The 124,344-nt window shown below is 35.1% G+C and overlaps 1 long non-coding RNA gene across 1 annotated transcript; it reads left to right on the top strand.

Moving 5' to 3' along the window:
- The first annotated feature begins 2,684 nt into the window (after positions 1-2,684).
- LOC141502289 (uncharacterized) lies at positions 2,685-71,518 on the top strand. Its single transcript, XR_012472485.1, has 3 exons — positions 2,685-2,883; positions 61,770-61,854; positions 69,273-71,518. It is a non-coding gene; the product is annotated as an uncharacterized LOC141502289 (long non-coding RNA).
- The last annotated feature ends 52,826 nt before the right edge of the window (positions 71,519-124,344 follow it).

Raw genomic sequence — 124,344 nt, 5'->3', positions numbered from 1 at the left:
ATTCTTTTTTTGACTTTGAGTATTATCAAATTCATAAACTTTGATTGGAGAAAGAAAAATATTGTTGAGAAAATGTTTTTTCTTGGTTTGAGCTGTATATTTCATGAGTATGATATCAATTTATCCTCAAATAATTGAGTTTGTTCTGAGTTTTTGTTAATGATGTAGCTGTTCTGAATTGTATGCACATGAGGGAAGTCTGTTTTATTTATCATAATTTAAAGCATCTAAATGCTATCTTGTGAATTCTTCAGATATTTTGGTGTATTTTAAGAAAACTAGATATAAGATTTTATTTTGTTTTTTTAAACACTTTAAGGGTTTAAGATTTTTGAATAGTTTCTTTGGAAATATTGGAAATGCAGTTTTAATTCCTAGAATGAGTAGTATGGACTACTAATTTCATTTTTGGTTATAAAGAACACACCTATCTATAATGACAGTTACTGTATCTACTGCATGTCTAGTGAAATAATGAGATTTTCAAAATCAGTTAAAAAATCTAGAAAAGGTGAAAAAAAGGGGTGGCTAGGTGGCATAGTGGATAAAGCACTGGCCCTGGAGTCAGGAGTATCTGGGTCAAATCCGGTCTCAGACACTTAATAATTACTTAGCCGTGTGGCCTTGGGTAAGCCACTTAACCCTGTTTGCCTTGCAAAAAAAAAACCCCACCTAATTAAAAAAAAAGAAAGGTGAGAAAGGAAAAGCAATGAATGTCTCAGAATTGCATTTTATTTTTTGCTCAGTTTCCTCCTGTTGAATAGAAAAAAAATCAGAAAGACTTCTTGGTTTTTTGATTTTTGTTTTTTTGGCAAGGCAATGGGGTTAAGGTCATACTTCCAAGGTCATACTGGGTCATTATTGAGTATCTGAGACCAGATTTGATCTCTGGTCCTCCTGACTCCAGGGTTGGTGCTCTAAGGAAGATTTCTTAAAAATTAACTCATCAGTCTTTTTTTCTTCTCTAGTCTTTTTGTGACTTTGATGCTCTTCTCAAGGTAGATTATGAGTGACTAAATCTTTTATTATAACAATATTGTTCATTTTAAGCTCTGCAATATTATTATCTTTGTTAATTACTACCCATGAAAATATACAAATAATAAAGTTTCCCCCTGATTTTCTTAGATAGCCCTGTAATATTTGCCTCATGTTGATGACTCCAGATTATGCCATAACCTTACTGTGACTGAGATGTAATATATTATATGTCATTTTAGTTTCAATCTCCTTTTTAATTGGTGATCCAACTTAACCTTGCAACTTTTTGTCCTATATTACGAATTGAAAAGAGCAAGAGAAATGAATCACAGAATCAATTTCTTTAAACGTGTTAATAATGAGGGAAATTATAAATAAAAATAGACAATTTTAATAAGATTTGCCACATCTGAACATTCAATGAAAATAGCTAAGTACTGTGAGCTTTTAATTAGTCAAACCGTTGGGTCATTGGTCTTATTAACTCATTTTTAAAACCCAAGCATTTATTAATTTTTTTAAAACTGTAAATGAGAGAGTATCATAGAATTAAACAAAAAAGTAACTTCAGGTTTTTCCCTAAAAGAAAATACTATTGAAAGCTGGAAGGTGCTCCATGCAGCAAATGACCATTAACATTTAGCAATTTGTTTAGTGGATCCAGGAGTACCTGAGTTCAAATTTGGTCTCAGACATGGGGGGGGGGTATTTTTTTTCCAAGACAAATGAGGTTAAACGGCTTGCCCAAGGTCACACGGCTAGGTAATTATTAAGTGTCTGAGCCGGATTTGAACTCAGGTACTCCTGATTCCAGGGACAGTGCTCTATCCACTGTGCCACCTAGCCGCACCAGACATGTGATATTTAAATTAAGTGTGTGACCTTCGGGAAGTCAGTTAACCCTGATTGCCTTGCATCCAGTTGGCCTGAACCATATCTGGTCACTGAACCCAGGTGACTCTGGGGAAGAAAGTTCACATCCTTGTCATGCCATCACATCCTTGATTAGAAGAATGAAGAATTTGATTCTTTTTGACAGAACTTCAACTTTATTTACATTTTTTTTTTCAGAAATTTGTTTGGTGTTTTGTCTGTTGTCTCTTCTACTAATTACCTGTTATGTTTTTGAAATTAAACTCTATAATCTTTATCTTTTATTTGTAGGAAGCTGGTTAGACCCATTATATATTTTTTTTCTTTCCAAAGCTTTTTCAGCATATTGTAATGATATTTTTTTTTTGTTCTCTGATAGTAAAGGACAATATAAAATTCTCTCTTCCACATCTTGATTTTTCCAAGAACAAGATAGTGCAATTATTTTCAAAGAGACTTTGAGAGGGTGACTTACACTAACTCCCAAGTAAATAATTATCACTTCAGACCTGCATTTCATCAGAATTTTAACAGTTTGCAAGATCACTTCAAATCAATAAAATAGTATTAAGAAAGAACTATATGCTAGACACTGTGCTAAGTGCTGGGAATCCAAAGAAGAAAAAGATGGTCCTTGTCCTCAAGGAGCTGCAATATAATAGGGGAAGACAGTACAAAAACAGAAGTTAAAAGGGCATGGAGACCTATGGAAGGTGTGAGGAGGTGTCCAGCAGGGAGTGGGGAAACCTAGCTACTGATAGAAAACAAAAAATTTCCTGGGAGTTCTGAAAGTGTTTAAATCTGGAACCCTCACCCTTTTGTAGTACCTCCTATCCCCAGCATTGCTCCCTCCCTCTAATTTCCAACATCCTCCCAGATGTTCCATTTTAGAAAGGTATCCAAGGCAACCATCTCATCACTTCCCATCTAACTGTACTCTTGGATCTCATCAGAATCTCTTCATCCTACAAGTCATATCGCTCTTTAACCATTTTCTCATCTGACTTCGGTACTCTGGACTCCCACCAGGTACCTTTGTGCCCTCCAGCTCCTTGTTATGTCTTGTTTTTCTCTATAATTATTGATTGTGAACTTTTTGAGGCATTATTTTTTTGCTTTTCTTTGTAGCCCTAGCATTGTACCTTCCCTAGAGTAGATGCTTAATAAATTTTTATTGACTGACTGACCCATGGTCATATTGCCAGTAAATGACAGAGAAGACACTTGAGCAGCCTACATCTTTTGAATCCAAAGGCAGAACTCTTTCTATTATATCACAGTGTCACAAACTCCATATATTAACCTTGAACTTGCAGAATTGATAAAAGTAAAAGCAAAGTCATAATTCTGGTTTTTTTCCTCTCCTTTGCTGGTGATTTTTCTGAGTAGGGTTTTTTTTTTTTTTTTTTTTTAGGTTTTTGCAAGGCAAATGGGGTTAAGTGGCTTGCCCAAGGCCACACAGCTAGGTAATTATTAAGTGTCTGAGACTGGATTTGAACCCAGGTACTCCTGACTCCAAGGCCGGTGCTTTATCCACTATGCCACCTAGCTTCCCCATTAAAGTATGTTTTCCTAAAAGTGATTTGCTTAGTCCTCTCTTGTCTCTAAACATTCTGCTTCCTGGTATTTACTTTGTCTTTACTTAGTTAACTATTATTTCTACTCAGAGGTGATTCTCAAATATATATTCCATCCCTGATCTTTTCCTGAGCATCAGACCTAAATTCTTCTTGTCATCACCAGCTGTATCTTTTGGTCATTCCTCAAATTCAGTGTAAAGAAATCAGGCATTTATTCCTAACTAAACTCCTTACTTTGCTAATTCTCTCATTGTTTCCTACTGAGGCACTTAACTCTTCCCTAGATTGACTTTGATTCATCTCTTTGTCCTATATATTTAATTACTAAGATATTTCAATTCTAACTTGGAAATAGATTTTGAATGTTTCCTTTTTTCCTCCTATTCTTGAAGTGCTAACCTATAGATCTCACCTTGCTGCTCTACAACTACAAAACTGAACTCTGCAGTCTAGAACAGGGCTATCCATTCTTTAAAAAGGCAAAAAAAAATAGACAATATATTTTGATTTGTCTTTTTAGTGAGAGGTCTGTGATAGTTTGGCATTTAGTAAACCCACAAGCAGTCCCATAAAATTGTTGGAGGGGGCAGGCCACATTTTGGACAGCTATGGTCTAGAATATGATTTGATAAAGACCATCATTTCTTTCATTTTAAATATTATTAAATATATAAATATTAAATATAATATTAAATATTATAGCAGAATGCCATTGAGTACTGAGCATGCATTCTAGTACTACCCGTAGAGAGTACTACCCCTGACTTCTAGCCCAAGTTGTGCTCCCTGCATATTATACTTTACATTTGTTTCCATTAAATTTCAATTTATTAAATACAATGCAAATAATCTAATAATTTAAATCTTATTAGATAAATTCTGTTCAGTCAAAATGGTATATATCCCTCTGTATGATGTCATCTTTGTATCAGATAAATTTGCCATCTGCACCTTAATATACTTGAACCATTGTTAAAAATGTTATATAGGCACCCAGGGTAGCTTTATTTATTACTTTATTCCCCTCTTTGTTCTCTCTTCTAGGTTGTGAGTTTCATGAAGGCAGAAAACTGGCTTGATTAGCTTTGCATTCTGAATACCTACAAGTTTCTTATTTCTAGTAGGTATCTAACAGATGGCTGATGATAACTAGGCAACATTTATATAGCACGTTAAGGTTTGCAAGATGCTTAACAAATATATTACTTTATCTTTAAGACAATCCTTAAAGATAGGTGCTATTACTCTCCTTATTTTACAGATGAGAAAATTGAGGCTGAAGGACATTGTGTGATTTGTCCATAGGGCCAGTATTTGAGTGCAGATTTGAACTTATGTCTCCTCACTATTGCTGGTCCCTCACTATTCCTGGTCTACCTAACTTCTTCTGAAAATGAAAACCTGACCCACTTAAAAAGGAAGAAATTTTAGGGTAGATCATGTCATATTAAATAGTAGCATTTCTGGTAAAAGATGATACTGTATCCTATACCTTTTATTCTCAGAAGGATGTGTAAGTTGGCAGTTCTGGTATGTAGTGTCCATTATGCCACAGACTGCCTGGCTCTGATTCTAATAAAAGGTATGATTCATTCTAGGGCAGCTAGGTGGCGCAGGGCACTGGCCTTGGAATCAGAAGGGACAGGAGTTTGAATCCAGCCTCTGAGACTTAACTATCTATGTGACATTGAGCAAGTCCACTTAACCCTGATTGCCTTGCATCCAGTCATCCTGATTCATATCTGGACATTTGATCCAGGTGACTCCAGAGGAGAAAGTGAGACTGGAGACTTAGCACAGCATCCCCCTCACTCAAATACAATTCATGTGCTTGTCATGGCATCATCTTTCTGGTATCATAGTCTTCTTCCAGAATGAAGGACAAACATTATTATTCAGGCTACTTGGGTATATTTTTGTCTGTGAACAAAAATTTGATTTTAAAATGTAGACCAATGGAAAATGTTACATTGAGAAAGGAGACACCATTTTATAGTTTAAGAGTCAGGGGTATTTGATTCCTATTCCAGCTTAGCAACTTAAATATGCATTTGGGGAAGTCACTTTCTCAGATCTCTTGACTCTATCTTCTGACCCCACTTGGCTCATAATCCAAGAATTCCTTTGTCAACTTATTGTTTTCACTGTTTTACAGTCAAATTTTACTTGCATACATCTCACTTAATGCATAAAGTGTTATCAGTATTTAGGATGCCTTGGGTTATACATTTTAGGAAAAAAGGAATTAGATTATATTGATCTCTTTTCCATTCCCATTTGATGTGTCATTGCCTTTTCTTGAAATGTTTCATAAGCCAGGAAAATGAGACCTGTATACTCAAACTAGCTGTCTAACAATTTCTCATTTATCAGTATTATTATATAAATATTAAATAATCTTAGTTTGCTTATTTTTAAAATGAGTGGATTTTCCTAACTAATATCTGATAGCCTTTAGAGTTTTTAATGCCCTGATTCTAGGTAATGAAGAAATCATTCTTTCCCTGTTTATGTTTCCCTGACTTTCTCTTTTGTTTGTTATTTTGTTTTCTCCTTATCTCCCTTTTGTTTATTATTTCCTTTTCCCCTTTATCTATTACTGGGTTGGAATACGTGAGATAACTGTCTAAATTGAGCAATGTGACATGCCTAATTAGAATTTTTTTTTCCTCTTGCTACTTTTATCCATGAATACTTTTTATTCAGAATCTATCAGGATTCTGAAAGATAAAGGAGAATTGTGAATATTTGAATCCTTAGATCTTGGACAGTTGTACTTAAGGAATAGATTATTTGGTAAGTTTTTCCAAATTAGGAATGAATTAGATTATTTGGAAATAGAAGTAATTTAAAAGGAGATTAAACTAGAAAATAGGTCTTGTTTATATCCTGACTTTGACACTTAATATTTATGTAAGTCAGAGTTTCTGAGGCTCAATTTACTTGACTATAAAATTTAGGATATTATTTGTGCAGCCTGCCTCACAGGATTTTTTTGAGAAAAGTTTTGTAAGTATTAAAGATCTGTATAAATATTAGCTATTATTTCATTTTAAGTACTAGATACAAATTGTTATAATTTATTTTATCTTGAACAAAGAATCTTTGATAATGAGGGCATTTTGGGGGAACATTAGACTTTATTTCATATGAGTAGAAGATCTAATGGAATTCACTTTAAGAAAACTATCTGAAATAAATCATACTCTGATCTATTAATTTTTTATATCTTTAGTGCCAAGAAGTGAAATTTGTTATCATACAAAAGAGAAAAATAACTTAATGAGTGTTCATTAAAAACTAAGCAGAGGGGTGGCTAGGTGGTGCAGTGGATAAAGCACAGGCCCTGGAGTTCAGGAGTACCTGGGTTCAAATCTGTCCTCAGGACACTTAATTACCTAGCTGTGTGGCCTTGGGCAAGCCACTTAACCCCATTTGACTTGCAAAAACATAAAAAAAAATAAGCAGAAATGCAATTTTACTTAAGAAATTCAGTAAATCATTTTAGTTGAAAATGTACTTTTTTAGGCCTTTGAATCCAAAATCATACCCTGTCTTATGAATGGTTGATTCAGGGGATTTCAAAGCTGCTTCTTAGAATCACAGACTTAAGATCTCTGACATTTCTCAAGGTACTGATGAAAGCAGCTGAATTTGTTAGTTATTAGAGGAAGTTTAATTTTCTTTAGAGATAGGCCAATTAGAGAGAGCTTGGTTTTGGCACATCTAATTCTTAGGTTTCAATGCTACCTCCATTGGAGAACTGTTTTGGGGAGATAACCCATGTTGAACCTTGTAACACATACATTTTAATGAGTGTGTTAGTTTTACCACCTGCTGAAGTAGAGTTGGAGTAACTGTTGACCTGAAGTGAATGCATGTGTTCAGTATTAATACTGCATGTCTGGATTCAGACAGCAATCTTTCATTCTGACATGTACATAGTCAAAGTAAATTAATGTTTAAAACCTGAACAGTTCAATCAGTGTGTGCATTCCATAATAATACTTTGGATGCAGTTTACATTGAAATGTTAAATACTTTTATTTATAAAATGTACTGTTGCACTATGCAGTATTCTTGGATACTGAAATTTATATAATTTGCAGTATTATTTTGTTACTCTGATTTGTAAATGGTAATTCCTTAAGAAAATTTGTTCATTTGTTTCAGTTGTGTTTGACTCTTTGTGACCCCATTTGGGGTTTTCTTGGCAAAGGCACTGTGTTTCCCCATATTTCCTTCTTCAGCTCATTTTTATGGATGAAAAACTGAGTCAAACAGCACTAAGTGACTTGCCCAGGGTCACACAGCTGGTTAGTGTTAGAATCCACAATGGAACTTAGCTGTTTCAGACTTCAGACCCCAGCATTTTATCCATTGCACCACCTAGCTTTTAGGAGGAGGGGCCTAATTTTATCAGATAAAATCTTTTGCAGACTGTTTAGTTAGTTTTCCAAGTTTTTGTTTATCTTGACCATGATAAAAGATGTTTTGATGACTGTAAAAAAATGCTCTCATCTCTGCCATTATAGAAGTTTCTTCATGTTTGTCCTTTTCCTCTTTTTTTTAAAAATTTAAGGCAATGTGGTTAAATGATGCTCAAGGTCACACAGCTAGGTAATTATTAAATTCCTAAGATCAGATTTGAACTCATGTCCTCCTGGCTCCAGGGCTGGTGCTTTATCCACTGTGCCACCTAGCTACCCCCTGTCCTTCACTTTTTTTTTAAGATTTTATATATTTTTGAGTTTTGTGGTTTTTTCCACAATCTTACTTCCCTCCCCCCACCCCTTCACACAAGGCAATTTGCCAGTCCTTTACATTGTTTCCATGGTATACATTGATTCAAATTGAATGTGATGAGAGAAAAATCACATCCTTAAGGAAGAAACATAAAGTATAAGAGATAGCAAGATCAGACAATAAGATATCAGGTTTTTTCCTAAATTTAAGGTAATAGTCCTTGGTCTTTGTTCAAACTCTATAGTTGTTTCTCTGGATACAGATAGTATTCTCCATTGCAGAGAGCCCCAAATTGTCCCTAATTGTTGCATTGATGGAATGAACAAGTCCATCAAGGTTGTTCATCACCTCCGTGTTGCTGTTAGGGTGTATAGTATTTTTCTTGTTCTGCTCATTTCGCTCAGTATCAGTTCATACATATCCCTCCAGGCTTCCCTGAATTCCCATCCTTCCTGGTTTCTAATAGAACAATAGTGTTCCATGACATACATATACCACAGTTTGCTAAGCCATTCCCTAATTGAATGTCCTTCACTCTTGAAGAAGAACATGGCCTCAGGGAGGTGATGACATGACAAGTACATGAATTGGATTTGAATGAGGGGGTGTCACAAGCCTCACTGTTTCCTCCAGAGTCAGCTGAAGCCAGTGGCCAGATATGAATCAAGATGACTGAAGGTGGCCCTGGATGCGAGCCAATCAGGGTAAAGTGACTTGGTCAAGGTCCCACAGCTAGTAAGTGTCAAGTGTCTGAGGCTGGATTCAAGCTCATGTTCTCCTGACTTCAAGGCCAGTGCTCTGTTCACTATGCCATTAGCTGTTCTTCACATTATTAAATATAAAAGGATATGACTGAGAATATTTTGTGATCATATTGGCACCCTAGTTTCTCAACTTGTATATGTTGATTTTAAGAAATGCCAGATGTTGTAATAGGGAAATCATGTTAACGTTTATTTAATAAATTCACTTATAGACAAAAACCTGTTAGTAATAGGAAAGCATCTTAAAATTCATTTTATGATCCAAAACCACATTGCACAAGCCATTGCAACCCATTTCCTGTTTTGTCTTCTTTCTTTAAGAGTTAGCTTTTTTCCCAGCTGGAAAATTCTGTCATGGAATTGAGTGTTCTTATTATTTTACTTGGTAATTGTTTGTTATTTATGTATCATGAATGTGTGTCTAGTGACCATAATGAGAATATATGTGATTGATGCCATATGAAAACAAGACAGTTTTCATAACACTTTTGTGTGCTTAATTTCAAAGAAAAAAATGAAGTTATGTTTATTAGCAAACATTTTAACTTGGGAATTATTTTATGGTCCAATAAAATGGCAGATGGAAGTAAACCCATTATATTTTGAGTTATATCTTTTATTAAAATCAGCATCTTTTATATTTTGCCCCAGTAGTAAAATAAATGCTGTTTTCCTTCCCCCTCCCCCATTGAATTTATTTCTTGCAGGTTTGACAATTTTTCTTCTAAAAATATTTTAGCTCTAGTTTTGGGTTCATCGAATATAAATTGATGTTATATTGAATATAGTCTTTTTTTATGATTAATCCCCAACTAGTCTTATTGTCATAGAAAGTATTTTCTAGAGTACCACAGAGTTAGATGTAATTTAGAAACATTGTAGAGAGAACACTTATTACACAGGATTTTCAGTGATTGATGTGCTGCCCTTTGTATATAGATATGACCCTTTGTATATAAAAGTGACCTAGAGCTTTTCCAGGACTGATGAATTTGGAGTGATCCATTGCTGACTTGCACCCTTTTGTCACTCTCCTGTGCATTTGTGTTGTGCCTGACCAAATTTAAGAATAGAGTCTTATAGAAGAGAATGGTTATAGAGGACAGTGTAATTAATTGGATTATACTGTGATTGAAAATTGGTTTCATTAGCTACATGTTCATTCTAACTAGGCAAACTAATCAGCCACAGACAAATTGCATATACATCATTTGAATATGTTAATCATTGCTTTGTTGTTATCTACAATTTTTGTTTCTATTCTTATATTTCAGAAACAGTGTCCTTAATTGTCCTTGATGAAAACGACCTTTTTTAGGAAGAATTAGTTTTTTGGTCATTCATTATTTTTTTTCTTCTTTAAAAAAACTTAAACTCTTAAATTAAAATTTTCTCTTAACAAGTATTTTAAAAATTAATGTCTCTCTTTTTACAAGTTTGATAAAATTTGAAAAATAAAGCTCTCAATACTTAGTTATGTAGTCTAGCAAAATAATTCTCATATTAGTTATCTCCAAAAATGTATCTCTTTATGCATTTTAAGATCTTCAGTTCTCTATCAAGAATTGAGTGACATGTTGCAGTTTAATTCTCTTGAACTTTTGCATTATCATTGCATTTATCACAATTATAAAGACTTTCATGGTTGTTCTTTATAATGTTATTATTGTGAGAATTATTTTCTTAATTCTACTTAATTCTTTTTTTGCAGTAGTTCCTAGAATTCTTCCCAGTTTCCCTTGAAATTATCTGTTACATCATTTCTCATGACAAAAAAAATTAATTAGCATTTGTTTACTACACTTTGTATATCTGTTTCCCAGTAGGAGGATACTTTCTTAATTTCCTTACTCCTATCAATATTTTTATACATATTGCTCCTTTTCCTCGTCCTTTGATTTTTTTGGGGGGGGTTTGTCTAGTAAGGCTAGTATTGGGTCAGTTGGTTAATCAATAAATATTAAGTGCCTAATAAGTGTCAAACACTGGAATTGTAAAAAGAGGCCAAAAACAGCCCCTGCCCTCAAGGAGCTTGTAGTCTTAAATTGTGTGAAGGGGACCATCATGCAAACATGTATGTGCAAAGCAAACTATAAGATAAATAGGGAGTAGTAATTAAAAGAGGGAAGGCATTAGAATTGATGGGCTGGGGGCGGCTAGGTGGCGCAGTGGATAAAGTACTGGCCCTGGAGTCAGGAGTACCTGGGTTCAAATCCGGTTTCAGACACTTAATAATTACCTAGCTGTGTGGCTTTGGGCAAGCCACTGAACCCCATTGCCTTGCAAAAAAAAAAAAATGATGGGTTGGGGATGTCTTCCTATAGAAATTTAGGTTTTGATGGACCTTAAAGGAAGCCAGGAAGATCAGTGTCAGAGCAGAGGAAGGTGTCTTCCAGGCTTGAGTGAAAATTAGAGGAGGTGGCTAAAGCTGAGAGTTGAGGTATCTTATTCGTTCATAACTTAGATGTGAAACTTGTTACAAAGACTTCTTTCCCAGTGTCCTGTTTGCTTTCTAAGTTTTACTACATTAGATTTGTTTGTGCATGGCTAAACAAATTATAGTATATGGTTGCAATGGAATATTATTGTGCTATAAAAATGAAGGGAATAGTTTCAAAAAAACCTGGGAAGACTTAAATGGACTGATACAAGATGAAGTGACCAGAACTAGGAGAAAAACATACAGTCACAACAGTGTTAAGATAAACAACTATGAAAGAATTAGTAATTCAGAGCAATACAATAATCCATCAGAATTCCAAAGGACAGATGATGAAAAATGCTCTCCATCTACAGATAGTCTAACTGATATACTTAGAGTGCTAGTTGAAGCATATTTTCTCCTTGATTTTTCTTTTAAAAACTTGATTAATGCAGAAATATATTTTGCATGAGTCAATATATGTGTGTGTATATTTATATAATCATGTATAATATGTATCATTTTTCATACTGTCTCAAAGAGTGGGACATGGGGTAGAGGGAGAGAGAAAATTTGTAATTGAAAATAAAAATAGTATTTAAACAAGATTTGTGCAAAAACAAATTTTATATAATCAAAATTGACAATTTTTTTTGTGATCATCTCTTTCACTTGATTAGTCATGAACACTTACCCTTTTCTTAGATTTGAAAGGTAATTTCTGCCTTGCTTCTCTAATTTGTTTATGTGGCTGAATTCTTTTTTTCCATTTGAAGCTTTTTCTTGGTATGGAGTGTGAGATGTTAATCTCTAGATCTAATTTCTGCTTACATTACTCACAGCTTACATACAAATAGTGAATCCCTCCCTTGGTAACTGTTGTCTTTGAGTATGTCAAGCAATCTGCTTTTCTCCTTCTTTGTGTTATGTACCTAAGATTCCATAATTTGGTTATTATTTGTATAGATGCCTCTACTTTTTTTCTTTTTCTTATTGTCTAAATTCTGTAGTTTTTTGTCTTAAGTATTATTCAATTGAAACTATTGCTTTCTTAATTACCAAATCTGTTGGGGGTTTTTCCCTCAATCCTTATGCTTTTGACTTAACTGCTGTACTTGACAGCACTGATCACTTTCTCCTCTAGGACACTCTTTATTTCTTTGGATTTTCATGACCATGCTCTCTTTTGACATTCTTCCTTTTCAGCTGCTTCTTCTTTGTTATGCCATGCCTAATATGGTGGGTCCCTCCAGGGTTCTGCCCAGGGCTGTCTTCTCTGACTACACTTTTATTTGTTGATCTTATCAGCCTCCAGTTTTAATTATCATTGTTTTGCTAATGTTTCCCAATTCTCTTTCCTGAGCTCCAAGCCCACATCACCTAGTGCTATTTGGTGTTCCTAAGGCATCTCAGAAACAGCATGTTCAAAACAAACCTCATTATCTTTCTTCCCAACCTCATCTCTCTTTCCACCTTCCCTTATGACAAATGTCAGTGGGAATGTGGGAAAATTGAAACTGAGGGGAGCATCATCCTTTCTATCACCTATTTCCCAAGCTCATCAGTATTATCCTCCATCCTTCACTATTATATAGCCAGTCAGTTGTTGAATCTTCTTGTTTCTACCTCCATAGTGTCTCTATATTATGTGACCTTCTCTTCCCCCACTCAGAGACCATTTCAGGCACTTCTCACTACTTGACTAGACTGTTGTCTTCTTCCTACTTACCTGAACTATTTTTTTTTTTTTTGCTTGGCCCATATCTTTCTTTTCTTCAATCCATCCTCAACAGAGCCTACCAAAATGATTTTCTTAAAATATAGATTTGATAATGTCACTTTGCTTTCAGTGAATTCTAATGACTCTAGAATCAAATATAAAATTCTTTGCTACTTAATACTCTTCATAACTTGGTCCCTTTCTATTAATAAAAAAAATATAGATCTTCTTTAGAGTCTTCTTACATATTATTCCCTTCCACATATTCTGTGCTCCAGCCATATTGACTTACTTGCTGCTCCTCTTCCAGGATGCTTCATTTCCTTCATTTTCCTGCCTTGGTACAGATGGTTGCCTAGGCCTGGAATGGCCTTTCCCTACTCCTGCTCCTTAGCATACCTCCTTCCTTTCAAGACTTGGTTCAAATGTTACCTTTGGTAGGAGGTGCAGATGTTTGCCTGCTTTCCTTCTGTGCTTACCTTTCATCTACTTAGTATATCTCTTGGATGCTGTTTTTTACACATGCTTTCTTTCTTTTCTTTTAGAATTTATGTAAATGACCAGAGGGCAGGTTCTCTTAATGGTTTTTCTTTGTATTTCCTGTGCTTAGCACAGTTCATTCAGTAAATACTTAGGGATTGTATGATGTAAAACCTGTTGATATTTTCATCAGAACACTATGCTTGACATTTTTATATACATACCTGTATGACTGATCCTGGCTCTGCTATTTCACTTTGAACTTCAGCTTTTTCAGCTTCTGAGATTGTAGATCAGAGAAATTATGTAAACGATATTTATTTGGGTTTTTACCAAAATATTGGATAAAGCTTTGTGGAAATGATAAAATAGTAGGAGTCAGGCAGTTGTTTTGTTAAGTGAATTTAGAACCTGAGAATACTTGTGTCCCAAGAGCATTTTTTTTCTTTTTTTGGTTTTTGAAAAATAATGGGGTTAAGTCACACAGCTAGTACAGTATCTGAGGCGGATTTGAACTCAGGTCTTCCTGTCTTCAGGGCCCAGCTACCCCGAAAGAAAATCAACATTAATGATTTGATATCATCTATAAAGAGTTCCATTGGTGTGTCCCAGAGGTCTGTGCTTTTAACCTTGTTTTGGTTAATCATGGGTAAGCGTAGATGGTATGATTATAAAATTTGTGTATCACCTAAAATTAAGAAGCATAGCTAATGCACTGTATTATTGAAACAGTATTCAGAAAGAACTTGACAGGTCAGAACAGTGGACTAATTTGGGTCAGTTAGGTGGCACAGAGGATAGAGCTTTGTTGTCTTTAATTTTAATCTAAACTCAGACTCTTTACACTTACTAGATATGTGACCCTGGGCAAGTCATTTGCCTTGACTATTTTGCCCCCTAAAAGAAAAAAGCTAAATTAAAAAAAATGAAATTTAATACAGATAGATGTAAAGTCATACTTGGTTTCAGGAAATCACATTCATGATTGCAAGTTAGCATGACCAATGACTTAGTCTCTCATCTACCTGAGGGTTTTAGTGAACTTCAAGTTCACTATGATTTGATTATGTAATGTGGCGTCTATCTGAGGGTTTTAGTGAACTTCAAGTTCACTATGATTTGATTATATAATGTGGCAGTCAGGAAAGCTAATACAATTCTGGACTGTATTTAGATTATTCCAGTGTTCAGAAATAAGGAAATGTGAGTTCCAAAGTACTCTCCTAGATCAGACAAAATCTGGATTATTGTGTTCAGTTCTGGGTGCCCCATTTTTAGAACAAATGATTAATAAGCTGGATAATATCCATAGAAGAGTGACCCATTGTCTTTGTACCCAAATCCTTTCATCTTCCAAAGCTCCTGATTTCCATAGTGAGCATCTTTTGAATCATATCTGTTTGCAATCTCATTCTTCTCTTTGATTTCTCAGTCACTCATTCTACACATAGAATCAGTTGCCAGATCTTGTTTTACATCTACACCTTACATATTTTCCCTTAAGGCCACCAGCCAAAACTTTCAGCCCTTTATCCTGACCATTAAAATTTTTTTTGTTACTAAAGAACTTGAAAAACATAAAAATGAAGATTTACATATATGAAGAACAAAAGGTTTGAATAGGACACTGAGTCTTCATTATATAAAGCTTTTTTAAAAAAATACATATATATATAATATAATAAATTCAACATAAAAGTTTCAAAGGTGTCTTTGTTTATGACCTCTTAGTTTTCTTTTGCTCTTTCTGTTACGTATAAGGAAAAAATGCTTCAATGCCATTTTTCTTTTTGTCTTTTTTTTAATCACTATTGCTAAACTCCTCTCTTCTCAAATCCTCTCTTCCTATTAAAAAAAATACTCTGAGTGAGCTGGGTGGCATAGTGGATAGAACATCGACTCTGTAGTCAGGAGGACTTGAATTCAGATTCGGCCTCAGACACTTGATGACTACTAGCTGTGTGACCTTGGGCAAGTCACTTAACCCCATTGCCTTGCAACCCCCCCCCCCCCCATACTCTTCTTTGTGAACAAATAAGCATAGTCAAGCAGAACATTCAGATTTTGGCCATATTCAAAATATATCTATATCTATATCTATATTTATCTATATCTATCTATATATATCTCATTCTTACCTCTGTCAGAAGCTGTGTAATATATTTCATTTTTAGATTTTGTTTTTTGCCTTATAATATAATCATTACATTGATTATAGTACTTGTCTTTTAAAAAATACAATTTTAATTGATATCTTTTGTTTTATTATATTTTGATAATTTCTTCTAGTATTCCTGTCCTTTTCTCTTGTAAGCATGTATAGCAAGTAGTATTTTTTAATAGACAAGAAAAAGCAAGAAAACAACATAACTGGTCAGAAAGTCTGAAAATACGTGCAGTATGCAGTATTTATGGACCTTCTACCTTTGCAAAGTGGGTGGTGAGAGTTTCTTTTCATATCCCTTCTTTTGAATTATACTTGTTCCTAGTTTTACAACATTTACTTTCTTTTTTCCATATGTGCCCGTGTTTTTCGTTTTCTTTCTGTTTATCCTGTTGTATATATCATTTCATGATTATTGTTTTCTTGAAACTGCTTACTTAACTCTATATCCATTCATATAACTCTTTCCTTGCTTCTCTGAATTCATTTTCTTGCAGCATAGTTATATTACATTCATGTACCACAATTTGTCTTGTCATTCTCCAATCAGTGGGAATTTACTTTGTTTCCAATTCTTTGCTATCACAAAATGGTCTCCTTGTATATAAGACCAGTTCATGGGATCTTTATGTTAAAGAGAATGAATGTTTCAATCACTTTATTTGCATAATTCCGAGTTGCTTTCCAAAATGGTTGTACTTACTCCTAAATCTTTCAGTGTTTTCCATTAAAATTTCAGTTTTCATTGTTTTCTTGGTTCTGCTCCTTTGAATGCTGCATTAGTTCATTGGTATCTTCTAAAGTTTCTGAGTTTTTTCTTTTGCCATTTCTTTGGGCACAGTAATTTTTCATTACATTGATTTAGTATTATTTTTTCTGCTATTACCCAGTGGATGAATACTTCTGTAGTTTCTGGTTCTTTGCTGTAACAGAAAGTACTGTTATCATTCCTTTCTCTCTCTGATTTTTTTTTGGAGATCTAAGCTTACTAGTGGTGTCACTGAGTTAAAGGTTATGTACATCTCAGTGACTTTTTGCATATACTTCTATATTTCTTTGTAGAATAATTGTACCAACTCATAAATGTTATCAATTTGCCTATCTCCTACCATTCCCTTTTAATAATATTTGTTTTCCTTTTTTATTATCTTTTTTTTATTATCTTTGCCTTTTGTCTCCAATGCTTCAAATCCTCTTCTCAAATCCATCCTCCCACAAAACTACTGAAGTTCTTTTCTTAACACTATTAAGTATGACTCAATAAAATCCATTGACTTTGTATATGATATAAAACTTGTATTTTACCTAAGTAGACTGGAGAGATATGTTGTGTGACTCAATTTAATCTATTTCTCTTTAGTTAATTTAGTAGGTTTAATCAGAATTACTTTATGAAAATCATGCATTTTGTACTGATTTTGGGTGGCCAGTAACAGTTTATAAATTGAGTTAATAGATTCTTGCATGATTTAGCAGGGAGTTACATTCCAGTAGAGCAATGTGATTTCCCTTCTGCTGTGGTAGGCCTTCAGGGACCCTTCTCAACTTCAGGAACTTTGATCTTTATCGATACGTAATTTAGGCTTACATAGTTTCTGATACATGAGCAGAAATTCTTGTTGATTGATTAATTGGTTTGTTTCAGTACTACAGATTTCCAGGCTTAGATGGTACTTTAGTAGGTAGAGATAGCTGACATGAAAACATTTTTCTCTTTGTGGTTAAGAATAGATGAAATGCTCTTTTCCAGAGCTTTTGCACTTAATCTAACAGACCAGTTTTGGTAAGCTATGCAGATTGAAGTTGTGGAGGTGCACAATTATAAATAATAAGTATTCATTTTTATTAAGGGTTATTGTGTTTTTTTCTATGGTTTGGACAAACATGACCTATATTAAGAGAGCCCTGTGGGGACTGTCTTGTGCATCTTTGCTTATTTTTTATAATTTCAAATATTTGACATTTTCTACATATTATTTTCTAGTTTAGGTGCCCTTTGGGTTTTTAAGTCTTATTTGCAGCTTGTATACAATAGGGTAGCTGAATTATGATCTTTTAACACCTGTGCTTCTCTGAGTAATTTAGAGGATAGTTTTCACTTAGTTTTTGTTATATTAACTTGTTGATGAAATGTTTTCGAAATAAAATAGACTAGCTTTATAATCAGCCTGGTTCAATTACTCTGTTCTTTAGTGAATTATTTTTTGAGAAAGGGCTTTGGAATTGACCGGAAAGCATTTCTTTGCACTCTCACTGAATCACAAATAGGAAAGAAAGCAGCTTATTTTACAACATAATAACTGAACAGGTTTTTAAATAAGACCACAAAAAAATAACTAAATGTGTCCCATTTTCCTGTCAAGAGTTATTTTTTTTTGTGACTTCAGGATGTTACATTTTGTGTTGACTCAAAGTATAAGGGCTGTTGAAAGTGACTATATGGATGTTGAAGCCCTATTTAATTCTCTCTAGTATCTAGTTTGCTTCGTAGTTAAAAGGTTAAACAGTTCAAACAGTAAGAAAAAAAGCAGTTTGTATTTTGTCAGTTTTCTACTTTAGATATCAGTAAATCATTGCTGTAGCCTTCTTTATCTTTTGTTTGCACAAAAAACCTGTTAGAATTATGTCTGGGGGGACCCATCTGCTGTGGTTCCCAGTCTTGTCAGTGTGATAAGGGATAAGCTGTATAAACAGTGTACCACAAAAAAAAAAAAGGAAAGAAAAAAAGAAAAAAGCAAGAAAAAACGCAAGTATGATTTGGATTTATTTGATAAAATAGCCACGGAAAGTGAGCAGGATTTTGCTCATGGGCTGTCAGAATCTAGACAATAATGTATTTAATTTAAAAAAATTACAATTTATTAGTATAGTTTTTCTTCGATATTAATTATGTAGTTTGAGTTTTGGATTGTAAAGTTTATCAGTGAATAGCTTTAAAAAATTCTTTATGCAAATTTCTTTACAGCCTTTGACATTGAATTTTTTCCCCACTAACATTTATAATTCAACATTCTTCTTATTAATTCTTTCTGTGAGCTGGTTAGAAATCTTCATTTTCTTTTTTTCATCAGCATTCAGGGTAAAAGTGCTTGATAAGGAACAACATGGTCATTTCCATGGCAGCTAACTCTATCAAAACACATTAGGGGCCTGAACCTCTCTTTCTACCTTCTTAAGGAAGTTAATTAGGGTATGTACTCAAAATGTTTTAAAACAGTAATTGAATATTGAAAAAGGAAAATAGAAATATCTTTTAAAATATTGTTAAATGTGGAAATACATAGAAGTGATTAATTTTGTATATATCCTGTTCAGTGCTGTTTTCTTTCTGGATAGAAAAGTGAGATATGCAAGAAATTAAACTTGTATAGATAAACTTAAGCATCATTTAGAAATTTTGAAGATGTATTTATTTGAAAATAGACATCCCTTTAGGCTAGTGATCTCATTGCCCAAGACATCCAGAACTTTCTCAGTATTCATTTTGATTTAAAAATAGAGATATTTTAATTCATCAACTGAAAAGTATTTTTTTTTTTTGTGGATCAAGAACTGTAGATCTACTTATAGTAGGTGCTAGGATGTAGAGAAATGATCCATGCTGCTGAGGAGGTTGCATTCTATAGTAGGAGACATGACCATCAATAAGTATATATAGCCAATAAGTATATATGTAAAACATATACATACAGGGTAGTTATTTTTCAGGGGGGTGAGCAGTAGCAGTTAGAGAGAGAGAGAGAGAGACTGACTGTCTGTCTGTCTTATCTATATTGAGTTTTTAAGGAAACAAGGGATTTCAAGAGGTGATAGTAAGGTGGAAGTTCCTATAGGAACATTGGTGTAGGTTTGCATACACAGTAAAAACACAGAATGTTATTTGTGAGGAACAGCAAGAATTCTCATCTGACTGGATCTTAAAGTGTAGGAAGAAGGGTGATAAGATTGAAAAGACTTGCAGAGGGGTGGGGGTGGGGGGCAGAGCTGAGATGGCAGCATGAAGGCAGCTTTTCCTGGAAACTTCTTTCCTAAAAAACTGCAAAAGCCGTGACTTTAGCCAAGAACCCAAAGAAAGAGTGATACAATTTTCCAGTCCAAGATGACTTAGAAATTCTGCGGGAAAGGTGTGTTTCACTGGGACTGGGGTGGGTGGGAAAAAAGCCCTGGCACCAGCGTAGCCCAGGGATCACTGGGAACAGCTTGAAGGAGTGATGAGAGAACTCTGATGCACCAGAGTGAGTGCTGAGTGAGGAGCGCTGGCCTCTAAGCAGCCCAGTGGTGAGAACCTGCAGCAGGAACTGGGGAAACCAGCCTATACCTCCAAAGCACAGCCCACAGACAGTTGAGGGGGTTTGGGGGAGATTGCAGAAATCTCTGCTCTCCCTGGGGCAGGACTCTGCTGTTTGCCCACACTCAGCTCCAGGGCTTCCATATTAAGATAGCTCAACTCCAGAGCAGAGGAGAGCACCTGTGATCATCTACATATCAAAGCACAGGCAAGAAAGTCTAAGTCCTGGGAGGAATAAAGGTCCCAGTGGGGTGTCCCAAAAAACCCCTAAAGCCTTGGAAGTGCAGTAAATTAGTCTTAGATTGAGGAAATGAGCAAACAAAAGAAAAAGAAGAATATGACTCTAGAAAATTACTTTGGTCCCATAGAAGATTCAGAAGATGACAAATTTGAAATTCCTGTATCCAAAGCCTCTAAGAGAAATAGAAAGTGGACTCAGGCTTTGAATGAGTTCAAAAAAGATGTTGACAAGCAATTAAGGGAGGTGGAGGAAAAATTGGGAGGAGAAATGAGAGTGATGCAGATAAATCATGAAAACCAAATCAACTTGGTGAAAATAATACAAAAAAAAACCTGAAGAAAATAATATATTAAAAACCAGTTTAGGCCAAAATGCAAAAAGCAGCAGTAAAGGCAAATGAGGAGAAGAATGCATTAAAAAGCAGAATTGGTCAGCTGGAAAAGGAGATTAAAGAAACTCTCTGAAGAAAATAACTCCTTCAAATGCAGAATGCAACTAAAGGGAGCTGATGACTTTGTGAGAAATCAGGAAGAAATAAAACTTCCAAAATAGCCAAAAATGGGAAGAAAATGTGAAATATCTCACTGGAAAACAGCCAACCTCAAAAACAGATCCAGAAGAAATAATTTAAAAATTATTGAACTACCTGAAAGTCATGACCAAGAGCCTAGACTTCATTTTTCAAGAAATAATACAGCAAAAATTGCCCAGAGATCCTAGAAACAAGAGGGCAAAATAGAAATTGAGGGAATTCACCAGTCACCTCCTGAAAGATCTCAAAAGAAAAACTTCCAGGAATATTATTGCCAAATTCCCAAACTCCCAAGTCAAAGAGAAAATACTGAAAGCTGCCAGAAAACAAATAATTCAACTACCCTGGCTCTATAGGCAGGATTACACATGATCTGGCAACATCTAAATTAAGAGCTCATAGGGATTGGCATATGATGTTCCAGAAGGCAAAAGATCTTGGTTAAAACTGAGAATCAACTACCCAGCAAAACTGAGCATCCTCTTTAAGGGGAAAAGATGGACTTTGAATGAAACAGGGGACTTTCATACTTTCCTATTGAAACAAACAGAGCTGAATAAAAAGTTTGATGTTCAAGTACAGGACTCTGGTGAACCAGAGAGGGGGTGGATGAGGATTTAATGATGTTGAACTGTTTGTATTCTTGCATGGGAAGAAGATATTGATAACTTGTATGAACTTTCTCATTTATAAGAGCTGTTAGAAGGCGCATATATAGACAAGGCACAGGATGGAGTGGAATATAATGGTATAATATAGTAAAAAGATGGAATCAATGGGTGATAAAGGAAAGTACTGGGAGGAAGAGAAAGGAGAGGAAGAAGGGGCTAAGAGATTTCACATAAGAGTCAAGAAAAAGCTTTTTCTATAGAGTGGAATGGGGGAAGGCAAGGGGGAATGAGTGAGTCTTTATACTCATCAGAAATGGCTCGGAGAGGAAATAACATACACCCTTATTAGGGAATAGAAATCTATCTTACCCTAGAGAAAAATGAGAAGAAAGGGATGGGGTAAGAGGGGAATGGGGGGAAGGAAGGAGAGAATAGGTAATAGAAGAGAAGGAACATTGTGGGAGAGGGTACTCAGAAACAACACACTTTTGGACAGGGACAGGATGAAAGGAGAGAGAGAATAGAATAAATGAGAGTGGGGAGGAATAGAGTGGAGGGAAATACAGCTAGTAATAGTAACTGTGGGAAAAATATTGAAGCAACTTCTCTGATGGACTTACGTTAAAGAAGGCAAGTCACCCCAGAGACAGAGCCATTGGAGTCTGAACACAGACTGAAGTACATCTGTTTCTCTCTCTCACTATTCTTGAGGTTTCTCATCTTCTTGGGGGGGGAGGGTAGTTTATGTTTACTCTTATAACAAGATTATTGTAATAATGTAAAATAACTAACCCCCCCCCACCCAAAAAAAAAAAAAGACTTGCTGGAACCAGATTGTGAATAGGCTTAAAACCTTAAATTTTTTAGGTGTTAGGGACATAGGAAAAAAAAATCAAAAGTCTCTGTTCTCAGGGAAATTAATATCTTAAAGGGAAGATGGCTTATCTTTAAGTATATATACATATATATGTATATATATATGTATATATATATATATATATATATATATATATATATATATATATAAATACATTTGTTGTTCATTTCAGTCATGTCTGTTTCTTTGTGACCCACTTTGTGGTTTCCTTGGTGTAGTTTGCCATTTCCACCCAGGGAACTTCACCTCTAACTTCATATGTTCACACCCCACAGAATTCATTATATTTTGCCTTAAACATTGATTATGCTCCTTGAGGACAGACTTTTTTTTTTCATTTCAGCTTAGTTTCTACAGAGGGTCAGATGATGTTCTTGCTTAATAAAACCTTGTTTCATTTGATAATTTTTTGCTTTTCCTCCTCTTTTACAATTTTTCATGCTATTTCCTAGGGATATGTCTCCCCCCACTTTCCTTCCCTTCCCTTAAAACTAGCCATTCTTCAAGACCTCACTCAAATATCACCATGAGTTTCCCTGATAAAGTAATAAATAATAAAAAAGTAATAAAGCAATATGAATATAATAGTTATGAATTTTCATAGTACTTTGTAAGTTTCTTATCTATTTTTATTATTAATGACTTAACAGTGTTTTGTATGGTTAATAGTTTATAGGTTGTTGGGTTTTTTTTTATTATTCTTTGAGTACATTCATTAGGGAATGGCTCTAGGTTTTCTATATTTGTCTTAGTCCCCTTTATAACTGGGTATCAGATCTTTATCTAAAATATTCATCCCTCCTTCCCCTCCCCTCAGTCAATAGCATATCTTATTCTAATTATATTGATTTTATAAATGTTAAAGTTTTCAGGTTCATATAATGCAAATTGTCTATTTTTCTTTACTGATAACTTTTTATCTCTTACTTGATCAACAAGTCTCCCTCTAACTATGTCTTGGAAAAAGATATCTGTTTTTCTAATAATTATTTTATGGTGTGACCTTTAATATTTTGATTGCATAACCATTAGTTTTGGTATCTGGTATAAAATAGTGATCTAATTTCTGCCAAAGTGTTTTCATTCTTTCAGAAGTTCATTTACTTGAATTATGAAGCAAGCAGTGCCAATTAATTTGGGTTTACTAGCTTTATAATATAGTTTTGAGATATGGAAGTGATATTCCTTTATTTCTTTTGAAATTCCAGACCCTTGTTTTGTCTTTCTATATAATGTCTTGTCCAAATAGCAAACAATGACTATCCCTCCAATTGTTTGTTGGTTTTTATTTCTTTAAATCAATAAGGAAGTCAGAAAAGCAGATCAAGTCAACAAGAATGTTTTGTAATGTATTTCTATAATTCTTGAATGTGCCTTCATTGAGTGAATTCTAGATATTTTGTACATCTTGTAGTTATTTTGAAAGGGACTTTTCCTTTTTATTATTTCCTCCTGGTTTTTGTTATTGCTATATGAAGATATGGTGTGCATTTTGGGATTTATTTTATATCTATTTATTATTTAAAACCATTATTTAAATATTAATTCCTTGTGGATTCTCTTTGGTTTTCTAAGTAAAGTATCATGTTAGCAAAAAAACCTTTATTTCCTATTTGCATATTTTGTTTTTAATGTCTTTTTTGTTTTATTGCTATTGCCAATATCTATTTAACAAATGATAGTGGCAAAAGGTGGCATTCTTGCTTTTTCTCCTATATTCATTGAGAAGCCTTATAGTTTTTCACCATTATGAATAATACTAGCTTATGGTTTTATAAGTGTATGATTTTTTAATCGTTAAAAAATGACCCTTCTTTGTGTACCTTTTATCATAAATGAATGCTTAAATTTGTTAGAGGACTTTTTTTAACCTGTTGATATAATATGGTTTGGTATATGATATGATATGGATTGTGGATTGGGATTTTTTTTTTTTTTTTTTTTTTAGGTTTTTGCAAGGCAAATGGGGTTAAGTGGCTTGCCCAAGGCCACACAGCTAGGTAATTATTAAGTGTCTGAGACTGGATTTGAACCCAGGTACTCCTGTCTCCAAGGCCGGTGCTTTAATCCACTGCCACCTAGCCGCCCCTTATTTTTGTTTTTAATGTGATGATTTGGGGCTTCTAAGTGCAACAATTTAAATGAAAGCTGTTTTTGAAAGAATTGGTGTTTAAAAATGATAACAAAACTTGTTTGTACACTTGGTGGAAAGGCCTCTCCAAATAAGTGAGTATGTGGTAAACCAGAGGAAAATCCATGCATTAAACCTAGTTATCCATGTGAAATTTATTAAACCATTATAAAGTTAATGGATGCCTCAGGTTAGACTGGAATTATGTCCTACTACTAATACTTTCCAAGCTTTCTTCTCGTTCTCCATAAATCTTCTTCCATCTTGATGTTGAGATAAGGGTGTGTGTACACTAGCAATGACCTATATCTAAGAACTTTTTATTTAAATTTTTTTTAAATATAATTGATTAATTTTTTTGGGTTATATTTTAAATTGAGAGTTGTCATCTTCCCCTCACTTTCCTGTTTTTTTGCCACCACAAAGAGAGCTGCAACAAATATTTAGAACACCTTAGTTCTTTTCCTTTTTTTCTAATCATGTTAGGAAACAAAGCTAGTAGAGGTATTACTGAGTCAGAGGTATATATGGCTTTATAAATTTGCATAATTTCAAATTGGTTCTCCAAAATAGTTGGATCACTTCAGAGTTCTACCACTATTGTATTAGTGTTCTAGTTTTTCCACATCCTTTCCAATATTTGTCATTTTACTCTTCTTTCATTTTTGCAGGTATGTGTTACCTATATGATACCGTAAAGTTGTTTTAAATTGTTTTAAATCAGTAATGATTTAAAACATTTTTCATATGACTGATTTTTTTTCATTGAAAAACTTCCTATTCATATCCTTTGACCATTTATCAATTTGGGATTGACTAATATTATTTTTAAAAGGTTATTTATTTTTAATTTTACAATTTTCCCCCAATCTCATTTCCCCCCCCCCCCAAGCCAGTCTGTTAGTTTTTACATTGTTTCCATGGTATACGTTGATCTAAGTTAAATATGATGAGAGAGAAATCATAGACTTAAGGAAGAAAAATAAAGTATAAGAGCAAAATGTAATAAGATAATGTTTTTTTTTTTTAACATTAAAGGTCTTTGGTCTTTATTCAACCTCCACAATTCTTTCCCTGGTTACAGATGGTATTCTTCATCACAGATACTCCAAAACTGTGCCTGATTGTTACACTGATGGAATGAGCAAGTCCATTAAGGTTGACCATCACCCCTATGTTACTGTTAGGGTATACAGTGTTCTTCTTGTTCTGCTCATGTTGCTCAGCATCAGTTCATGCAAATCCTTCTAGGCTTCCCTGAATTTCCATCCCTCCTGGTTTCTAATAGAACAGTAGTGTTCCATAGCGTTCATATACCACAGTTTATTAAGCCATTCCCCAGTTGATGGACATCCTCTCAGTTTCCAATTCTTTGCCACCACAAACAGAGCTGCTATGAATATTTTTGTAGAAGTGGTATTTTCACCCTTTTCTTGATCTCTTCAGGGTATAGACCCAGTAGTGGTATTGCTGGATCAAAGGGTATGCACATTTTTTGTTGCCCTTAGGTTATGATTCCATATCGATCTCCAGAATGGTTGGATGAGTTCACAGCTACACCAACAATGTATTAGTGTCCCAGATTTCCCACATCCCTTCCAACATTGATCATTGTCCTTTCTGGTCATATTGGTCAGTCTTAGAGGTGTGAGGTGGTACCTCAGAGATGCCTTAATTTGCATTTCTCTAATAAGTAGTGATTTAGAGCAATTTTTCATAACTATGGATCACTTTGATTTCCTCATCTGTAAATTGCCTTTGTATATCCTTTGACCATTTGTCAATTGGGGAATGATTTGTTTTTTTATAAATTTGACTCAGTTCTGTATATATTTTAGAAATGAGTCTTTTGTTACTAGTTGTAAAATTGTTTCCCAATTTACTACATTTCTTTTGATCTTGGTTATAGTAGCATTGTCTGTGCAAAAACTTTTTAATTTAATGTGATTAAAATTATCTAGTTTGTTTTTAATGATGCTGTCTTTCTCTTCCTTGGTTATAAACTGCTTCCCTTTCCATAGATCTGACAGGTATACTATTTCTTGATCTCTTAGTTTGATTATAATATTGTTCTTTATGTCTAAATCCTGTATCCATTTTTAATTTTATCTTTGTATAGGGCGTGAGGTGTTGTTCTAATCCAAGTTTCTGCCATACTAACTACCAATTTTCCCAACAGTTTTTATCAAAGAGAGAATTTTCATCCCAATAGCTAGACTCTTTGGGTTTATCAACCAGAAGATTACTATAATCATTTCCTATTATTGTACCTAGTCTATTCTACCACTCTATTTCTTAGCCAGTACTAGACAATTTTGGTGACTGATGCTTTATAATATGATTTTAGATCTGGTAGGCTTAAGCTACCTTCTTTTGCCCTTTTTTCATTAAATCCCTGGAAATTCTTGACTTTTTATTTCTCCATATGAATTTAACAATATTTTCTATCTCATTAAAGTAATTTTGTTTTTTTGGAATTGTGATTGGTAGGGCACTAAATAAGTAGTTTAATTTAGGTAGAATTGTCATTTTTATTATATTAGCTTGGCCTATCCATGATCAGTTGATAGTTGCCTTGGTATTTAAATCTGATTTTATTTGTGTGAGAAGTGTTTTGTAATTGTCTGAAGTTACTTTGAATGGGATTTTTCTTTCTAGCTCTTTCTGCTGCATCTGGCTAGTCATATATAGAAATGTTGAGGATTTATGAGCGTTTATTTTATATCCTGCACCTTCGCTAAAGTTGCTATTTATTTCTAGTAGTTTTTTAGTTGATTTTTTGGGGATTCTCTAGGTATACCTTCATGGATTGACTAATATTATTATAAATTTGGCTCAGTTCTCTATACATTTTAGGTATGAGACCTTTTGCCAAGAACCTGTCTTTAAAAATTTCCTCCCAATTTTCTGCTTTCCTTCTAACCTTAACCTACATTGATTTTTATTTGTAGAAACCCTTTTTAATTTCATGTAATCAAAATTATCCATTTTATATCCTGCAATGTTCTTTATGTTTTGTTAATTCAGAAGTTCTTCTTTTATCCATAAATGTGATAGGAAATATGTTCCATGCTCTTTTTATACCTTATGAGACAAAAAATATGAAATGTTTTGTGTATGAGAATCATGACTGAAAGGAGTTAGCAATCTTTGTAGTAAAATAATGTACCCAGATCTAAGCCATATAGATGGGTATAATTTGTAAGCTCAGCCTATTGCCTGAAAGAAGTTAAAAAAAAAAGATAAAGTTTGGTGGGAAAGTAGAAGTGCAATGGAAGAGAGCCAGGTATACTCAGTTTTTTTATTGGCAGGGCAATGTAGGTAAGTGACCTGCCAAAGGTCACACAGCTAGGTAATTATTAAGTGGCTGAGGCCGGATTTGAACTCAGGACTCCTGACTCCAGGGTGCTTTATCCACTGTGCTACCTAGCTGCCCCCTCAGCTTTCTTTAGAGATAGAACTGTTTTTCATTTATTTAATTCTTTGAAATCACTGAGGGTTTGAGGTGGAAGGACTTTTCTTGTTGGTAAAGTTTGTAGTAAATGGAAGATGTTTGTAGTAAAGTCTCTTAAGATGGTAGAATGCTATATTCTCCTGCTTGTTAGGAATTGTTTTTTCTGTCACAAATCTCTTCCTTCTCCAGTCCTTCTTCTGCATAGCTGCCAAAGGGAATTTCCTAAATTCCAAGGCTGATCATGTCACTCCCCTCCTCAATAAACTCTGGTGGCTCTGAGCTCAACTATAAATCTCTCAGGGGCAGCTAGGTGGCACAGTGGATAGGGCACCGGCCCTGGAGTCAGGAGTACCTGGGTTCAAATCCGGTCTCAGATACTTAATAATTACCTAGCTGTGTGGCCTTGGGCAAGCCACTTAACTCTATTTGCCTTGCAAAAACCAAAATATAAACAAACAAACAAATAAATAATAAATAAATCTCTCCTTGGTATTTAAAACCTTACCTGACCCACCTTAACTTGCAAAATTTGTTATCCCTTACTTCCCTTCATAAACACAATAATTCCAGGTTGGACTATCCTTGTTCTTCTTCATACATAACACTCAATCTCCCATCTGTACCTTTGCATAAGCCTTCTGGACACTAAAATTTCTTCATGAATGAATGAATGAATGAATGAATGAAAAAAGCCCACATTATTTTTAAGTCCTTAAAGTTCTTGTATCTGGGGATACAAATGGAAAAGTGAGATAATCTCTGGTCTTAAGGAGCAAATATTCCAATTGGGGAGATAGCACATAGAGCAGGCTTCACTTGCAAGTCGGTTGGAAGGTCCCAATAGATATAGTGACAAAGTATATGGTAACACTCTTTTTGATTAGCTTTTATTTTATTTTACCAATTGCATGCAAAGATAGTTTCCAACATTCATCATCCTTTTGCAAATTTTAAGTTTCATATTTTTCTATACTTTTGTATACTTTTTCTATACTTTCCCTTCTCTTCCTTCTTCCCTTCTCCCTTCTAATATAGATTGTACGTTGTTGTACATAGGTTGTACTTTACCATTGTGGGTTGTGTATTTTTTTCTTAGTCATGTTGTGAAAGAAGAATTAGAACTAAGGGAAAATATATGAGAGAAAGAAACAACATAAAAGAAGTTTTAAAAAGTGAACATAATATGCTTTGTTCTGCATTCAGACTCCATAGATTTTTCCCTCTGGATAGGATGGCATTTTCCATAAGAGGTCTCTCAGGATTGTCCTTGACCACTGAACTGCTAAGGGGAACTGCATCCATTATAGTTGATCGTCTCATAGTGTTACTGTCAATTTGTACAGTGTTTTCCTAGTTCTACACATTTCATTTTGCATCAATTCTTTCAAGACTTTCCAGGATTTCCTTTTTTTTAATTGATATTTTATTTTTCAAAATACATGTTATGAAAATTTTTTCAACAAAATCCTTATGCGTGTGTATATTTTTAAGTTACAAAATTTCCTTCTACCCTCCCTTCCCACTCCCCTACCTCCTCTCAGTGGTGAACAGGTTAACATAGCACATATATATTTTTGATAAATATGTTTACAGATTAGTCATTTTTGGTATGAAGAATTAGGATTTAAGAAAAAGAGATACATAAGAGATAATTTTTATAAAGTGTTCATCAGATTCAGAAGTTTTTTGTTTTGTTTTGAATTGTTTTTCTTTTTTTGGATGGGGGATAGCATTGTCCATAACTAGGCTAATACAGTTGTCCTAGGTCTCTGAACTGCTGAGAAGGAGCTGTTTCCATTAAGGTTGATCATCTCACAATGATGTTGTTAATGTGTATATTGTTCTCTTGATTTTTCTCCCTTTGGTCAGCATCAGATCCTGTAACTCATTCCATACCTCTCTAGAACTCATTCCATGCTTCTCTAGAATTTTCAGCATTTTCTAAAGTCTGGGTCCTTATGATTATGAAATCAGAACAATAGTGCTTCTTAATATAATACATTTTCTAACACTGTACACCCTAACAGCAACATGAGAGTGATGATCAACCTTGATGGACTTGCTCATTCCATCAGTGCAACAATCAGGGACAATTTGGGGTTGTCTGCAATGGAGAATACCGTCTGTATCCAGATAAAGAACTGGAGTTTGAACAAAGTTCAAGGACTATTCTCTTTAATTTATAAAAAAAACCCCAGTTATCTTATTGTCTAATCTTGCTATCTCTTATACTTTTTGTTTCTTCCTTAAGGATATGATTTCTCTCCTATCACACTTAATTTGGATCACTGTACAATATGGAAACAAAATAAAGACTGACAATTGCTTTCTGTGGGTGGGTGGGGGGAGGGAAGTAAGATTAGGGAAAAATTGTAAAACTCAAAATAAATAAAATCTTTAATAAAACAAAAAAATAATACATTTTCTTTAATGTCATTTTCACTGATCAAGTCAAAACAACTTTTGATGTTAAACCACTTGACAGTGCCAAGGGTTTTGATATTTAGAGCTTTCTTTAATGGGTCTCCAATATGAACATAGGTGTAGCTTTCCAGGGTATCTGCAGGGTTGGACTGGAAGCCGGGCCAGTAATCTGGTGGCTGTTGCTATTCCTGCGGCACTTGAGTTTACTTGCTTATATAGGTGACAGTTGGCTAATATTTGTTTTAGCTGGTAGTGATGGATAAGGAAGATAGGCTCCTTCTCCCTTCATTGATCCCTTCAGTGTTGGCTGTGGAGGCTTCTTCTGGAAGCAAGGGCAATGATTTGGGAGCTCTGCTATTACTAGCCTCTTGGGTTTCAGAGGACTATGTTGGGGGGAAGAGAGATAGGCAAGTGTCAGTAGAGGGAGGGGGAGAACACATTGTTCAGGGACTCATGGGGATTTGAGACAGAGAAGTAAAAGCAGAAGAAGGAACACTCAGGAACAGACATTCAAGATGTAGCAGGAGCATAGACCAATGTTGGGGCTAGACATGGGCCCAGGTGGACAGAGTTGTGGAAAGATGTCCTCTCTGAGCTGGAGGTCTTAAGCCACTCTCTTACCCCACAAGGGCATTCTCTTCCTATGTGCACTTTGGAGTGAGAGGCCACAGAACATCAATCTGGAGGTCAGAAGCATTGAGAGAGGACTTAATACTGAACAGTAAAGTTAACGTAGACTTTTTTGTTTTAGAATGTTTTTTTCTTTCAGAATTTTTTACATAAAGTGAATTTTATTCCTCTACTGTGTTCTCTCAGACTGAAGAATATTTCATTTTTATCTGACATATATATTCCTAGCCCAGTACCTGATAGGTGACTTGTAATCCCAATAGTGGGACAGAGGGGAAGGAATAACATCAACTAGCAATTTATATGGCCCTTAAATACTTGAAAAGCCTTTATATACTTGATTTTGTTTGAGCCACACAACAGTCCTATGTGGTAGGTATTACAGAAAGGGGAGAATATGTAACAATTCCTTTGTAAATTTGCATAAACTTTTCTCATTTTTAAATTCCAGTCTCTTTATTAGGAATTTTAAAACTGGATTTTGTAGAACCTGTAATGATTTGTTGGAGACACACAGGACAACGTGATGATTACTAGCATTTGCACTTAGAACTGGTCCCCTTCCTCCATTACCTGTCTGTAGGTTTGACTTAGAAGAATTGTAACCTTCCAGATTTTGTTACCAAAATCATGAGGAGTAAAATAATTTGGCTAACCATTACATACATTATGGTTTGTCATTTATGAATTATTTATTATTTTGAGCAGGTTGACCTTGAATATTGGACTGAATAAACAAAAAAAAACCTATGTGCTAAGCTAGAAATCAGGGAGACCTTGTCCTCCAGGAGTTCATATCATAATAGGAGAAGTTAACACATTATAAGACTGTTCAGCTGGAAGTCAAATGGAAAGGCCTAATTAATCTCAGGGTGTAATGGCAAAGCAGATATTAATACATATTCTTTTATGTCATTGTCATTAATAAAACTATGTATTTTCTTGCAGGAGAGCTTTAGTGCCAATGTCTAGAAGTTAACTATAGTCCAGTTCATCTCCACTTTGTAGGGCTATGGAGAATGAATTAGCTTCTGAAATCATGCCTATATGCTTTGTTAGCCTTATAAATATTTATTATATTTTTGACTTTTATTTTTGACTGGCTTTATCTCCATGAAGCTTCTAATTGATGATCTACTAAACTTCTAGTTGTCTCTTTCTTTGGCTATGGTAATGGCACTAATATCTACAGCATTTCATACTCCTGTTTAACACTAGTCATTTCACCAATTGTTATTCACCAAAGTTATTGTAAAAAGGAACTCCTGACTTTGATAAAAAGAGAGGGGGAAAGTGTGGCTAGGTGGCGTAGTGGATAAAGCACCGGCCTTGGAGTCAGGAGTACCTGGATTCAAATCCAGTCTCAGACACTTAATAATTACCTAGCTGTGTGGCCTTGGGCAAGCCACTTAACCCCATTTGCTTTGCAAAAACCTCAAAAAAAAAAGAGAGAGGGGAAGAGAAGACCTTATATGATGTATAATTTTTTGTAAGTGGCTATTTCCAAAAAAGTCTTAGTGCAGTTTTATGCTGCTAACACTTAAAAACTCCTAAAGTACAGCGGGTTACTGCAGTTTTAAGCTACTAAGACTTAAATTGCGTGAAGATGTTTCGAATATCCCATATTGAAGATAAAAATTGATTTTCTGTTGATGATTTAGGTTTTACAAACTTAATATGGTGTTGTCCTATCCTATATTTATTATATATTTCAGGTATTTGTGAAATTTCTTGACTTAACATTCACTAATACATATAAAGTGCTGTTGAAATGCATTTAACAATTTACTTTTTGCTTTTGGTTTTATTACAGTTTTCTTCTAAGGAATGATATTTCAGATTGTATTATATGTAGGCAACTATTTTTCCTGTTTAAATGAGAATGAAATTGAAGGGGTATCATTAATAAATAACATTGTGAAATGACAATTATTGTGAAGTCCAATTATGAATCTTTGTTGAAATTTCTCTAAATCAGACTTGTAACATTAATATTTAAATTTGAGGGTAGGAGTTATGTAGTTTTAAGTATTATTAATTCTTATATAGCTATAAAAGTATTCATTCATGAGATTACAAGTATGGATTTTTTATCTAGGTGACACTTGGGTAAAAAGAAAAGATCTTAGAAGGGCTACGAGTCAAGGCTAAATTGGAGAAAGAGTTGGTACATGACTTTTTGTTTGCAGATGATTGTATACTCTGGTGGCCTCTGAGGCTGAGACATGAGAGTATGGATCAGCCTCTGCTGCTTGTGCTCATTTAGACTTGACAATTAACATCAAGAAAACAGGTTCTCCGCTGACTAGCAACACACCATCCAAGTGTGGGACCATTGGTTACAGCAAATGGAGAAATTTTGATTGCTGTGAATTAGTTCATTTACTTTGGCAGTGTACTTTGCAGGGATGTACACATGTTAATGAGATTGATGTATGCATTGCCAGAGCTAGCTCAGAATGTGGGAGGCTCTGAAGGAAAGTGTAGGAGATAAGAGGTATTAGGCTGCTTACCAGACTGAAGGGCTACAGAATGGTTGTGCTGACCTGAATGCTGTGTGCCTGTGAAACATGGGCAGACTACTAGTACTTTTCCAGAGAATTGACTGCTTCCATTTGTATTGTTTTAGGAAGATTGTGAAGATTACCTGGCAATCTAAGGTATCAGACACTGAGGTACTTTCTTGTGCTGAACTGCCAAGCACTCAAATTCTGTGGTAGAGAACCCAATTCAGATGAACTGGCCACATAGCCTGAATACCAAACATATATTTGCTTAAAGGACGATTTTACGGAGGACTCACACAAAGCTAACACTCATGTGGAGGTCAGAAGAAACAATACAAGGACACTCCCAAGTTTCTGAAAAACATTGAAATTGATTGTGAGGCATGGGAGACACTGGCACAGGTCTGCCCAGCATGGCACATCTGTACCAAAGAAGGTCTATGCTCTGTGAGCCAAGCAGAATTTAGAGAGATCTACACTTCCAGTGTTCATGATGGCTGTTTGTGCCCAGTCTTTGTTGTAGCCTTCAGAGTTTGTATCGGTCTAATCAGCCACAATCAGACACATTGTATCTCAATCCTGACTCAGTCATGTCATTTTAGTCCTCTTCATGAACACAGGATGACAGCTGCTTAGCTCATTCTGTCTACTGATCTCTCTCAGATATCAATTCATACACACCCATACACCTATGCCATTTCTCCATCTACCATTCATGGTGTCTATAAAACTGTGAACCTCCCTCTTCCTGTGGAGCACGTCTTTCCTAGCCTGTCTATCAAATCAGTAATACCTTCTAAATTGATTCTTGTACATTAACTAATCATCCTTCTGATTACCCAGATCAAAACTCTCTTCTCTGGCCACTACTTTGATATCTGTGTTATCTTCCCCTATTGGAATATATGCTTTTTGAATTTTAGGAATTTTCTCATTTTTGTACCTATAGTGCTTAGCACAAAAAACTGGTATATCCAAATTAAGCAATTTTTAATTCATTCTTTTATTGAATCATTAGCACTCTCTCTGCTCTCTTTTCTGATACTTAATTTAGAGCAGAAGAGGAAGCTGTGATTGAATTTCATTTTGCATTTTTCTTTATTTTATGGGTTGCCCTGTTTGAAGAATTCAGTATTAATTTTATGATTAGCCTTTTGGTGATGAACCTCTCCATCCTTGGAAAGAATGGAACCACAGACTTGGAACACAGACTCAGTGAGATCTATTACCTGGTCTGAAATTGAAACCTTCCCAACATTATGGCTTCCTGTAGATTATGATTTTCTGCTAAAGTATTTGAGAATTCATGTTCACCTACATGATGGGGAATCAGATTTGATGAAGGCCTGCATACTAGATTTTATTTCCATCATCCAGTTCCTTATTAAATAAATTCCTTACTTTCTGATTCTACCATCTAGCCTTCCAGAGACTTTCCTATTTCCTATACAAAGAATAAAGCAAAAATAGATATTTCCTTTCATTTTCTGACTTGATCCTGCTCATTTTGGTAACCTGTGTCTACCAGCCCTATACTGGATAAGAGACTGCATGTCCAAGGGTTTTTAAGGGGCTCTTATTTGCCTTCCGTCTTTTCATGTTCTGTCCTGAGTGTCCTTCATTTTTTTTTTTTTTTTTGTTAAGTGGGGTTAAGTGGCTTGCCCAAGGCCACACAGCTAGGTAATTATTAAGTATCTGAAACCGGATTTAAACCCAGGTACTACTGACTCCAGGGCCTGTGCTTTATCCACTATGCCACCTAGCCGCCCCTGTCCTTCATTTTTTTAAGAGTAATTCATTTAAGCAATTTGACTATTATGATAGGTGATATAAAATTTATATATGACATTCTTTTCCTAAGTCCCAATATGTCAAAAACAAAATGCATCTTCCTCCCCTCCCTTCCAAACCTTCTGACTTTTTGGTTTTTCTTTATTTTTTTGAGGAGACCACTGTCTTCCCATTTACTTAGCTTCAGAATTTCAGTTATCCATCACCCCTTGTTTTCATGCATCCAACATATGCAGTTAATTGCCAAATCTTGTTATTTCCACTTTTGCCAAAGCTTTTTTCTTTTTTCTTCCATTCTCTTCCTTCTAGTCATGTGACTACTACCCTAGATGAGGCTTTTATTATCTTCTATGTGAAATATTATTTTATAATAATCTTTTAAGTGGTCTGTCTGCCTTTAGGCTCTCCCATTTCCAGTTTATCTTCCAAATACTTGTCAAATTGATATTGCTAAAAGATCTGACCATGCTTTCCTTACTTATAAATCTTTAGTGACTCCCTATTTGTGCTAGGATAAATTATGAATTCTTGAGACTCACATTTAAATCACTTCACAATATGACTCTCTTTGTATTACTTATGTCCTTATACAATTCCTGTTCTAGTCAAATAGATCTTCTTACTTATTCCCCATATACAACATACTATAGAGCCTGTTGCCACATAACTTCTTTCAGAGCATCCCTATATTTAGAATGTACCCCCTTCATACTTTTGCTTCCTAGAAACCTACGTTCCTTCAGAACATATTTTGAATGTCATCTCCTACATTTTTCCTCATCTCTCTACTTGTTAGTACTTTAAATTTTTTGCCTATATTTATATTTACTTGTTTATGTAACTCTTATATAACTTCAATGGAATGTTAATGTCTTTAGGACACTTTTTTTTGTGGTTGTGGCAGCAAGCATGGCTTCTTGTTTTCTGTTTGTTGAATTGAATTATTTATAGTACTTAATTTCTTTGAAACACCATGCTAGGACTCAGAGGAGATAAGTTTAACTAAAGTCTCTCTCTCCCTCATGTTGCTTATAATCTAGTGTATTATTATGCATGCTTATAATAATAATAAGAAAAAGCATGGAAAGTGCTATAGAAAGATGTTAAAGAAAATGCTATGTGGGAAAAACCAAGGGCAAGCGAAGTCTGGGAAGGTTTCATGGGTGACATATTAGATGACATTAAGTTTAGGGAATAGAACAAGTGAAAATGGAGAATTTGGAAAGCATAAGGCTTATCCCAGAGGACAGGATAGCCTAATTTAGTTGTCAGAACAGATTCAAAGGCAATGGACAGTCCCTATTCTTAAGGAGTTCACATTATGCTATGGGAGACAACAAGCATTATGTACAAAGTCACAGAGGGATAAATAGGAAATAATCAACAAAAGAAAGGCCTTAGAATTTAAGAAGGATGGGGAAGCCACTTTAAAGCTGGTGAGATCTTATCTGGGTCTTTAAGGAAGCCAAAGAAGCCAGAAGGTGGAGCTAAGAAGGAAGACATGTCTTGACATGGGGAATAGTCAGTAAAAAATAGAAAGGAGGCCAGTGGCATTGGATTGTAGATTACATGTGGTAAGCAAGGTATAAGCAAACTGGAAAGGTGGGAAGAAACCAACTTATGAAGGACTTTGAAAGCCACTGAAGATTTTATATTTGATTCTGGAGATTTTTGGGGAAGTCACTGGAGTATGGGGGGGTGACATGGTAAGATCTGCAATCAAAGCATCTTCATTCTTGGAAATGCTAATTTCCACATTATCCTTGAGGAAAGAATATTTTTAAAGTGTTGAACACTTAAGGAATTAAATTTAATTAAATTAAGGTTATCTGAGAATGAAAAATTCTGTAAACTAATTTTAAGTTTCTAATCCAATAAAAGTTTCATTGACCTTTATTTTAACTCTAAAATATTAAAAAAAAATCAGGGAGAGTAATAACAAAAATAGTTTTGATATGAAGTGTTTCTTAAAAACTTCCGGGTGCTGCAATGAATAGAATTCTGGCTTAGGAGTCAGGAAATCCTGGGTTCATATATGGCCCCCTGATATTGTTGTGCAGCCCTAGGCAAGTCATTTAACAAATGCAGGGGTAATAATAATAATAATAATAATAATGATAGTAATAATAATAGTAATAATAGTAGTAGTAGTAGTAGTAGTAGTAGTAGTAGTAGTAGTAGTAGTAGTAGTAGTAATAGCACCTACATGCTTTATACATTCATCCATTTAAATGTTAGCTTTTCTTCTCCTTACCTGAATGTTGTTTAATAATGAATTTCTTTGGCTCTGTTTCAATTGTAGATGTGATTGCAGTATCGTGGATAAATAACATCCTGATTATTTTGGTATTTATTTCTAAACTTTTTTGGGGGAATTGCTGCAATTTCTGAATGACTAATAAATCTAGAGACTTTTTCTTTATAAAGAGGGTAAAGCTGTTTTCTACATCAGTTATGGGAACTGATAATTTCAAAAAGGTGGACAGACATAAACTAGAAAGTATTTTCATAGAATAAAAGAAAAATGCTATTAGTAATTTGAATTTCTTGTTAAATGATTCTTTATTTTAAAATGCATTTCATCATGCCATAGTTTGTTCTGTTTTCAAGGAAAAGGACCTCTTAATATATATAAAAATTTTTTGCTTTAGAAGAAGGCAGTGGGTTCAGATTTTGGTTGAAGGGAATACTTTCATGACAGAATGCTGTACCCCTTAGGGAAGGCCCCTGGAATCCTCTAAGAGCAGATTATGGATGCTAGATCTGTGTAGTTCTATGTAGCAATTTATTTTATTGCCTTTAGCTTAATTCTTTTTTCCTATAATGACTTCCTATATGACTTTTTTTTTTGGTTACCTTTCTTTCTTATCACCCGTATCTGCATCATCCCTCACTGTGAAAGTTTTGTGTAAAACAGACCTGTTATTACTAATATCATTAACATTGCGAATATCTATGACAATTATTTGGAGGATAGGAAAGAAGGAATAATATGATGACCCACCAAGGATTTTTAATTAGCAAATTGGCCCTTAGCATTTATTACTGTTTTGGAAGAGTTGTTGTCTACTTATGGACCATGTTATAAGCTTCTTTCCTACATTTTGGAATTTAAAACAAAATTAGTGCTTTACTCTAGGACAAAAAATACTGTTAAAATATTTGCATAATAATCAAAAGAACTGAGAATTTTAGGGGGGAGTGGAAGTGTAGAAAATGTTTCCAGGATAAACACTTGGCTCCCGTGCCAGAACAAATTTTAATGGCTGGCAGGTGGCAAGGTTGAAAAACAGGTTTTTATAATGGAAATGCTAACAATCTTAACTATAGTGGCATGTAGGGTATTGTAATAGTAGACATAACAAGTTATTACATTATCTCATCTAATTTGAAGCTTTTGTATTTAAAACCAAAAAATCAGCTTAACATGCTTTTCACTAAGAGCAGTAATTGAACTTAAAATTTATTTTGCTTCATATGGAATCTTTGGAAGCCTTTAAAGATAAAATCTATTTACATTATTCATTTTTTTAAAAATCAGTTTTATTAAGATAAATATATCCTTTTGTCTAAACTTAAAAAGTAATCCTAGGAAGGTACCTAGATATATTCCAAAATGGTATAATGAAAAAGTATTGGCTTAGATTTGATTCCAACTTCTGCCACTGTGGGCAATTCATTTAAATGTTTGGATTTATTTTCTTTCTAGTTGGACTGGATTGCCCTGCTTTTCAACTGTGAAGTTATGATTCTACAGCAGATTCTTAACCTTTTCTTGTATCATGAATCTTCTTTATCAGTCTGGTGATTTCTAGGAACTACTCAGAATGATGATTTTAAATGCATAAGATAAAATGTATAGGATAACAAAGAAGTACAGTTATATTCAAATATATTTAAGCATTAATTAAAACATCCACAGACCTCATATTAAGAAATCCTATTAGAGAAGAAGTTTTATATCCTTTTAGTTAACTTTGGTTGTTTAGGAAGATTTGAATTAGATAGTGTTATTTTTTTTTTGCAAGGCAAATGGGGTTAAGTGGCTTGCCCAAGGCCACACAGCTAGGTAATTATTAAGTGTCTGAGACTGGATTTGAACCCAGGTACTCCTGACTCCAGGGCTGGTGCTTTATCCACTGCACCACCTAGCCACCCCATGGTAGTGTTATTTTTTTTTTTTATAATTTTACTGGTTTTTGTTATTTACTGCTTCAATATCATTTTTAGAAAGAGAATGAAGAAACCATTGAATTTTACTTTCTACACTTGCTTAATTATGCTGTTATTACTTTGAAAAATCTCCATTATGTGCAACTGTCAGGTAAAATCAGTGGGTGTCTGATTAACTTATGATAGGTATGTCAGATGAAGGACTACATAGTTAAAGGATTTTTGGATGGGATAATCAGCAATTCCAAAGGACTGTTCTGTCAATATTGTACATCATTAAGTGGGTCCAGTCAGATTTTGTATTGAGATCAGTCTGAGGAATCAAACAGAAGAAAAGCAAACAGTCAAAAGTCCAATTCTGAGTCAGCATTCAGTGATTTCAGTCAAATAGGAGGAAATAAGTAGGAGGTAGATTCTTGACTTGCAAGGTGAGTGCTAGACAAGTTCCCAAAACAAATGACAACAGCAAGGTTTAGACTTTTTTTTTATTTAGGTTTTTTCAAGGCAAATGGAGTTAAGTGGCTTGCCCAAGGCCACACAGCTAATTATTAAGTGTCTGAGGCTAGATTTGAACTCAGGTACTCCTGACTCCAGGGCCAGTGCTCTATCCACTGTGCCACCTAGCTGTCCTGGTTTAGACTTTTAATACAGAAATAACAACCTTGGTCTTAGATATATATATATCCTATTGGATATTAGGGGATAGGAGTTAGCAAATATGTCCTGGGAGCATAGATAGTTGTAAGATTTAATTGAAATTTCCCAGGTGTTAATAGAAACTGAGTGGCAAAGAAGTTATACTTAAAATAATATTTCTACTATTTTTTTTTCTTTGGAGAGGTCTAACTACATTGTCAACCCTTTCATAATAACAGTTCTATTCAATAATGTAGTTTGGTTTAAATTGATATCTTGTCAGATTTAGTGAAATTTAATTTACAGAATAAGTCAAAAGAAAGGAAGCTTTATTATTTTCTGGTTTTATAAATGTTAAAATCTGAGTAGATGTATCTGTTTAATCCAGTTGGCTGTGGTTAGGCAGTTGCTCTCAATATGCTTGGCTTAAGTGGTAGAGAGGTCCATTGGATCTTCATGTTACCAGATATGTGACCTCCTTTTGGGTGACAGTCAAGAGAAAAACATTCCAGATTTTTTAAAAAAAAGGCAAGACAGACAAACCCAAGTATGTAGTTGGATTCTTGCGTTGCCAAATGAATGGAACCTGAATACAGGAGATTTTGTATTCTGAAAAAGATCAGATTACATTTATGTGGTTTGGTTTTTATCTTGGTAGGGACTCTATAAATGCTTAAGAAATCAATTTTATGAACTGGCACAGTGGAAAGAGTACTGGATTTGAAGAAAATCTCAGTTTGAATCTTTTCTTATTACCTGACAGGGTGACCTTGCCAGTCACCTAGCTTCTCTGAGGCTTATTTTCCTCATCTTTGAAATAGGAGAATTGGACTAGATGACCTCTGAAGTCCTTTCCTTGAGCTTATGAATTCTGTATATTCTTGTGTTTGTTCAGAAGCACAGAGTAAGCATGGGATAAATGCTCATCGACCTGACTTGACAGCTAACATTTATGTAGTCTTTAGTGTTTACTAAGAGCTTTACATATGTTAACTCATTTTATCCTTAAAACAACTCTAAGAGGTAAGTATTATAGCTCTTCCATTCCCCTTTGTACATATGAGCTATCTGAGGCTCAAAGGAGTTAGATGACTTGCCCTTGGTTATATGCAGTTAGCAGGTGTCCTGTAGGTGAGTCCACACTCAAATCTTTGTTCACTCTAGGTCAGCCCCATTAGCTCTGGAGAAACAATGTGATCTTGGATTGTGGTTTCCCTTTTGTAGTTTGCTAGAAAGGAATTGCTTTTTTCAATTGAGGGGGATAGGTGAGCTTTTACCCATATCTTACATAAATTAATCCTTTGGAGCTTCTTTAAACATTGGACCATTCTTCTAAGACTCTATCACTATAGGTTTCTTCTGCCTGTGTAGAATTCTTGGAAGCCCACTTTTGAATTCAGGACTAACAGATTTATAAATATTTGTTTTCTGTATCCACTTGGCAGGTTTTAAAAATATTTTTATCTCTAAGATGCAGAGGCAATCTAGATCATAAAATCTTTGTAATCATTTCCTTTCTATTTGAATTTTCCCTTTATCTTCATTGCCATGGAGGTGACTATCTTTTAATTGTTTTCTTTTGGATCAGAAACTTTGGTAGCCATACAGCAGTTGAAAGGAAAATTAATCTAAGTTAAATCTTAATTTTTTAATTTTTTTTGCTGTTAAGCATAAATGTTTATTTTGTTTTTAGGAAATTTTGTTGGAATGGAACATTAACATTTTCAGAATTTTTACATTCCTAGTGTTTTTAAGAAAGGATTGACTTTTTTTCTGAGTGAACTTAGAAACTCTTCTTCCTTCAGGAAAGGCCTATAAATGACATATAAATGATGTTGGATTTTTGAGTTCCATGATGTGGATCACTAACTCAGAAGGCTTCAAAAAATGGGCCTAGCAATAGGCTTAGTGTTTTTCATGTAAGGAACAACTTTAGTTAAGTTTAGAGAAGCTTATCACGAGAATGTTGGCTCTCCCAGATGCTGATTTTTGGTAAGGCTATAATAGCTTATGAAGGAAATTGTCACATAGAGGATTCGTGATCAGTGCTGGTAGCATTTTCTGTAGCATTGAAATTTATTTTTTCTCCTAGCTTCTCATTCTTCCCTGGAGAATCAGTTAAATTATGCACAACGCTTCCAGAGCCTATTTATTATAAAAAATGTGATATAAATTTTATACTTTTTGATTGATTGATTATGAAATGCTCAAGCATATCAATAGTGTAACTTCACTTAACTTAGATATTGCTGGTGATATTAGTCAGAGTTCATTAAATGAAAATAGTATCCTTTTGGTTTGACAAGAAATTGAGTGAATTTAAGAAATTCTTATATAATGGATGTTTAGAAATAAAAGATAAACAATATCACCGTGATTCTAATGGTACAGGACACTCCCACGTGAGGGAATTCCATTTATCAATACAGGTTGGGACTTTCTAACACAGAACTTCCTAGCATTGAGAAGTTAAGTGATTATATAGCCAATATGGTCCCAAGTTTTCCTGGCTTCCAGGATGACTGGTGTTCTGTCTATGAATGTTTAATATAATCATTACTCACTTGTTTCTGTTGGCAAATTTTTGGCAAATCTGCCAAATGCTGGAGTTGTTTGCCATTTTCTTCTCTAACTCATTTTACAGATGAGGAAGTGAGGCAAGCAGGGTTAAGTGACTTGCCCAGAAGGCTGAGACTGAATTTGAATTCAGGTCTTCCTAATGTCCAACCTGGTACTCTGTTATTCATTATGCCACCTAGTTGCTCATGCAGTATAATAGTTGTTAAGATTAGATTAACCATGGTAATAAAAGAATAATTATTATTATAATAACTTTCATTTATGCAGGACTTTAGCTTTCATAGTATTTTCATATGTATTTGAGATTTACAAATATTATTATAAAATATAGTAATAATAATCTTTTCACTTTTAATTTTGAGTTTAAAGTAATGCTATTGCTTAAATGCTACTTACCTGGACTGTATGTTTTAAAAGTTTATTATTATTATTATGGTAACAAATTATTATTTTTTATTTAAAGTTTTTTAAATAAAAAAGATTTTCAAATCACTTCACTCTACTCTCTGTTGACTTCCCATTTATCCCAGTAAAAGAGGTGATCTATTCAGATCACTAAAGTTGTTTTAGAATTAGGTTTCCAATTTTAAAATTTTCTTAAGTATTAGACAAATACAAATAGCAAAGTATGAATTTGTTTCATAATCATACACAGTCCTTCTCTGAATACTTTTATGTTCTTTATTTAAGATTGTGGGTAAACTGTAATCCTGAAAACTTTGTCTTTCATCTTTTTATTTTTTTTTTGGAGGGGGTCTAATACATCAGAATACTTAACTACAAATAGAAATTTATCAGAAAATAAGTGGTACTATCAAATTTAAAAGCTACTAAAGAGAAACAATCAAAATTAAACAATGTTTTTTTTCTTTGAGGGGATTGAGGGGAAAATACAAAGAGCAGCTATCATTGAGATTCAGTTGCTGAGCTTGAGATAATTCTTTAAAGATGGTTAGTGCTGACTGTAGAATATGTATATGAATATCATCAACCATTATCTTCCCCATAAGATTTCACAAATATGCTTACATTCTCACTTGAGATTGTCTTTTCCAGTCATCTCTAGGCGGAGAAGGAAATTGTAGCTATGGATATGTAAATAGCTTAGTGATAGTTGTATCTATACTATGAATTGCCCTATTTAACAAAATTTTTGTGCTTCTGCTAAAAATAACTTTAAAATAAGCCTCACATACCTTGGGAAATATTAGCACCTTTCAAGTATCTGGTTACTTTAGCTTTGTGTTGGAATTTACATTGCAGAATAGTTACTAATTTCAAAGAGTAATATTGTTTCTTATACCTATTTAAAATATATTTATGCTTATATAAAGCTCTAGTTTTTGTTCTTAACTTTACCTTTGATAATTTTATGTCAGTGACTGAAAATAAATAATAGATTTGTTTTAAAAAGAAAGTACACACTTTGTGATGCACACCTTTATTATTAATGCAAAAAGTCATTAATGACATGACACTGTTATACATGAACATAGATGGATGTTTTAAATTCATAGATTACTTAGATTACTGTAAAATGTCTAATGTGTTATGTTAATTAAAATACATATTTGAAATTAGAAATAAATTAACTAAAATTTTTCCTAGGGATAAGTAAGTCAGTAGAAAAGAAAAAAAATGGTTCAGTAGAAAGAACCTTGCTTATAAAGTTGATGAACTTGGGTTTGAATCCTAGCTTTGGCATTTACTTCTAAAGTTCCTTCTAATTCTTACACCATGTGATTTGATGATCCTGTTGCACTGAGAAATTAATCTAGATTCCATGTGTTTCATATGAATCTCTCTCTGGAAGACGAGATTTTTTTTTTTTCATATGCCCAAACATTCTTATTTCTAAATATTCTGGGACATATTTGTTAAAGAAATTCAGTTGTGGGCTTATGGATCCCACAAGAGTGAGGCTCTTTCTTTAAAGAGAATTTAGGGATGGGAGTGGGAAATAACTCTTTACAGATTGAAACTTCAAAATATTACTTATGAAATTATATCTTTAATGCTGTTTAGTATATTATATAGTATACTGTTTCAATAAAGCAATGTACCAAAATGTCCCCAAAACTTCACGATAAACCAGAATTTTTAATCCAATTCATGTACTTTGAAATAAATTTGCCAAGTGGTTTTAAGTATGTATTTTATATTATTTCAAATTGATTCTATTTACTAAAGAAAATCTAAGATCCTCAGGAAGACCTACCCATTTTGGAATTACGTATTTGACCCATCCTATGCAAACTTACCCATACATGCAAACATTGGGTGCTTTATACAAATATCACCACCTGAATTTTTTATTTGTGTTTCTCAAAGAGTTTTAAGTATAATTTGCATTAATGACTTGGTTCATTTAGCTTTTATAGATTAAGCATTCAAAAGCTCTGGATTTGAAAGATTATATAGTGTATAGTAAATAAAAAAAGTCCCATGAAAAGTAATGTTCCCAGGATAAGTCTGTTTCAGATATTTAAATATAGTTTGCATATTGAATCTAGTGCTGTGATTATTAACCCAACTGTAATTGCAGTTGAGGAAAATTTGCATAAAAAAGACCTTTTCCTTAGAAACATAATGTATAATGAACAAAAGTTAACTCCTTGTACATATCAGTAATTTGAGGGAGAGCCTAAGCTATCATGGGAAGCAAGAAAAATGCTATTTTGACAGCCATTCCTTTTCATGATACAAGTTGAATCAACCTTTGTTTACAAATCTTAGGTACAAAATCCTTGGAGTGGTCCATGTAGCCTAATTTTTTTCTTTCTTGGCCTGGTTACTTACCATAGATTTGAAATAAAGTTAACCATTTTAAGGTACCATTGCTAGTACTGTTACACTATTATAAACTCTTTCTCTCTGGTATTTACTGGTTACTACCTAGGCATTTGGAAATTCTGCTCAAGAGTGGTATGTTTCCAAAAAAAAAAGTGGTATGCTTCTATTGGAAAAAGTTAATCCTGTTAAACATTTAATTTTTTTTTGAACTATTCAGATAATTTTCATGTTACAAAGGGAGTAATGGTTGGAACCATGTTTGCCTGAAATTTGGAAAGACAGATGAAAATCACATCTCTCTTTTAGTTCTTCCATCTGTGGTTAAACTGTGCAAATGTGTTGGTAAGGACATTGTTGTAACCTTTTTATTTGAACACTTTGATTAATTTCATTGACATTCTTCATCAAACCCCATTGTAGATGTGTCTTTCAGGATAAATACAGTCTGTTTGTTCAAATACAAATTTTTAAATGCTATAGTTTCTTTTATCACTTGGGTAGTATTCCAGTATCTTTCCTTGCTTATATGATTGGAGTTTTCTGAGATAATGTAAGCCCTATTATTTGAAATACTCAGGCAGTATCAGATTATCAGGGATTATTGCCTCATTGGGAAAGGGGTTGAATTATATTGTTTCTTAAGGACTATTCTAATTTATATTCTGATGATCAAATATTATTTAAGAATATTCTTTTTTTTTTTGGCAAGACAAATGGGGTTAAATGACTTCCCCAGGGCCACACAGCTAGGCAATTATTAAGTGCCTGAGGCAGGATTTGAACTCAGGTACTCCTGACTTCAGGGCCCGTGCTCTATCCACTGCATCACCTAGCTGCCCTATTTAAGAATATTCTGTTTGAGGGGTGGCTAGGTGTCGTAGTGGATAAAGCTCTGGCCCTGGGTTCAAATCCGGTCTCAGACACTTAATAATTACCTAGCTGTGTGGCTGTGGGCAAGCCACTTAACCCTGTTTGCCTTGCAAAAACCTTTAAAAAAAAGAATATTCTGTTTGGATGATTTTCAGTTCTACAAATGAATGCATGAAAAAGTATTTATTAAGTAGTGAGTACTGAATATCATGCAAAGTATTAGAGATACAAACATAAAAACAGAGAGAGGCCCTGCCATCAGGGAATTTAACTAGGAGGGGAAAAAGATATCTAGCGTGGGAAACCTTGAACTGGGACCTCCATTCTCTTCACTCCTTAATTGATTCCTGATTATTTTTTGAGAAGTAGTATAGCATAATGGATAGTTGCCTTTGCATCCAGGAAGGCTTGAGTTCAAATCTTGTCACTGATACATACTAGCTGTGGGATCCTGGGTAAGTCATTTAACTATTCCCAAGGCAACTGAAAACCATAAATGGAGATGGTACCAAACCTGATCTGCTTAGTTGATGAAATTTCCTCATCCAAGAATTCTCTATACCAGTGAAATCAAAACTTTAGTCCTTACCCTTGCATTTAGTAATTTTTTCCCTTATTTATTTTTTAAAATGGATTCAAAAATTTCTTTAAATTCCCAATTCATTTAAAATGTGAAATTTAAAAATATTATAACTCACAAATTATTTCTCTTGTTTTTTTTCTCATTAATTCTACAATACAAATTAGTAATGGTTCACTTTAATGCAGTAAACATTTATTAAGTATCCATGCAGAGCAAGCCACTGTGAGAATATAGGCCCTACCCCAAAAAGCAAGGCAGAGACAGGGAGCATGATACTATATACTATATCTTTCTTATTTTCTCTCTCCTCTCTTCCTTTCACAATAGAAGATAATTTGAAGAGGTAGAAAGCACCAACAAGGGAGATGATGTGGCACCTTACACTTTACAGTCTTGGTAATTGCTAATTGTGTGACTGATTCTTCATCCATAGTCCAGTGGAGAATAATCAAGGATATTTAGTTTCTTCATGTATTAGGTTTATTTTTCTATCAGTATATTTTTTCAGATGCAAATCCTGAGTCATAGTTTTAAGTGGACATGCTGGTTTCTGATAAATATCCCCCCCCCCAAACTTCAGCCATTCCCCATCATCCAGGAAATATAATGAAAATACAGCATATTATGTTTTCCTGTTGGCTTTTTTGGGGGGAGGGGGAATGCAGTACAATTCAATTAGTCACTCATGCTACTTGTGGCCACTTGGAGGCAGCACTACTTTAGGAACAACTGAAGGATACTTTTTTTTTTCCCCATTCTATTTTGCGTTACTAGGTTTTCTCCCCTTAAAAGATTACTTAAATCAGACCTTTTTTTCCTAGGTGAAGGAATTCCCCTAACAAAACAGTTGAATTATATTTGTGAAATAGAACTTTAAAATTGTAGTTTTTTGACATTTGCTCTCAATCATTAGAAGAGAATTAACAGAATTAATTTCTAGGAAATTGACATTAATTAGTAAGCTAAAGATATTGATTTGTTTCAAATTCAAAAATAGCATTTACAAAACATTTGGTCAGAAACAGTGTTTCCTCTAAAATTGTTGAAACATTCAAAATATAGTAGTTATAAAACATAATCATTCAAAAGTTAGTGTTGTAATCAGATAAAACTTATAACAAAGTTAATATCACAGAAGAAGTGCAATTTTAGAGTTGGAAAAACATTTTTGAAAGGATTATCTGGTCCATTCTTTTCAAGGTCTGTGTGACCTGTGGGTGAGTCATTTAAGTGTTCCCAAGGCAACTGAAAACCATAAATTCAGGAGATGGTACCAATCCTGATCTGCATAGTTGATGAAACTTGTTAGTTATAGAACTGAAACCTTAGGTCTTCTGCTTCAAATTTAATAATTAAAACAAGTGATATATCTCTATGTGTTAATGATAGGCATAGTCAATACTGTTGACTAACTGCAAATTAGGCACAAATATTAAGGAGATAGGAAGCACTAATGACAAATTTCCAATTCTTCTTGTTTATATTAGAGCCAGAAAATTTCTTTTTGATAATTCTGCTGTGTTTAATTGTTGTCTTTTTGGATGATTCTCAGTTCTACAAATGAACGCATGAAAAAGTATTTATTAAGCACTGGGTACTTGAATACTGTGCAAAGTATTAGAGATACAAAGATAAAAACAGAGACAGGCCCTGCCATCTGGGAATTTAGCCAGGAGGAGAAAAAGATATCTAGGGTGCGAAAACTTGAGACCTCCACTCTCTTGATTCTTTAATCACTTTCAGGGGCTGCACTATCTCTCCCCACCCCTCTGCTGTGCAGTTCATCTCTAGACTCTCCTCATTTCCTGAATTCTTTGCTATAATCCTATCTCCAAGAATTCTTTCCCTCAAGCCTCAACTCTGTAATATGGCTGTTTAGCAAACTGGAGAAAAATCTTAAAACTGTACTGATGGGGGCTACGATGGATTTTCTTTAGCATGATCTCAGATGAGCCCTCATTGCAGCAAGGCATTCCTTTATCTGACTCATTCCATTCATCACAGTAGTTTTGCCAAACCATTTTCAATCTCCTTAAAACTCATAGGCCCTGCTCTCCTAGCCTCTCAATGAAAGCCTTGCCATATATTTCACTAAAAAATTTGAGGCCATTTGATGAAGTTTCCTATTCTACTCTCTTCCTTCTGCCACTGTCTCACATGAAGTGGTGGCCCTTCTAGCCAAGGCCAGAGGAACAAGTGATTCCATTCCATCCAATCTTTTCCAACAGATTGTTCCTTCTCTCATTTCTACTCTCACTTAATCTTCATTCTCTCTTTGTCTAACAGCTATAGTTCTTTTTTTTTAATATAAGCAGTGGGGTTAAGTGACTTGCCCAAGGTCACACAGCTAGGTAACTATTATGTTTCTGAGACTGAATTTGAACTCAGGTCCTCCTGACTCCAGGCTGATTCTCTATCCACTGGGCCATCTAGCTGCCCCTATAGTTCTTGCTTTAAGTAAATTCATATTATGCAAATTTTATGTAAATAATTCTGAAAGAAATCTGCACAAAACACTACCCTATCTTAACTTTCCTTTATAGTATTGTGCTTTCTCTCCATTCCTGCCTCTGTCTTGCATTCTGCATTCTCTAAACTTCATAAAAAAAAATCCTTAAAAAAAAACCTTCAAGTGAAATCAGAAGATCAGGTTTATAGGACTACCAGTGCTGCTGCCAAGTCCACCTGCCTGCTTTTCCAGCCCATGTGTCTATCTTTGTACTCCTCCTACTGCCTACTCCCTTGTTGCTTTTTCTGTTCTGTCCTATCTATGTCTGTCTCCCATGTTTCTATTTCCCACCTTTTTTTCTTCCTCTTGGTTCAAATCAGACCTTCACATGGCTGGCCAGCCTTCTCTGTGTTCCTCCTTTTGCTCTCTGACCCTTACTCCAAATTATCCTTGAACCCTGTGCTGTCCCTCTCCCTCTGGGGTACTTCCTGCCTTCTTTCCCCCCTTCCTTCTTTCCCCACATCTGGAGCAAATTTGCCATAGATAAAAACCACTTTTTGTAGACATGTAAAGTGAGACCTAGATGTGTAGTACTTCCCTACTGCTTATACACATTCCCATGATTCCCCCATCCTCAAAGGAACTCTCACTTGATCTGTCCATCCTCATTAGCTTGCCTTTATTTTTCCCTGCTTTGTGTGTCTGAATTTTTTTAGAAAGCTGTCTGCAATGGGTACCTCCACTTCCTTTCCTCTTACTATTGATGACTTATTATTCAACCAGGATTGCTCTTTCCAAAGTTACTAATGATTTCTCAATTGCTAAATCTAATATACCTTTCTCATCCTTGACCTCTCTGTAGTCTTTGATACTCAGTAACTTTCTATACTTTAATATTCTTATCCAGATTTTTGTGATACTATTCTCTTGTTGGTTCTATTCCTAGTTTTCAGACCTTGCATTCTTAGTCATATTTGCTGGATTTTTATCTAGGTTATGCCTGACACCCTTGTGTGTCTCCCAAGATTCTCCTCTGCACTCTTTTCTTTTTCTATTCTGTTTCACTTGGTGGTCTCATCAGTTCTCATGAATTCATTTACCATCTCAGTTATAGCTGTTTTTATTTCTACTCATCCAGCAATGACCTGTCTGCTATCAAGTCTCATATAATCAATTGGCTATTGGACAGAACTAGATATCTTACAAATAGACATATTAAACGCAACATGTCCAGAATGGTACTGAAATATTTTCTCCCAAACTCTTCTCCCTTTCAAACTTTTCTGTTATTATTGAGGTTCTCTCCATCCTTCCATTTTCCCAGACTTACAACCTTTGTATTATCCTTGACTCCTTATTCTTTTTCTTCTCCTATTTCCATTTTGTTTGTCAAATCTTATCACTTCTACTTTGTTTTGTTTTGTTTTTTAGGTTTTTGCAAGGCAAATGGGGTTAAGTGGATTGCCCAAGGCCACACAACTAGGCAATTATTAAGTGTCTGAGTTCCCATTTGAACTCAGGCACTCCTGACTCCAGGGCCAGTACTCTATCCACTGCACCACCTAGCCGCCTCCAAACCTTTCATTTTTATGGATAAGGAAATTGAAGCTTGAGTAGTGAAGAGATCTGCCCAAAGGTACATAGGTAATGACTAGTAGAGCCAAAATTGCAGTGCACCAAATTTGAATGTAACACCAATTTGAGTGAATTTTCCACTATTTTGTCATGGCTATTCTTAAGTCTAAGAAGACTCAAGAACATCAAAATTTCAATTCCTCTGATGTCACTGAAATGACTTCTTTACTGGAGTTAGTCTCCTAACTTTCTCCCTTCTCCCACTTGAAGTGTGTATATTAGCCACTAAGACATCATTGAGAAAAGAAGAGAGTTTTATTTAATTTGGTCAATATCCAGCCATTCATTAAGAAAAAAAATTCTGCATACCAGTTAACATTATTGCAAATCATGTCAGAAGAAAAAGACAAGAAAGTATTAAAAGGTGACAAATAATTTTATAGTTTAAAATACTTTTTAATTGTTTAATTACATTTGTTCACTTAACAGTTGGCACATAGTAGGTCTTTAATTAATGCTGTCAAATTGAATTTGATATTTTTGGCATTTTAGCATAAACTTGAAAGTTTTGTCCAACAAATTTTTTTTGTTATTTCTTTGAAGGTTTCTCATTCCAAGTTAATATGTTTATGTAAGTGTAGTTTCATATGCTATCTTAAAGGCATAAATAAATAATAGAGACCCATGTATTACATCCTTGACAAGAATACTATTTTGCTGAAGACATATGGTTAGTCATTAGTTATATTCTATGCCACCTTACTCATTTAACTGTACCATCTGTTAAAACTGTGATAGAGATCAGTAGAGAGGAAGCCTATAATTTTTCACTTTGTGAATATGGAATGAATGAGAATATGCCAGAAGTTGCCTGCAGTTAAGTACTTTACAAGTGGTTTAACCAAACAATTGAAACTAGCATTCATTACCATGGAAAACCCAAGCAAAGAAGAAGCAGGATATTGGTTTTTTCAAGTTTGTTATCTGCTCTAAAAAAGAATAATGCATAAAAAATTATAAAATCCATGTAATTACATTCTTAAGATCTGCCTGATATTCTTTATATAGTCACTATATGTTGGTATTTGTTCTTTGTGATTTCAGTCAGTATGAGGGAGGAAAAAATGTTTTTTAGTGTTATTAAAAAACTTGGCACAGCCAAGGAAATTCACACTCTCTCCCCACAAAACACATCTTCTTCTTGCCTTCATGGTCATTGTTGACTCTTCCCTGACATACATCTCTATTTATGTTACTTTTTTACCTTCTACTCCTGTCTCAATGCTACTCTCTATCCTGGAGTAGTGATTCTTGCCCTACCTTTCCCACTTACCATAGCTTGATCTGGAGCAAATCACTTAACTAGACTTCAGTGCCTTATCTGTGGAATGAGGTTCTCCAGAGTCCTAACACTGCTCCTTTATCACCAGTGACTGATCCTAGGGCATGAGAGAAGAATTCAGAGTCTTGGTTTTGGGTGTGTCCTACCTACTCTCCTTTTGTCAGCCTTCCATTCCTTATATTGTTCTTCAGATATGTATTGCAATTTGCTTATATTCTGGTATGACTTGTGCTGTAGAAATTGGGATTGGAGAATAAGGTTTTGTTTTTTTTTAAGTTTTTGCAAGGCAGTGAGGTTGAGTGGCTTGGCCAAGGCCATACAGCTAGGTAATTATTAAGCGTCTGAGGCTGGATTTGAACTCAGGTACTCCTGACTCCAGGGCCGGTGCTTTATGCACTTCGCCACCTAGCCACCCCTGGAGAGTAATTTATAATCTTAGTTTCCTCCCTATTCAGAGTGCTTATTGTTAAAGACTGTTAAGGGATCCCTGAACTTGTCTTATTTAAGTTGTCATATTTTCCAGAAACATAGATCATGGAGGCCATGAATGTGTGAACACTTCCCACCCCATCCCTACCTTCCTCATAACTCAGTTTACATATTTTGTTGTCCAAACTAGACTTTCTGAATGTCCTTGTGAATCAAGAAGATAGGTGCAAGATAGGTGTCAGACAAGATAGGTTTGTGCAGCTGGTACCCTTGTAGATAAGGAGATCATCATATCTTTATGGTGTAGTATTCCCAAAATGCCTTCACTTGCTTTTCCCCTTTGGGTGGGATTTTGTCCTTTTCCTACCTTTACTGTCCCTTTCTCCTTCTATGCCACACCTGTTTAGGTAGAGATTCTAATATCTTCTTGTCCTGCTGTCATAAATATGCAAACTTCTGTATAGATTGTGAACTCTTTGGGTTCCACATGCACTTTCATTTCTCTTGTAATAACGTAGTTTTGAAAAATACATAGTATTTAACTAACATAGTATTAGAAGCTTATTTCAAAAAGCATAATCTGAAACACAATTTAAGAATTATATAGTTAACTATATTATGTTGAGACAGATTATCTTCCAAGTTCCTTTGTTGGGGAATTTGGGGAACTATTTTGCTATTGGTCTAGCTGATATCTTTGGCTTCAGTTTTTTTCTCTTTAGCACATTTAACTATTTCTTTGTAGCCTATTTTTCTTGCTTCCTCTCTGTAGCCTCACTAAGGTTTGACTTCTAAAGGTTTGCCAGAAGAGCAAGTTGGAATTGGAATATAGTGAGGTAGAAATTCAATAGATTATGATCAGATAGGAGAATTTGAGAATTTGTGAACATGGAGGTGATGCATTTATGGATGATAGTAAGATGAAATTAAGTTTGTTTCTTCATGAATTTTACACTCATTTAACTTATTTTAAAGTCTATGACTAAAACCTTATTTACTTTTATTTGCCTTTTAGATTAGACAACTATGTTAGCAAAATATTTTGCTTTGTAAATAGTGTTCACTGACCCACATCTCTACCTTTATGTTGAAGTCCTCAGGGTAAAATGAATATTGATTGTTTGTGATTTAGGGGAGTTAAGTTAATTCTTCTTTATATTTTCAAGCCTTCCATTGACAACTGAGGGCCGGCCAACGCCTTTCATGTTCAAGATTTAAAAAAATTAAAATAATTTGGGCCATCAGAAATGCAGATAACCTGAGGCTAAGGGAATTGATTCATTAGTCTTTCCTTGAATTTCTTAAAATAATGAAGATATTTCTTTTACTTTCTGACTTTGATTTTTGGAATGAATACTCTGATTCCTCATAGTTAAGTGAAAAGAAATCCTGTGATTATGATCCAACTTTGCAGAATTATTCCTGAGAGTCTCATTAGTTTTGAACTTTCTAAGAATTTTAAGTGCTTGCAGAAATGAATATTAGATATTATTGCATGTGTGTTTATTATTCCAAAAGAAGTTCCTCAAATAGAGAACTCATGACTAGAGAAGCTTGTTTAAAGTTAAACTTGGAGGGGCGGCTGGCTAGGTGGAGCAGTGGATAGAGCACTGGTCCTGGAGTCAGGAATACCTGAGTTCAAATCTGTCTTCAAACACTTAATAATTACCTAGCTGTGTGGCCTTGGGAAAGCCACTTAACCCCATTGCCTTGCCAAAAACCTAAAAACAAAAATTAAAAGTTAAATTTGGGAAAAATTAAGGGGTTTAGATGGAAATGATTGCAGTTCACAGATTGGAAGGAGGTGTTAATTCCACTTCTTGTTCCACTCTTGGAATTAGTAACATTTTGTTGACCCATGATGTCTTTTTAGGGTTAATGAAAATGCTTTTAAAAAAGATGAGTTGAACAATGAACAAGTTCTTAGAAAATGAATTTATGGTTGCTGTATTATTTCTGGATAACAACAGGAGAAAGGTAGCCATGTTTTCAACTGAAAATGGTAACTTTGAGCTTTACAGAGTAAGGTAGCTTTGATATTTGTTGATTTTCAGCAAGTAAAAAAAAAATTCATTGGCATTTGTGAAGAATACTCTACCAGTGTCTGTTTTGCAGGCATTTGCACTAACTTTTATATAAGGTTTGATGACAGAGAATTTTTATTTTAAAAATTAGGATAAATATCTACTGAAGTATATAGTTGTATTTTCACTTTTTAACCTTAATGCATTTTCATTTAAATGTGTATTTTAAAATTATTTTTGTCTTAATTATAGAAGACTATTAGATTATTTGGAAGAGAAACAGCGATATAATTTGAGAAGTTGCTATGTGTAGGGACAGCCCTAAATATCTTGGGAGATGCTAATGTTGCTCTTTTTGGGAAGAGACACAGGTGAAGAGTAGTGTATTCTATTTTTCTCTAGCAGCTATTTGAATTTTTTAAGTACAAAGGTAATTGGTTTATAATTGAGTTATTGGTCATTGAACATATACTTAATTGGGTCACTGGGTACACAGGTAATAGGTCATTTGGTACATAGGTTATTGGCTTCATGGGTAATTGAGTCATTGGGTACAGAGATGGATCATAGGTTATATAAGTCATTGGGTACATAGGTAATTGGGTTTATTAGATCTATATATTATTGGATCATTGAGTCCATAGGTAATTGTGTCATAATTGAATTATTGGGTCCATAGGTTATTGGGTCATATTTGGGTCTTTGAATATTGGGTATATAAGTCATTGGGTACGTGGGATCATTTGATATATGTCATTGTGCCCATAATTGGGTCATTGTTATTGGGCATTTAGGTGATTGGATCATTGGGTCTATAGATTTCACTATTGTGTTATTGGATACATAAGATCTTTGAGTCATAACTCCATATTACCATAATTGACTCAATCATCAGGGATAGGGATAGAGTTAATTGAGGTATTGGGTCTGTATGTAATTGAGTCATTAAGTTCATAGATAATTGACGCATTTGGATACATAGATATTTGGGTCATAATTGTGTCCTTGAATATAGAAGTTATTGAATCATTTGGATAAATAGGTCATTGGATATTTGGGGAAAATGGGCCATAATTAGATCATTGTTCATTGAGGTCATAGTCAATTTATTGGGTATTGAGTCTATAGATTATAATTTAGTCATTTATTATTGGGCATATTTAAATTTGTTCCTTATCATTTTATTTTGTTTTGAATAGTTTGAACATGGTTTAGTGGTTTTATCTGATTTTTTTACTGGTTTCAACAAATTATGATTGGTTGCCCTAGTTTTGATCTGTTTGATCTAATTCTGACTGTTTTTACCAGGTCCAACTGGTTTTTAATGCTGTTAACCAACTCTATTCAGTTTGAGGTGTTTCTGATTACTTTGCACTGATCTGTGCTGGTTGGACTTCAGACCAATTTTAATTGGTTCTGACTGGTTTTAACTATTTTTAACCAGCTCTGACTAGTTTGAACCTGTTCAGACTAGAAAAATCATTTGACTTCTCTAGGTGTCAGTTTCTGTGTCTATTAACCTTCTAAAGTCAGAGATTTTGAATCTGAGTAACTGGGTGGATGATAACTTATAGTTTAGAATATGAGGAATTTTTCATTGCCATCAGTTATTCAAGTGTAGATAAGTTTTCATAGCTAAATAATGGCCAACCCTTTATAATGTCATAATACTTGACTAGCCCTCAAACAGTTGATGGTTTCCTTGCCAGATAGAACCACAATTCTATTAATTATAAATTAGTGCAGAGCATACTATAGTTTGAACTTCTCTTAAATGACTTTTTGGGACTTAATTTAGTCTTCATTCCAGAATCCATTTAAACTGTCTCTTTAATCATGTAGTTTTCCAGGGGTTTTAAGCTAAACTTTTTACCTTGTAGTTGGAAGAATCTTCTTCTTTTGTTGAACTCTGTTTCCTTGTTAATTCCTTATTTGCCTCAAGTTGAAGTCAGTCAGTCCCTAGCTTAAGCTCTAACTGAAAGAAGAGGTTTTGAATGCCATAAGACTCCTTTCAAATGACAAAGCACCTGGTGCTGATTCTATTCTAGCTGAGATCTACAAGGTGGGGGTGGTCCATTGCTCATCCAGAATTGACTGAAATTTTCCAGGTTACATGACATGAAGAGGTTATCCACAAAGAATTCAAGGATGCCTTTTATCATCCATCTCTCTAAAGGTAAAGGGAATAGATTGTCTTGTGACAATCACAGGGGTATTACTCTTTTAGTCATTGCTGGTAAGATTCTTGCCAGGGTCCTTATCTATAGGCTGATCCTTCACCTGGAAGTTGGTCACCTTCCTGAGAGCCAGTGTGGCATCAGAAAGTGTCGAGGAACAGTTGATAAGGAGTTTGCTTCCCAACAACTCCAGGAGGAATGCCAGGAGCAGAACTGAAGTCTTTATGCAACATTTGTAGTTCTGACCAAGGCCTTTGATACCATCAGTTGCAAGGGTTTATGGAAAATTATGTCAAAATTTGGTTGTCCAGAGAAGTTCATCAGTATTGTATGTCAGTTCCAAGATGGTGTGCATGTTTTGGACAGGGGACGATGTTTTTGAGATTTTCCAGTCACCAATGGAATGAAACAAGGATGTGTCCTTGCTCCCATACTTTTCAGCATGATGTTTTCAGCCATGTTATCAGACACCTTCAATGAGGATGAATATGGCCTCAAGGTCAGCTATTACACTGATGGCAAATTCTTTAACTTGAAAAGACTACATGCCAAGACCAAAGAGGAGGGAGTGACGGTGCATGATCTTCTGTTTCCAGATGACTGTACACTCAATGCTGCCTCTGAAGCTGAGATGCAATAAAGTATGGATTGATTCTTTGTTGCTTGTGCAAGTTTTGGTCTAGCAGTTAACACCAAGAAAACACAGGTGCTCCATCAGCCGGGACCACACAATCTATGTGTGGAACCGTCGATTACAGCAAATGGAAAAGCTTTGAATACTGTGGGCAAGTTCACTTACTTTGGCAGTGTCCTTTCCAAGGAGGTACTTATTGACAATGAGGTTGACACTCGCATTGCCAGAGCTAGCTCAGTATTTGAGAAACCTCTGAAAGTATGGGAGAGAAGAGCTAATAGACTGACTACCAAACTAAAGGTCTACAGAGCTGTTGTGTGGACCTCATTGCTATATGCCTGTGAAACCTGGGCAGTCTACAAGCGCCATGTCAGCAAACTGAATCGTTTCCATTTATATTGTCTTAGGAAGATTCTGAAGATCACCTGGGGCCAAGATGGCGACAGGAGAGGATCTTCTCTTAGGCGCTCTGTCTCTGATATTTCCAAACTTATAAAATAAGAACTCTAACTGAATTTTTGAGGGACAGAACCCACAGAGGGATCCAGTGAGCAATTCTCCAGCCCAAGGTAATCTGGAAAATAGGCTCTGCTCCATGGGGTTAGAGGGGTGGCCTGTCAGAGTGAAGGAACTTCAGCCTCCCAGAGGCAGCCCCAGGACACTGGGAGCCGAGGCTCACGGCAGCAGGGGCAGTTTCCTGACCTACACCCTGGGGAGTACAACTTTGGGGATCAGGGGAGGACCTCTGCCAGAGAGAGGGTGTGAAGCCTAGCTCTCAGGGCACTCCACAAGCAGCATGGCCACAGCAGCCCAGATCCAGGAACCAGAAGCAGGTGGAGCCGATAAGCACCAGCCCCAAGGCATGAGTGCTAAGCCTAGGTAGGGAAGTGGAGAGAGACTGCTGAGGTCTGTCCTCTGTCCCTGGAACAGGACTCTGGGCTTTTGACCACATTCAGATCCCGATCACAGTCTAGAACACCCATAGAATAGGAGGGGCCCCCTCCACCTCAGCCCCGTGGCAGAAGGGTGCACTAGTAGTCATTCACAGAGCCTCACACATGGAGATCCTTGTGTATGTGTCCCAATAACACCCAAAAGTTCAGGAAGCACCCCAAAACCAGCCATAGACTGGGGAAATGAGCAAACAGAGCAAAAAGAGGAACACCATTGAGAAATATTTTGTCTATGATCCCAAGAAGGATCAAAATACTCAATCTGAAGATGAGGAAGTCTAAGCTCCTGCATCTAACAAATCCAAGAAAAACAGAAATTGGGCTCAGGCTATGACAGAGCTCAGAAAAGACTTTGAAAATCAGGTAAGGGAGATGGAAGAAAAATTGAGAAAAGAAATGAGAGAGATGCAGGAAAAACATGAAAAAGTCAGCAGCTTAGTCAAGGAGATCCAAAAAATGCTGAAGAAAATAACATGTTAAAAACCAGCATAGGTCAAATGGATAAAACAGTTCAAAAAGTTATTGAGGAGAGGAATACTCTAAAAAGCAGAATTGGCCAGATAGAAAAAGAGATAAGAAAGCTCTCTGAGGAAAGAAATCCTTCAGTAGAATGGAATTGAAGGAGGCTGCTGATTTTTACAAGAAATCAAGACAATGCTTCAAAACCAAAAGAATGAAAAATTAGAAGAAAATGTGAAACATCTCATTGAAAAAAACAACTGATATGGAAAACAGATTCAGGAAAGATAATTTAAAAATTATTGGAATGCCTGAAAGTCATGATCAGGAAAAGAGCCTTGACATCATTTTCAAAGAATTTCTACAGGAAAATTACCCTGATATCCTAGAAGCAGAGGGCAAAATAGAAATGGAGAGAATCCACCAATCTCCCTGAGAAAGGGATCCAAAAAAAACAACCCCCTGGGAATATTATAGCCAAGTTCCAGAACTCCCAAGTCAAAGAGAAAATATTACAAGCAGCAAGAAGAATACTATTCAAATATTGTGGAGCTGTAGTCAGGATCACATAGGACCTAGCAGAAACTACATTAAAGGCTTGTAGGGCTTGGAATATAATATTCTGGAAGGCAAAAGAGCTTGGAATGCAACCAAAAATCAACTACCCAGCAAAGCTGAATGTCCTCTTCCAGGGAAAAAGATGGACTTTCAATGAACCAGGGGAATTTCAAATGTTCCTGTTGGAATGGCCAGAGCTGAACAGAAAGTTCGATCTTCAAATACAGGACTCAGGTGAAGCATAGAGAGTGGAGGAGAGGGGTAAAATATGAGGGCCTTAATGATGATGAACTACATGTATTCCTGCATAGAAAAATGATACTGATAATGTTCATAAGAAAATTCTCATTTAATAGTGCAGGTAGAAGGAGCTTTTATAGATGAAGCACAGGAGAGAGCTGAATTTGTAGATATGCTATAGTGTAAAAATGGAGTCAATGGCTAAAAGGGAAATGTAATGGGAGAAAGAAAATGGAAAGGTGGAATAGGTTAAGATATTTCATATAAGTTTTTTTTATTACTATGAGCTGTTGCAATGATATGGAAGGGGGGAAGGCAAGGGGGAATGAGGGAACCTTTGCTCTCATCAGAGATGGCTAGGAGAGGAAACAGCAAATATACTCAATGGGGTATAGACATCTGGAGTAAGAAGTAGGGGGGAGCAGGGGGAAGGGGTGGGGATGTGAATAAAGGAGGAGAGGATGGACCATGGGGGGGAGAGTGGTCAGATATAACACATTTTCTTTTTAATTTCTTGCAAGGGGCTGGGATTGGATGGCCTGTCCGGGACCATAGGGCCAGGGTTCTGTGCCTCTTGGCTCTAGGCCTGGGGAATCTGTCTGCTGCACCACTCAGCTACCCTACAGCACATTTAAGAAGAGGGACAAAGTGAAAGGAGAGAGAAAATATAGTATATGGTAGTGGGGAAGTACGAATGGAGGGAGTTGCGATCAGCAGTGGCAAAGGTAGAAAAAGCTTTTGTGGTGGACTTATCATAAAGAATGTGATCCACCCATGACAGAGCTGGAGGTGTTATAACACAGACTGAAGCACATTTTTTTATTATTATTATTATTATTATTATTATTATTATTATTATTATTATTAGGGGCAAATGGGGCTGGGTGGCTTGCTTGGGGCCACACAGCTGGGTGATTGCTGGGTGTCTGAGGCCAGATTTGGACCCAGTTGCTCCTGGATCAAGGGCTGGCACTCTGTCCGCTGTGCCACCTGGCTACCCCTACTATAATTATTATTATTATCATCACTATTATTTAATTACTTAATTACTTTTTTGGTTTTTGCAGGGCAATGGGTTTGGGGTGGCTTGCCCTGGGTCACACAGCTGGGTGATTGTTGGGTGTCTGGGGCCGGATTTGGGCTTGGGTGCTCCTGGCTCCAAGTGCTCTGTCCACTGTGCCACCTGGCTGCTCCCATCGTTATTATTATTATTATTATTAATTTAAATTTAAATTTTTTTCTCTTTACTTTATTGCTCATGTGGCTCTATTTTTTTGTGGGGGAGGGAATATTATGTTTACTCTTAAACAAGAATATTTTAGTAATGTATTAAAAAAAAATTTGAAGATCACCTGGCAGGAGAAGATACCAGACACTGAAGTCCTTTCTCGAGCTAAACTGCCTAGCATTCCAACATTACTACAGAGAGTACAACTACAATCGGCTGGACACATTGTTAGAATGCTAAATGTAAGCTTGCCCCAAAAAGTAATTTTTTTGTAGAACTCACGGGAAGTGAGTTTAGGACAAGTACTCACAAGGGGGTCAGAAGAAGTGATATTGAGACACCCTGAAGGTCTCATTGAGTAGCTTTAGAATAGATTGTTCAGCATGGACGATACTGGCACAGGATTGCCAGGGATGGTGCTCCCTCATCAGTAAGGGTGCTCAACACTATGAACAAGGCAGAATTGAAGCAGCTCAAAGGAAATATGACATCCATAAAGTTTGGATTACCCATCTCAGGTGTTCACATAGCTTGTTTTTTGTCCAGCCTATGGAAAAGCAATCTGAGTTTGTATTGGTCTTATCAGCCATAGTCAGTCACACAGTAATTTGTCTCAAATGTAATAATGTTATTTTGGTCTTCTTCACTAACAAAGGACAAGAACCAACAATCCATTTCCTTATTCTTAATTCTTGTGACACTTCACCCATTCTCAGTGAATTTTCTAAGTTTATCAATTATATATCTATATATACACATCTCTGTGTGTGTGTATATATATATATATATATATATATATATATAAAATTTAAAATTACAATTATTTTCATTGTTTTTCTTTTGTTTTCAGAAAATCCATCAGAAGCAGATTTGTGGTTGCTAAATAGTTGTACAGTGAAAAATCCAGCTGAAGATCACTTTAGAAACTCAATTAAGTAAGTGAACGTTGTTCATTTTTCCTTCCAAAGGAAATTGAGAATACTTTAAAAAGGAATAACTAAAACAATTCCTTATTTTTAGTAGTAACTTAAAAAATGTTTATTGGCTTGTACTGAGTTGCATTTACTTTTAGGAAATACTTCACAGTTCAATATGAATATGAAATTTCTTTGAAATGTACCAGGAAAGTTGTATTATTTGAAATGTGTTTATTGCTTATCTGAATCCATCTCAACTTATATTGATATACAGTGTAATAATTTTATAGTAGCTGATTTGAGGATTTTGTTTTTTAATTACTTATTTCTATGGAATTCAATGCTAGAAATTTGTGAAGGTCTACCTAATGCAGTTAACTAAGTGATTACCTTTTCAAGTTGCATGGGAAAAACTAGATTCCTTTTAATTTTTTGGTGTTTACCATGACACTGTCTTAATGAAGTTGTAGCACATCTACTGAGTTATGACACTGTTCCAGAGTAGTTTAAAATCTAATTGGGAGTGTGTGTGTGTGTGTGTGTGTGTGTGTGTGTGTGTGTGTGTGTGTAGGTAAATATATATATATATATATATATATATATATATGTAAATAATATTAAAGGTAAATTATGCTAGGTGGCATAGACAGTAAGGCTTACTGGAGTTCAGAGTAATGGGATGATAATTCAGGGCTGAGCTGAATGTAGGAATTGAGCTGGATATTTAAGGAAGGAAAAGATTTAGAAAGTAAAAGTATAGAACTGCAAAATTTCATTATTCAAAGAAAAGGAAATGGAGGCAGAGATCCATACATAATCATATTTTTTAGGGAGACTGGTGGTCCCTAAATATTTGAATCTAAGACCTTCCTTACTGCCAGGCATCCCTCTTCTCATGGATCATAAGAATTTTATTGACCTTCAGAAGTCCTTGGGAAGTCCCTTCAGAACTCCTATAATTGACTAGGGGAAATGTCCATTAATCGCAACTACTTTGTCTGTATGTATTTTTCTGGCTTTCACCATCTATTGTCTTTGTCAGCAGACTTTTGGGATCTTTTCTTAGACTATTAGAATTTTTCAGCAACATCCCAAGGTTGTATGCCATTGTCAGCAAGGTCTTAGGGTCTGTCTTTTGTCAGCAATGTTCTAGGAGGAGAAGTTTCATAGATTGGAGCAAGGAATTTGTGGGTTTTTTAAACATAGTTTTCTCAAAGTACATTCATAGAAGGGGATGGGGTGATTTTCATTGGAATCGTGCTGATTTAGTAAATTCTTTTTTTCCCTCCTGCTTTAAGCTCAGGGTTACACAGTAGGTAATTTTTAAGTGTTGGAGACTGCGTTTGAACTCAGGTCCTCTGGACTTCAGTGTTGTTTCGCTATCCACTGCAACACATAGCTTCCCCGAACATTAACTACTCTTATTCTTTCATGTAGCAGGGTTCAGAGGTGTGGTACCTCTGTGATCTAGAAAATCTGTGTAAAATTTTTGAATCACCTTTCATATTGGAGAAAAAGCCTGAATTTTTATTTTATGGGGTATTTACAGTATCCTATTATCAAATTTGATAATATTGATGTTATGTGATACTATATATTTATAAATTGTTTTTGTATCATCTTCTGGCCTTTGCATGTCATCTGCAGCTTCAGCAAAACTCCACCCAAATTTCCATTTAATTTCTTGTTTTCTTTAGTCACTAACTGAAATTACTTGTCCTATTATTGAGTAAATGTGGAGTTTGAGAAAGATTGTTCTTTTTTTGTGGCGGGTTAAAATTTCAGATGCTTTTTGGTAATGGGAACCGAGGAAATTGCTTCTACAAGGGAATTAACTGTAGTACAGGAATTCCTGTAGAAATTTTGTATTGAGCTAAGTTAATATAATAACTCATGGATATAGTCATGGACAATTTGGTTGAGGCTTTTAATCTGGGAGTGAGAGGATGACTTACAATCAACCTCAGGTTGTAAATATCTTCATAGAAAGAACTTTGGATGGTTATTAAAGCTTTGTAGACTGGAAGTTTTCTTCTGAGTTAGGAAGCTCATTTTTTTTCTTTTTTTCCCCCTTTTTCCTTTTTTTTAAATTGCCTTTTAATTTGCCTTTTAATGAGGGGTCATTTTAAATCCTAATTAAATAGTAATATCTCATAAACTTTGTAAGATGTTCTTTGTTTTTTGAATTTGTATAACTTTGTTCTTTTATTCCAGGGCCACGTGGAGAAGCTAGGTAGTTTTGGGTGATAGAGCTCTGGATCTTGAGTCAGGGAGATTTAGGTTCAGATGTAACCTTCAACACTTAATAGCTGGGTGCCCCTAAGCAAGCCCTTTAACCTCTGTGTGCCTCATTGTCCTCATTATCTCCTAGGGTTGTAATGATGATCCAGGGTGATAATAATTGTAAATCACTTAGCACAGTGCCTGACCTGTGGCTGAGGCTGCTCAATAACTATTATCCATCATCATCAGTTGTAGCAACTTTGTCTTCATTACTTTTTTTGGTACAGTTGTGGATTTTGCCTGTGTAAGATTTGTACCACTTTGATAGTCTCAAAGGCACTGGAGAAAAAAGTAAAAAGCCAATGCTTACGTGTTCCTTAGATCCTAGAGAATTATACTGTATTAGAGACAAGGATAGTGTTTAAAGTGTTCTTGAGAGAAGAAAGCACTGAAGGTCTGGTCATTGTAGACTCCGTCCTGGGAATATGTATTAATGGTGAGGATGCTTCTGGAAGTGCCTGGTGACATGTAATAGAGGTTCTCTCTCTCTCTCTCTCTCTCTCTCTCTCTCTCCTCATCCCTTTCTATCCTTTCCTCTTTTTTTAATCTCTGCCTTCTCTTTCTCTCCACTTTCCACCTTATTGTGAATGAGATGGGGAAAATTGAACTGAACATCTGTACGTGGGGAGAAAGAAAGCTAAAGAAATTTTGTATTTGCCTTGCCTTTAAGGAATTAAAATCATGATCCCAGGGACAGTGAGGTGGTAGAGTAGATAGAGCATCTCTTTGGAGTCAGGAGGACCTGAGTTCAAATGTAGTCTCTGACCAGGTGACACTATCTTTGTTACCTTTGGCAAGTCAATCAACCCCAATTGCCTCACCCCCCCCCCCCAAAATCATGAACCCAAATAATTATGTTCCCTATGACCTAGAGTTAAAGTCTGGATCTTGAATTACTAAGAATGATCTTATTTGTTGGACGACTCATCTATGAATCCCAACAGACAATTGAATCTTGTAGGTTATGCCCAGGCTTATCACTGCTAAGGGAATGGAGCAGGCCTTAGACAGAGATAGAATTCCTAAATGGGAACTCTCTAGGTTGTGATATAGCAGGAATTTTGAGCCCTATGGGAGACTAATGGATAGTTCTTTACCATTTAGAAAGAATGCAAAAGAATGCAAAAAAAATTTGGCAGTTGGAAGTTTCTAGTGAAACTCAGGTTCTTCTGACCAGATAGGATCCTTATTTCTATGAATGCTGTAAGGACCTCCTGATCAGGGTCTTTCTCTGTAAGAAACTGGGCAGGTGGGGAAGGGGAGATGGTGATCATATACAGTACACTTGTGTTTGACATCTATATCCTTCTAATCTAAGTAAACTGGTTTTATAAAACTTGAGTCAAATCAGTTATTTATGCCTATTAGGATAGACTTCTAGCACAGTATTTTATTTTATAGGTAGGAGACTTTAATGTGAAGAGAGTTATGATTTTTTATTTCAGAATAAGTATAAAATGAAGGCATATTTAGCTCATTATCAAGCTTAGACAATTGAGAGAGTGCTAGGGAGATTAAAATAAGATATTGGGAATCATCTCAGTAGAATAGAAGTGATATTCGATATTCTGAGCATGGATGAGAATTCATTTTTCCTTCTAAGAAGCTACCTATATTTATCTTATAATTACTGATTTATATACATTTTTTTTCTCTCAGTAGAATATTAGCTTCTTGAGGTCAGGAATTATTTTTGAAATTAAGCCTGTGGGACAAAACCACTGTAACCAAGATCAAATGAAACTGGGAAACAGTCTTTACAACTAATGTTTCTGACAAAGGACTCATTTTTAAAATATACAGAGAACTGAGTCATATTTTTATTTTAAAAAAGCCATTCCCCAACTGACAAATGGTCAAAGGATATGCAAAGGCATTTTACAGATGAGATGAAAGCAATCCATAGTGATATGAAAAATTGCTCTAAATCATTATTTATTAGAGAAATGCAAATTAAAGCTTCTCTGAGGTACCACCTCACACCTCTCAGACTGGCCAATGTGACCAGAAAAGATAATGATCATTGTTGGAAGGGTTATGGGAAATCTGGGACCCTATTACATTGTTGGTAGAGCTGTGAACTCATCCAGCCTTTCTGGAAAGAAATTTGTAACTATACCCAAAGGGCAACAAAAAGGTGTATACCCTTTGATCCAGCAATATCACTACTGGGTCTATACCCTGAAGAGATGATGAAAAAGGGTAAAAAACATCATTTGTACAAAAATATTCATAGCAGCCCTGTTTATTGTGACAAAGAATTGGAAATCAAGTACATGTCCTTCAATTGGGGAATGGCTTAGCAAACTGTGGTATATATAAGTCATGGAACACTGTTGTTCTATTAGAAATCAAGGAGGGATGGGAATTCAGGGAAGCCTGGAAGGATTTGCATTAACTGATGCTGAGTGAGATGAGCAGAATCAGAAAAATACTGTATACCCTAACAGCAGTATGGGGGCCATGGTCAACCTTGATGGACTCACTCATTCAATCAGTGCAACAATCAGGGACGATTTGGGGCTATCTGCAATGGAATACCATCTGTATCCAGAGAAAGAACTGTGGAGTTTGAAGAAAGACCAAGGACTATTACCTCAAATTTAGAAAAAAAACAACTGAAATCTTATTGTCTGATCTTGCTATCTCTTATGCTTTATGTTTCTTCCTTAAGGATGTGATTTCTCTCTCATCATTTCTCTCTCAATTTGGCTCAGTGTATACCCTGAAAACAATGTAAAGACTGACAAATTGCCTTCTGTAGGGAGTGGGGGGAGGGAAGTAAGATTGGGGAAAAATTGTAAAACTCAAAATAAATAAAATGTTTAATTAAAAAAAAAGTCAGGGACTAAAGCCTAGTTGGACTAGAAGGGAAGATGATGAATGTCTGGTTCTCTTTCAGCTTAAAGGAATGCCATTAGGAGGTGGTAGGGGGTAACCCTGAGATCAGACTTCCTCTGAAGTCACTATTCCTTTATTTCTAATAATTATGATATAAATATTAATTTTGAACTTGTAGGTGAAAGTTATCTTATTAAACAATGAATAAAGCGAAAATGAGGATTTTGCATGTAATATATTAAATTAGCCTGGGAATTCACAATACATTTTGATTGTTGTTTTTGAAAGGAGTTGGAGGAACTGTCTTATTTACTCTCTTGAAGTTTATTGTAAAATAATATGAGTAAAGTTCTTTGCACACATTAAAAAAAAGAATTATAGAGGTTGGAGTGCTAAGTTTTCCGTGATAGAGGACAGAATGTAGACTTCATCCTACTTCATTCTCCATCTCCCATGTTATCTCCTGATTTGCTCCACCACCTCCTTTTCAGCTTTTTTTTTTTTTTTTTTTTTTTTTTTTTAGGTTTTTGCAAGGCAATGGGGTTAAGTGGCTTGCCCAAGGCCACACAGCTAGGTAATTATTAAGTGTCTGAGGCTGGATTTGAACTCAGGTATTCCTGACTCCAGGGCTGGTGCTCTATCCACTGCGCCACTTAGCCACCCCTTCAGCTTCTTTTTGTTGCAAGCTCATTGCTTGTAAGCTCCCTGAGGCCAGAGACTAGTTAGTGCAGTGACTAGCCCATGGTAGGCCCCTAAATAAAGGCTATTTGAATTGAATTGCAATTAACTTGTTCATTATAAGTCATTTTTACTCATCAAATGATTTATTTCACATTTTATTAACTTAAGTGAAGTGAATGTACACTTAATAGTAGCAAAGTAAGTTCCTTTAAGATTATTATAGTTCAGACATTTCAGTGATTCTTATTGCACTTTTTCTTTATTTGTTTAATGATGTTCATGTTGGTCAGCAGAGAGAATGAATAATAAGATTCAAAATGTTTTAGATGGACTTTTTAAGCTTTGAAAACTTAAAAAGCATGATGTCTGTTTTTTTTTTTTTGATAAAATCTAAGGGCTCAACTGACTTTCTTTGATATCAGTATCAAATATCAAAAGATATTTTGAGCACAAATTATCACCCTTTTTTTAGGTAGACCTCTCCCAGTTTTATATTTCTTGTGTATTTGTTTTACACAAGTTAAAGATGGCCTTTAACTTGATAGGGTTTTTGGATATGAGAGAAAGATGAAAAGTTTCACAGAAATAAGATTTGTACTTAGTGGGTATATTAAGTTCAAAAAGACTTTTCAGTTAATGGCTTTGTGGACTTTTTTTTCATGTTACCTAAAGTAGATCATTCAGGGACTGGTAAAAATAAACTCATATGTGTGCTCTACAGAAATGAAGGGAAGTTTGCCTTGATCACAGTTAATTTAAAACCTTTTTATAACCTACTATATAATTTTATATTCTAAATAGATCCCATAATTGCATTTAGTAACTTTAATACATCCTATTTTTTAATATATTTTATTTTACTATTGAAATAATAATTTTTAGAACCTTCTGAAGATATCCAGTCAATACCTTAGCAGGCATCAGTTTATGGCTAAAAAATAAAAATGCTTATTTGTGTTTTTTTTGAAAATAATATTAAAATATATAACTATTTTAACTATAACTGATTCTCAAAGCTCTGTTATAGTAATTTGGTGTGGAGTGATATCAGCAGTTGGAATTTTCAGAATTAAAAGTGACGAATGAAATAAGTAATAGAGTAGCGAATATAATAGAAAAAATACAGTATATGCAACAATGTGTATAAGAAATATCTACAAGAGTGTGTTTTAAAACAGTACTTCATTTTTCTTTTTAAGAAATTCTCATAGGCAAAAATTTGGAGTTCATAAAATGGATGAGATAGGGAGTGATTATTCACACAGTGAGTAATTATTGTTTTTTAAATTATCCACCCATTGACTTCTCAGTTGCAGCCAAAAAAAAAATCACTTGAAGTTTTTTTAAATGCCAAGATTTGTTGAGCTCAGCAAAGTATTTATTCTTATTGATACTAAACATTTTTTGTAATAAAATCACAGTGATGAGACTTTTATAGCATTAACATCAATTTTTTTTGTTTTCTCAGATTTGTAAGGTAGAAGCACTTTAGCCTTGATAAAGGTCCTCAAAATAGATGCTTGTTGAATGACCTTTTCTTTTAGTTTCCTTCTAATTTTAATTTCCTTTTCCTTTAATTTCCTTCCTCTTTTCTTAGAATAGAATTTAACTGTCTCTTTTACTTTACTTAGTATTAGGTAGATCAGATAAATGACTGTACCACACAGTGTATGGCGTTTAAAAGACCTGGAGAATATCTGAATATCAAATTACAAAAGACACTGATAATCAAGATAGAAAAGAAGAATGATCAAGATTCTTGAAAAATATGGAAGAGTTGGAAAAGGTACTCTGATAGTCATATAATTATAAATTTTTAATGAAATTCAAATTTTATTGACTCAAATATAGACATAAATACACAGTATTAATAGAGGCTTATGTTTGTTCTATTCTCTCAGTAAACTGAATTTGACCTGGAACTCTTATTTTTTCCCCAAGATCTGCCTCTGAGTTAGAAAAATAATAAATTTTCCTAAGTATTATAAATGCAGTAATCTTTACTTATGCTTAAAATGAGGTAACAGTCTCTGGGCCTGGATTAACCCAAAAAGACTTTTGACTTCATTTTATCTTCAGTTCAATTCAGTGCAATTCAACAACTATTTGTTACCCATTTATTCAACGCCTGCTTTGTGAAAGATACTATGTATGTTTATGTAAAATGAAAGCAATCTCTATCATGTTTAAAATACAAATGAATACAAGTTAATTTGAGGACAGGGAACTAATAATGGAAAAATCAAAGATTTCATGCAGGATATGATAACCTGATCTGTAACTTGAAGGAAACTAATTCCTGAAAGAAGGAGGAGTCCGGGAGACAGAGATGAGGAAAGTAGTAGATTTCAGGAACTGAAGTGACATAGGCAGGAATGTGAGATTGAGAGGTTAGAGCATAAATAGGGGTTAGCATGGGGATAGATTGTGGAGGGCTTTAAGTGTCAGACTGAGAAATAATGTATTTGATTGTAGAGGCAGTCAGGCCTTACCTGAAAGATTTTAAATTGGTTATATGGTTAGATTTGTATGCAGGAAGATTATTTTAGCAATTGTTTGACAAACTGGAAATTGGGTAACCAATTAGGAGACTTTTGAAATATAGTCCCTTTGAGAGGTCACAATTGCAACTAAGTGGTACAGTAGATACAGCATGGACCTGAAGTCAGGAAGACTCGAGTTCAAATCCAGCCTTAGAATCTTATTAGCTTTGTGACCCTGGGCAAATGATTGAACTTCATTTTCCTGTTTCCTCATGTAAAATGAACTGGAGAAGGAGATGGCTAGCCACTTCAGTATTTTGCAAAGAATACCCCAATTGGGGTCTTGAAGAACTAGACACTGGACATGACTGAAATAACTGAAGAAAAACAAGAGTATTTCATAAAATCTGATGCCTTCTATATGAGAAGAGAATCTTAGAATGTAATATTCCAAAATGCAAAAGAAAGACATATGACCAAGAATAATATAACTTGCAAAGCTGCATATAACTCTTCAGGGAAAAGCAGGGGGAATTTTCATTCATTTCTGATGAAAAGATGAATACTGAGTAAGGACACTGAAATACAACTGTAAGAGTCCAGAGAAATTGAGAATGGGAAATTAATTTGAACTTATGGAAGGAGTTGTATGAGGATGTAGCTCTAGATTTTAATAAGAGTAGAAATGTTCCTTTGTCACTTGGGTATCCAACCTTGTAGTTCTTCTGGGCTGCATCTTCCAACAAAAATTTGTCAAGAGTCTTACATAAAATTTAAAATTTATGTCTCCAATGTAGCCCATGTTACCAAATATAATATTAAATGTAATAATATAAAAATATAATAAAGTATAATAAAAATGAGTATAATAACAAAGCTTACACTTTTTAAACAAAAAGAAAGAAGAGCATGCCATTTTTAATGTGAATTGTGAGCCAACTTTTTCGATACCAGTACATCTATATTAAGTTTGATAGAAATTATAGCGATGCAAATAATATTTTTTTAGTTTCTTCAATTTTTTTATTAATAAGTATTTTATTTGTCTTCCAGTTATATTCAATAGTAGCTTCTAACTATCATTTTTTGATAAGTTTTTGAATTTTACATTTTCCCCCACCCTCCTTTCCTTCCCCCTTCCCCACAGAAGGCAGTTTGATAATCTTTACATTGTTTCCATGCTATACACTGATTAAAATTGGATGTGTTGAAAGAACAATCATATCCTTGAGACAAAAATAAAATATAAGAGATAGCAAAATTATGTAGTACATAAGAAAATTTTTTTTTTAAATTGATGGTAATAGGGGAGGCTAGGTGGCGCAGTGGATAGAGCACCAGCCCTGGAGTCAGGAGTACCTGAGTTCAAATCCGGCCTCAGACACTTAATAATTACCTAGCTATGTAGCCTTGGGCGAGCCACTTAACTACAATGCCTTGCAACCCCCCCCCACCAAAAAAAAATTGAAGGTAATAGTCTTTGTTCTTTGTTCAAACTCTACAGTTCTTTATCTAGATACAGATGGTATTCTCCATTGCAGATACCCTAAAATTGTCCCTAATTGTTGCATTGATGATATGAGCAAGTCCATTAAGGTTGTTCATCATCCTCATGTTACTGGTTAGGGTATACATTGTTCTTCTGGTTCTGCTCATTTTGCTCAGCATCAGTACATGGAAATCCTTCCAAGATTCTCTGAAATTCCATCCCTCCTGGTTTCTAATAGAAGAGTAATACTCCATAATGTACATATACCACAGTTTATTCAGCCATTCCCCAATTGATGGACATTCACTTAATTTCCAATTCTTTGCAGGGCTGCTATGAATATTTTTGTACATGTGATGTTTTTACCCTTTCTCATGATCTCTTCAGGGTATAGACCCAGTAGTGGTATAGCTGCATCAAAGGGTATGCACATTTGTTTTGCCCTTTGGGTATGATTCCAAATTGCTCTCCAGAAAGGTAGAATGAGTTCGCAGCTCCACCAATAATGTGTTAGTGTCCCAGATTTCCCACATTCCTTCCAACATTGATCATTGTCCTTTCTGGTCATATTGGCCAATCTGAGAAGTGTGAGAAGAGCACCTCAGAAATGCTTTAATTTTTATTTCTCTAATCAGTAATGATTTAGAGCAATTTTTGATATGACTATGGAAAACTTTGATTTCCTCATCTGTAAATTGCCTTTGCGTATCCTTTGACCATTTGTCATTTGGGGAATGGTTTGTTCTTTTTGAGAACTGGACGCAATTTTCTGTATATTTTAGAAATGAATCCTTTGTCAGAAATAGTAGCTGTAAACATTGAAGAATATTTTCTTTTTTTTTTTCTAGGATTTTACAAGGCAATAAATGTGGTTAAGTGGCTTGCCCAAGGCCACACAGCTAGGTAGTTATTTAGTGTCTGAGTCAGATTTGAACTCAGGTACTCCTGACTCCAGGGCTGGTGCTCTATCCACTTCACCACCTAGCTGCCCTGAAGAATATTTTCAAAATGCTCATTTGACATTTTTGTTCTATTATTATTTTCATATTCTTTATATGGCAAAAAAGTTACTTGCAAATATACATGCATAAGATGTCATAAACAGGGCATATTCATGAAATGCTGGATTGTTTTATTTAGGCATGTAGAACCAAAACAAAATCACCTTGTAAGAGACAAGTTATGATGTATCTGACTGTGGCTGATGAGACCAATAGGAGCTCAGAATACTCGATGACAGGTTGTATATAAATAGCTTGAACATCTTGAGTGGTTACTCTAAATTTACCCATCTCATGTTTCATTTGAACCACTTCCATTTTGCCTTGCTTATAGAGCCTATGATGAAGGCACTCCAACCTGGGTGGTCCTGTGCCAGTGTCTCCCATGCCACAATCAGTTCCAGAGTTTTTCAGAGAGATCTTCAGGGTATTCTGGTATCTTTCTTCTAATTCTCTTGTGAGTGCTTGCCTTGTGTGAGTTCTCTATAAAAGTCTTTTTGGAAGCATACATTTGATTCTTTCTCCAGTAATGTTGGAATGCTAGGCAGTTTGGCTCAAGAAAGGACTTCGGTAGTATGATATCTTCTCCTGCCAGGTGACTTTAATTATCTTCCTAAGCCAATTTAAATGAAAGTGATTCAGTTTTCTGACATGGCGCTGGTTGACTGTCCAGGTTCTACAAGCATATTGTAATGAGGTTAGCACAAGGGCTCTGTAAACCTTCAGTTAATACTCTTCTCTCCCACACTTTCTTTTGGAGCCTCCCAATACTGAGCTAGCTCTTGCATTGTGTTTTTCAATCTCATTATCAATGAAAGCACACTGCCAACATAAATGAACTTATCTGAAGTATTTAAAAATTTCTACATTTACTGTAACCAATCGATCTACATATGAATGGTGTGGCTGGCTGATGGAGCACCTGTATTTTCTTGGTGCTGATTATTAGAACAAAATTAGCACAAGTAGCAGAGAATCGATCCATACTTTATTGTATCTCAGCTTCAGAGGTTGTATTGCAAACCATCTGCAAACAGAAAACCATGCACCATCACTCCCTCCACTTTGGTCTTGACTTGGAGCCTTTTCAATTGCAGTAGCTGACCTTGACACGATATTCATTTTCAGTGAAGGTGTTTGATAACATGACTGAAAACAGTATAACTTATAAAATCCAATAAAGACACTAAAGACAGAAGAGAAGAGGCCAGAATGGGACAGAAGAGGACAAAAAAGAAGGGGACAGAGAAGAGGACAGAAGAGGAGATATCATACAATTTTAATACCTTAATACAGATGATTTTGTTTTGAGTAAAGTTTTGTTTAAGACATATGAATGCAACTCTATATATTCTGTTTGAAATTTTCATGCAGCAAGTTGATGTCAGTTGTGAATGGAATAGCAAATCTATTGAAATGCAATTTGTGTTTTCTAAAATCTTTTATGACAAAATAACAATTACTGCTGCAACAGTGAAATTGTTTGATACAGTTTCGAAGTGATATAACCTGTTAAAATAAAGATCTTAATTCCTATATGCATATCTTTTGTAAAAAACCAGAAATTTTAGAGGTCTGTGTGAATGCATAATGTTTGTTACCTGAAAAGTTCAAACCATGTTGATAGGGATTAAGTTGGTCTGTTGTAATTTTAGAGCATGTGCTTATGTGGTCCTTCATTTCCAGTTAAGGGGTTGGGTGATGGGAAGGCAATGGGAAATAACGCCCCAGGGGCCACAGATTGGACACACCCGCTTTAACACTTTAATGCCTTAAACTTGTACTAAGGAAGTAAAAGAAGTCCTTAGGGTGGATGGGTGGATTGCTTTTGTTCTAAGGGTTTGAAAAGAAGAGAGGATTAAAAAAAGGAGGAAGAGATTAGTATAGAAAAAAGGGAAAAGGAGGTGGAACTTGATATCTCTCATTATTTGAAGTACATGAAAATCTATAAAGATGCAGAAAGAGATGGGACAAATCTCACTCTTCTGAATTAGACAAAGGAGGGTTAAAATACATACACAAACACATATTCACACTCATGCACTTACTCAGAGTTTAGTATGAAAATTTGTTAAACTCTACTGGGAAATAAGCTGTGTTGGATAAAGAAGACTGGTTTATGGAGTACAATTCCAGAGAGGCAATTACTTTAAGCAAAATAAACTTCCTGATCTTGTATGGAGTGGTAAAAGGATGTGGGGGAACAGGCTAAGAAAAACAAATGCATGTAATCTAAAGTGGTGCCTAAAAGGGATGGGATTTTAGACAATTAGGGAATAACTTGAAAATTTGTGGTATAAGAATTTAATGAAATATTGTGGTATCTGAAATGGTAAAAGATTTGTTTGCAGAGAATTCTGGGAAGGATGAACTTAAACATTGAAGTAAGAAGAGCCAAAAGAACAATTTTTCAGGGTTAGCAATAAGCTTAAGAAAAACAACTTTGAAATTTAAGAAATCTAATGGGGATGACCAACTGTGTCTCTAGAGGATATACTACATGTTACCTCCATCCCACCTGAGAGGTTGTGGACATAAGACATTGGGTTCAGAAAGAGACTTCAATTTTTGGACATGCACTATTCTTGTTACAGAGTTTTTGGTTTTGTTTTTACTGTTCTTCTTGCTTTTTAATGCAGGGGTTAATGGTTGGGGAGGGAAGCAATTAATATGTTTTTTAAAAAAGGCTATTGAAATTTTTTTTTTTATGTTTGTGCAAGGCAGATGGGGTTAAGTGGCTTGTCCAAGGCCACACAGCTAGGTAATTATTAAGTGTCTGAGACCAGATTTGAACCCAGGTACTTCTGACTCCAGGGCCAGTGCTTTATCCACTGCGCCATGTAGCTGCCCCTGAAATGTTTTTTTTTTTTTTTTTAAAGCAAAGAATAGAACAGGAGAAAATCTAGAATTACAAAATAAGAAAAAAAATTTGGTATTTTGCATATATCATGATTATAGTGAATCTCAAAAGTAACTTTTCCTTTTTTTCCTTCTATTTAAAGTCAGTTATTGAATGAAAAAGCTCAGTGTATTTTGCATTGACATCAGTTGACTGATAGCACTGAATATTTATGTAATTAAATATATGTTTTTGCTCTCCTTACTGCTTTATAAATTGAAAGTTAAGAAAGCATGCAAAAACTTGCTGTAGTGATTAAAGCAGAAATAAAGATCATCTTAACTCATCCTTTTGTCCAAGAGTGGTTTCTTTTTGCTTTGTTTTGAAATAAGGTTTATTCATAAATAAATAAGCATTTTTTCTATATGAATGGCAACCTCAGGGAAAAATAAACCTTGTTTTTTCTGGGGGGGTTTTGGTGCTATAAACTAAAAATTATTTCTTTAAGTTTTTTTTTTTTTTTTGCAAGGCAGTGGCATTAAGTGGCTTGCCCAAGGCCACACAGTTAGGTAATTATTAAGTGTCTGAAGTCAGATTTGAACTCAGGTACTCCTAACTCCTGCGTGGGTACTCTATCTACTGCACCACCTAGCTGCCCCTAAAAATTACTTCTTAATTTTGAATATTTATGTTAGTATTTACTTAAGTAGCTAAGTCTATAGTGTAGAAGAAGATTAATATGACTTTTGGGCTTAAATATAATAAAATACATTTTCAAAATATTATTCTCAAATAGTCTTTTTCTGTGTCCTGTATGTACTCCCTTGTGTCTTTGAACACAGAATAAAGCCTAGTATAGTCTTTAATAAGCCTGTATTTTCAGGGAATGTTAATTTTTTTCTTTTAATTGTCACTGAATAGCTTTTGGTCAAGATGACCCAAAAAGCTTATAGTTGAATTAGAGAAACTTAGGGACTTGCATAGACCACAGTTTCTTTCAAGTATTACAGGCTGAATTGACTATATAAATTTGAACCCAGAGTAAAAATATATTCCAGTTGTTTTCAGGGTTTTGCTGAACTACTTCGAAATAGTGTGGGTGCAATGAATGGAGCACTGACATTGGAGTGAGGAGGACAGAAGTGCAAATCCAGCCTCAGAAACTTGACACTTACTAGCTGTGTGACCTTGGGGAAGTCACTTAACCCTGATTGCCTCACATCCAGCGTCATCTCCAGTTATTCTGATTCATATCTGGCCATTTGACCCATGTGACTCTGGAGGAGAAAGTGAGACTGGTGACTTAGCAGAGCATCCCACTTACTGAAATCCAATTCATGTGTTTATCATGACATCACCTCCCTGATGTCTTGATCTTCTTTGAGAACAAAGGACAATCATCATCATCTGAATTATGTAAATAAAACAGTTTACTTTGTCTTATTAAGATATTTAGACAGTTACAGGCTTGGGTTAGTCAGTTATTCAGTAAATAGTTATCAAGTACCTAGTATATACCAGACACTGTGCTAAACACTGGAGATACAAATAAGAAAAAAACATTTCCTGCCATTAAGGAGTTTACATTCTAATGAGAAAATTCCATTCCAGTACGTCAAAAGGAAGTTGAAAAGGATGATAGAGGGTTGTAATGGAGAGGTCCATTGGGGTGCAACCTGATGGGAAATGAAAAGATGACCAACCTGGACATCTTCCTCAGTTGGTCATTTCAAAAGGAGTTCCTCCTTCCCTTTCCAGTCAGAAGGGCAGAGGGTACTCATGAGTTGCAGGACTGATTGCATCTTCTTGGATGATGAGGTTCCTGAGGTTTTGATAGAAATATTCAAAGGGGAGAAGCCAGGTGGGAAGTGAAGAAGTGATTTAGAAGTTTGATGTTCTTTTAGTGTTTTGAAAGAAAACAAAATTATAGATCACAATTACTTGCCAGAAATATCTTAACTTTTCAAAAGATTGACTGGATTCATTCCATAGTTCTACTCTAGAGATCAGGACCAAAGTTCTTTCATTATTAATAAGACTGGATTCTGCTTCAGTCCCTTACCTTTACTCTGTGTGTATGCTTTTGCTTTAGTTGTGTTCCTTGTAAACAGTATATTGTCTGAATTTGACTTTAAATTGATTCTGCTATTCAGTTCTGTTTTATGGATAAATTTATCCGATTCACATTTACAATTATGTTTACTTTGTATTTCCCTTCCTCCTATTTTCCCGTTTATGTCTGTCTGACTCTCTCTCCTTTCACCTTGTCTCTCCTCACCAGTGTTTTGCTTCTGACAATTGCCTTCTCCAGTCTACTCTCCCTTCTAATAGTTGTTCCCTCTACTTTTTTAATATCCCCTCACTTTCAGCTTCCTTACAGGATAAGACAGATTTCTATACCTAACATATTGCATATTGTTATTTCCTCTTCAAGCCACTATTCCCTTCCCTATCTTCCCAGTGCAATCCTCTTCCTTACTCGTTAATTTTGTTGTTGTTGTTAGTTTTTTTTTTTTTTTTTTTGCAAGGCAAGTGGGGTTAAGTGGCTTGCTCACGGCCACACAGCTGTTAGTTTTTTTTTTTAATCATCCCATCAAAGACAACTTATACCTACACTCTATGTAGACTTCTTCTAACTGCCCTAATAGTGATAAACATCTTAAGTAACAAGCTATCATCTTCTTTTGTAGGCATGTAAACCATTTAACCTACCTGAATCCCCTATGTTTTTTTAAATTTTTCTATGCTTCTCTTTAAAAAATCTATTTATTTATTACTAAAAATAATCTTGTAAGAGTAATCATAATCCCCCTCCCCCCACAAAATGAAAAAATCTCACGAGAAATAAAGTGAAAGAGAAAACAAATGTGCTTCAGTCCGTGTTCTGATACTATCATCACTGTCTAATGGTGGATCTCATTCTTTATCATAAATCCATCAGAGAAGTTACTTTCAAGTTGATGTTGCTGATTGTCATTCCCTCCATCCGTTTCTCCGCCCCTACCAATTATTATATTTTCTCTGTCTTTTCACTCTGTCCCTCATTTGAAAATGTGCTGTGGGACAGTTGAATGGCACAGCAGATGGAGCATCAGCCCTGGGGCCAAGAGGTCCCAAGCCAACATCCCATCCCAGAGACCCAGCACCCATCATCCTGTGTTCCCAGTCTATCTAATCCCACCACCTTGATCTACCCTTTCCTCTGTTCCCTACCTCCCCCTCCCTTCCCCTGTCCTCTTTCTCCCATCCCCTTTCTCCCATCCCCTTTCTCTCCTTTTTTCCTTCTAGATTTCTATGTCCTATTAAGTATATATATGTATATATGTTGTTTCCTTTCTGAGATATTTCTGATGAGAATGAAACTCTCTCATTCCCCCTCACCTTCCCCCCTTCCATACTTGCAAAAGCTATTTCTTGACTCATTTACATGAAATATCTTAGTCTATTCTACCTTTCCTTTCCTTTCTCCCAGTACATTTCCTTTTTACTCCATTAAAAAAATATACTATACCTTCATATTCAGCTCCCTTCCGTGCCTTGATAAATGTGCTCTGTGCTCTGATGAATGAGAAGGTTCATATGAGTGTTATCAGTATCATCTTCCCATGCAGGAAAAACACACAGTTCATAATCATTAAATCCCTCATATCTACCCTTCTTGTCTACCCTCTCTATACTTCAACTGAGTCCTGTATTTGAAGATCAAACTTTCTGTTCAGCTCTGGTTGTTTCAACAGGAACATTTGAAATTCCCCTATTTCATTGCAAATCCATCTTTTTCCCTGGAAGGGAATGTTCAGTTTTGCTGGGTAGTTGATTCTCGGTTGCATTCCAAGCTCTTTTGCCTTCTGAAATATTATATTCCAACCCTATGAGCCCTTAATGTGGATGTTGCTAAGTCCTGGGTAATCCTGGCTATAGTACCACAATATTTGAATTGTTTTGTCCTGGCTCCTTGTGGTATTTTCTCTTTGACTTGGGAGTTCTAGAACTTGGCTATAATATTCCCGGGCATTATTTATTTTATTTTATTTTATTTTATTTTATTTTATTTTATTTTTTTGATCTCTTTTAGTAGATCGGTGGACTCTCAATTTCTCAGGAAAATTTTCCTGTAGAAATTCTTTAAAAATGAAGTCAAGGCACTTTTCGTGATCATGACTTTCAGGTAGCCCAATAATTTTTAAATGCCTCTCCTCAATCTGTTTTTCCATATCCATTATTTTTCCAATAAGATACTTCATGTTTTCTTCCAGTTTTTTCATTCTTTTGATATTGTTTTATTGCTTCTTGATTCCTCACAAAGTCATCAGCTTCCTTTAAGCTCCATTCTACATTTAAAGGATTTGTTTTTTTCAGAGAGCTTTCTTATCTCCTTTTTTCCATCTGGCCAAGTATTTTTCTCCTCATTAATTTTTTGAACTTTTTTCCATTTGACCTAAACTGGTTTTTATTATGTTATTTTTTTCAACATTTTTTGGATCTCCTTGACATGGAGATCCTTTTGACTTGGTTTTCATGTTTTTCCTGCATCTCCCTCATTTCTCTTCCCAATTTTTCTTTTACCTCCCTTACTCGGCTTTTGAAATCTCTTTTGAGTTCTGAAATAGCCTGAGACCAACTTTATATTTCTTAGAGGATTTAGATGTAGAAGCTGGAACTTTCTCATCTTCTGATTGTGCCTTTTGGTCTTTCATGGGGCCCAAAGAAATTTTCTATAGTCAGTTTCCTTTCTTTTAAATGTTTACTCATTTCCCCATTTGGGGTGCTTCCTGATCTTTTGAGACCCTGGCAAGGACCTCAGTAAGTGAGGCTCTGACTACTTTCCTGCTCATGCTCTAGTCTGTGGATGGCAATGGGGGGTCCCAGACTGTGACCAAGGTCTGAATATGGATAAAACCCCAGAGTCCTGTCCCAGGCCCAGAGGAAAGACCTTGACAGTCTCTCCCCACCCCCACCCCCTTACCTTCTATGGGCTGAGCACTCTGGTCGCAGCTACCAGGCTGCTTGCTGCTGGGCAGCTCTGTGCACCTGCTTCTATTTTTCAGGAACTGGGCTGTGCTGAGGGCCACAAGTATGCTGGTAGCTGTGGTTGCGCTGAATGCCACACTGGCTCCCACTCCCACTTATCTAACAAGTTGTATTTGGTGTTCCTGGGTTGCTGAGCTCTCTGGGACCCAGGTGCCTAGGTGCCCAGTGGGCTGTTACGGGAAGACTGGAGCTCCTTCATTATGGTGCAATAATCCCACCACCCCAGTGGAACAGAGTTTTCCCACAATTTTCCAGGCTTCCTTGGGCTGGAGAATTGCCACACAGGATTTTTCTGTGGGTTCTGTCTCTTGAAAATTTAGTTAGAGCCATAACTTTTTTTCAAGGCAATGGGATTAAGTGATTTACCCAAGGCCACACGGCTAGGTAATTATTAAGTGTCTGAGGTCATATTTGAACTCAGGTTCTCCTGACTCCAAAACCAGTGCTCTTATCTACTGCACCGCCTAGCTGCTCTTAGAGCCATGATTTTAAGGTTTGAGGAAATATTTAGGAGCTCTCTCCTGGAAAAGGCTGTTCTCATGTTGCCATCTTAACTCCACCCCTTTCTGTGCTTCTTTTGGGTCTTATATTTTAAAATCAAATTTTCTATTCAGCTCTGCTCTTTTCATCAGGACTTTTTTTTTTTTAATCAGGATTTCTTGAAAGTCCTTTATTTCTGATGTCTCTTTTTTCCCCCAGGAAAATTATGCTCAGTTTCTTTGGGTACATGATTATTGATTGTAATTCCACCTCTTTTGCCTGCTGGAATATCATATTTCAAGTCCTCTTATCCTTTAATGTAAAACCTTTCAAATCCTGTATAATCCTGACTGTGGCTTTATGATATTTGAATTTTTTTTCTCACTGCTTAAAATATTTTCTTCTTGAGAGTTCTGGAATTTGACTATGATATACTTGGGAGCTTTCATTTTGGGATCTTTTTCTAGAGGTCATTGATGGATTCTTTCCATTTCTATTTTACCCTATGAGTTTAGAATATCAGGGCAGTTTTCCTTGATAATATCTTTAAAGATGTTGGCCAAGCTCTTCTTTTGATCATATCTTTCAGCTAGTCTGGTAATTCTTAAATTATCTCCTCTAGAATTGTTTTCCAGGTCAGTTGCATTTCCAGTGAGATATTTTACACTGTGCTATATATATTTTTCATTCCTTTGATTTTTATTTAAATTGATTCAGGTTGTCTCTTGGAATTATTAGATTCTACTTGCCAAATTCTGATTTTTAAGTAATTGTTTTCTTCACTTAGTTTTTTTTTTTAACTTACATAACTATTTGGCCAGTTTTACTTTTGTTAGGAGTTGTTCTCTTCAGTGAATTTTTGTATATCTTTTCTTTTTTTGTGTGTTTCCTTTACAAGGCTGTTGATTTTTTTTATAATTCTCTTAAATAATTTCATTTCTTTTGCCAAGTTTTTATCTCCTGTCATTGATTTTTTTAAAATCTCTTTTGAGCTTTTCCAAGAGTTCTTTTTGGGTTGGAGAATTCATATTTTTCTTTGAGGATTTGCATCTAGGCATTTTGACATTGTGGTCTTCTTCAGAGTTTATGTTTTGATTTTCCCTATCACTATAGTAACTTTCTAAAGTCATTCTTTTAATGTTTTGCTCATTTTCCATCCTATTTTATGATTTTTAATGTTGAACTCTGATCTTGAGGGTAGAGGGAGCATTTTTCTTGGCTGTGAGCTCTGACCTCCTTGCCTGATATTCCACTGGGCCTTTGGCTGCCTGCCTGCTTGCCTGCTGTGGTTCTGTGGCCATTGGACCCTGGTAGTTGCCCTGACCTGCAGCTCAGGGCTTCATGCTGGCTTGCTGAGGCTCTTCCTTCTGCTTGCTTGCCTGGGTGCATTGAACTGTACCCCCCCCCCCGCCTTTACCAAGTGAGACAGACCTTTCCCATGGGCCTTCTAAGTTGTATTGAACTGGAAAATTGTTTTACCCTCTATTTTGTTGTTTCTACTGCTCCAGTATTTGTTTTGAAATGCTGATTTATTAGTTGTTTGAATATAAATTTAGGAGAATTCTGGTGATTTCCTGCCTTTTCCACCATCTGGCTCCTGTGCAGATTTATGTTTACCACTATAGATGTATGGTTGCTAGATATGGTTATAAATATATGGGAGTTATAACTTGAAAAATGTAGAAGCCTTTATGAAAATGGACTAAAAAATTTCTTTTGAAAGATTCCTAAAAAATCACCTTTCTCTGTTGCATTGAAAAAAAGTTGTAGTTTTAATTCCTTGTAATTGTTACCTTAACTTTCTAGCCTCTTAGTATATTACTCCCTCACATTTCATGATCCTTCCAAGTTGGTTGACTTTCTTGCTAGTCTTCACACATAATACTTTGAAAATTTTTTTTTTCCTTTTCCCTCTTCCCTCCTCCCATGCTATATAGTTTTTCATGTACAGTTGTGTTATATATATTTCCATAGTGGACATGCTGTAAAATCAGAACAAAAAGGGAAAAACCATGAGAAGGCAAGAGCAAAAAAGAAAATTAAAAAGGTTAACATAGTATGCTTTTATCTGCATTTATATTCTATAGTTCCTTCTCTGATTTTTGTTTTTGAGAATTGTCTTTGATTGCTATATGCTGTGAAGAGCTAAGGCTATTGTAGTTGACTTCGCACAGTGTTACTGTTAAGATGTATAATATCCTCCTGTTTCTGCTCTCTGCTTTTTGTAGGTGTGCAAATCATTAACCTTGTTTTGCTTCACTTTCTTTATATATAATGTCTGTTTGCCCTTCATGCTTCTTCTTCTTTTTTTTTTTAAGTTTTTTTTGCAAGGCAGTGGGGGTTAAGTGACTTGCCCATGGTCACCCTGCTAGGTTATTATTAAGTATCCGAGACAGGATTTGAACTCAGGTCCTCCTGACTCCAGGGGCCAGTGCTCTATCCTGTGCTCTATCCAATATGCCACCTAGCTGCCCTGTCCTTCAGTCTTGAAGAAGGCCGTAATATCAGGGAGGTGATGCTATGAGAAGCACTTGATTTGGATTTCAAGGGGGGGGGGGGCGCGGTGCTAAGTCACCAGCCTCACTTTCTCCTCTTGAGTCATTTGGGTTCAATGGCCAGAAATGAATCAGGACGACTGGAGATGACCACTGGATATGAGGCAATCAAGGTTAAGTGACTTGCTCAAGGTCACACAGCTAGTAAGTGGCAAGTATCTGAGACTGCATTTGAACTCCTATTTTCCTGACTCTAAGATCAGTGGTCTGGGGCCGGCTAGGTGGCACAGTGGATAAAGCACCAGCCCTGGAGTCAGGAGTACCTAGGTTCAAATCTGGTCCCAGACACTTAATAATTACATAGCTGTGTGGCCTTGGGCAAGCCACTTAACCCCATTTGCCTTGCAAAAACCTAAAAAAAAAAAAAGAGATCAGTGGTCTATCCACTGCTACACCTAGCTGTCTTCCTCATATGTAAAATGAATTAGAAATGGACATGGCAAACCACTCTACTATCTTTACCCAGGAAACCCCAAATGGAATCACAAAGAGTTGGAAACTATTGAAAATGACTGATCAAGAACAAGAAAAAGCAAAATCTACCAACCCCACAAAAGAGAATGAATTTATATTTCCCCCAAACCTGATATCAGAGTGTTTCTTTTTAATACATACTTCTCAGAGTAAGAATAATAAAGAACTGACAAATTTTTGGTTAGATATTGTAATGTTATTCAGATCAAGGAGAAAAAAGGAACTATTCAAAATCTATTTTGCTTTTGTCTTCTCTCTCAAGGAAATGAATCAAACATGGGTAAAGGACAATGGGGAGAACAAAATAAATAACTTGATTATTAATTTAAGGGAGCATTGAACTTAATTTTTTTTTTTTTTTAGGTTTTTGCTAGGCAAATGGTATTAAGTGGCTTGCCCAAGGTCACACAGCTAGGTAATTATTAAGTGTCTCAGGTACTCGTGACTCCAGGGCTGGTGCTCTATCCACTGCGCCACCTAGCCACTCCACTGCCCCACCTAGCTGCCCCCCTGAACTTCTTAATTTTGAAGATGTTCACAGGCCCGCATAAATTACATCTTTGCTTGTTAGAACAAATTGTAGATAAGATGATCTTTAAGGAAGGAGAGATACCAGAAGGCAAGGTGTTGTCAGGTGTTTATGACTTTCTAAAACAGAGGCAAAGTAGAATTTTCCAGTCATAGTTGTTAGAAGATCATATAATGATATGGATTGAAGAGAAAAGGGGGAAAGAGAAAGGGGGGGGAGGGGAAAAGGATACCTAGAGATTAATTTGTCCAAATCTCAGGTCTATAATTTGAAAAATCCTTCTTGTATTTTTCATTTACATTAAGTAGTCTAATTTTTGGCGCAAATGTTTGAATTCAGTTTGAATGCTCAAAATTCCCTCTTTAATAGGAATCTCTGCAATGCATCGTTTTGAAGGGCATTTCTTTCCTTTCTCCTCTAATTTGTTTATGGCATTACTTTTATGTTTTGTTCATGATCTGGAGCTTATTGGGATATATTGCAAAGTACTGGTCAAAGCCTATTTATTGCCTGAATGCTCTCCAGTTTTCCCAAAAGTTAAAAACAAACCTATTGGATTTGTATACAAGAAAACAAATTCCAATCAAAATCATTTCAGTGTATTTAAAATACCTTGGAGTATATTTACCAAGATTCACCTCAGATTTATACAAATGCTCCTATAAAGAAAACACTTTTTTACAGAAATTATGGGAAGGCATAATTATGGGAAGATTTGACTCTTTGAAATTGGAATTTATTAATATAATAAAATGAATGCTACCCATAGTAAAATAGATTTATTTTTATTGACTGTGTATTATTTATGTTCAAAAGTATTATTAGGGGCGGCTAGGTGGCGCAATGGATAGAGCATGGCCCTGGAGTCAGGAGTACTTGAGTTCAAATCTGTCCTCAGACACTTAATAATTACCTAGCTGTGTGGTCTTGGGCAAGCCATCTAACCCCACTTGCCTTGCAAAGAACCTAAAAAAAAAAAAACATGGGGGATGGCTAGGTGGTGCAGTGGATAAAGCACTGGCCCCTGGAGTCAGGAGTACCTGAGTTCAAATCCACCTCAGACACTTAATAATTGCCTAGCTGTATGACTTTGGGTAAGCCACTTAACCCCACTGCCTTGCAACCCCCCCCCCCCAAATATTATAGTTTGGGCTATTATTACCTACATGAGGTAGGTAATGAGGACTCAGAAGCAGCAAATTAAGTGAAGTTATCTGATATTATACTAGTAAATATATGGAAACAGATTTTAACTCATGTCTTCCTAACTCCAGATCCAAACACTGTCAAGAGCACCTCCTAACCTGCCCATATTATGTTAAACAAAACAATATATGTTTTATAGGTAAAAATGATGAAATTGATTTGTTTTTATTTAAATAGGGTTGTCTTTAAAAATAACTAATTTTCTCCTTCAGATTCTAGTAATTAATGGTTTTTTCTTATTAAAGTTTTTGTTTTTCTTATTTCCTGTTGAAAAATTTTCGGCCTTTCTTTAAGCAGAGGGAGTGATTGATCACTTTTTTTTGAGATATATCACATTGCTTCTAGTTACTCTCAATAAGCACATTGTAAAATTTTAAATTAGATTAAAAATTATAAATAATAGTAAATTATACTAAATAATCATATTATATAAATAATTTTAAATAATTAAAAACAACTTTATCTAGCATGTATAGGTAGGAGAATGAAATGCTGAGTGAAACCATTTAAATAGTTGAGATGGCACATACTATTTGGTAGAAGCATTTTGAGTTATTCCCCCCCCATAAGTACTTGAACCAAGAGAAGAAAAAAATTGAAATTTTTAATTCAGTAGTAATTAAAACTTTGAATTTATTTGGCTAATTCTGTGTATCCCATTTCCTTAACATAGACCCAACTCCCCCAACAGTTAGAAAAATGTATTTATAATTGGAATTTTTCCTTTAATAACTTTGATGTTTTTCACATTAGAAAGCACAATAAAAGAAGAATCTGTACACTCTGTCCTGGACAAATTCAGCATTTTATTTTAATCTTGATATTTGTTAAATAAGTTTGAGGTACGGTATATTCATTTAAAAATTACTTCAAAGTGCCTGTCTTTCCTTCCAAATGGGTTTTGAACTACCTGCTTGACAGATGGTGTTGGAAGTAATCATTGGAAATCATCATGTGTTTATCTATATGTGGACATGTGCTTACCAGATGTACTTTGTTTATATAATATTACTGATTTCTTAAAGAAATATGTACCTTCTGAACTGAGTTGCATAACTTAGCAGAATGAAAGCCCATTAAACTAGGTCTTCCAGATAATTATATTTGTAGTATCAATTATATCTTATAAGTTAATTGATGCTTCTTATGATGGGTTTAGATCTAGAAGACTACAATTTAAAATACTACATATTCAAACATATTTCTATTCCTGGCACAAAATAAATATTGGGGTAATAAATGCTTGATTATTGACTGGGAGACTTTTCTTTTTTGACTTTCCAGTTTCTATAGAAACTCAAGATTTTTTTCCTGTCTTCTCTCCTTTCTCTTTCCTTATCTAAACAAAACGTCTCTCAAACTGTTGATTGAATTTTGTTGTAACTTAGCAAGTTGACCTGTCCTTTAATATTGTGTCTATAGTTTTTATTTTTTATGACTAATTATATTTATTGCTGTATAATATTTTGAACTCATCCTTTTTATAATCTTTAAGATTATAATGTAGTTTCAATGTAGTTCCATAAATTTTTTCTAATTTATTTGAAATATTTTCAACTTCCTTGGGATAAAAACTGTTTGAATGTTTTCCTCAAATGTTAAATTTTAAACAGAAGGTTTAACTATCAACAAATCTTAGAAACAAGGAGGGTCATTGTTACATGATTTTGACAGGTGCAAAGCTGTAAATAATTATAAGTCTGGGCAGAAACTAGAACAGAAGTTGTATAGCAGCTGGTAGACCTGACCCATGACAGGTATGGCCTGACCTAAGCAACCTGCTTCATAGAGCATTCTAAGGTTTGCTTTGCAGTGTGAAAAGCACATATAGAGCTATAAAGATTTTTATTTTAAACTAGAGCAGACTGTATATCAATTAGAAAGGAAACCAGTCTCATGTCAGAGATCCTGGCTTCTATGGACCAATATTTCTGGACTTCTTTACTCTGTTTTATAAAATGAGACAGAGAAACATTATAAATCAGTAAGGATCTTATTGTTGTCTTACCCTACTCCAGTAGCTTCTTCTTGCTCTCTAAATGTGATCCAAAATCTATTAGGCCCTGTCACTCTCTCTTCTCTTTCTGCACATTTTTCTTTTCAAAACGAATTGATTTAAAGCATTTATTTATAAGTTTGCTGCATACGACTCCCAAATTTAGTATAATTAATTGTGATTTTTTTCCCAAAGATGCTGTGCTACCTCCAACTAGGTGACTAGAGTGATCCACAGACACCTTTACTTCATTAAATAACTCAATTCATCATTTCTTCCAAGTTTGCCCCCCTTCTTACTTATTACTAATAATTCTGTTTGTTATCTTGGTCCAAATCTTAGTGTTTTTTTAATTGTTTTTCTCATAACACCATATGTAAGTTGATTCTAAACCCAAAAGATCTCTCAAAATAAACCCTTTTCATCTCCATATTGCCATTGTCTTAGTTCAGGACTTCATCTCTTCTTGGATTGCTGCACTAGCCCTAACATCCATCATAATCAACAATCATAAGTACAGAAATCAGTAATAAATATGTTCAGTGATAAGTTACAAGTAGGCAGTCAGGGCAGCAAGTTCTAACTGTGTGACAGGCATTGGGCTTATGGGCCAGGGATGCAAAGACAAAAGACCAGTCCCCACTCTCAAGGAGTTCATATTCTAATGAGGGAAAGAACAACTATCTATCCATCCATCAGTCTGTCTATTTGTCGTTCACCCATCTGTCCTTCTATGTGTTATATATACATACTATACATGTGTATGTGTAGGTATGTGGAAATTGATCTCAGGTGGAATACACTAATAGTGGAAATGAGGGCATGTCTGGGAAAGGCTTCTTATAGGAGGTAGGATTTGAGTTTTTTTTGCAATTAGCAGTATTTAATTTTTTTAATTATATGTAAAATAGTTTTCAACATTCATTTTTAATTGAAATTAATTTTTTTTTCCAATTACATACACAGATAGCTTTCAACATTCATCCATTTACAAGTTTATGACTTCCACATCTTTCTAACACTTTCCCTCCCCTCCCCCATCCCTGTGGCAGTGAACAATCTGGTTAACAGTTATGCATGTGCAGTCCTGTTTAATGTATTTCCATATGAGTCATGTTGTGAAAGAGGAATTAAAACTAAGGCAAAATAAAAACATGATAAAGAAAGCAAAGGCATAAAAAATTTTTTAAAAAGCGAACATAGTATGATTTGCTCTACATTCAGAATTCAGAATTTTTTCTCTGAATCAGCATTTATTTTTTTTCTTTTTTCCTTTTTTCTTTTATTTTTATTCTCATTTTGTACAAATGTTTTTTTTACATTAATAAAATATTCTTGTTTAAGAGTAAATGAAATACCCTCCCCCCCTTGAATATAGACTTGCTTGAGCAATAAAGTAAAGGGGAGAGAAAAAAAATTAAAATTAAAAAAAATCGTAATAATTGTAGGTATGGCCAGGTGGCACAATGGACGAAGCAGCAGCCCTGGAGCCACGAGCACCCAAGCCCATATCCAGCCCCATAGACCCAACAATCATCCAGCTGTGTGACATGCAAGCCACCCAATCAGTTGTTTTTTCAATGAGATATTTCACATTTTCTTCTAATTTTTCATTTTTTTGGTTTTGAAGTATTGATTCCTGATTTCTGGTAAATTCATCAATCTCCCTGAATTCTATTCTTTGTCTGAAGGATTTGTTCTCCTCAGAGAGTTTTCGTATCTCTTTTTCTATCTGGCCAATTTTGCTTTTTAAGGCATTCTTCTCCTCCATAACTTTTTGAACTGTTTCATCCATTTGACCTAAGCTGGTTCAGCATTTTTTTGGATTTCCTTGACTAAGCTGCTGACTTCATTTTCATGTTTTTCCTGCATCTCTCTCCTTTCTTTTCCCAGTTTTTCTTCTAACTCCCTCATTTGATTTTCAAAGTCTTTTTTGATTTCTGTCATAGATAGCCTCAGCCCAATTTTTGTTTTTCTTGGAGTCTTTAGATGCAGGAGCTTGTGCTTCCTCATCTTCAGACTGAGTATTTTGATCCTTTTTGGGTTCATTTGCAAAATATTTCTCAATGGTGTTCCTCTTATTTCTCTGTTTGCTCATTTTCCCAGCCTGGGCCTGGTTTTGGGGTGCTTCCTGAGCTTTTGGTACATTCCCACAAGGGTCTCAGTGTGTGAGGCTCTGTCCTCCCTCCTGGTCTGTGAATGACCATAAGTGCCCCCCTCTGCCACGGGGCTGAGGTGGGGAGGGCCCTGCTGTTCTGTGGGGGGGCCTAGACTGAGATCAGGATCTGAATGTGGTCACAGCCCCAGAGTCCTGTTCAAGGGACAGAGGACAGAGCTGGGCAGTCTCTCTCTCTTCACTCCCCTCCCTCAGCTCAATGGGCTCATGCCCTGGAGTCTCCTGCTTACCGGCTCTGCTTGCTTATGTTTCCAGATCTGGGCTGCAGAAAGACCAATCTGCTGGCTGTGTGCCCTGAGGGCTGGGCTCCATGTGCTCACTCTGGCAGAGGTCCCCTGCTGTTCCCCCGCTTTGTGCCTGGTGCTCCTTGGGGTGCAGCTCAGGAGACTCCCCCGCTGCTGTGAGCTGGGACTCCCAGTGCCCTGGGGCTGCCTCCGGGTGGCTGAAGTTCTCTCGCTCTGGCAGGCCACCCCAACACCCCTTTGGCAGGTCGCCCCTCCGACCCCGGGGAGCAGAGCCTTTCTGCTCTTTTCCAGGTTGCCTTGAGTAGGAGAACTGCCTAATTGGGTCCCTTTGTGGGTTCTGTCTCTCGAAAGTTTAGTTAGAGTTCTTAGTTTAGAAGTTTTATCAGAGAGAGCCTAAGACTGGATCCATTCTTGTCACCATCTTGGCTCCGCCCCCTCAGCATTCATTTTTGCAAGATTTTACATTCCAGATTTTTCTCCCTCTCTCCCCTCTCCCCTCCCCAAAACAGCAAGCATTCTGATACATCCATGTGTATAAATATAATATATACAATCATATTATACTTATTTCCATATTAGTCATTTCCACATTAGTTGTGAAAGAACAGAACAAAAGGGAAAGCCACAAGAAATGAAAATAAATATTAAAAAATTGTCAATAATATTCTTCAATTTGCATTCAAACTCCATAGTTCTTTCTTTGCATAGCATTTTCCATCTCTAATCTTTTGGAATTGTCTGATTACTGAGAATAGCTAAGTCTTTTAATTATTACACAATTTTGCTGTTACTGTGTACAATATTCTCCTAGTTCTGCTCATCTCCCTCCACATCAATTCATGTAAATTTTGTCAGATTTTTCAGAAATTTTTTTGCTAATCTTTTTTTTTTTTTACAAAACTACTTTTAATACTCTGGGGTAAGCCCCATGGGAATAAAAAACACTGGGAGAGGGTAGCCCCCTCACCCCCAGGAATGCCCTGGAGGAGAGCAAGGCTGCCTGGGGGGAAGGATGCACAGAGGGGACCCACTGCAGACACAGGGAGAAGGGAATGCCATCAGTTCTGGGACCTGTGAGCACTACAGGAGGAGGCGAGAGCGTTATGGGACTGGCTCCGGGCACACGGTTGATGGGCAAGAGACACGGTCATGAGCCATAGAGTTACTTGGGCTCTTCTTTCTTCTCATTGGCCTTTTTCTGCTTCTATTGCATGATCTCCGAGTCCCTCTGCTTTCGGGCAGCGGCAGAGAGCCCGTCGTCCCGGCGCCTCCCCTTGCCCGAGTCACTCTGCTTCTTCATGTTCTTCTGGCGGGCGAGCTCTCGCTGGTTACCGTGGGTCATGGCGACAGCAGCGGCTCCGGCCTGACTTGGTGGCATCTGCTCTTTTTCCTCTCCGACGTCCCGGCCCCCTGCTCATCATTTCTTATGTAGCATTCCTGTGCCTTCATATGCTACAACTTGTTCGGCCAATCCTAATTGATAGGCATCTCCTCAATTTCTAATTCTTTGCCATTATGAAAAGAGTTGTTATAAAATATAAATATTTCTGGTATTTACAGTTCCTTTCCCCTTTTTAATGATCTCTTTGGATACAGACCCATTAGTGGTATTGCTGGATCAAAGGGTATGCATAATTTTATAGCCCTTTGGGTGTAGTTCTTGAAAAAGGCCAAAGAAGCCAGGAAGTATAGATGTGGAGGAAGAGCTTTCTAGGCATGGGAGATAACCAGTGAAAAGGCATATGGTTAGGAGCTGGAGTGTTGGGTGTTAAACAATTAGGGCAGTGTCAGTGAACCTTAAAATCCACAGGGGGGCGCAGCCAGGTGGTGTAGTGGCCCTGGAGTCAGGAGTACCTGGGTTCAAATCCGGTCTCAGACACTTAATAATTACCTAGCTGTGTGGCTTGGGTAAGCCACTTAACCCCAATTGCCTAGCAAAAACCTTAAAAAAAAAATCCACACAGGGAGATAAAAGTGTAAGAAGATTGGAAAGATAGGAAGGGGTCAGATTGAAGGATCTTAAAATCCAAAGAGAAGATTTTATGTTTGATCTTTGAGATGATAGGAACAAGGGGTGTGAAATGATCACATCCATCCCTCATTTTAGGATGATCATTTTAACAACTGAGTGGAGATAAATTGGATTGGGGAGAGTCTTGGGGCCTGAGAGACCAACCAGAAGACTTTCGCACTTTTTCATTTGTGAGGGGATGAGTGTCTTCACAGGGTGATGGCAGTATCAGAGGGGAGCAAAGGTCATATATGAAAAAATATTGTGAAAGTAGAAGTGACGATGAAGCAGTAGATTGGATATGTACGTTGAATGAGAATGAAGAGTTGAGGATGATGACCTGAACTTGTGAACCTGGTAAAGGGGGAGAATGTATCCTTGAAAGTAGTAAAGAAATTTGGATGAGGGAGGGTTTGGGGCAAAAGGTAATGAGTTCTGTTTGTACATAGAGAGATTGAGATATACTTTGGCTATCTAGTTGAGAATGTCCAATAGGCAGTTGGTAATATGAGACTAGAAGTCAGGACTGATTAAATAGATATGAGAATCATATGCAAAGATATTAGTTAAATCTTTGGGAGCTGATGAAATCACCAAATGAAACCATAGTGAAAGCACAGAAAAAGGTCCAGGATAAAGGATTTGCATCAACTGATACTGAGTGAGATGAACAGAACCAGAAGAACATTGTACACCCTAACAGCAACATGGGAGTGATGATCAATCTTGATGAACTTACTCATTTCATCAGGGCGACAATCAGGAAACAATTTTGGGGTATCTGTGATGGAGAATATCATATGAATCCAAAGAAGGAATTGTGGAGTTTGAGCAAAAGACCTTTAATTTTTTTTTAAAAAAAGCTATCTTATATATTTTTACTATCTTTTCTGTTTTTTTTTTTTCCTTAAGGATATGAGTTCTCTCTCAACACATTCAATTTTGATCAATGTATAGCATGGAAACAATGTAAAGAATATTAGACTGCCTTCTGTGGAGAGTGGGGAAAGGGAAATGAGATGGGGGGGGGGATTGTCAAATTAAAAAAAAAGTCTGGGTTGGCTAGGTTGCACAGTGGATAGAGCAGGCCTTGGAGTCAGGAGTACCTGAATTCAAATCTGGCCTCAGACACTTAATAATTACCTAGTTGTGTGGCCTTGGGCAAGCCACTTAACTCCATTGCCTTGCAAAAACAAAAAACAAACAAACAAACAAAAAGGTCCAGGATAGATCCTTGGCAAAAAAGCCAGGGGTTATGTAGGAATCTCTTGCAAAGGAGACAAATGATGAGCTGTCATAAAGGAGGAGCACCAAAAGACTGAAGTGTCATGAAAATTTAGAGAGAACATATCAAGGAGAAGAGGGTGACTGACAGTATCAGACTTTATCGAGGTCAACATGGAGGGTTCAGAAGAGAATGCTAGGAAATTTGGAGGTACTGATTATAAATGGCTTTTGCATGGAATTTAGTAATGAAAAGTAGAGACAAAAGGAAACAGGACTCAGGATAGAGGCTTTTGTTTTAGCTACATAAAGGGGATGTTATTTACATACTCAAGCATCAAGACAGAAAGATTAGCCAGATGATTAGAAGGTAAAACTAAGAGCAAGCAGTACCATGAACCTCAAAGAGAAGAGTTTATCTTGGGGGAAAAAGTGGTCAAGTAGTGCCTTAGCTACAGAAAGGTCGAGAAGGATGGAGATTGAGGAAAAAATATGCAAATTGTCATCATTGATAACTTTTGAAAGAATAATTACAATGGAGTGGTAAATTTGGATGTCAGATTGGAAAAACTTGAGAAATGTGTGAATTAAAGGAAAGTGGGAATAAGGAGATATCTTTTTTATAGTTGTACTAAGACTGGAGACGTGTAGCATTAAAGGTTGGGGAATTTTTAGTATCCAACATTTAGCATCCAATATTAAGGGTGTCAGATTCTTTAGCATATATGAAGAAAGTTGTAAAAAGAGTCTATAAGACAGGAGAGATTTGAATATTAAACAGTAAGTTTAAGGGTAATTGACTCATTAAGATAGAATAGATTAGAGTTAAGGATGTGTGTGTCTGTGTGTATGTGTATGCATGTGCATATACATATGGGTATCTAATTATTTATCTGTGTATTTGTCTTTCTGAGAGCAGTTTACCTTGATTAAGAGAAGAACCATAGAGAATAAAGAATAAATAAAAGAATGATATATGGTATTAAGGGACTTTAAGATGACAAGAGAAGAGAGAACTCTGAAGTGAGTAGACTCTTTTCTTAGTAAAGTAAGAGGAATTACGGGTGGAGTTGAAATGAATAAAAAAATGCAACTTTTGTTCTGAGGAATGTGATAGAGAATCAGTTCTGGAGAAATTAAATGATGATCTTGCTGTTGTGAGGACCTAATTGCGATAACATAGCATACATTTTACTTTTTTTTTAAACTATTCAATTTATACTCTTAGAAAGGTACATAAGAAAAGGTAACTGCTTCATATACAATCCTGTCCATGTTTGTGATATTTATTAGGTTCATATTGTTAAAACTTTTTATGCCATACTATCTGCTTTTTACATTCTGAATCTTTGAGTATCATTTCACTTTAGAGGTTCCAGTCTGTATTATTGAGTCACATGAAATGACTTGGAAAAGTTATGGAGGGCTTAAAATAGGCTTAAATAGAGTAAGGCAGAGGGAAAAATAGTGATAAATTATATTTGGATAAAAAATTTTGCATTTTTGTTCATAGGAATGGAGTACTTGTGTTAGTAAGACTCAGTATGACCATTCCTGTTTATAATTTAAATCAAAAGGGTTAGGCCATATGCACTAAGTATATTGTAGAACTAGGAAGGTATTCAGGGGAAAAATTAAAATGTATTTGGAAATAGTTACAAAATTTATCCAAAGGAACAAAAGATCAAGGACACAAAGGGCATTTAATGAAAAAAATGCAAAGGAAAGTGGCCTATCTTACCACATCTAAACCTATATTGTAAAGTGGCAGTCATTAAAACAGTCTGGCACTGACTTAGAAATAGAGAAGTGGATCAGTGGAATAGATTAGGTACAAAAGAAATGGTAGTAAATGACTATAGTAATCTTTTGTTTGATAAAACTCAAAGACTAGCTTCTGGGATAAGAATTAACTATTTGACAAATACTGCTGGAAAAACTGAAAAATTGCATGGCAAAAACTATGCATAGACCCACATCTCGCACCTATACCAAGATAAGATCAAATGGGAACAGGTTTAGACATAAAGGGTGAACAATCTTCTTTTCAGATTTATGCAGTTGGGAGTTTATGAATAAACAAGAGATAGAGAACTTTATAAATTGCAATATGAATAATTTTGATTGCATTAAATTAAGTTTTTGCACAAACAAAAATGTGACCAAGATTAGAAGGAATATAGAAAACTGAGAGATAATTTTCACATCTAGTGTTTCTGATAAAAGATTCATTTGTAAAATATTTGGAGAACTGAGTCAAATTTCTAAAGAATACAAGTCATTCTCCAATTGATAATTGATCAAAGGGTATGAAGAGGTAGTTTTCAGAAGAAATTAAAGCTATCTATAATCATATGAAAAAATGCTCGAAACCCAATCTTTCTGGAGAGAAATTTGAAATTATGCCTAAAGGGCAATAAAAATGTGCATACCTTTTGATACAGCAATACCACTACTGGGTCTATACTCATGAAAAAGGGTAAAAACAGCACTGGTCCAAAAATATTCATAGCAGCTGTTTGTTGTGGCAAAGAATTGGAAATTGAATGAATGTCCATCAGTTGGTCAATGATTGAACAAATTGTGGTATATGTACCTTATGGCACACTGTTGTTCTATTAGAAACCAGGAGGGAATGGGAATTCAGAGAAGCCTGAAAGGATTTGCATGAACTGATGCTGAGTGAGACGAGCAGAACCAGAAAAACATTGTATACCATAACAGCAACATGGGGGGTAACAATCAACCTTGATGGACTTGCCCATTTAATCAGTGCAACAATCAGGCACAATTTTGGGGTATCTGTGATGGAGAATACCATCTGTATTGTGGCGTTTAAACAAATAATAGTTTGACTATTACTTTTATTTAAAAAACAAAACCGTTGTCTTATTATGTAATTTTTGTTATCTCTTACACTTTATTTTTTCCTTAAGTATATGATTTCTCTCTCAACACATTCAATTTAGATCAATGTATAGCATGGAAACAATGTAAAGGCTATCAAACTGCCTTCTGTGGGGGTGGGGGAAGGGAAGTGAGATTAAGGTAAAAATTGTAAAATTAAAAAATAAATAAAAATATACAAATGCATATGGATAAATATTGAAAAACTTTTATAATGTATTTGGAAAAATAAAATTTCAATTAAAAAAGTGCTCCAAATCATTCTTTGTTAGAAAAATACAAAATAAAATATCTTTGAGCTACCACCTTACTCCTACCAGATTGACTAAAATGATAAAGAAGGAAAATGAGCAATGTTGGATAAGGTATGGGGAAAATAAACTGGGACACTAATGCTGGAATTGTAAACTGATCCAGCCATTCTGGAGAGCAATTTGGAGAGCAATATGCTTATAAAGGTTAATAAAACTGTGCATCCCTTCTTTTCCAGCAATACCATTTTAGGTCTCTATCCCAAGGAGATCATAATAATGGAAAATATTAACTTGTACAGAAATATTCATAGCAATACTTTTTGTAGTGGCAAAGAATTGGAAATTGAAAGGATATACATCAGTTGGGGAATGGCTGAAGAAGTTATGGTATATGAATGTTATGCTGAATTATTGTTCTGCAAGAAATCATGAACAACCAGACTTTAGAAAAAAACCTGAAAGTATTTGAATGAATTGAGTTTACTGAGTGGACTGAGCTGAACCAGAACATTGTACACAACATTGTGAGATGATCAACTATGATGTATTCAGCTCCTCAGCATTTCAGTGATCAGGAACAATCCTGGGAGATCTGTTATGGAAAATGCCATCCATATCCAGAGAAAAAAGTACAGTCTAAATGCAGAGCAAATCATGTGATGTTGACTTTTAAAAAATTTCTTTCATGTTTTTTTTCTTTCCCATGTTTCCCCCCACCTTTATTCTAATTATTCTTTCACAACTTGTCTAAATTGGAAATATATTAAACATGATTGTACATGTATAACCTATTTCAGACTTTTGCTGCCATGGGGAGAAGGGAAGGAAGGAAGGGTGGTAGAAAAATGTGGAACTCAAAAATTGCAAAATACTGAATGGTGATAACTACATTTGCATATATAAAAAATTAAATTAAAATTTAAAAATCTATATATTTGGAAGTTTTTAGTATTTTAACAGTAGTAGAAAGACTATCAGCCAAGTATTGAATTTTTTTTAGAAAAGTAAGAGTAACCAAGAAGAGTAACCAAGTGGTTGTTAGATAATAGATACAGAATGTAAATTAACTGATAAATTTTCATAGAATAAACCTTAAAAGTGGAGAGGCATGTCAGTCCTGAACAATAAATATTCGAACTCCCCCTCCAGAATCGGTGTCAGGTATGACAGAAGGTACAGTCTAAAGACTGACTAAAGTGCATTGTTTTCCAGGGAATAAGAATTCTTTGAGTTCCAGATATTAAGGAATATCAGAGGAAGAAGTAAAGCATATGCAAAGCAATTTTGTTAGAGAATTTAAGGCCTTGTCTAGACAATGACATCTGACTTGAACATTGAAAACAGAATTCAAAAAATTTCAAAATGTATTCAAAATAATTTAGTGGGTTGTACTGCCTTGGAGTCATGGATTTTTCATTGAAGGCATTCAAGCAAAGGCTAAATGACTGTTTTGGAAGGGTATGGTGATCTTTTGCATTCATTTAGCAGTTAAATGTTACTCTGAGAATTTTTTTCAAATTTGAATTTTTGTGATTCTTTTCAAAAATATTAACATCTCAGATGCATATTCACACATTATTGTGAATTCATTGTCCTTTTGTTTCTTTCCCACTATTTCCATCTGAAATAATTAATATAATTTTGATGGATGATGAATGGGTATGGAGTACTTTAGTTATTTGAGCAGACTTGGACTGTGTGCTAAGTCATGTAGGTTCCAACGGTATTTGATCCTTGAAAATGAATCTAGTAAATCCAATCTTTTTCCTTGATATACCATATGAAACCATAATTAATGTGTTATTTGTCCCATGATTGAAATCAAGTTTTATTGTATTTATAAAATGTAATAACTATTCTTTGGTTGATTCTTTGCCAACCCTTAATCTGTACTCTAGTAACCCTGACATTCTGCATTTATTCAGAATGTTAAAGTCAGGGAAGTACAGAATATTTTTCAAAGTTACCAGTTCAATTTGCTTTTTTGGCTTTCTAACCATTTTTATCACTGTGTGAGGTAGTCTGTGATAGAATTTTTAAAATTTATGCTTGATTCAGTAGTAGCAATTTTCGGAACCATCTACCAGTTAAACTTTTTCAAAAGTGTGATCAGATCTTTTTTTTTTAAAGAAACTTTGAAATTGTGTCATTTTAAAAAATTTAGTTTAATGAATACTACTAAGTTTGGTTTATTGGAAAGGACTTTGAATTTGGAGTTAGAGGACTTGGATTAGAATCCTGATTTTGATATTTGGCCATCTATGACTCTATTGAGTCATTTCACACCTCTTCTTTTCCTTAGTCATCTTTAAAATTAATTATTTTGACTGGATGATCTCCAGTTCCTGTGAAATCAAAATATAAATAACTGTGCTAGACATTAGGGATGTAGAAATAAGCAATAGTTGATTCCTGATGCCAAGAAGTTAGCACATAGTAGGAGCTTAATAAATGCTTTTTTTGACCAATTCATTGACATCTGTTGGAATTGTAATGTAGGTATCAGAAGTGAACTCAGATGAGACTGACCTGCCTCCCATATAGAACAGCAACAGCACAATATTAGAAAAGGAAGCATATCCATAGAGGCCTTGCCAATCACCAGATGACAGGAAATAGCAGAGTTGATTTGTTCATTCTTTCTCAAATTAAATCTCACTTCATTGCATCTTCTGAACTATTTAATTTTACGAAATGAAATCCTTGATGGTATACATTTTGTACCCTGTGGCTGGTATCAATGTTTGAATTTATGGTGTGCCATTAACCATGATAGGGTAGTCATCAAGTTAATTTGTATGTAAGAGTATGAGGTTTGGATTAAATGAGTCAGAAAGCTTGACTGAAATGAGAATAACAGTTCACATTCAATTAAAATGTGCATAGACTGCAATAACTTTTCAGTGTATTAGGGTAAAGGGGGTGATAAAATAGGTAGAATATATATATATATATATATATATATATATGTATATATAATTTTAAAGCTAGCCTTATTCAAGCATTTAATATTTCCTGGAAGACTTACACAAAATGGGTAAGTTCCTGAAAATTTGGAATTGTAGATCATTCTTTAGATTCGAGGGTATGCTGTTAAAAAATTAAATTCTAGCTAGATGACCTTAACTATGAACTAATTAACTCCAGGCCACTGTGTTCTGTTCTCAGATGAGTTGATATTTAAAAATAAACTGGTAGTTTTTTCATGTTACAAATCAATGTTATTTGTAAGGTTTCATTACCACAGAATTAGCAGGGGTTTTTTAATGTTTCCAAGTAAAAATATCAAGAAATTAAAAAATTGACAATATTATAAGGCTATTATAATTTTATGATTTGTAAACTTTTTTCAATTGATATTTTATTTTTTTTCCTAATTACATGTTATGGAAGTTTTTTTGGTTTTCTTTTCTTTCCTCTGGAGAGGGATAGCATTCTCCATAGTAGAATATTTCTTTTGAAGTGGAAAAAACATCATCTTCAAATTATTAATTGCTCATTTATTTCCTGGTTGTTTATTAGAAACCATGAAATTACTGGCTATTGAAGTAAGTTACAGAAAGCTATAGATAAATGAAAGTAAGACAAGATGAAAAATGGGCCACATACAATAACATCTTATGTGGAAGATCACCTAAGTATAGATTTACAGTATTAAACAAATTCATTTGTGACTTTTTGACTTTGAAAAGAAATTTTTTTTCTCAGAGAGTTATATAAATGATAGTTAACTTTCTAATCTGTCCTACAGATAGCTGTTTTACCCACATGTTTCTGAAATATGATATATCTTATTACACTGTTATAATATTAGAAATTAAAACCAAAAGAATACAACTGTAAAATAACATGATCTAAAAACATTTATACTGAAGGGTAGGAAAGGAAAAGTTGGCACATATATAGAGGCATATGAGTTGTCACTTCTGGACATTCTTTTGGGAAGTGGTGCATTTAGATCTGTTCTATAATGCCATATAAAATGACTAAAGCATATGACATGAAAGGAAGCATATGCCATTGGGGAGTTGGGGGGGGATCTTCTTGCCACCAGGAGACAAAAAAATGCATTTAATTTCCCTTAAAAACAACTTTTTGACTTCTGGTCAAGATGGCAGAGTGAATGGGAAGAACAGTGTGGCCTACTTAAAGACCACTTAATATTTGCACTTAATAGAATCTGCACTTAAAAAGAATATCTTAATATCTGCACCTAAAAAGAATAATTTTGCAAAAATAAAAATTGCACTAAATACTTTGTTTATCCCAGATTGGCAAAAGGGGGCATCCAAAAGCTTGCAGATCCAAAGGAAGAAAGTCCTGCTAGACATAATGGGACAAGTACTAAGAACTCCCATCGAGAAGGCCGCAAAGTGATTAAGCATCGGAGATTGCAGTTTGTTAAGAGGCAGTGATTAATTTTCAGAGCTTGGGTCCATTGCAAGTTTGTAGCTCTATAACTCAGTGACCCCTGACTGGCCTGAAGAATTCTGTATTCTGTACTCTGAGGACAGGTGTAAATCTTGGTTGGACCAGTACTTTGTGCACAAAACAAGAGGAGCAAATACAAGCTGAGTAACCAAATATGTGCACCCACACAAACACAAAAAACTTGATGTAGAAAAAAATCAACTCAGAGGGGGAAATGTGGAAGCAGGGAGAGGTATGGGAGAGGATTAAAAGAAGATCCTATAAGGGAGGGATTAGTCATAAACAAAGCAAACTGCTATTCTAGAGGGTGGAATATGAAGAAAGGATTAAAGGAGAAGAAAGTGAAAAACTTGTTTGATGTTTGGGTGTGAGGGACAGGAGACAGTAGAATGGAAGCAGCTCTTAGTGTTGAGTACACTCATTCTCATTACCTTTAAAAGGAAAGCATGAAAGTGAATAGAAAAAGTATAAAAGACTGAAATGGGGGATGAACTCATTTTAAAACCAAAATAATAGTGAAATAAATGCATTAGAAAGCAGAATCTAGCAATTTATTATTATTATTATTATTATTATTTATAAGAAGCACACTGGAAACAAAGATTCTTTTAAAATCAGAGACTGGAAAATCAGTATAGTTCATGTTAAAAGAAAGATAGAAATGATTGTCTTTGCACAAAGCAATATTAATATTGATATGACTGAATGGAATGGAAAAATTAAAAAGGATAGAAATAGATTTCTCCTTAATAGGATAAAGATGCTTATCTATCAAAAACCACGAGCTAATATTGTTTGTACTAGAAATAAATGATATACCTTTCCTATAAGATTAGAGGTAAAGCAAGGAGATATCCATTATCATTTAATACTTTGCTAGAAATACTAGGTCTAGAAGTATGAACATATTTTTTTGGTAGATTATATGATGGTTTATATCAAGTATTAGTAAACTGTAGTCAGTGGATGAAGTCTGAATTTTTACATATTTAACTTTGTTTTGAAAATTTGTAAATTATGTGCTTTGTTAAAAAGGAATAGGCCATATTTACTCATCAGGCCTTACTTTACTGCCGATTTGGAAAACCCCTGGGCTACTAGATGATGCTTTAGATAGAGTGCCAGTCTGAAGTCAGGAGAACCTGAGTTCAGATTTGACCTCAGACAAATTTGTGTGACCTTGGGCAAGTCATTTAATCATGATTGCCTCACATCCAGGGTTTTCTCCAGTCATTCTGATTCGTAATATGGCCATTATGGCTCCAGGGGAAAAAATGAAGCTTGGTGACTTTGCACAGCACCCTCTCACTCAAATTGATTTCATATGTGTGCCAAGGCATCTACCTCCCTGATGTTTTGGTCTTTTTTGAGAATGAAGGACAAAATATCATCATCACTGGAGAACCTTAGAGTTTAAACTTAATTGAAATAGTTAAAACTATAGTAAAATGACAGTATCAGTTCCCAGAAATCATGATCTTTTCTGTTACCAGAAAAATTGCAGGTAGAGATAGAAAAACAAATATCATTTAAAATAACTACAGAATTTCTTTCTTTCTTTCTCTCTCTCTCTCTCTCTCTCTCTCTCCATATATATGTATAGAGTATTGCATTCCAGTACATATAATAAGAAATACAATATTATCTTCCAGGACAAAATAATATTTTCTTAACAAAAATAAGGGCAAACTTTAAAAGATCTAATGATTTATGTATTAAGCATATAACAATACTACTACTAATATTATCCTAACTGAGAAGACCACGACATCAGGGTCTAGTGGCCACATAGGAATCAAGATGACTGTAGATAGCCTTGGATTCAAGGCAGTGAAGGTTAAGTCACTTTCCCAAGGTCATACAGTTAGTAAGTAGCAAGTACCTTAAGTAGGATTCGAATTCATGTCCTCCTGAGTCCAAGGCCAGTGTCCAAGCACTTTTTTTTCTAGAACACTGGCCTTGGAGTCAGGAGCATGGGAACTGATTTAAACTTTAATAGTTTTAAACTGAATTAAATTTTTGAATATTAGAATAACAGTCATTCCTTATAGATAAATGATAAAGGATATGAATAAGTAGTTCTCAATGGAATAAGTCAAAGCTATCTTTAGACTTAGATAGTTATGAATCACAAAAACATAGAGAAAATAAAATTAAAACCCTTGAAGTTCCATTTGACATGTATCAGATTGTCAAAGATGATGAAAATGGCAATAGTTGGAGGAGTATTGAGAAGGCAGATACACTAGTGCACTGTTGATGAAGTTGTTAAATAGTCTTCTGGAAATTGCTGTTGGAAAGCCATTTGGAACTGTGTCTCCAAAGTTACTAATCTATTCATACTCTGAAATACATCTATGATACCACTAGGCTTCTGCCTCAGAGAGATCAAGAAAGCTAAAAAGAACCTATATACAAAAATATTTATAGGATTTCTTTTTGTTTGAATATAGAACTGAAAACAGGGCGTGTCCATCATTGGTATATAACTGAACAAATTCTGGTATATGAATGTAAAATAAAGATTAACCAAAGGGACAGTTTCAGAGAAATTTGGGAAGGATTCCATTCAATTAATGTGGGTTGAAGTTGATTAGAATAATTCATTGTAAAGACAAACAACTTTAAAAAACTTAGGAACTCTAGTTAAAGTAATGAATAACTGCCAAATATTGATGTCCAAACATTCTACTTACCCCCTGATAGTAGGATAATGGGTTTTAAGGTACTGAATGAGATATAAAAGTTTTAAAAAAGTGTATGGGTTTGTTTTGATTGAATGTGTTTATTTGTTATAAGGATTGTTTTTTTAAATGAGGAGAGATATTTAAAAATAACATTAAAAAAATCTCAAACATTAAAAGATGTTTTTTTCTTTTTCACTGTTGTAGATTTAAAATCACTAGCATACTTTTAAGATTTACCAGCTATTACCAGTACTTTCTGGCTACCACAATCACTATATCTTTCTTAGCAGGTAATATTGCCCAGGTAAATGGTGTTCTGAAAGATTTTTTAAGATTAGCCCTTCTGTTGCTACTTCTGTTGTCCCTACCATCCACAATGAGCATCCCTTTAAAGAATGATAACTTTTAACTACATGGAACTGGATATTCCTTGCCATTAGTAATAGCAGTTTTGATTGTATTTCAAGTTTTCACTTGAATTATGATTATTGTTATCACTGTGTTTAGTTCCTTAAACATTGTTTCTTAAATGTAAACATGTTTAACTGACTTTTTGTTTTTAATTCCTTTGCTTAGCTATGCTTACGAAAGAGAACTTTCTGCATGTTTTCCCTCAAGGAAATTTCCCTTATGTTTTCCCTCTAGGGAATGGGTGCTAGTTGAGTCTTAATCTCCAGCTCTTTTTTTTTTTCAAGGTCTGGGTTTTGGTGACGAGGTTGTGAATAAGAGGAAATTAGAATAAATAGTAAGGGTAAGAGGGACTTAACGAGAACTTCCTAGACAGTGTCATTTAAGTTTTAGGCAATGGAAACATCTACTTTAGGCTTCCCTAGTTTGATATTGGTAGTATTTAAGTGTCCAAAGGCCTTACATGGTCTTGCTTTTTCCAATTCAACACACTTTCCATTCTTAAGTTATTCTAACAGTATTCTGCAATATTCACCATCTTATCCTCCCCTTCAGAAATCTTGTTTACTAAATCTGAATTCTTTTAAGTGGCATTTAAGGCTCTCAGTGTCAGACTTAAACTTTAATTCCTAGTCTTATCATGCCACACAACTTTTCCTGTAAATGTGTAACAAAATCCTCCCAAAGCAAATTTTTCCATTCCCTGTCTTTGCTCATTTTATTCTTCATGTCTTTGTCCCTTTCCCCTCCCCTTTTGAGATTTTACTTATTTTTCAAGATCCAGGCCACATTCTATCTCCACCATGAATCTGTGTCTGAATTAGTTTCTTCTTTAGGAATGATTTCCTGAGACTCCTAGCAGGTTTTTGGATAGAGATAGGGAAAGAGGTGAGAGACTGTGAATCCCTCCATCTTATTTTTGTTGGAAGTACAGGAACATCTACCAGGTTTGATATCCTTATAATAAGAGCTGAAGCTTTTATCTAGTCTGTTTCCTACCAGGATCAGTATACTCTTTCTTGGGCAACCTCCCTAAGTGGCTTATCTGATCCAAAGGACTCACCTCATTGATGCTAGAGCTAGTGAGCACACCCCATGAGCTTAGCATACTGCAGCTCAGAATCCTTGAAATGCTGGGATCAACCTCTTTGCTAACAGAAATTATAGGTATACTCCAATCTATCATACATTCGCTGAAACCATATAGCACTCTTATTTTATATCTCTATTGGCTCTTCTATTGTTTTGTCTTTTAAATGGCTATTCATCACACACACACACACAAAATCTCTGTGTAGTCTGTTTCATCTTTGTATCCCCTTAGTATTTTCTAGTAGCAATTCATTTAACTCAGCTTCAGCTTCCCATCTGAATACTTCCCTCCCCCCTTTTAAATTCCTTAATTAGGAACATTTAATTGTATTTGGACAGGGATAAGATACCTAGGTCAAGGTATACTTAATAATAATTTATATGTGCATATAAATACACACACATATATGTTTATTCACACAGAGATCTAGATTTTACTGCTTCAACTACCACTAAGTATTGCCTAACTCATGAATGTAACAGTTGTCTTACTGCTCCTTTATTTATAATATGAAGTGATGATTCACATGACTAATTAATTGTATTAGTTGTATAAAATACTTTCAAGACAATTTCTCTTAAAAAGTCCTATAGGCCTTCTCATAAAGATGGAAAGTTTGAGCCATCTGTTACTTTAAAAACATGACCCTAGTATACCACCTGGTGTTTAACTCAGTCTCAGGATTTATTCCAGATAAGGCAGTGCTTCATTTAACAAACATGGGAGTAGGAGTGTGGGGATACAAGGGAAGCTTTCTACACAGGACTGAACAACATTATTTGGGATCATTGTTTTCTTCTATTGTGGTTTATCATTAAAAACAATTTTCTCTTAATTTTGAAAATTGGATATGTTGGATAGCATTACACAAAACAGCATTATATGATCATGGGGATAATGTTTTGTGCGGGATGATTTCATTTGGAGCAGTCGATGACTGGCCACCTGCTGTACTTTTGTTCTAGTAGCAATCTGGCAAGTGGCTACAGTGTTTTGGTTCTTTCATTTGTCACGTGTCTGGAACTGTCTGGGTTAGTTGTGGGCCATTAATTCAGTACAGAATGATGGAATATTTGACTACTGGGTGTTTGAATTAAGAAAACAAATCTCATTTATAGTTATTATTCACTATTCACAGAATGCTTTTATCATGTTGATATAACATGTGAACATTTTAATTTTATCTAGGACTAGTTTATTCTTAATCTGTTATGCTGAAGCAACATAAAAAGAAGTCTAGGTATTATTTGACATTATGACAACTAGCTACTATACTACACCCGTCTAGTTCTGCACTGTGATTGTTGCTTCAGTAGTTGGTTGTGGGACAGTGGCCATTGTCACCATCCACTATAGCTGAGGTTACCAAATCTTCTCCACACAAACAAGGGAACTCTCTACTTTTTAAAATAGACTGTTTAATGTTAAAAGGGCAGTTGTCTTATATTTGGGTAACTTCTTGAATTTGTTTTGCAAAATTGCTACTTGCTGAATAAACTATGTTTTATTATCTTTTAAGTCCAATATCCATTTATTTGTGTGTGTGTGTGTGTGTGTGTGTGTGTGTGTGTGTGTGTGTTTATGTGTGTGTGTGTGTGTGTAAAGATTAGATAATCTTTATTTTCTGGGACTATCATATATTTTGAATCTTGCAGGAAGCCTCATGAGCAGTCAACTCTTATTTATAGTAATTCCATTTTCCATCTCTATACCTTTTCGTAGTACCATATTTGAAATGTTATCCATGCCTTCTCCCCTCTGCCTCTTAGGATCCTAGACTTTTTCAAATCAAAACTCCACTTCTGCTTGAGACTTCTCATACTCTACCTCCCATTACTTTTGTTTATCTTTAACATTTAACACTATGTTGTTTTCCTCAATAGATCAGGGACTTTGGTTTTTAACCTTTGACTTCTCATGCCTAGCACAGAGTAGCTACTTAATGACTGCTTGGTGGCATTTGATTTATACTTTGCATATATGCAATCTCTGTTGTTTTCATTTTACAGAGGTTTTTCATGTTTCCCTTTTCTCACATTCCTGTATGTCTCCCACTTTTCTCTGTATGCCATATACAAAAAAAAGGAAGAATTCTTTCTATTTCTTATTATCTTTTCATTTCAGGAGTCAGATTGTGATTTGACTCTATATCTGAGATGTCATTTCAGACCATGATGGATTTTTCTTTTTAAAATATTTTAAACCTTAGTTTTTCAAGTTACATGCAACTATAGTTTTTAACCAATCTTGTTTTGCAAGGTTATGAGTTTTACAATTTTTCCCTCTCTCCCTTCCCTCTCCCCCATGATAGAAAACAATCTGGTGTGTGTTTGTGTGTGTGTGTGTGTGTGTGTGTGTGTGTGTGTAAGACCATGCTAAATATAGATCTTTATTGATCATATTGTAAGAGAAGAATAGGATTCAAATGAAAGAAGGAAAACATGAGAGAAAAAAATGACATACATAAAACAACTTTTAAAAATTGAAGATAATAAGCTTTCATCCTCATTTAAACTCTGCACTTGCTTCTCTGGATATGGATGATATTTTCCATCACACACCTTTTAAAATTGTCTGATTATTGTATTGCTGAAATGAACAATTCCATCATGGTTGATCATCACCCCTTGTTGTTCTGCTTATTTCACTTCTGGTTCTGCTCATTTCTGGTTCTGCTCCATTTCACTCAACATCATTTCATATAAGTCTGTCCATGTTTTTATGAAATCCCATCTCTCATGATTTCTTATAGAACATCATTACTTATACCATAATTCGTTCAGCCATTCCCCAATTGATGGGTATCCCCTCAATTTTCAGTTCTTTGCCACTACAGAGTTGCTATGAATATTTTTGTATATGTGGGATTTTTATCCTTTTTCATTATCTCTTCAGGATACAGACCCAGTACTGATATTGCTGGTTCAAAGGGTATGCACATTTTTATTGCCCTTTGAGCATAATTCCAAATTGCTCTCCAGAAAAGATGTATCAGTTCAAACTCCACCAACAATGTATTAGTGTCCCAGTTTGCATCCTCTCCAACATTGACATGAGAGGAATTTTCTGTGGGTGAATTGCCTTCAAAACCAAAAAAGGATACCCAGCCTTCACTGTGTTTAAATATATCTCTAAATAGTTAATACTATTGGTCAAAGTGGAATTGATCCTGAAATTTCCCTAGTGATTTAATTTCAGTTTATGATGAATTCTTGGGTTTGTTTTGCACTGAAGGTGGTCCTTTTTGAAGTTGAAAATTTTTAACTGTAATTTACTATGCCATCATTTTTTTTTTAGGGAAAAGAACATTTAAATGCAATTTATGCTTTTGTTTTATACTTTACTGACTCATATCCATTCCTTTTCTTATGATTTGTTATTTTCAAACACTGCTTTATCATTGTAGACAGAGAATTTCTGAAAGGTGTTATTGTTGTCCTCCACAGTGAAGCTAGAATTCTTTGAATCATTTTATTTGAGAGGACCATCATGTGTAATTCATAAACAAAAAAAACCCAGCAAGAAGTAATTCTGATTATGCTTATTTTTTGACTAGAATTCAGAAATTGGAAAAATAAAATATTTTCTGTTTTATTTTATTTTCCATTCAATTTTAAAATGGTTTTCTGTCCTCTAAAATGTAGTCTATTTTTATAGATGAGATTCATGTTCATTACTGACATCTCAGATTTTTTTTACTTTCAATTTGTTTTCCTGGTGACAGATAGCATTCGATTTCTTTGAATAAAATGAAGCCAATTTTGACCAAAAATGTGATAAAAGAAAAAAGAATATTTTAAGTAGTTCACTTAAAAAGGCAAGTGTTCAAAAATAATTTTTGCATTTCAACCTAACTTGACTTTTTCTTTTTTTATGTTAACAAAATACATAATCAAATGCTTTAATTTTTCTCTTTGAGAGTCATAGTAAAGAAGTATATTATCAATATGAATAGCATACTCATCAGAACAGAGTGAAGAAAAATGCTGGATTTGGAATTTGTGACTGTTGACTGCTAAATTTAATTGTTGAGACTGTTTCATCATAATTAGATTAAGTGACTTAGAATAATGATTTCTATTCTTTGATTTATAACCATTTCTTCTATCAATTAACATATTCTTTTAAATAACTAATAGTATTGGATTCATGTAGTTTTTAATTTTATTTGAAAAATAACAGGAGGAAGTGAGTGTCATAAGGTAGGTAAGAACTATGTTTTTCTGACTACACATTCTATGGTAAAAGATTTTGATTCCCAATGAAAATTACTATTATACAAACTCACATACACACATACACACACACACACACACATACACGTATAATAGAAATATTTCTTAGTGACATACAAAATGCATTATTTATCTAAATATAAGTTTTTTCTAGAACCTCAAAGTAGGAAAGAAATAAAGAAAAGAAAGAAAATAAAAAAAGAATCACAATGAATAATTACTTCTAGCACAAAGTAAGGTTATTGATTTCTTGTCTCCCGTTCCTCTCTTTTTTTTCTACATCACAGTGGCTTCCATTTAGTCCTTCATGACCTCTTTTGTAATTCGTGAAGTTGACCTATGGGATTTGTGCTAAAAATCTTTAGTGGCACTTTAATAAATTATCATTCATTTTTTCCCATTTTTATTTTTCCTTTATACAGCAAGAATGTATATGTTTTAAGTATTTCTGAAAAACTACCTAGTGACTTCAACAGTGATTCCAAACTATCATGTTCATGTGTACAAGTCTGGTATTTGCAAAAATTACATAAAAAATTCTAACCACTTCTGATTAAGAGCCATGAGTTCTTGCAATTTCTCAAGCTGTCATTAATTTGTTTCCAAACTGCCCTAAGGGTTTGATATTGGAATGCCATGACATTCCCAATGAGTGAGCAAATGCATGGGTATTTGCATTCGGTCTACCACACTCTCATTTGCATTCTGTATACTGTACCAGAATAGCATTTTCATTCTCCACTATTATCTCATAATTGTACCTCATCAGCTGTGTAATCACATAATCAAGATGCTGGAAACATTTGTGTTCTTGTAGCACAAATGTCAGACTGTCTAAAAAGCATGATTGTTGAGCATGCATGTTATAAGTTTATCTGGAAACTATCACGGATCATAGCAAGTGTTTGACAGAAATAAACTTTCTATTTCCTCTCATTGCAATATTAAGACTGTTTTCTTCTTTAAATTTATTCTTCTCTTATGTTACTATTCTATTTGGTGGATTTTCAAAAGAACTGATTTTTAACATTGCTTAGTCATTCATTAGAGTTTCTATGAGAGTGTAGCAGGTGTGTCAGTGATAGGAGAGAAAAAAGTTAGATCTGAAGCGATTCTTTTCTTTCATAGGTTAGTTTATGTATAAACATTGGTAAAATTGAAAAATATATTCATTTGTACTTGAAGTACATTTATTAGTTAAGAGTACTTACAGTCAATAGAAAAGTAAATCTTTTACATTATACCTAGCTTTTTACTTTCATTCATTGGTTAGGTGGCTAAAAATAAAAATGCTCTTCACTTAAAAAGGTTGGTTCTAAAATTTTCTTATTATTATTTACCATATATTTGTGTGAAAGAGCAATTTTATTTTAATCTTGTTTTAAATCTAAATATAGAAACTCAACATGGAACCAGATTTTACACTGATTTTGGCATTGATAAATTTCACAAACTTTTGTTCAGATACAAAAGTCTAACAGTGACTGTAATAAACTTACAGTGGAGTTAGTGTTATGTTGTATTTTCCAAGTTGTTACTTATTCCATTGAAAATATTTATATTAAAATTTGTAAAATAAAGAAACACAATATGAATTTTTGCAGATAATGGCAAACATTTAAACTCTGGATAGATTAAATTCTTAGACTATCCTATATAAAATTTTCATATTTTTATGAGTGCTTTCTAACTTTACATTTAATATTTTTTCTAAATTTTCATATTTATAGGTTGAATAAAATTTTACATTTTCTAATTATATAATGTAAATTTAAATTTGGGGCAAAAATTATTATTATAATTATAATCACTTAATGAATATATCTATAAGAATATTATGAGTAGTATGTTAAATTATCCTGTTATTTCACCATTTATTTTTTTAAATAGACTTTTTATTTTTATTTAAGGCAATGGGGTTAAGAGTGACTTTGCCAAGGTCACACAGCTAGACAATTATTAAGTATCTGGGGCTATATTTGAACTCAGGTTCTCCTAACTCCAGGGCTAGTGCTCTGTCCACTGTGCCACCTAGCAGCCCCATCATTTATTTTTTTAAAGGAATTAATAGAACAAAAAATGTTATAAGCCATTACCATATATGTTTCATTCTTTTCTCCCTTATTTCAGTTAGTATTCAATAGTATGGCCATATTCTATGAAGTTTCTTGTTAAGTCCTATGGAGAAACTAATCTCCTTTGCATTTATCTCATGTTTAAGTTATAGTTATGTGTTTCTCAATTTTAGTTTTTAAGCATACTATCTTATATAATTCGATGCTTAATAAATGTTTCTAAATTTGATTTTTTTGGGTTCAATTTTACCTATAGTGTTCTCCTTGACTAGTGACAGTTGTAATGGTGTGCATTACAAATAATTTGGTAGAAGTCCAAGAAGAGACAAAAGGGATAAGAAAGAGGGTGAGGAGTTTAGAGAAGTACACCTAAGAATTATGAGAATAGTAGTTAGATTTCAGTATAAGTAGAGGCAATATCAGAAGCACCAGTGGAGTTGGCAGCCCCTGGGTACCTTGACAGTACCAAGAAGAAATAATGGATAACTATATGTAGATTATTTTGCACTTAGGATAATAGAGCTTTCTCTTTTTTTCCTACCCTCCCACAGATACACAGACACACAGACACACAGACAGACACACCACACACACACACACACACACACACACACACACACACACACACACACTCTCCCTTGACAGAAAAGATACTCTGTTCATCTGGAACATGAGTTTCCCAACTCGAGACCAAGTTCTTTTGACATGACCATAGCAGTAAAAGTCCCCATTGACTAGAGGATTCTTTCTGTCACATGCAGTTTTTTGTATATATAATTTTTCTCTATGCCTGTGCATTGTCCCTCAAGCCTAGAATGCTCTCTCCCCTGCCCTATGCTTCTTAGTGTCCCTGATTTCCTTTCAGACTCAGCTTGTCTCATCTTCTTGCAGAAGACTTTTCCTGGTCTTTTCAGGTAAAATGCCTTTCTCTTTCAGTTTAACCTTAGTTTATTTCAACCAACTCTGGGCATAACTTGTATAAATCTATTTATTGCTATGTCTTCTCCTTTATTAGAATATAAATACAATTCCTGGCTTATTATAAATACTTATAGGCTTATTAATTGTATTAATGCAAAAATTTTTCCTAAGTTTTAAGTAATTTTTTGGTAATTTGATATAATTTCTCATCTCTTTACATGTACTTTAAATACAGATATTTATTAATATGTTTTATCATTTCTCTTTGAAAACATTTTCCCCCCTACTATTTTTTTTTTTAGGTTTTTGCAAGGCAAATGGGGTTAAGTGGCTTGCTGAAGGCCACACAACTAGGTAATTATTATTAAATGTCTGAGGCCAGATTTGAACTCGGGTACTCCTGACTCCAAGGCCGGTGCTCTATCCACTGTGCCACCTAGCCACTTCTCCCCCTACTATTTTCAGTGGTCCTTCTTTATATCTCTATGATGTTCTTAAATTCTAATCCTTTTAGTGTTAAATTCTTATATCTAGTCCATTCTCCTCATAGTACAAATAAAGAACCCGAGACTTATCAGTTAAGGGACTTGTGCAAAAGTAGTAAAAGACAGAACAAGAATTTGAACCCAGATTCTGTGACTAAATCAATGCCATCATGGCAATAAATTTCTTTTATTTTTTTTCTGGGGATGGTAAGGAAAAGGATTTCATGCATTAACCCCAGGTTCATAGGGGTGTCTTGCAATAATCAGCATTTCTGAACAAGGGCAGAACCAACGGAATACTGCTGGAGCTCTGTGGATAAAAGTTTTCAGTTGTGCCATTGTGAGTCTTGTCTTGGAAGCTATCCATGGTAGTGGATTACTTGTTAATAAAGCCTTTTCTGACCCATTCTACAGAACTCCCAGTTTCTTTTTCTAATCCACTGTTTGCCTTGAACTTTATTCTCTGATCTTCTACTACTGCCACAAGCATTTAACTGTGCATTATCTGCTTTTATCACCAGACCTGTCATGAACATGACTCCTGTTTGTTCTAGCCAAATTGTAAATGACATATTCTAATTTCTCTTACATTATCTTCTCTATTGTTTCCTTTACTGGGAAGATAAAGATTATCAGTTGTGATTTTACTCTCTCTTTTGAAATGCTTCTGAGCCAATCCTTTTTTTTTCTTCTTTTTCCTCAAATAGCAAAGTGTCTTTCCTTCCTAATGATATACCTTCTACTTGTGCCTTTGATCCTGATTTCTTTTGACATCCTCTAAGACTCCACTTTCCCCAGTTCATTAGATTCCTTTCTTGTATCTGTAACCTCACCTAATTCAGTGATTCACTTACGTCTTAATCTACCTCTCTCTTACTGCATAGGTTTTCCTTATTATTATTTTTTTTTGATAGGGAGAGTCTCAAAAAAACCTGATGGGTGTTTTTATAGACAATTTGTAATTTTTTTCCTGCCTTGTGTCAGTCAAAATTCCCAATTGAATTGTCACTATTCCATTTTTCCATTTCTTCACCATTGACTCTTACTTCCTTCTTTAGTTTTACTGTCATTTCCAATTGTATTAAAACTGTTTTTCATTAAAAAGAAAAACAAAATATGTGTTGCTATACCATGTATTTAATTGTTCATATCTTTATTCACTTTTCCGTTCTTTTTCTTTTTCTTCTTCCCTTCCAAATATATGTTGTTATTTCTTCCTTGTAAGGTATAGGAAAATTAATTATTCTTGAAGATGAAAAATTTCAAACACATTCCTCCAATTTTTATAAACATTTAGAAAAGGTTCAAATCTAAAAGGGTAATTTGTTGCCCATAAGTCTTTTGAAGAGTCAAACAAAACAATACTCCCATTTGCAAATATTTATATAGTTTTGTTTTTTATTTCAACAAAAGCAGGATAGTCATTTGCTTATATATTCCCCTCACAGTCTTCAAAATGTCAAACTCCACAATTCTTTCTTCAGGACACAGATGAAATTTTCCATCTCAGATATCCCAAATTTGTTCCTGATTGTTGCTCTGTTGGGATGAGCAAGCCCATTAAGGTTGAGTATCACTCCCATGTTGCTGTTAGGGTTGTACAATATTCTTTTCGTTCTCTCCCAGTTTTGTATTTGGAATAAGAAAGTCTGTGGAGTCTGTTAGATTTTTTTTTTATTTTTTATTTATTTATTATTCTCATTTTGTACAAATTTTTTTACATTAATAAAATATACTTGTTTACAAGTAAACAAAAAATACCCCTCACCCCATGAATATAGATAGACTTGCTTGGGTGAAAAAGTAAAGGGGAGAGAAAAAAAATTAAAATAAAAAAATAATAGTGATAATTGTAGGTATGGACAGGTGGCGCAATGGACGAAGCACCAGCCCTGGAGCCACGAGCACCCGAGTCCATATCCAGCCTCCTAAACCCAATAATCACCCAGCCATGTGACATGCAAGCCACCCGATCCCCACTGCCCTGCAAAAACGAAAATGAAGGGAAAAAAAAGACATAAAATAAAATAGTAATAATAGTAGGGGTGGCTGGGTGGCAGACAGAGCATTGGCCCTTGAGCCAGGAGCACCTGGGTCTGAATCTGGCCCCAGACACCCAAAGATCACCCTGCTATGTGGCCCCAGGCAGGCCACCCAGCCCCACTTGCCCTGCACCCTCCCCCAAATAATAATAACAAAAAATGTGCTTCAGTCTTTGTTCCAATACCATCAACTCTGTCATGAGTGGATCACATTCTTTATGATAAGTCCATCACAAAAGTTATTTCCATATTTTTCCAATGTTGCCATTGCTGATCGCAACTCCCCCCTTTCTTATTTCTCCACTACCGTGTACTATATTTTCTCTCTCCTTTTACTGTGACTCTGTTGTAGGGTCACTGAGTGGCACAGCAGACAGATCCCTGGTCCTGGGGCCAAGAAGCCCTGAGCCCCCATACCACCCCTTAGGCCCAGAATCCACCTGGCCCTATGGTCCTGGGCAGGCCATCCAATCCCAGCCCCTTGCAAGAAGTAAAAAAGAAAATGTGTTGTATCTGACCACTGTCCCCCCATGGTCCATCTTCTCCTCCTTTATTCACATCCCCACCCCTTCCCCCTGCTCCCCCCCTCCTTCTTACTCCAGTTGTCTATACCCCATTGAGTATATTTGCTGTTTCCTCTCCTAGCCATCTCTGATGAGAGCAAAGGTTCCCTCATTCCCCCTTGTCTCCCCCCCTTCCATATCATTGCAATAGCTCATTGTAATAAAAAAAAAATCTTATTATGTGAAATATCTTGGCCTATTCTCCCTCTCCTTTTTCTTTCTCCCGTTCCATTTTCCTTTTTTCCCTATTGACTCCATTTTTATACCATATTTTGTCTTCGAATTCAGCTTTCTCCTGTGCTTCAACTATAAAAGCTCCCTCTACCTGCTCTATTAACTGAGATGGTTCATATGAATATTATCAGTATCATTTTTCTATACATGCAGTTCATCCTCATTAAGTCCCTCATATTTCCCCCCTCTCCTCCAATCTCCATGCTTCACCTGAGTCCTGTATCTGAAGATCAAACCTTCTGTTCAGCTCTGGCCATTCCAAAAGGAACCTTTGAAATTCCCCTGGTTCATTGAAAGTCCATCTTTTTCCCCTGGAAGAGGACATTCAGCCTTGCTGGGTAGTTCATTCTTGGCTGCATTCTAAGCTCTTTTGCCTTCCGGTATATGGTATTCCAAGCCCTATGAGCTTCCAATGTAGTTGCTGGTAAGTCCTGTGTGATCCTGACTGCAGCTCCACGATATTTGAACTGTGTCCTTCTGGTTGCTTGTAATATTTTCTCTTTGACTTGGGAGTTCTGGAACTTGGGTATAACATTCCTGGGGGTTGGTTTTTTGGGATCTCTTTCTCGGGGGGATCGGTGGATTCTCTCCATTTCTATTTTGCCCTCTGCTAGAATATCAGGGCAATTTTCCTGTAGCAATTCTTTGAAAATGATGTCAAGGCTCTTTTCCTGATCATGACTTTCAGGTATTCCAATAATTTTTAAATTATCTTTCCTAAGTCTGTTTTCCATATCAGTTGTTTTTTCAATGAGATATTTCACATTTTCTTCTAATTTTTCATTTTTTTGGTTTTGAAGTATTGATTCCTGATTTCTGGTAAATTCATCAATCTCCCTGAATTCTATTCTTTGTCTGAAGGATTTGTTCTCCTCAGAGAGTTTTCTTATCTCTTTTTCCATCTGGCCAATTTTGCTTTTCAAAGCATTCTTCTCAATAACTTTTTTAACTGTTTTATCCATTTGACCTAAGCTGGTTTTTAGCATGCTATTTTCTTCAGCATTTTTTTGGATTTCCTTGACTAAGCTGCTGACTTCATTTTCATGTTTTTCCTGCATCTCTCTCCTTTCTTTTCCCAGTTTTTCTTCTAACTCCCTCATTTGATTTTCAAAGTCTTTTTTGAGCTCTGTCATAGCCTGAGCCCCAAGTCTTTAGATGCAGGAGCTTCTGCTTCCTCATCTTCAGACTGAGTATATTGATCCTTCTTGGGATCATAGATAATGTATTTCTCAATGGTATTCCTCTTTTTTTTTCTCTCTGCTTACTCATTTTCCCAGCCTAAGCCTGTTTTTGGTGTGCTTCCTAAGCTTTTGGGACACTCCCACAAGGGTCTCAGTGTGTGAGGTTCTGTCCCCCCTCCTGGTCTGTGAATGACCATAAGTGCCCCCCCTGCCACCGGGCTGAGGTGGGCGACCCTGTTCTATGGGGGGGCCTAGACTGGGATCAGGATCTGAATGTGGTCAGAGCCCCAGAGTCCTGTTCCAGGGGCAGAGGACAGAACTCTGCAGTCTCTCTCTTCACTCCCCTCCCTCAGCTCAATGGGCTCATACCTTGTGGGCACCTGCTTACTGGCTCCGCCTGCTTCTGTTTCCAGTTCTGGGCTGCAGAAAGAACAAGCTGCTTGCTGTGTGCCCTGAGGGCTGGGCTCCACGTGCTCGCTCTGGCAGAGGTCTCCTGCTGTTCCCCCACTTTGTGCTTGGTGCTCCTTGGGGTGCAGCTCAGGAGACTCCCCCGCTGCTGTGAGCCACGGCTCCCAGCGCCTTGGGGCTGCCTCCAAGAGGCTGAAGTTCTTTGGCTCTGGCTGGCCACCCCTCCAACCCCGGGGAGTAGAGCCTTTCTGCTCTTTTCCAGGTTACCTTGAGTAGGAGAACTGTCTCACTGGGTCCCTTTGTGGGTTCTGTCTCTCGAAAGTTTAGTTAGAGTCCTTAGTTTATGAGGTTTTATCAGAGAGCTCCTAAGACTCGATCCCTTCATGTCACCATCTTGGCTCCGAACCCGAGTCTGTTAGATTTAAGTACACAAAAGAAAACTACTTTAGCTTTTTTCTTTGCTTATTTTTATGTCTGTTAAGTGTAGTCTCTCTATATACTTGTAAGAAGTTGGTTAATGTTAATTAGGAGAAATTTCATTCAGTCTGTTACCTACAATGGTGCCCTTACGGATTTGGAAGCAATTGAAATTCCCTTTTATTTCCAGTGATCATATTTATAATGAGAAGTACAGTGCTTCTTCTGAAGTTTGAAATATTTTCTTAGAATATGTCATAATGCCAATATTGATTTTGAATGGATCTTTGAGATCATCTTTGTTAACCTGGTTAGCATCTTCAGTCCTTGAATTCCTTGCTCCATTTTCCTATTGTCATATTTTGCTTTGTAAACTATGTATCTGAATTTCTCCTCCTACCTGATTTTTGTACTTCTGAAGTATAAAAAGGCTGCTGAACCCTTCTTGAGAAAGTTATGGAACTAGTTAATGCAACAAATTTTATCCAACTTCAAGTGGACTCTTGGAGTTGACTGGTAATTCATTCTTTCCATGATATTTTGTGCTTTGCACAGTTACTGTTAAGAATCTTCCTTTCTAAGATCTCTTACTATTATCTCCTTTAGCATTCTTTGTTGAAAAAAAAAAATAAAATCTTTCCTTCCCAAGCTCTCTTTCCTTCTGTTTTGATCCTTCATGTAACTTCAGTATCAGTTCTAATTCCTTTCTTCTCTGTTCCAGTCTTAGAGATTGAAATGACCCTTACTGTCGTCTTTTCTACTTGATCTCTTTTGCTTTTATCTCATCTTGCAGCCTGAACTTTTTTTTACCATCATCCCTCACTATAATGTTCAACCTTTCTTTGTCTCTTAGTGCTGCTAACAACCCCTTTCCCTGGTTAATCCTTCTTCCCTAAGATTTCAGGATATTGCTCTCTTGATTCTCTTCCTAGCTATCTGACAAATCCTTTTTTTTTTGATTCTTGACAAGATCTTTATCTGTGTCAAAGTCTTTCCATGGTTACTTCCTGGATTTCTTAGTCTTTTCTGTCTTTATACTCTAAGTTATCTTATTAGCTCCCATGTATCAACTATGATCTCAATGATAATGATTCTAAGATCTCTGTATTTAGCCTTTATTTCTCTCCTTAGGTCCAGTTTTATATCTCCAATATCTTGATATATATACATACACAAGAGCCTTTTTCATAAACATAATGAACATTTTTCATAAATTTTGATTCATCCTCAGTATGCAATCAGTTGTTACCCATCTCAACATCTTTAGCTCTTGTCTTCCTCTCTCTACTTGCATCACTTTAATCATGGCCTTCCTTTCCTCTTGCAGTAGCTTCTTAATATTATCCTTTCCCTCTTCAATCCATTCTCTACATACCTCCAAAATTGTTAGTACTAATACATACTTCTGATTATGTTGTTCTCCAGCTTCATTGATTTTTCAATTCCCCTAGGGTAAAATACACATCCAATGGTTAGGATTTGAAGCCATTAACTATCCCACTTTACATAACTTTTCTTTCAAGACTAAATCATATAGTACTCCCCCCCCCCCCCCCACATATTCTGCCATTCAGTCAGAATGATCTACCTTCTTTCCTTTCCATTCAAAATTACATATCCTATCTTTGAGTCTTTGCACTGGCTATCTCCCATGCTTGGATTGATTTTCCTTGTGACTTCCATTTCTTGTAATCCTACATTTCTTCTTCTTTGTCTTTTTTTTTTTTTTTTTTTGCAGAGCCAATTCTTAATGAAATCCTTTACTATTTCTCCTAGTTCACAGTGTCCCTCCTCCTACATTACTTTGTTTTCATTTTATTATTATTTAGCAATATGTAAACATATTCTATCCCCTTTGAAGAACACAAACCTCTGGAGGATAGAGATTCTCTCACTTTTTTCATAAATATCACTGCTGCTTAGCAGATTTATGGTATTGTTTTGGAAGAATTCATTATTCTAAACTCCTACTATTATAGGTAGATCTTATTGGTTATTTATACAGTGGAAGAAGCACAGATTCTGGAACATCTGGGTTCAAATTCTGCTTCTGATGGTTACTACTTGGATGATAACTTTGGTTCTCAGATTTTTCATTTGTAAAATGAGAAATGTCCTCTGAAGTCCATTCCAACTTTAGATCAGTGATACATGATTATACACTTAAAGCAAAATTAGGGCACTTCAATGTCTAATCACATGTAAGAAGACAAATTTTAAATATATTTCTTTGTTGTTTCATCTTTTAACATTCAGAATTATTTAATCTCTTCAGTGTCATCTTCAGAAATTTGCATTTGTTTTTTTTTTCTTTTTCAAAGTTTCAGACGCAATTTCAACCACAGTTATATGTTCGTAACTTGGGCTTATTCCATCTAACTGAAACATCCTGTTTATGTCTCATGGGCCAAAAACCACTCTCATGTGGCTTTTAAGATATAGAAAAATTCAAAAGATACCAAAAGATGAGCAGCAAACACTGTTTTCTTTCTCTTCCCCTTTTTTCTTTGGAGGACCAGAACAATATCCTTAACTATTTGAAGAGCTTTTTCAAGCAGATCTTAATTGTGTTGACAAAATAGGATGAATTTTACTAAATGAAATAAAATTTTCATTTATCAGAATGATCTAAGTAATCTATATCCTTGGAAGTTTTCCATCATACACCTGAGTAGACATGAAGAAAGAGTACCTTTTTTTTAAATAAAAGAAAGATGTTATTTTGAGTTTTACAATTTTTTTTCCTAATCTTGCTTCTCTCCCCTCACCCCCCTCAGAAGGCAGTCTGTTAGTCTTTACATTGTTTCCATGGTATACGTTGATTTAAGTTGAATGTGATGAGAGAGAAATCATATCCTTAAGGAAGAAACATAAAGTATGAGATATTGCAGAATTACATAATAAGATAACATTTAAAAAATTTTTAAAGTAATAGTCTTTAGTCTTTGTTCAAATTCCACAGTTCTTTCTCAGGATATAGATGACATTCTCTGTCCCAGATATCCCAAAATTATGCTTGATTCTTGCACTGATGGAATAAGCAGGTCCATTAAGGTTGATCATGACTTCCATGTTGCTGTTAGGGTGTACAATAAATATTCTGGTTCTCCTCATCTCATTCATATTAGTCAATGCAAATCCTTCCAGGCTTCCCTGAATTCCCATCCCTCTTGGTTTCTAATGGAATAGTGTTCCATCATATACATACCGTAATTTATTAAGCCATTCTCCAATTGATGGACATTCATGTAATTTTCAATTCTTTGTTACTACAAACAGGGCTGCTATGAATATTTTTGTACAAGTGATGTTTTTACCCCTTTTTCATAATCTCTTCAGGGTATAGTCCTAGTAGTGGTATTGCTGGCTTAAAGGGTATGCACATTTTTATTGCCCTTTGGACTTAATTCCAAATTGCTCTCCAGAAAGGTTGGATGAGTTCATAGCTCCACCAGCAATGTATTAGTGTAAGGGTGTAAGACTTTTTTTTTTTTTTTTTTTGCAAGGCAATGGGGTTAAGTGGCTTGCCCAAGGCCACACAGCTAGGTAATTATGAAGTGTCTGAGGTCAGATCTGAACTCAGGTACTCCTGACTTCAGGGCTGGTGCTCTATCCACTGCACCATCTAGCTGCCCCCTAGTCAACAACTTTTGGATGAAGAAAAAGCTTAGGGTTCAAATGCTTTGGTGAAGGAGCAAATGATTTGATTTGGCCTTGTAATTCTCATAAGGAAATCACAACAGTATTTATGTTATATTTCCAATAAAATATATATCCATAAAGAAATGTCCTTTACCATTGTCACATTCTCATACATACTTAAAATTTAAAAGTCAAATAAAAGAAATGGTCTGGCAAACCAGATTCCCAAATAGGTTATTTCCAAAAATATGTCATTCTGCCTCATAACTTCATTTCACTGGCACAAAATGATGGTTTGATTAAACTTTAGTCTTTTAGATTCAAGGTTTATCTTGAGTTCTAAAAGTGTTCTAAAATCCTTCAAAGATATTTTCCTTTATTATCTTGTCATATAAATTATTCTCCTTTTTCTATGAGTTTTCTTTATAATGAAGGAGACAAAATACTTAGAAAATATGTATATGTAAAAAACAAAATGAATAAATAAAGTACATCTAATATATGGTAATTTTAGGGAACCAGCAATTGTGGGGAATCAGGAAAGGCTTTTTGTAAAAGATTGTGGCTTAGCTGCATCTTTAAGGAAAAGGGGGGCTCTATGAGGTTTAGGTAAGGAGGGATTGCATCATTGGCATGGGTAGACAGGTAGTACAAAATCATGAAAAAGAGAGAAGAGGAACTGTGAGAAGAACAGGTTTTCTGGACTGAAGAGGGAGGAAGGGGAAGTAATCCTCTGAGGCTGGAAGTAGGTTTGTAGAAGTTTAAGCCAGATTGCATAAGGTTTAAAAACTAATCAGAGAAGTATATTTGCTCATCTAGTAAATAGGATGCCAATGCAGTTTGAGTAAAGGAATCCCAAGTGTAGCATCTGTGCTTAAGGAAAAGAACTATGGAAGATGGATGCTAATTATCCAAATTTGGGGTGATTAGAGCTAAGGTGGTGATTTTGTGAGTGGAGAGAAGGGATAGGAAAATAGAAAATGGTTTAAGATTTGAGAGGGAGAATGAATGAATAAAGATGAAGTTTTGAAGAAGGTAGAATGGAATGAGATTAAATACACAAATATAGCAGGTAGCATTGGCTAGAAGGACTACTTGTTTGTCAGATAAGGGGAAAGAAAGAGGGTGGGAGAAGATGTCAGTGGGTTTTGAAATTAAGTAAATGAAAGAAAAAAAGTTCAAGTTGAGTATCCTCAGTTTTTTGAGTAAATGAAGCAAGATCCTTAAAAAAAAAGTTGGTATTGGAGGCCTTGAGGAGGAAAGAGGTTTACACTAGTTTCTGTGGGGAATGAGAGAGGTATCAATAAGAAAGGCATGAAAGGACCATCTTGCTGACATGAAGATCCTGTGTAATGGAATACTATTCGTTCTTTTTATGTAATTTTAACCATATTAGTGATAGAATTTCTAAGGTCATTCTAGAGCTGTCCTTATAGTATAGGACTGACTGGGGCTTAGCAGAATATTGCAAGCTATCTTCCTGCGTGAAATGTGTTCTTTGTGGCAATATTTTGCAAAGATTTCCTTGTTCTTGGACTCATTAAAATGTCATTGTGTATTTGTTTTAGTTTACAAAAGTGTCAAATGAATTTTGGCACAAATTTCTTCACATTAAATAACATTAAGAAATTCAAAAGTTTGTATGTAGAATACTGTGCATTTTCTAAGTGAAAGCAATTAATATCTCAATAGAATAGCTATGAAATAGTTCCTTCATTTAAGAATTTTTAATGGATTTAATTTCCAAGGAGACAGGCTAATTTGTGCTTCCTTTCTAAAATGACTAATCAGGGAGTACATTTAGGTGCTTTTTATTTCTATATAGTAGAAAAGATAAAAGTGTCTTATTGTTTCAAAGATCTTTTCTTCAAAGGGTTATGATTTATTTAAAAATGATTACAGTAATATATAGACCACTAGGTTTTTGATGCAAAGGAGTGGCTTGGAAAGGTTCTATTTTTCATTACTCTAATATATCTTTCTGTTTCCCACACCAGATATAATTTCACATCTTTTGTACTTCCTGCACATATATATTAAATATCTGAAACTATTAAAAGGTGAATTTATTTCCTTTATCACTCAATCTATAGCTCTTAAATTATTGGATGTGATAAAATAAGATGGAGTAGGATAGAAAGAATGATAAAATGAATTTAGGTCTAGAACTGGAAACAACCTTTGTGATCATCCAAGCCCAACCTTCTTACTTAGCATATGAAGAAAATGAGTCCCAATTGTTAACAGAATCTTAGATTTAAAATTGGGAAAGACTTTACAGATTTCTATTACAACCTTTTAGACTTGCTCAGCATTACAAAAGAGTAAGTTGCAAAGCAAGTATTCATTTGCAGAATTCAAAACTTGAAGTTCTGTGTAGCTTCTATTTTATCATACTGATAAGTTAGTATTTTTTTCACTATATCATTTGCCTTCCCTAGGAAGGAAAAAAGTAATGACCTTGAATTTCTGACAGTTCCTTAAGGCTGCTACTTGTGAAGAAGTCTAGTCAGTTTTTCCTGTTCTTTGCCCTTAATATCAATTTCTGTTATTTAAAAAAGTAGAGCCACAGAATTGATCTATATCATAAATACTTGATCAATAACACATCTACTGAATTTTACAGTTTTTGGTTTGATTTATTCAATTGTTAATAAGTCTGTGCTGTATCTTTCCTTTTGAAGACTATTGCTATTATCCTGTTCTCAGGAACTTACCTACATCTTTCCACCCATGGAAATTTGTTTTAGTTAATTTCAAGATCCCCCAGGGCACGCATTCATTTTATGGCATTTGAAATGGCAGCCCAAAATGTAATAACTTAAGGAGTGGCATACTAGGTTGAATTTATAGTTTATCAAGAGGGTAGCTAGGCGGTGCAGTGGGTAAAATCTGGTCTCAGAAATTTCACAATTACCTAGTTACCTAGTTGTGGTACCTTGAGCAAGTCACTTAAACGTTGCCTTGGAAGTCACCATTGC

This window comes from Macrotis lagotis, chromosome X (genome assembly GCF_037893015.1).
Source record: "Macrotis lagotis isolate mMagLag1 chromosome X, bilby.v1.9.chrom.fasta, whole genome shotgun sequence".
In the NCBI taxonomy this organism is placed as follows: Eukaryota; Metazoa; Chordata; class Mammalia; order Peramelemorphia; family Peramelidae; genus Macrotis; species Macrotis lagotis.
Note: the sequence above shows the minus strand (reverse complement) of the source record. Positions and strands in the feature narration are given on the sequence as shown.